Source organism: Rhyacophila brunnea, unplaced genomic scaffold (assembly GCF_057557595.1).
Source record: "Rhyacophila brunnea isolate RB1 unplaced genomic scaffold, BYU_Rbru_1.0 scaffold_13, whole genome shotgun sequence".
Lineage (NCBI taxonomy): Eukaryota > Metazoa > Arthropoda > Insecta > Trichoptera > Rhyacophilidae > Rhyacophila > Rhyacophila brunnea.
In genome coordinates this window covers 23093328-23237506 of record NW_028232785.1, presented here as the reverse complement: position 1 = coordinate 23237506, position 144179 = coordinate 23093328, and the positions used below count along the sequence as shown (strand labels likewise).

The window sequence follows — 144179 nt, the reverse complement described above, 5'->3', positions numbered from 1 at the left end:
GCCACGTATTTTTTCCGACTTTATGCGGTGAAAATGCATAAAGTAAATGGTAGTATTGACCGGTGTGTCTCTGAAAACCATCTTAGACACCGGGACCATCAGTTGTTTGTTCTCCTAAGGTGCAGAACTAACCTGACATTTGTAATGCCAACTGGTAGGGTAGCAACTATTCAACCAAATCACTTCAGGTATTGATATATTATTATTCCACCTGCGTGAGGATGAATATAGGTGGGCATTGTTTTATGGGGTCTGCTTAGCTCATTCGGTCTAAGTACTTCCTTGTATATATTTTTTTTTGTATTTACACTTTTCAATTGCTTAATAATAATATTTAATACTGATCTATTTCTTTTTTATACCTACCTAATACTGTTTTAATAATATTTTTTATTTCTAAATGTCATGTTGTGAACGTCTTAAATTAATAATTTGTAATGTTCACTAAGTACACGTCAAAATATTAAAATGATTATATCTACTGCCAAGGACTGATCCATCAGCTCACGAATTCGAGTGTTTATACCGCGGTCGTACCACTGCATCTGTAAGATTCGGCGAAGACATCGATTCTCAAAGCTCAAGATGGTACGTCTCACAGATGGAAAGAACACAGTAGCACGCATTCTTTGATGTGGCATTACTGAGGTAAGGTAACATACAATACACAGTGACGAAGGGTGGAGGTAGGCTGTTAAGATTCGACATAAATAGTGCACGCTAAACTTTGTCAGTCAAACGCATTTGTTTTCATTGAACTAAGACTACAGTGTGTATATTATAGTGTTTGTTAGTTTTTAAAATTCAATTAAACCCTCTATAATCCGAGCCATAATAGATAATAGTCAAAAAATATCTCAAATTATGCAATTAAACCAAATATAATTTTAGATATTTTATACACAGAAGACATTTTTTTTCGATTATGGTTTGGTTAGGCAGTGTATAATGAACTTAAAAAAACAATAAAACACCATCTGTAATATTATGTATTCTTAATTCCACGAAAACAAATAAGTATGATTTCAAAAGTGATTTGGTAAGGCAGGGTTTAATTGAAGTATAAAAAATAACCAACAGAATTTGCAAATTGTATTATTAGTTCAATGAAAACAAGTAGGTATAACTGACAAAGTGTAGTGTGCACTATTTATGTTAAATCTTAATAGCCTACCTCTACCCTTCATTTAATATTTTTAGTCGCACAAAAAAAAACGTTTTTCGGTTTGGTACATGTTCAAGCACGCGCGTTTACATGATCTTACTCCCTACTTCAGTTATCGTTTGTCAATTTATGGCTACGGCCGTATGTTGTAGCTTAACCACTGGAAAATGCCAATAGAAATGGCGTATTTCAAAAAAATACTACCTTATTCTTAGGTCAATAATTTTTATAAAACAATCATTATTCGTAGGATGTTTTATTACATTTGAATGGTCAAAGACATAGCTTATAATCAGTATATTTAGAATTATCTTGAAATGTGGTAATTGTGCCTATTTTTTGAATAATACAATGCCCAATTCTTGTCAAATTTGGGATCACAGAGATTATAAATATAATTTTTTGTCGTAAACAATTTTACTAATGGTTTTATAAATGCGTTTAAAAATAATAAATCTGAACACCACTGCACATGGATGTACTGAATTATGACTATAATCTAAAACATTAGATCGAGAGGTTTAAAACAATACTATTTTATGTAATAAAAATATTTTATGCAGTCATCAAATGTTTAAAATAAATATAAAGGATAACCAGGCTTCAAAATTATATAAATAGATTATCTACAACGTTTAAGGAATGTCCAGAATTATGCTTTGAAAGTACCATAAAATCTCCATTTTGACATACGTGGCGCGTGTGGGCCTTTACGGTTCAGAGTTATGGGTTCCGGTCTCCGAGTTCTGTTTCGGTTGTGATTCCTGCTTTGATTCACCCACTTTAACAGTTTTTTTAGCAGTATGAATAATTAAATGTTTATTGAGACGACTTATATTCGTGCATTTATATGGGCATACATTGCATTGGTATGGTTTATCACCAGTATGGATTCTCCGATGTATTTTTAAATTATCTGCCCGAACGCACGCGTAAGAACAATCAACGCATTTAAACGGTTTCACACGATTATGTGTCAATTTATGTATTTTTAAGTGGTGAGCGGTTCTTCCTGCATACGTACAAATATCGCATTTAAACGGTTTTTCTCCTTTATGTATCATTTGATGTATTTTAAAATCACGCTGTAGTGAACATTTATACGAGCATAGATCGCATTCAAATGGTTTATTTCCGGTATGTATCATGAGATGTATTTTAAAGTTATACGACTGTATGCAAGAGAAAGAACATACATTACATTTGTATGGTTTTTCACCTGTATGTATCATTGAATGCCTTTTGAAATCACCATGTTGTAGACAAGTATAAGAGCACACTTTACATTCATATGGTTTTTCACCAGTGTGTGTTCTTTTATGTGCTTTTAAATGGTGAAACGTTTTACTTGTATGAGGGCATACATCGCATTTAAATTGATTGTCACTAGTAGCTAACACTTTCGGATTTTTTAGAAGTTTTTCATTTGGGATTTTTAACGTTTGATTATTATCATTGTGAACCATTCTGTGATTTTTTAGGACACTTACAGAACGAAATATTTCATTACAAACACTGCAAATAAAATAACGTGGAAAATGTATTAATCTTCTTAACTTAATTTTAACTACTTTAGAAGTATTGGCTACTAAGATCTCTTGTTTGATGTTTTGTGTATCTGTGGTTATCTGTAAATACTGTGACATCGCATCTTGGACTCCATCGTCTGTGGGTTTGAAGGTTTTGAAGATATTCTGCTTATTAAACTCATCTGAATTTATGTTATGTAGTGGACTGTCAACTGTGGACCATTGCTGAGTAGACGCCTACAAAAAGAGCAGGGTTAACATTTAGGTACTTGGTGAATGATCGTTATTAAAAACCTAATTAGAAGTTTCTTTCGTATCATGACCAACCAACCATGTCCGATCCTAATAGGCAGTGACGTCCCGAGGGGGTAGGCAGATTGAGCGTCGCTTGGGGGCGGCAGTTACTTGAAGGGCGGAAAATCGAGCAGAATCATTTGGTATATTATATAGAAATAGGTACCTAAACTTCGTAACAACGAAAATATCTTTCCATTAAAAAATCAGCTCACTGGTTGGAAACAAAATGCATTAATTATTAACATAAAAGGTTTCACAGGACTGTATTTTTTTTCGAGTTCGCGATGTCTATTTTACTTCCGTTACTTTTCGACGTCTATTGTGACCAGACCTATACGTGCATGGATGATACAAAATACTGTATTTAAAAAATGGGGCGACATTTTGGCGCTGCCCAGGGGCGGCATTTTGTCTAGGAACGTTACTGCTAATAGAATTATATGGGCCTCCATGAGGTGGAGGTTTATATTAACAGATTTTGTTTTTACGAGAAATGGATGTCAGCCACTTGCTCAACCTATTAGGTCCACAATCTGACTCATTCACAAATTTAAAAACAATATGTTCACTTGCCAGAACCAGGATTCGAACCTGGGACCCACGACGCTATACGCCGATGCTTAAGCCGTATGGCTATCGTGGGTGTCATGAGGACGTATTTATTTTATTTTATACAATAAACGTCTCTTTTTAAACTGTAAATATTCTCCTGATACTGCACTATCCATTTAATTTTAAGCACAGTCAAAAACTTTGGTTTATTTGTAATAATTCTTATTTAAAAAAAAGCGTCACTGCTCGTTAGTTCCTCGTATACGCTTTCAAAGACACTCTTAATTTCATTCAAAGTCACGTAAATTCAGTCAAAGCACACTTATGTACATATTGACTTCAGTCTTAGGTAACTGCTCCTGAAAAATTCATAGAAAAAATACTAAATACTTAACATCCAAACGAAAGGTACAGTGATGCACGATTAAGGCAGGGTGTGGTTTGGTGGGACCACTAACTTGAATGTGATTACTTCTTTTGAAATGAACGCCCATTATCCACAATACTGGCTTCATCTTAGACTTTCCACCTTACATTCCATTTTCTTACAATTTAATAGATCATAGAAACCTATCTACTATCACCATAGAAACCCATGATAGCTGAGCGGTAACGTGCTGGCTCATTTTACCCTTTACTAGGGGTAGTCAACCTGTCCCTACCATACACTAGTGGACGTTCCAGTTTTCATGGTGGGCGGTAGGGGTTTTAAAAACATTTACATTATGTTTTCATAAAATTCCCCGTGACAAAAAAAGCCAGCCTCAAATCAGCCTCAGGGTTCTCATTAATACTTTAATTAATTAAATGTAATTTCATCAGACTTTATGCTTATATGTATGCCAAGTATAAATAGAAATTTAACTACAGTTATGTCGTTTTATAAAGATTTATTCTGCCAAACTTGGCGAAAGTCTGACATAAAGTATTTGGTAAGTATTTATTATTATACGCTTCAACTTGCTGTAACTATGCTCTATAAATTGTGTAAAGTAAAGTTACTTCTCTACTTTATAAATCATCATTACTATGGAACCGCTGGGCAGTTAGAAAATTTTATTAGGTACTAACATAAATACAAAAGTGGGTGGTAGGTATAAAAAGGTCCACTATCCCTGCCTTACACTGAGTGTTGAGAAGCGGGAAGGGCGGAGAGTGTTGGTCATTAGCCAAGTCTACACTCGGGACTTTTCCGTACGTCTCACGAATTGAACACAGGGCATGCGTCATCGGCCCTCAAATCGGTTTGAAAATGGCCGCCATTTTGTGATGAAAGTACTAGCGCACTGCTATCCGACCGGCTTGGATTTCTGTTCAACACCCCAGCAGCTTCGTATTTTTTCGGTAAGATTCGGGTTGTTCGTGGAGTTGCTTGTCAATAAATATATTTATTTTAGTCTATTGGTGGTCGATGTTAAGAATAGTTGATCATATTGAATGCATATTAGTATTGAAATATTACGATTTTTTGCAAAATGTCGACTAAAATGATGACAATCAATTTTATTGAGGAGTATAGGGCACATTGCGCAACCATAAAGACTATACGAACAAACTGAAGCGCAGGTATATTATCTATGACTTTACGAAGTGAAAACTGTGATAAACGAATGTAGACAGTAAAACGGATCATCTCATCTGCGCATGCACAAAACTTCTCAGTGTAAAACCAGAATTTAAAAGTTGAAGAGGAAGTGGGTGATGAAGTAATTAAATGTGGACTTATCTAATCAAAAGATGACTGTTTTTTACGTTGGTTACAATATTCGGTCATGCAGGGAGATCATGCTAACGCAGATAAAGAAAAATGAACTAGGTATTCATTAAAATTCAAGATATAAAGAAACTTATAACTAGTCATCGTACCTGATTTGCTGACACGGATTGAGAATAAGAACATCCGGCTATAGGTATTTCATATTTGAATGGACTTAATGCAGGTTCTTCGGAATCTCCTTTGCGGTTGTCTGGCTGACAAAAGGATTCGGTCTTTATCTTAGTGAAGTCAGTCGTATGATTCTAAAAGAAATACATAACTAAATCAATATTCTGCTTATAACATTATATATTAATAAATGCTGCCTTTTAAGGCTCAGAGCAACCGTACACTGAGCGTCGAGAACGTCTGATGTTTGTGACATTGGATGTTGGACATTGGACACTTGATGGATCAAGCAGTCACTCATCACATTGGGAGTGAAAAGTCGACGTTGGACCTGGCTCGGTCACGTGGTGCAGCCGCCTGAAGAGACCTTCAACCTGACTTACATGTTCTGCAAACCAACAGGATTACTATCTACAGTATCTATATAGTGTATACGGCGGGATGCTGGCATGACCTGGAATGACGCAAGAAGACTGGCGAGTGACAGGGATTCATGGAGGCGCCGTGTGGTATCATATGGACCGTATCCGGAAATTTGTACGTAAACAGTTCACCGCAGAACACCTATTCGTGCGCCGCAGTACGTGAAACATGAGTTTGTGCAATATTTAATCAAATGACGAGTTCTTCGTTGAACATTTCACCGTGGAGTATATTTGTACGTATGCTACAACATGTAGAGATGTCTTTACTAGGTTAGTGTTAATCTAATTGGAACATTACTATTTGCAAACTATCGCCGCATTTTGTAAGAGAAGTACACATGTATTCCACGGTGAAATGTTCAACGAAGAACTTGTCATTTGATAAAATGTTATACGAACTCATGTTCCACGTATTGTGGCGCACGAATAAGTGTTCCACGATGAACTGAATACGTACAACTCACATGTAACCCAAATGGACATCATGAAGAGGATATTATTTAGCCATAAACAAAATTGCAATGAAAGATAATTATACATTATTGTAAAATTTTACTAAAATATTTTTCTTATTCAACAAATAATTCATTAAGTAAAGAGAAACATTCTTTATTATAACATGCCTAATAAAAATATGTGGTGCAGTTAGGACTCGAATTCCGGTCAATGTGCCTTTACCATTGCCGACTCAAGTAGAAAGCCGATACATTCACAACGACTGGTCCTACTTTTTCCGCCCATCCCGTTGTTGTATATGGATGACCTGTCATTGTTCTACAGACAGAGTGCTCATACTGACGCGTCTGTCGTGTTCACACAGGGAATGGTTTGATTTGAATAGATAAGTTACATGATAAATAATACACTAGCATTAACACATCTTCTACAAATGTAATGCATAGATTAATGCTACATATTTTTTGGAAATCGATATTAACACCGGTTATTGTGTGAAGGATTAGTCTGACGTTCACAGCCAATGAATAGCAGGAATGTATATTATTTATTAATAACACTGATAGTTAATAATATATTTGATTTGAGAATTTTTTATAATTTAATTTGAAACGAGAAAGGGCGAATCAATATTATGTCAAGCAATCTGTGATCTGATTTTGACAGCTGAAAAGTGGACCACTCGTTGCTTTTGCAAAAAGTTATGCTCAGGCTTTATTAATCTAAATATGGCGGTGGCCTTTACCAATTTGGCCATTTGAAAAATCTGGTAATTAGGTAGGGTACCTAATTTCAAGATTTATTCTAATTTTAATAAGTAGGTATGTTTCTTAGATATATTATGAAACTGATAGCCATTTTACCTGAATTACTCCCTTGGATTGAGAATAAGAACACCCAGCTACAGGTATTTCATATTTAAACGGACTCGTTGCGAGTTCACCGATTTCTTCTTTGAACTTATCTGGCTGGTAGAAAATTTCAGTTTTTAATTTAGTAGTGTCTCTCGTATTATCCTGAAAAATAAAACCACCAAACAAATGAGTGTTTTGTTAATAATTCAAATATAATGACGCCTGTACACGTGCATGTAATTACTGTCGGCAATTGTACTTATTTTAAGCTGTCATGACAATAACTGTTTACACGTAAAAGTGCTGACTGTGTCTTCAATCCCATTCTTCAAGAGTAAGCGAGACGCGAGGTTGTCATTTTATCTGACAGGTCGTAGGTATTGAAAATCAGAGCTCAAAATAAGTAGTTCATTTTTTTTGCCGGCATGTCCGCCCATATCGCTCTACTGCGCAGGCGCAGATCGAAAATAATCTAACTTGCGCGCAATAAATCATCACAATTTGGAATCTTCCAATCTTGTTTGATTTATGCACGCAATCTTGCCAACTGCATGATAATACATGTTTCCCCCATACATTTTCTTACTGTGCACAGTACATCCATACACGTGTAAATGGGGTATAATACAATTAATTGGGTTTTAAATTGTACCTGACTGTTTAATTACCTATATTTTTTGTTGACAATTTGGGGTTTCTGTTGTTCATAACTATTAATTTTCTTCCAATTCCTCATCATTTATTCAACTTCTGGTAATTTCTCATTATTGTAAGATTAATATTCTACAATTTAAATGCGATTATAATGTTTGTCGGTGAGCTAAATTTAATAATGATTTAAATTTAATAATTAGGTAATTTTAATTGTTTTTTAAACAGCTAATTTCTTATAATTGTTTGGAGATTAACATAATATGTCAGCAAATTGATCGGCTGACCACAATTATGATTTCCTTAATATCCATTTCCCGTAGTGTCTCGTAAAACTCAGTTTATAGCTGTCATTCTTGTAAACATGCTAAAAAAAACTAACCTCATAACTAAGCGATCGTTCTTCACTTTGACAGTCATCCGGGCTGTTTGATCGCTTTATTGGGCGATCAAGCCGATTTTCATCATCGTTCGCACGGGTTTGATCATATCCAATGTCTTCTGGTTCTCCTTTTACGTCCATTTTCCGTGTTACTTCGATTTATGTGATAGTAATCAACAAATTAACACATTACGCACAATTTTTGAATGTCATAACTCAAAAGAGAGATTCAGTCATAGACTAATAAATAATATATCAGTGTTTCCCAAAGTGTGGTACGAGAAGAGTTTTGTGGAGGTACGCGCTGCACCGGACATTGGCTGTGCCTGGTGCAACAAGCATTAGTACGAGATTTTAACATAATTCTGGTAATATGTAACATATGTATCCTGATTTAACAGAGAGAGTCCTGAAATACATCTTGTCTTTTCCAACTTCATATCTATGTGAAGTTGCTTTTTCAGCATATCCAGATATTATGTCAAAACCATATATATAATACTTTTGGATGTGGAACCGCATCTCAGATTAAAATTAACAACCAGGGAACCAAAATATAATGATCTGTGTCTTAACATAAACAATTTCATCTTTCTCATTGATTATAATGAATGTTATTTATAGGTACTGTTCGGTTATACGGAATACAGCGGAAAACGCATTTTGAAAATAACCGATAAACTGGATTATTTGTTAGTTTAACCTAACCTAACCTAACGTAACCTAACCTAACCCAACCTAACCTAAACTAACCCAAACTAACAAATAATCCAGTATATCGGGTATTTTCAAAATGTGTTTTCCATTGTATTCCGTATAACCAAACAGTAGCAAAAACAAATATATTTTGATTGTTAATAAAGTATATTATGCAATTTTTTTTATTTGACATGGGATACTCAGTGTTACGAAAATTATTGAAGGGGTGGGTACACAGATGTCGAAAGTTTGGGAAACACTGTACTATATGGTTCAGTATTGCCATCCTATCCTATGTTGATGGTGCATTCCGTCAACGTTTCCAACGGGTTGACATATCAAAATTGGCGCAATATGGCTGAAGTTTTTTTTAATTCCTAGCATAGAAAAGCTAAAAAATGACTCACAGTGTGTCATTGGAAGAAAGCTCACAATAACTTTTATAAAAAATATACAAATCTACAATTTATTTATATTAATTCTGCAATGGTTATATTTTATGGCAATACTGCTATACAGAGACTTTGTCAATGGTGCACAGCACACGTCACGTTATTCGCTAATTATTTTAGATTGGCTGACGCGAAAGTCCTGGATACCTTTACCCATTAAATATGTATGCAAAAATGGACATAAAACACGAAATTGGTGAAGAGAAATCTGAAGAAGAGGAGAACTCTTGGTTTGAAGTACCAATTGGCGATCCATACAGCACGGAAGCCCGCATTTATGTAAAGCAGGAGAATGCTGACGATTCCGGTTCTAGCTTAAAGGTTAGTTATTAGAGAATGCTTCCTATATACCTACTTATATTACCTATTATAATTGCACTATGCACCCCGGCTCTAGGATGACAATGATGTAATTTATTATAAATACAATTTTTGTAGTTATACTTCTTTAGGCGCGTTTGGAAAATCAGATCAGTGTATTTTTGGCGTGTGACATGTAACCACAGAACAGATAATAAATAGAATACCGATTGGCTATATTCAATACGCCTCATGTTGAAGCAGGGTTTTGAATGTGTGTGTCCTACAAAAATGAAGCACGCATTATGCACGTGCAATAGTGTGTGTAATACACCAACATTAAATGAGCGTAAATGCATAAACCGAGAGCAGTTTTCAGTATTCGACGTAAAACGTATTCTTGACACGTGTGTAAGCTTAACCCGGATTCTTCCTTACTCGAGTCGGTTACCTGCTATCGCCTTACCCGTTATGTATTTCAGTTCCCATTATTTCTGAGTTCCCTGCATGTAACACATTATTTATTTTTTCACACAAAAATAAACGCACTCGATTGGATTCGAACCACCGATTGTTCGGTTATCAGCCGAACGCACTACCATTACGCCACAGTATGATACTCCAATCGTGACGATTATACAGTATAATATTTAGAAATGTTCCGTTGCCTAGGCAGCGAATTAATTATTGTCGGCCATATGCAATTCCTTACGTAAACAAACTATTAAACGTCATAGTGGCAGTTGTTACTTTAAAAATAAAAACAACGATAAATAGTTATATAATTTAGTACTTAATATAAGTTAGTGTATAGAAGTGAACCAACGGCGTTCCAATAAGCGGTCCTTTTCTTGAGTGTAATTTAACAAGATAATTAAGAGCTAGTCGAAGAATCTAGGTTATCACAAGTTTTGTTTTTGTTTTGTTAGGCCAAAGAAGTATAACTTCTAACGCGCGTACATAAGTACACACACCGATTTTTTTACATAAATACTACCTATATTATCTGTATATTTATTTGTTTATTACTACATTAATACAAGTAAATATCATTTGATCTAATTTTATGCGAGGTTATCAGGTAAAGAGGCGTATAAGTGTAGTAAAAAGTGCAAAGTAATAAAGCGTATACTCTACCGAGTCTACTCCATGTAGTTTGGGACCAGAAACCAAGCCAAAACCTAACACAACCCACTGTAACTCAAACATAAGTAGGTTGTGTTGGGTTTTTAGTTTCAAAACACCTTAAAGCGTCAATTACATTGAGCTTCTTTACGAGCTGTTTGTTGGCGAATTTGTAATCTGCCTGTAAAGTCGCCCAGTGTAATCATCGAACAAGCTAACAAGCAGGTTGTAAACACTCTACCGAGAAAAGTTGGAAGCCGGTCAACTTTACACGCTACACACCGGCGTGTGGGCCTACTGCGTCTGCGCAGTAGAGCGCAGTAGCAACCTCCCGGTAAAAAAACGAACTACGTTCTGTCAAAATAGTCGCTGGTTTGTGGCTTCTTAGCGAATGGAAAGTTTTGTGTGTAATCATCAAATCGCAGTAGCTGAATCGCCCGCTTTTAAATTCGCCAACAAACAGCTCGTAAAGAAGCTCAATATAATTGACGCTTAAGGCTTTACTTCAGTTGAGGCATAATCTAAAAAGATCATGGCTAGGCGATGCGCGGATTGTTTTAATGACGCGTGCCGAACGAAATATAATTTGTCATAAAAATTCAACATACGTCCATTTAATCTTATGTTTATTGTTATATTACTAATACTAATAGTATATTCATTGACATGTTTTCTTTTTCAAGTACATAGTAAAGTTTTTTAGTCATCTTTACACGATTTAAGAATATATATTCATCCGACGCCATGACAAAACAAATCGACGTGCGCACACCTCGACTATCAGTCTCCAATTGGCGACGAGTGCCAAATTTCGTCGCACCTACTGTTGAAAGTTATTTTCCGTTTCACTGAAGTACGCTCTTATCAACAATAATAATAAGGGGGACTTACTATAAAATTATCAAAGTTTTTTTACCATTTCATAGGATTGTTTTTTTAGCGCCCTCGTTTTTGCCTTTTGGTATCTTCAATCTCAAAAAATTAAAGTATATCTAATGGATATTATAAGTGTAAAGATGAACCGAAAAAGGATCCAAAGTTCTGTCGGTTTAGGTACAGGAAGCCAGCGGAAAACAAATTTTGAAAATAGCCGATATACTGGATTACTTATTTGTAAAGTTTTATCAAGAATTCATGAATTTTGCCGAAATCGGCTATGAAAATTGTCGCTGTTCCCACCAGGCTTCCAGTAAACAGACTTGTACCTAAAGATCAACGGTAAACATAGCAGAGGACGACGCCGTATTTCATTGCTTAAGAACCTTCGCAATTGGTACGGGTGTAGTGCCATCGAACAGTTCCGGGTAGCATATAATAAGGCAGAGATCGTTCTGATGGTGCCTGACCTTCTTTCTGGGATGGAAATACGAGATAAAGAAGATTTCGGTAGATATTTGAAGGCGTCCCCCGAAAAAGGGTCAACATGTGTTACGCCGAATGTGCGAAATTGACTATTACATGAAATGGGCAAAATTTTGGCTAATTCATGTAATAGTCAAGCCTGTTGCCTTATTCATGAATTAGGTAAATTTTCTGCTGAGTACATGAATTCGCCAGGGTATGGAATTCTTAAACTGTCAACATGACAGTAGAAAAAGTAAATTGAATACGGATGGTTTTATTAGTTATAATTGGACATAATATAATATTATTATTATTAGGTTAGGTTAAGTTTTGTAATTCTGAATTATTCAACTGAATGTCCATTTTGAGGTTAACTAACAAGTGTCAACAAACTATCGCAAACATACAATCGACCATTGCACTATTGATACCCAAGCACGAATCATATCGCGAAAATACCTTTTAATAAAATTCTTCCGTTATCATAATTATTATAGTTCTAGATTTTTTTTGCGCATAGTAAATGGATATGAACGTCATTGTAGTTATTGATTGGTATATTTTTATATTATAATCAATGACATTTGACACATTTGGTTAGTTTGATTAGTTGCAAAAAACACCACCGGAGCGCGACCATCTATTTTGACCATAGATAATATACGTACATTTTGACTAATGCATGAGCATTTGACACATTTAGTTTAGTTGCAAAAAATACCACCGTAGCGCTACTATCTAATTTGTCTAATGCATAAACTAGGCAGAAAAATTACTGCCGAATTCACGCACTCGCTAGATATTTTGTCTAATTCATGAATAAGGCAACGGGCTTGCATTTTTCATGATTTAGGCAAAATTTAGCCCATTTCATGTAATAGTCAATTTCCCACATTCGGCGTAACATATGCAAAAACAAAATTGTTTAGGAGAGGAAAAAAACGTTTTATTCGATCATGCCGATTTTTGGAGTATATCTGTGATAATAATTATGTTCATGAAAACACTCTTTATAATTGTCAATTTTTTATTTATTTTTTATTTTGGATAATAAAATAATCATTATAGACCCCTCTTCTACGGTAAGCAGTTTAGTATTGCTAATATCTCAAAAACTGTGGCAGATAAAATTATAAAACTTTCCAATAACGTGAGCAATGCTATATGGCCAAGATTTCAGTCAATAAAATCACTTTTTGACATGATGCATTATATGGACCGTTTTTCGGGGGACGCCTTCATTTATTGTTTTTACGTTACTACATGTCATGGCTCCCACAATGCTCTATCCTAAGTGTCCGGGCTCTTGAAGATTATTGTGTTAATACTCGACAATTCCATACCTACTTAATACAAGTGGATGTCCCTATTAAAAATAGGAAAAAACACTAAATACCCTTAATTTGACCTCACACACTATTTGACAACTCTGCTGTAAGAGCATCACACCGATGATGGCGATCAATTCAATTTATTTATTTTATATATTGTGGACATTACAAATTATAAGTTTAAGACGTTCACAACATGACATTTTGAAACAAAGAAATATTATTAAAACAGTATTAGGTACATAACAAAAGAGATAGACGAGTATTAAGTTATTCTACAGTATACATGTGTAAATACAAAAAATATAAAGTATATAGGTACAAGGAAGTACACCGGATGAGTTAAGCAGACCCTATTTTAAGAATTTATAAAATAACGTCCACCTATACTCATCCTCACGTAGATGGAATATATCAACAGAACAGAGTTATTGCCCTCCCAATTGGCATCACCAATGGCAGGTTATAAGTACATATAATTTTTACTTTTACGTAGGTATTTATGTAATATTGCGTGTTTTTTTTCAGTGTCCTGAAACCGGTTTTATTAATATAAAATCCGAGCCTGATCTTCAGCTATCTAAGTTTAAGCATGAGATTATCAAAGACACACTGCGTCCATACGAGTTTGAAGATTCCAAAGCTGGGTGCTCGTATTTCGATGACAATTCGTTATACCAGGTAAGCCAGATAAGTGAGATAACAAATTTGCTCTAATAGTAAAAAAAAGTCGCTATTTTACTGCATTAATATTAATAAATAAAAATATTAGATGTACGATGCAATTTTTAACTGTATTTTAATGGATGTACATATTAAAAATACAGAAAATTGCTAAAAAATACACCTTAATTTTACCGCGTACATCATTTGGTAAACGCTACTGCAGCGCGTCACACTGCCTTTAACCTTAACGATAAATAGGGGGCCGGCCAAACATTTTAGCCTGGGGGCCCGCTTCAGGATGTGGAGGCCATGCTATCAGGTATACTGTTTACCTTCTCCAGACGTTTATGCATAGCGTTCGCTAGTCTCCTATTATGAAGTCTCCAACGATATCGTCTTTACGCTCTTCGTTTTTCTTTTGGTGGATTAAGTGTGAGTAATTTTGTCTGTGATTGATGGATGATCCAAACGTATCAAATGATTCTGATTGGAAAACTTTCCATCAGCACTCTCGAATGTGATTCCCGAGTGGTAAAAATAATTTGACGTTAAATGTCGCCTTTTGACAATGACTAAAATTAACAATGGTTTTGTTTTTTTTTAAATCTTCAATACACTGTATCTTTTAAGGCTATATCTCAGCTGAGGCATGGTCTAAAAAGATCGTGACTAGGCGATGTGCGGATTGTGCAAATGACGCGAGCCGAACGAAATATAATTTGTTATAAAAATCCAACATGCCTCCATTTAATGTTATGTTTATTGTTATATTACTAATAATTATAGTATATTCATTGAAATATTTTCTTTTTCAAGTACATGCGGAACGTTTTTCAGTCATCTTTACACGATTTTAAAATATTTTCCTCCGACGCCATCACAAAACAAATTGACGTGCTCACAGGTCGACTATCGCTCTCAGAATGGCAACGCGGCCGAAATTACGTCCCACATACTGTTGAAAATTATTCGCCGTTTCACTTATGTACACTCTTAAACATACTATATGCCAAAATGACACCTATTGAAATAATTAATTTTCAGCCAGTCGCCATTAAGGGCGAGCTTATTGAGGACTCGATACGCCAATTCGACTATGAAGACTCCAAACCAGGATGCAGTTATTCAGATGATGTTCCTGCAAATCAGGTAAAAGGTTTAAAATTTACCTCAAGTCTCATTGAAAATAGCAGTGACGAAGGATAGGCTGTTAATATTTGACATAAATATTGCACACTAAAATTTGGGGAATGGGACAACTGGACGCCAGGACAATTGAACGCCGCACTGTCGTAGACACGTGAACAGAACGTAGACGATGAATTTTAATTAGTTTCTATCTACTACTTAGTATTTTTAATTAATTTTACTCTTAACATAATGTTTTTTAGATTGCTCATTGAGAATTACCATGCCTAAGGCTTTATATAAAAATAAAAAAAACTCTTTTTTTGTTGGAACTTAAACATATGCACGATTAAATCATCATTTATGTGTGCATATTTAAATTCTCACCAACTAATCATAATATAATAATTTAAATATGAATAATAATATTTAATATAATTTTTTAAAAGTACTTGCGTATAAGTAACTAACGTCTATTTATTTTCGTATTGCGTGGCGTAAAGTTGTTCCGGCGCCAAATCGTCCTAGACCCAACATTTGTATTTCATATTTATTCATTTTCATTGAACTAAGAATACAATTTGCAGATGGTGCTGCTTACTTTTTCAATCATACTTATTTGTTTTTGTTGAATTTGAATACATATTATATTGTTACGGGAATGATGATAGGGGTAGGTAGGTTGACTCCAATGAATAGAAGGATTCTGCGTGATTCAAGTAATACCCAGTATATTTCCCTCAACAATACATGATACAATTTAATACAGACAGTTACAATGATAGTAAATGAGTTTGACAGTCAATATTACGAAGATGCGTCGTGAGAAAATTACTAATCGTTATATCGTGGATTCGGCTGATTGATAGAATGATTTTACTACTTGTGTGTGCAGGTCTTTCGCTCCCCAGTTTTATAGTGATTTGAGACAAAGGAAATGCCACGTTAGCTTGGGGCGAACGACCTGTAGATGCATGTCATTGTTTATTTATTTATTTATTTATTTATAAAAAAGAGTATTACGGCATTACAGCTTTTGGCCAATGCGCCATAATACATAATACATACAAATATATAAAAATATCTTAATTACAAATAACAACTAATATGACAAGAAAGTGGACAAGACAGCATGTGTAAATATTAAAGAAATATGATAATATATGCAATTATAAATTTATCCTATTTAAAACGTCTACAAACATTATATAATTAATAAAAACAAATCAACCTTTATGGTGCCATCAAATAAGCTAATTGCACGATACACAGCATCATGAAACATAACATCTGTCCTGCGACGAGGTATCTTGAAGACCGTGGAGCTGCGAGTGATATTGGTGGGAACATGAAAATTAATATTTGCCAGTATATGCGGATTGTAAATGAACCCACGAAGAAGTAAAAAGAAATGCTTTAAAAGAACAATCACTCTTCGGGTAGACAGGGATTGCATTGATAGCATACCCAGAAGAAAACGAGTCGGGAAATTCATTTTATTGTCATTATCATAAGGAAAGAACCCGTATGTTCTTAAGTAGAGAAATCTAAGAAATCTATTGTGGACTCGATCCAGCTTAATTGTGTGCATGAACCTATTAGGACTCCAAATAATGCTGGCATATTCAAGAATACTCAACACAAATGATACGTATAATGTACGTAGCACTCGGACGTTTTCGAATGATTTTGAAACCCTCATAACAAAACCAAGCATTTTGCAAGATCTAGTACTGATGTTAAGAATATGCTGATTGAAAGTGAACTTTGTATCATACAATACTCCCAAATCTTTTATCTCTGTTACCCTACTCAATATTATACCAGACAATGTGTATGGGAACAATAAGGTGTGCCTTGAACGATTGAATGAAATAATATTACATTTGGAGGTAGCGAATTCAAGTTTATTTAAGATAGACCATTGCGAGGATTTACTGCATGACCTATGCAAAGTTCATGCCCTGGTCAGCAATTCATGGAAAATGACTCTTTTTGCCTTGCGAAAATCGCATTATAAAATAATTAATAATACATTTTATTATACAAAGTTGCAAGTACTGCATTCTCAAACGATCGAGACAGGTACCTACTCAATATAACAATGATTCGTACTATTATGTTCGCATTCCGAATTATTATAAATTGTTAATTTAGCAAGAAAAATACTATGTGCTTAGATTATAGAAAAATATAGATAGAGCTATTGCGTGTGTTTGTCCTTCAAAACATGACGAACTTTTTCACGCACTTGCCTCGCCCCCTTCACGCTTCCTCCGCGACCCTTTCCTGGGTTATTCGAAAATATGTGTGATAGTGTGCGTGTCATAGTGTTGCCAGATATCGAATATTTATTCCAATGTTATAATTTTACAAGCGATGTTTTTATAAATTATATTATGGCAACACTTGCGTGTTGGCTATGCACTTGCTAAAACATTACTCACTAAAATCGGCTCATGCGGAGGGCTTGACTATGTGTTATTATGAAATCATCGTCGAGGCGGTTTACTCACCCGACTTTACTGACCTCGGGGCGTGCCGTCAACAATGATTAAAAGACATAGTTAGCAACTAGATTTCTTACAAAGTAACATAGGTTCTAAGGTACTTAAACAAATTATGATGATAACTTAAATATACATTATGATCGAAAATTCATGGTGTTTCCCACACATAGGTATTACAGATGGTGTTGGTATTTTTTAATTTAATTTAAATTAAATTTAATATAACAAACCATAATCCATAAATAATATTCTTCTATCTATAAAATATCTAAAATTATGTAAGGTTTACTGGCATAATAATAGATATTTAATAGATTAACAAATATATTTTTGAAGGCACGTTTTACGTACTATCTACACAATGTAGTCTTAGTTCAATGAAAACAAATACGTATGACTGACAAAGTTTAGTGTGCACTATTTATCTCGGACCTTAACAGCCTTCCTCCACCCTTCGCTACTGGTAAATAGCGATACCATATATTGTTAAGTCAAGAAACGATCCCAAAGACACGCTTTTAATTCCGTACTGCATTATTTTACAACGTTTTTCATAGTTCGTATTCTTATTTCTCCAGTGGTTCTTTGTCCGGTACAAATCTTGCAATCTATTTTTAACTAACTTCCCGACTAGTTAGACATTTGAAACTTTTAGAATATACCAGAACACGATGCCAATGCATTTTTTAAGTAGAATTGAATTCATTTTCAGTTAATTCTGTTTTGTATGAAAAGTTATTTCGAAACCATTATTGGTTGCTAGGGGTCTGGGGTCCTAGCAACAAAATTATTAATATATACGTGCGTTACTATGGAAATCAATATGACATGTCAAGTACATTTTTTTGATCGTTTAAACTAGTCAAGTCAAGTTTATATGATTCATAGGGCCCGGATTTGTATGCACCAAAAACATGAATATATGCATGCACATATGCGCTTAAAATCATTAAAATATGAACTAAAAACTAAAAAATATGCACTTAAAAATTGTCATTTTTATGGAAAAAAAATCTTGACCTCTATACCCAATATTACTGATAAAAATCGATTAAAAAATTAATAATTTTATTAACTAATATACAATAATAAAAAAAACACAAATAATCAATATAAAGTTACATACAATTTTATTTTCAAAATAGTTTTTTTTACAAGTACCTACCTACCTACAATTGAATACGAAATGCAATATAAACTAAATACAATTAAAAAAAAAAACAGAAACGACACACTTAACTAATTCTTAAATACTATTTATTGCTGTTTTTGGGACAATAAGTTACAATATTTTTTTCAATTTGTAAAAATCTGGTGTAAAACTTTTCCGCATTTCTGTCAGTATTTGTTTATATGCAGAAAATGACCTCTCAACATCCACAGAGGTGATTGGGATTGGGTGCATCTAAACTACCTACCTACCTAGTTAAGTTATATTTCGACAATAATAAGTTAAATAAACTAAAAATATTAATGCAAAAGCCCTAAAATAGGTATGCATTTATTTATGAAATATGCACTAATCTCCGAAATACGCTCTAACGTCTCAAATATTCATTTATATGCACAATAAAATTTTATTTTTGGATTCTGTGTGTTTCAAAATGGATTTCTGTGCAACTCTCATAGCTGTGCATATACCATAAGAAAACATGCACTAGCATATAAATCCGGGCCCTGAATTGATTCAACAGAAAATTTTAAAACGTTGTATATAAAAAGTTATTTTTATCTTGTAATTATTAATAATGATAATAAAATATAATGCACCATTTATTTGGAATCTTAACAGCCTACCTCCACCTCTCACCACTAATTTGTAGTTATTTTTTTTGCAGACATTAATGATAAACTGCGACTCTACCTCTGTTGTGGATGCTGTCCAGTCACGTCGAGAGATTGACATTCAAGAACATGACATTAAAAAGGAAACAACGTTCGTTTCTGACAAAGAAGTATGTCTTAAATTGGATAAACTTTCATTTTATGACAGAAATTTTGTATGCGATGTTTGTTTTACTTTCTTCCCTGCTGAACATATTTTAAAGGAACATAAACTAACCCACGATGTGTTAAATATTGTCAATAATGAAGTCAAATGTGACACAAAAACAACGAGCTCGAAGACATATAAAACAGTACAAGTTCGAAAAAAATCTTTCATGTGTACTCTATGTGACTACAAGTGTATGTCTCGACGCGAGTTAGAAAAACATTCAATGAATCATAACCGTATAAAACCATTTAAATGTAGTGAATGCAATTTCAGTTGTGTTACATCAAGTAATTTAAAAATACATCAAACTGTTCATAGTGAAGAAAAACCTTTTGAATGTAGTTTGTGTCATTACAAATGCAAATTAGCAGGTACATTAAAGTTACATAAAATTTTTCATAGTAGTGAAAAACCTTTTAAATGCAGCATTTGTAATTACAAATGCGTAAATTCCAGTAGCTTGAAAAAACATATAAATGTACATAGTGCTGAAAAAATTCATAAGTGCGAGTTCTGTGAATATATATGCAAAGATTCACGTTCCCTTAAAAGGCATTCAATACTTCATGCTGAAGACAAGCGTTTAAATTGTAGTCATTGTGACTATACATGTGAAAGAAAAATTGACTTAAAGAAACATATTATGCAGGTGCATACTGACGTAAAACAATATGAATGTGATTCTTGTAACTATAAATGCAAGACGTCCAGCAGTTTAAAGAGACATAAAATTGGTCATAGTGGAGAAAAACCTTTTAAGTGTGATGAATGCGATTACAGGTGCAGCGAGTATAGTGTTTTGAGAAGGCATAGAATGATTCATAGTGGCGAAAAACCGTATGAATGCGACTTATGTGATTACAAATGTTCGCAAGCATTTACACTGAAGACTCATATGTTGGTTCATTCTGGGGATAAACCTTATATGTGTGATTTGTGTGATTTTAAATGCCGCAAGGCCACTAGATTGACGTTACATAAAACTGTTCACGGTGGGGTAGAACCTTTCAAGTGTACTGAATGCAATTTTCGGTGTATAAAATCTAGTAGCATGGAAAAACATAAAATACTGAATTGTGGTAAACTTTTCAGTTGTGATCTATGTGATTATAAAAGTGAACAAGTTGGAACGCTAAAAAGACACATGTTAATTCATGGCAACGTAAAACCGTTTATGTGCAATATATGTGAATTTAAATGCAAAGATTCCGGCACATTAATTCGACATAAATTAATACACAGCGAAGAAAAACCTTTCACGTGTAGTCTTTGTGATTATAAATGTAAAAGTGTTGTCAAATTAAAAAGACACAACATCGTCCATAGTAACGAAATGCCATTTCAATGCAATATATGTGATTTTAAATTCAAACATTCCGTTAACTTGAAGAAACATAGTATGATACATAGCGGTGAAAAGCCGTATATATGTGATGTTTGTGATTACAAAACTACAACAAATAGTCACCTGAAAAGACATAAATTAGTTCATACTAGTGAAAAACGTTTCGGGTGTTCTGTATGTGACTTTAAATGCAACAGCGCTAATTACTTGAAAAAGCATAAAATGATACATGCCGGCGAACACTCATTTAAGTGCAGTTTGTGCGATTATACATGTATAAATTCTGGTAGTTGGAAGAGACATCAAATGATACATAACGGGGAAAAACCCCACCAGTGTACTTTATGCGATTATAAATGTATAAATGGATTTGATTTAAAGAAACATACGTGGGTTCATACAGGAGAAAAACCGTTTAAATGCAAATTGTGTGATTACAAATGTACAAAACGAAGATTCTTAAAGAAACATGAAAGTGTTCATTGTGTAGTGACACCGGAGTGATGTGAATATAGTTAATTTATTTGAGAAATGGAAATGACGTGTCTCTATTATTAGCGTTTTATTAATCTAGAATTCTGCAAGAACTTCCTATATCTCCCACTGTCAATAACTAGAATATTAAAACTAATGGAGTGATGCTTTTGAACCACATTTCAACATATGAAGCGTACTGTTATGTCTCAGATAATATAATGGACAAAGCTTTAGATGCTTCACAAATATATTAAATCGATATGTAGGTATAGTATATGTTGAGAGATACCCGTCTAATAGAATAATATAACAATATAATTAAGTAATATAATTAATAATATAAGAATATAGAAGTACGTGTCGAGACCTAGCACTCGCTGTGCCGATGCTAGATACCGACTATTGTTTGTAAGAGGGAGACAGATTCTACTTCCCACTATTACGCCGCACCTGTGTGTGTCGGCGTGATACTAGTATTTAGTTCTCTTCGGTTATTTGATAACGCGTGCATATAAAATGTAATCTTTCTGTATAATGATATTCATGCAGTTTAATCTAAATAAAGTTAATCGTATATTAAAACTACGTTGCTTATTTACGATCTTCAAAACAATCCACTATTCCCAACAGTATAGAATAATATTATTAACATATTTCACATTTGGATTGATTGTTATTAGGGGAATCGTGATAGATTTCCGTGTATATTTTCGTCAGGTAATAATTATCACATAACAAAAGATTTCACAGTTTTCAGAAAAAGATGAAGAATAACTTTTTCGAAGATTCTTTATTTTCAGAGGGTTGGAGCGGATCCTTTTTTGAGTTGCTCTGCTCCAGGTCCACTCCGGGACATAATACTTGGTCCAGCTCCTCTTTAGGGTCTATTCCGCTCCCGGTAAAAAGTTTGAATATGTATTCTTTAACCTATATTCTGTAACCTTTACATGAGGTTGTATGGATACTATCCGTGGCTTTATCTAACTGACTTTCTCTTAGACATGCTTATATACTGCAGTCTGCAATTTAGAAGAAACCTTTATTTAGCTACGTATTTTTTTCGACTTATACGAGGTATAAATGAGAACTCTGCCATTCTGGGCAGTGTTGACCTGTGTCCCTGATAACTATCTTAGAAATAGAGACCATCAGTTGTTTATTCTCCCAAGGTGCAGAACCAACCTGTCACTGGTAATGCCAATTGGGAGGGCGATAACTATGATATATTCCGCCTACGTGAGAATGAGTTTAGGTGGACGTTGTTTTATAAATTTTCAAAATAGGGTCTGCTTAATTCATTCGGTGTACTTCCTTGTACCTATCTAATTTATCTACTGATTATATATATATATATCTTTGTTTCTAAATGTCATGTTGTGAACGTCTTAAACTTATAATTTGTAATGTCCACAATATGTTCAAAAAATAAATAAATTGAAATTGAATCGAAATTAAATGTAGGTAGTTAATATGTTAAAAATTTAAAAAATAAGTAGTTTTAAAATAAGGTTAATTATTCGTCATTTTATTAAAGAAAATCGTCAGCAAATCGTCTTTCATTATCTCTCTTCTCACTTAGAATTAATTTTAGGCCAAAAATTTAATAATAATAAAAAAACATCCGGAGCAGTTGAGCACTAGACATTTTCGGTGCTCCGGGTAAAACTCCATTGCTCTACTACTCCGTGCTCTTGGTCCAAGCTTCGCTCCAGCACGAAATAAACAGTCGTTCTCATTCGGTAACGACAGAAAAATAACAATGACATATGTTTGTTTTCTGTTGGCTTCTATATTAATGAAGTCATTTTTCTAGAACTTCTATTTACCAAATGTTTATATTATCATAATCATAACCTGACACTGATCACGGCTGCAATCAGCAAAGGAAGGCAGAGAGTGCTTATCCCCGGAGCAACGGTAACGGCTGCCTACCGATGACCATAGCCACGTATGACGCCAGAACACTATCCAGCAACGCCAAACTTGAGGAACTTCAGCAACAACTCAGCGAAATCCACTGGGACGTCGTCGGCCTCAGCGAATTCCGACGTAAAGATGAAGCTATCACAACGGACATGTGCTCTGCTATAAAGGAACTACAAGTGGAATAGACGTTGCCAAACAGCTGAAATGGAGATGGGCGGGGCACAGCCGAAAGGACGGCCGCTGGACAAATGCTGTCATCCAGTGGTACACAAGGGGCACGAAACTGCCACAGGGTCGCCCTAAAATTCGGCGGAAATACGTGGCAGCGAACGACACAGGACCGAGAGAGTTGGAAGAAGCTTGGGGAGGCCTTCATCCAGCAGTGGATTGACCCCGGCTGATGATGATGATATGTTTAACGTTAAGGGTATTTTTCAATATATTATGTAACCATTCAAAATTAAAAAGGCATTATTCTGATTTGATTGATGTTGAAAATTATCCACACTACCACCTGCAATTTGTAGTCGTAGTTTAATGAAAACAAATAGGTACCTATGACTATGAATTTTTTTCGACCTTTCGATTTCATTAGCATATTCTCGAGTGGGCGAAGGAAGGGCGCGGGCAGCGGTGCTCGCAAATGGAAGCCTAATCCGTACTGACGGTTAGACAGTCCGATTTCAGTATTTTTCCGTTTCTGCGTCGCGCGTGATGATTTATTAACATTGTGTTAAAATTTATTTCTGCAAGCAATTTATGCAAAGTTCGTTATTTTAATTATTGATATAATCAATTGATTATATTTAATTTTGATGTTAATAGTAAAATATATACCAAATAAACATTTATTTTTATTTTTAATCAACCGCAGCACTCCTAAATATCTTATCCACGAGCCGCCACTCCCTGTTATGTCCCTACATGTGGGAATAAAAACTAGAATATTTACCAATAGGTGGGTGCTATCGGAATGTTGAATAAGTGCACACGTCATCATAAGTTAATATAAGTTTTCGATCCACCTATAAGATTTTTACCCCACTTATTGCATTTATTGGTTTTTTTAAATTTCAGCAACAGACAATCGTCTTTTCAATTTTTTTAATATAATCATTTATGCGAATCAAAATGGTTAGGTTATTAAAATTATAAAACCAAAAGTATTTAAGTAGTTTTTAATTTATTTTATTTAGCAAAACAATATTGATTATAAATATGTATAAAAATAGATTAGTGAGAAGACATTGCAAACAGGAAAGTTTCCATATATAAATTATAATAAATAGTAAAGCTTACCAAGATAGCGATAACATAAAATAGAAAAAAAAATAGAAAAAATTACAAAGAAAAATTTAATAATTTTAAATAAAAAAATTATAATAAAAGTGGAATAAGTACTACAAACATTGTGTTTTCTTAAATTAAATAATTAATAAAATATATGATTTCAATTACTGTGGGTCTGTCTGGTTTGTCGAGAATGGGTCTTTATATGTTTTTTGAGTCTTCTGACTTCCAAGCATTTAAACGAGCAAACATCGCATTGGTATAGTTTTCCACCGGTATGTCTTTTCTTATGTATTTTCAGTTCGTACAACTGCCTGCATTTAAAAGAGCAAACATTGCATTGGTGTGGTTTTTCGTCAGTATGTGTCATTTTATGTCGACTGAGATTTCCGAATTGCGCGGATTTATATGAGCAAACATCACATTGGTAAGGTTTTTCACCAGAATGTTTTCTTTTATGCGCTTTGAGATTATCGAGTTGCGAAGTTTTAAAGGAGCAAACATTACATTTGAATGGTTTTTTACCAGTATGTGTCATTTTGTGTCTAGTGAGATTAGAGCTCTGCGCGCATTTAAATGAGCAAATGTCGCATTTGTAAGGTTTTTCACCAGTATGTGTCCTTTTATGCACTTTATGAATACTAAGGTGCTTGGTTGTAAATGAGCAAAGATTGCATTTATATGGTCTTTCCTCAGTATGTGTTTTTTTATGTGTTTTGAGACTAAAAGATTGCACGCATTTATATGGGCATACGTCGCATTGGTATGGTTTTTCACCGGTATGTGTTCTCTTGTGCTTTTGCAGATCACCAAGTGCTATGGTTTTATATGGACAAACGTTGCATTTATGTGGTTTTTCACCAGTATGTGTCATTTGATGTTTCTTTAAACTATATAATTGAGAAAATCTATACGAACACACATCACATTGATATGGCTTTTCACCAGTATGCGTCATCTTATGGGCTTTGAGAGATACGAGATGTAAGCTTTTAAACGAGCATACATCGCATTTGTATCGTTTTTCACTGGTATGTATAATATTATGTCTTTTGAGATTCTCGAGCACCGTACTTGTATACGAGCAAATGTTGCATTCATATAGCTCTCCATCAATATGCGTAAGTTTATGTCTTTTAAGACAATTTGGGTGCGCGGATCTAAATAAGCAAACATCGCATTCGTATGGTTTGTCACCAGTGTGCGTTATTTTATGTTTCTTTAAAGAACCACGCGTGGAAAACTTTTGGAAACATACTTCGCATTGAAAGCGTTTTTTACCAGAATGTACCAACTGATGTGTCCTCACGTTACTGGAACTCGAGCTTCGAAACGAGCACAGATTACATTTGTACGGCTTTTCACCAGTGTGTTTCATTTTATGTGTTTTTAGATTACTGATACACGCGGTTTGAAATGAACAAACATCGCATTTGTATGGCTTTTCATTATTATTCATCGTATTATACTTTCTGCATAAAATATTGTGACTTATTAGTGCATTTGGAGTTCCGAATATTGCGTAACATTTGTTGCAAATATAATTACTAGGAAAATGTGTTACTTCTTTTAACATAATTCTGACCTCTTTCGATGTATTGAGGGATTGAAGCACTTTCCGTTTAATGTTTTGTTCAACTATAGTTATTTCTGAACACTGTCTCATCTCGTCATGTGAGGAAACATCGGATTCGTATATGTTTTCAGACTTTATGCATGAAATTCCGTGATTCTCTAGATCACTCAGGGATCCAAAAACCGTGTAACAATCACTGCAAATATAATTTCGAGCAAAATATATATCTCTCTTCAACATAATTCGCACCACTTTCGACAAATACAGCGTTTGTATTTCTAGTTTAATATTAGTGGAAACATCGGATTTAAGTGATGAGTTTTGAGATTTACCACATATTTTTTCGTGATTTTTGAGATCATTTAAGATTTCAAACAATGCATCACAAATTTTGCATATATAATTACGTGGAAAATGTCCGAGTCTTCTTAGCTTAATTTGAACTTCCTTCAGAGAATTGAGTGACTGTAGAACTTCCTGCTTGATATTTTCTTCATCAATAGTGATCTCTGAATACTGTACCATCATATCTTCGGTTTCTTCAGTTGCAGATTGAAATTCAGTGATGAGATCGTCGTTTGTATTAAATTTATCTGAAGTCATTGTATTCATTGGATGGTCAGACTCATTGTCATAATCAGTGGAACATCTCTGCGTAGAAAGCTGCAAAAATTGAAATTATGATGTTAAACGACATTACAATGAACAGTATAAATGTTTGATGTAGATCCGATCCTCTTTTTGCACGGTTTCGAAATAACACAATTAAAAAAAAAAACTAAAAAGATTAAAAATACGTATGTATGTACATATTCATCAAAAAAATGCGTTGTAATGGACCGCACACCATTGGTGCATACATAATATGTTGTCACCGGATGTCGCCTAGACATACATACAAAAATACATGGCGCCACTAGTCAGTCACTTCAGATTCGATATGAGTGACGCGCCGCGAGCTTCGGCGTTCATTAAATATTTCCATTGATGAGAGTTAATTTTTGCCAGCAGTGAGCGGGCACATTTATTGTCAAGTAGCGACACTGAATGAATATATTTCTCTATGCTAAATTTAATTGAAATCTAAAACTATGTATTTTGTGTAGCTATACATCTTTTTATGTATAAATAATAAATAAATTCGATTTATTTTTGAGTTCAAGAATTTCATATTTTGAGTTGATTTTAAGTAATGGAACCTATCTACCCCGTGCAAAAAGAGGATAGGGTGTAATACGTTACATGGCTATGTTGATAGTTTATTGTTATAAGTGGTTCGCAGCATAAGTTTTCATCCATTGATGGTAACAACAAATTAATTTCAATACAAAGAGGACCATTCCACAGACTGTAGGTTGTATTGAAAAATTTTAATTTTTGTCGTGAAATGGATATCAGCCACTTACTCAACCTATTAGGAACATACTATGGCTTCAAACACACATTGAAAAGCAATACGTGATTTTTTACAAACCCAGGGGCAACAGCATTTAATCTGATACGTTACCGCTCGGCCATTGTGGATCTGATTCGAAAAAAGATTAGCGTTGTATTATTAAGTTAAATTACATTATTATAACTGATTGTTATAATAGGTCGTATTAAGGTTTAAATAGACTATATTATGAAGATTGGGCACATATGTGCAAGAGCGTTTTAGTTTCTATGATCATAATATCTATGTCATTCCGACATATTATACATATATATTGTATGACAGCTATTACATCGTATTTACACTCTGTGACACCCTGTGACACAGGACGCCAACATAAGAAACGGGTTTTTCGGCATTTATATGACCGATCGTCATAAGAGTCTATTTGAGCCATTAATATGTCATAGTGTCAGAAATGTTTCTTTATTAACAATATCAACCAATGAACAACCGCATAAGCCAAGGATGGCGAACCTTTTTACGTAAGCGTTCCAAAATTTACAAAAAAATATTTTTCAACTGTCCGACATGCCAAACAGTTTTTTAAATGGCGAATTTTTTTTTTCAAGTTTTATAAAAAAATAGTTAATAATTCTATTAAAAAGGTTTAAAATTACAATTGAGTTTTTGATATCCGATCTTTCACCGTATTTCTAGCCGAAGGCATATCTTTTGTTCATTGAATATATTTTTGTTTGTTTTAAAATTACTCAAAGTGATCGTGGAAGCCCATATTCTCATATTCAAATCCAGATGTGTCCACAGAAAAACTAAGATCCGGCTCTATAAAACCGTCATACGCACCGCACAGCTGTTGCATACGGGTGCGAGTCATAGACGCTAAATATGAAAGCAGCTAAAATGGTAGACGGCTTTGAGAGAAACATCCTGAGGCGGATATACGGACCCATGAATGATGGTGGAGAGTGGAGAATTAGGTACAACACGGAACTATACCGCTTATACCAACACTCAAAACTCTCCACCTTCATAAAACTTTAGAGGCTAAACTGGGCAGGCCATGTCCAGCGCATGCCTGAGTCACGGAATCCGAAGAAGATCCTCGAAGGAAACCCAGGAGGGAAAAGACCAGTGGGAAAGCCACGCACACGATGGGGTGATAACATTACAAAAGATGCCAACCAGCTGCTAAAAATCAGGAACTGGAAAAGACGTGCGGAGGACCGTTCCTGCTGGAGGAGGTCCGGGCTCGACTTGAGCTGTAGCGTCATCGAAGAAGGAAAAGATCGTGGAAGCATTTAAACCACTCTTCATTCATATTATATTCTCCATCACTGAGCGGTTTTCCAATTTTTAGAGATTATGTTTGAGGTAAAATAACAAGTAGTTATTATATTTGAATGACTGCCGATAATGAATTTCATAAGGTTTTTGATTCTATATTTTTATTATTAATTCCCCGATCCTAAGGACCGACCAATGCAATCGTATACATATTTACATAAAACGTAATGATTATTCTTTAAAACGATTTGCCTGCCATTTTTTAAAGAATGCGATTTGTCATTATTTATGCCTAGATTTCGTCGTTTCCGTTTGCGAATCGATTGGTACCTAAACATAACATTTTTGTAATATTATAAATAAGCAAGTACTTAAGTATGTAGCTATATATTTATTTGTAATTTTTTATATATATATAATATAAAATAGTTATATTCTAAATTCAATTCAATTTCAAGTCAATTGAATTTATTTATTTTAAACATATTGTGGACATAACAAATTATAAGTTAAAGACGTTCACATCATGACATTTAGATACAAAGAAATATAAAACAGTATTACATAAAAAAGAGATAGTAGTATGTTATTAAACAGTAGAAATGTGTACATACAAAAAATATAAATTAGATAGGTACAAGGAAGTACACCAGGTGAGTAAGCAGACCCTATTTTAAGAATTTATAAAACAACGTCCAACTAACTCATCCTCACGTAGGTGGAATATATCAACACCCGAAGAAAATTTGTTGAACTTAGTTATCGCCCTCCCAATTTGCATTACCAGTAGCAGGTTGGTTCTGCACCTTGGGAGAATAAACAACTGATGTTCTCTATTTCTAAGATAGTTATCATTAAATGAAACATTCGCGTGCCATGCAAAATCATTGCGAGCCACTGGTGACACGCGTGCCATAGGTTCGCCATTCCTGTTACAATAGGTCGCATTAATATGTCATAGTATCACAAGTGTTTCTTTGTTAACCATATTAATCAATGAATAACCGCGTAAGCAGACGATTTGTACTCCAGCGAATCAAATTATGGAGTTCTCAAGCTGTCAAAAAGATTCAGTATCTAGTGTTAAGCTAGTCAAGTCAAGTTTATATGATTCAACAGAAAATTTAAAAACGTTGTGTATAAAAAGTTATTTTTATCTTGTAATTATATCTAGATTAAATGAAAAAGTGTAAAACAAATCATGGTCCTCCGAAAATATCGATTTTTCAATACCATACTCGTACGTGTAGGTCCAAAAGTGGGACGGTCCCCTGATGTGTTATGAAAGGTAGCAAGAAATGTCAAAAGTCAATCTTTATATTAGGTATGTATTTACAAGATGGCAGTTGGTATTTTGTATTGTGGCGTGTTTTTAATTTGTGTGCATTAAAATTGTCCGATAGAAATAATGAAAACTGCAATACAACTACCTATTGCGAATGATATAAAAAAAATGTTGTAGGTACTTCTCACCAACTCAACAACTAGGAATGTCCAAATTGTTAATTACAACTTTTGGTTTTGTGACGTCCCTTGTTTTTCCCGTGTACCCTTTATTTAAATGTTCTGTGAATATACCTACTGAGAACAAACACACATACCTATTGGTTTTGTTAAGTGCCCATACGCACTTAGACGGTACTTCTGTGAAACGGCAAATAATTTTCAACTATAGGCGCGACGAAATTTTGGACTCGCTGTCCAGCGTTGCCATGTCTACTGAAATTTCAGTAGATCTACTGATATTTTTGGCAATATACTGAATCTACTGATATTTTCTGAAATCTACTGATATTTCTCCATTTCACAAAATTCCCACCAGCCGGGAAAAAAATTAGCCATCTTTGAAAACTTGGGAACTTCGAAATTTTTCTCTTAAAAAAACGAGCCGACCATGAAAAATAGGGAACCTGCGGCCCGCGGCGAAATATTTTTCCTAAAAAAAACAAGCCGACGATGAAAATCTGGGAACCTGCGGCCCGCGGCGAAATTTCCTAAAACAGAAATCTACTGATATTTTGTCGAATCTACTGAATTTTTTTTACACATTCTACGGAAATTTAAAATTTTGACTTGGCAACACTGTCGCTGTCAGTCGGACACCGAACGTCGAGGTGTGAGTGCGTCATTTTGTTTTGTGATGGCGACAGAAGTAATAATTATTAAATCGTGTAAAGATTACTAAAAACGTTACGCATTTACTTTAAGAAGAACACATGTCAATGAATATATATTATTAACGTTACTAATAGAACAATAAACAGAACATTAAATGGACGCATGTTGAATTTATATGACAAATTATATTTCGTTCGGCATGCGTCATTTGCACCCGTGACCCGCAATCCACGCATGATCAGCCACGATCTTTTTAGACCATGCCTCAACTGCGGTATAGCCTTAACATACAAAATTTCAATGTAAAATAGCTAGTAATCAATGGACATAACTCACCGCCCTCTTCAGATTAATAAAGCCTGAGCATAACTTTTTGCACAAGCGACGAGTGGTCCACTGCCATACTATTTATTGATAACGTACTTGCAAGCAGAGTTTGATATTCTATAATGACTGAAGAGTATAAATAAGTTATTATATATTGTCGTTTAGAATCGACTGTCATTGATAAACGTCCTAGCGTATTATGATAATATTATACACAGAAGAAATTTACTAACTTTGATTATCACTTAACACATAACCACTAAATCAAATGAACTCTAAGGTCTCCAAGATACGTTAAAATAATCTGAAAGAAATCTGAAACTAAGAATACTACAAGTGAACACGACAGACGCGTCAGTATGAGCACTCTATAGATAATGACAGGTCATCCATAGACAACGGGAGGGGCGAAAAGTAGGCCGAGTCGTGTAATGTATCGGCTTCCTTTTTCAGTGGGCTATGGAAGGTCCCATAATGTGTTATGAAAGGTAGCAAGGAATGTCAAAAGTCAACTTTTATGTTATGTTTTTACCAGTTGGCAGTTGGTATTTTGCATTGTCAAATTTCGAAGTGTGCAGTCTTTTTAATTTGTGTGCATTAAAAATGTCCGGTATAAATGAACACTGCAATACCAACTGCGAAAGTTATAAAAATAGTACTTAGGTACTTCTTATACCGACTCAAAAAACTAGGAATGTCCAAATTATTAATTACAACTTTCGGTATTGTGACTTCATTGTTATGCCCGAGTAACATTTATTTAAATGTTCTGTGAATAAACCTACTGAGAACGAACACACGTACCTATTGGTTTTGTTAATATACAAAATTTCAATGTAAAATAGCTAGTAAACAATGACATAGCTACAACTCACAATAATATTGTTTTCATTGCATCTTAATCACATTCGAAACGTACAAAAATTTGACCATTATTTAGTACGTATATTATCTTTACAATTTTACATAAACAGTTGGCATTTTTGTGTTAATAATAATTGTTTCCAAGACTTTTAGGATTATAATATATATATACACAACTAACCTCAAAACTGCAATCGGATTCATCGGCAACCTCCCTTTTTATATTAGTGTGGACATCCGGGGTGTCCGACACATTGTATAGAGATGGCGTCTGATGAGATTTACCTCCATCAGGTTTACGTATTATATCCATTTTGTGTATTCAAAGAGTAAATTTGTCAACACTTGTTTAGCAAACGTTTCCACGCTCTTGCGCATACGTGGCAATCATAGACTAATATACTGTTAATAGATTGCCATCTTCAGGGTTGCCATCTTTTCAAAGTGGAATAGTACAGAGCCTCCAAAATGATAGTATTTGGGGAAAAAGTATAGTACGCATTGTCATCTATTGAAAATGTATAGGTTTTTTGTTTCTCAGAAAAAAATAACGGAGAATTTTAGAAACTACGAGAGCCTTTTTTATTTAGGTACCTCTTAAAAACGCTTACCGAAGAATTCAAAAAATTTCATTTTAAACCGAAATCAAGGATTTTTAAGTTATCCAAATCTTCTTATATTCCGAAATTATAGTACTTTGCACGAAATATCGAAAGTTTAGTACTCTTTACATAATTTTCCGATATTCAAAATTATATTATTTTGGGCGTACCTACTATACCTGTTTTATATCGTATATAGTACGTGGACCAAAAATATAGTACAAATATTATAATTATTATAGTATGGTTGGCAGCACTGGGTTGCTACCAAGTGCAGTGTTGGCATCTTGTTGTCATCGAATTATAGTACGCGGTCCAATAAATGATAGTATTTAGTAATATTTTCGAAAAAATATGGTACGACTTGTATTTTTCTTAAAAATGTAAAGGTTTTTGATTTCTCACAAAAAATATATAAATAATAATTAACGAAATTTCTAGGTTATTCTTTTAGCTAGGTAGGTATCGAACCTCTTTCGACCAAAATGCTTACCGGTTAACTCAAGAAAATTAAATTAGGATCAAAGTCAACGGCTTTTTTTACCTCTTACGAGAAAACTTTTTTTAAGCTCGTCAAATTTTCTTATAATATTATAAAATTACAGTACCCAAATATTGAAATTTTAGTATTTTTGGCCTATTTTGTAATGTTAATATTAAATATTTAAAATGCAAATACATTTTTCTCCAATATTCATAATTATTAAAGTGTTTAGGGCGTACTGTACGTTTTTAATATCGTACATAGTACGTGGATCATAAATATAGTACAAATACTATAATTATAGTACGGTTGACAGCACTGATCGAGTATCCATAACCATAAAGTATAGAGTAAAATTGATAGCTTATTATTTATTTATAAGAAAACAAAAAAAAGTGGATATAACAAATCTAAATTCAAGACGTTCACAATATGAGATTTACATTATAATAAATATTACCTACCATCAGAAGAAAATACAAAAATATATATACAGAAAAATAAAATTACGAAAGCAAAATACACATCACGTCACTGAAAATGTATATGCTTTGGGAAGCGCATTGACTAGTCTTGCATTCCTCGCTAATTGTACCAGCGCATCCATTCCATTCACAATGCTGCTATCGGTGGCTACCGATGATAGTTTATCATATTAATGTATTGAGTGGTTAATTTTTAAAATACCTAAGTTAACCGTCTAAACTGTCAAAAAGTTTAGCAGCACCGAGAAGAGCGAGGTAGATAGTTTTGATGGCTAACTTATTGTAGGTAACAATTAAAATCTCAATACATAAACATGATAAACTACCCTCGATAGCAGCCGTGTATATAGAATAGATGCGCTGATACGCTTGATTCGAGGTTCCCACCTGGAATTATAATCCTGACTGCGACCACGTAGGTACCTAGGAGATTGACAGGTTTATGTAAATTCAAATTCTTTAGGACACTAGGGGCCGTATGTATGAGATTCCCAAATTCTTTATAAGCTATTTAACCGATTTTCCATCGAATAGCTAATAACACTCTTTGTGACGTAAGCGATCTGACGTCACGCGCCATTAAAAATGGCTGCCTCAGCTAGCTGTCACTTTCAAATGTCATTTTAATTTTGCATTCATTGCAAAAAACATTTGGTTGAGGCCCTTATTCGTTTTGTAGATTCTGTAAAACATTTGCGAACTTTAAAAACAGTTCCTAGTCGTGCTGTTTACAAAATACGTATAATTTTGATCCCTAGTCTATAATCTAGATAGTAGGTAACTGATAAAATGCCTCGCTTATTTCGCCTATTTCGCTTGCAATATTTCTCATGGAGACATAAGATGGACTTACGTAAGATTACGATAAAATATCTCCGCTAAACCACCGCAAAAATATGTATCTACTGCTGTATCTCGCATTAAAATATACAATTGTAAGCATTCTGCGTTCTTCAAAATATTACGGTACCACCTACCTACCTAGTTAATTATTGTAAGATAACTGTAATAAACAAGGCACAACTCTCAAATACACTGGAAACATCAATAGTATCATACGGTGATTGGTATAAATGATAATATTATACAGAGATCATTACATATTATTGTCTTAAATCATTTGCATTTTCTGTCATTTATTCTTATTCTCTTTTGAGATCTCAATAATTGAAGTGAAGTTAGTCATAATAATATTCAGTATTGCCACCAAATGTATTCAGTGTTGCCACCAAATGGAAAAGTTTACTGGCAATACAACCTTTCGTACAGTAGAATAATTATAAAATACATGTGATAAAATAGCTGATAAATTATTTAAATTTCATAATAATTATTCATGTATAATTATCAAATTTATATGGTACCGTTCGCACACTTTCAGACACATTTACAATTTCAAAATTTTGAATTATTTATCGGGGAATGAAATTTTATAATACGAACACCATGACACATGATATGTCACATTCGTGACGTCACTTAACAGCTAATTACGTTTTTACTCATGCATACAAACGTGCAGTATATAGCCTATAAGGTTTTTGGGAATCTCATGCATACGACAGTAGGATTGGAAACCATCCCTCGCGATCAGTGACGTCCCGTGGGGTAGACAGATTGAGCGTCGCTTGAGGCGGCAGAAACTCGAAGGGCGGCAAATCGAGGAGAATCATTTGGTGTACATATACCTATAGAAATGACTAAAATTATTTTGTTTACGTGTTGTACAATAATAAAGTCGTGGGTCCCAGGTTCGAATCCTGGGTCTGGCAAATACACATATTATTGTTTTTCAATTTGTGTGTGTCAGGGTATGGACCTAATAGGTTGAGCAAGTGGCTGACATCCATTTCTCGTAAAAAACAAAATCTTTCAATACAAACCTCCACTCTGTGGAGGCCCATATGATTCTATCAGGATCGGACATGGTCGAAAAAAAAAAAAAAAAAAATGGTATGAAAATAATTAATCTGTGTATTGCTAAATGGTACAAACCAAATGTGTCGGAAATATCAACCAAATAAAACCTCAGCTCTGTTGATTTGGGTAAATGTCAAACTTATATTATGTTTATTTGGTTTTTATATCTCAATTTAATTTTGTATTTAGTGTTTCTTTTGTATATTTTAATACTTACATTCATTTGAATTATGGAGTTGTCGAATATTAAAAATCGTATCGTACAACCACATAATTTAAAATAATAAGTACTTAATATTATTAAAGGAAAATAGCCCCTCAGGCGACTTTTTTTTTGCTAGTGAAGCAAATCTGTGATGTGTGTTTATCTCACTTATCTGGTCTACTCGCCTCACCGGGCCCCTCCTGAGCCCGGACCCCCAGGCTAGGGCCCTGTCATGAACAACAGTATGGTCATAGATATTCATAAAAAAAATATCAATAGATTTCAATAGGTAACTAATATTTTTTTATGAATGATTGCCTATAATAAATTGATAATATTAGTTATCTACATTATAAAGTTTAATGAAATTTAACAAAAGTTTGATGAAAGTTAATAATAAAGTTTTTATTAGCTCGTATTCTTATTTGTCCGGTACAAATCTTGCAATCGATTTTTAACTAACTTCCCGAATAGCTAGACATTTGAAACTTTTAGAATATATCAGCACACGATGCCAATGCATTTTTTAAATACTTTTAGCTATCTTTAAGTAGAATTGAATTGATTTTCAGTTAATTCTGTTTTGTATAAAAAGTTATTTCGGAAGAAATCTGGGTGCTAGGGGGTCTGGGGTCCTGGCAACTAAATTATTAATAAATGCGTGAGTTACTATGGAAATCAATATGACATTTCAGTATTATTTCTATCAAGTACAATTTTTTTGTTCGTTTAACCTAGCAAGTCAAGTTAATATGATTACACAGAAAATTTAAAAACGTTGTACTTATATAAAAAAATTCTTTTAATCTTGTAATTATTCTAAAATTACGTCAAAATTTACGAAAAAGAAGTGTATCTTATCCTTATGATATAAACTAGACTACTAATGGGGTAATACTAAAATAATCATAGGAAAAATTAAGAAATATCACACCCCAAGATTTTTTAATACACCAGAATATCTATTAACAACCTTGATAAGTTACATGACTGTACTATTTTTCTCCTAAAAGGAACAATTTTTTTTGGCGATGATTTCATAATATTTTTTTTTTTTTGAGAAATGTGACTTATTCGTTTGAGACTACACTATCTACTGAATTATCGGTGATGCGCGATCTTCAGGAATAACACACTCGGCCGATCGCGATCGGATCGGAAATTTCGTTCATGTGCGCTTAGCTTTGGTATTTGAAAACATTCAGTCATGAAAAATTTCATATTAATAATATTATGTTACACAACTTTTGTTAGTAGCTACGACCTACGTCATAGTACATACACAACACTAAGAATTATATATCTTGTTGTAAGTAGATAGATATGTAATATGTCTAGAATGAATAATTTTATTCTATAAATTTTGTAAAGTATACTATACCTAGAGAAAGTAGGTAAGTGGATATCACATTAATTATTTTAGTGATTAGGTACAATACTTACATACTGTAATCAAAAGAAATCAAACTCCGGGTTTGTTGTTTCAATGAGGACGTTTATTTTAAATATTACTAGAAATTAACTTATATATATGAACTAAACAAGTAGATTACCAGTAATTTAAAACTGAATGCTGAAGATCAATAGATTCCAGTGGCGAAGGCTCCATACTAAGCGATTATTTAAAGCTTACCTTCTATTTTCAAGTATTTAATTTATATAAATAAATATCTATATTGTAGGACATTGTAGGTTATAATAAAAATATTGATTGCCATCTATCGTCGTTATTTATAAGTAGAGCTTTTAATTTAGTCATGTTTCGAATCAAAAATAAATGACGGAACGTCCAACGTGAGTGCTATTTTTAGAATTATTTCAACGATAATCCAAGCCGAATTTTCTACCGAAATTCAGTTGCCAACTTCATGCATGTCTGGGTTTTTGTTCGAGACTCAGAAGCGTTAACAGACAAGCTTATTCGAAATGTTGAATTGTTTATTGTCTTTGCTTATCTTTAAAAGCAAATAATAAATAATAAGGATGATTAAAAAAAATAATAGCTATTGTGTTCGATCACATATAATTTATAAATTGTTATTAAAAATAAATATTGTATTAATTCGCGATTATTATTTAGGTTACTTCAGTCATAGACAAACATAACATGCTATTCACAGTTTATGTCATTTTGACATGTCAAAGCGGTGGTAAAGGTTTATTTTATAATACAAAATTCATTGTGTTACTGTGAATGTGGATAAATTATCTCATATTGTACCGAAATCATTCGCCAGTGCTTTAAATATATAAGTATTTATTAAATTGTGTAGTGTCCCGGTAGAAAATGTGCGAACGATTGCATTTAAAAATTATCAAAGCTTGACCTTCCAAGGGTTCATTTAGATTTGAATACAGCAAAAAAACTTATATTAGACATTTTCACAACAATTTATAAATGATAAATATTTGTTTTTAACTGGCAGTTATACATTAAACAAACTTTTTTGTTGGCGATGCGTATTGTTTGGTAAAGAAAGTATGCGTGGAATTCTACTGCCATAAGTGATTTAAATAATTTGACAAATTCAGCGGTGAAACCTATGACCAGTGTGTCGTTGTCATTAGTGTGCACCTATTCATCAGTAGTAATATCGTAAGTATTATCTTCTTATTTCCCGTAATTTACCTGACAAGTGTGCTCTTTTTCTCTGATCTCCACAGCTTACCTCTTTCCAAAAGTCACCCTTCGCCACTGATAGATTCAGTCCTGTGGGGTGGTGAATAACTGAGGCCTTTGTGTTACAAATTACCCAAACAGGGTAGAATTGAGAATAACATTTTTATTAATACATATTAATAGTGAAGAGAGAATAATTATGGGCAATAATAATACATGCAAAGGGGGGAAAATAACTTGGTGTTAATTTTACCTAAGTTCTAGGGTTTGACAAGCAAAGTAATTACCTACAATTAAATAAAAAGACACAAAATGTAATTTAGGTAATTAAAGTTCATCAAAGGCACAAGAATATGAAGAAAACTTAGGGCTAGTGACACGAAAGGTTAACTAAAATAAACGGATGGTAGGTACACTATATTTTGGAGGGTGTAGGGTTTCAGGCTGTCGTGTGGGGTCTAGTCTGGATGAATAAAATATTATATTAGGTAATCCGAGCTCTAACAGTTATTTGTACGTAGGTACATATCAGTGGCGAAGGGTGACTTTTTGAGGTTGGCTGTGGAGATCTGATAAAAAGAACACACTTGTCAGGTATACTTACGAGAAATAAGAAGATAATACGATATTACTACTAATGAATAGGTACACACTAATGACAACGACACACTAATTTAATGAAACTTCAAAAACTCACTGACGACATCAAACAGACATAAAATTAAGCGATCAGCTGTTTAAATTACCTACGTATATTTTCAAAACATTTATACACATCAAAAATCATTAGATGAAAGGTCTTTTTATTTAAAAAAACAGTCTATATTTATTAATATTCGATTAAACACCATAGAAAATATTTTTTTAAATTATCAAATTATTTAGTTTTAGGCTGTGCGATAGGAGCTTACCTTAGTTCATACAATTTGATTGACTGGGTGGGGCTAGGTGACGTCGATATGAAAAAAAATTGATAATTATTTGAAACATAATCCGACTTTTATTTACGTCATGCCTAAAACCTTTGCAGATTGTTTTTTAATTACTGTGTAATACATTTCTGCACGTTGGAAAAGTCAATATTATTTAATTAAAAAATATTTTTCTTAAGAAGGTAGGATTCAAATAATCGTCTAGTATGGAGTCTTCGCCACTGGTATATATAATAGTAGATACTCATTGGCTCGCAAAGAATACACAGACTAATAGACAAAATACATAATGTTCTATCGAAAGCGTTTTTTACTTTTCTACAAATGGTGTTAATTTTAGTTAAATTATCAAAATTTATTTTCTTGGACAGGGAGAAGAATGTGAGTGATTTTAATATCAAGTTTAGCTCAAATTACAGAACGAAAAATACACGCCAATACTAAAGACATAGGTATTTATATTTTATTATAAAGAATGCAATTAAATTGTTCCAGTAAATAAAAAAAAAATATCATCAGATCTGAGACCATAAACACAACGTTATGTTATAAACTATGGGTGTCTATTCTTAACTAGGTACTTGTATTCAACTAGGTACTGAGCAAGATTGTGTCTTTTAAAATAATTTGAATTATCTGACAACTAAACGAGCAAACATCGCATATATGTTTTTTTGAACAGATTAATTTCATGTTTTGTGAATTTCCTTTGGAGAAGAAACTAAAATCTGTCGAACTGGTTGCTGATAGAACTCATAAACTGGCCAATGACTGATCCTTCGCTCACGGCGCAACAGAAACCCACTTGAAATAGTAATATTAAAACCTCAAACTGGACCTATTTCATTCCAAGCCTTTTCCGTAATATCTGTACGGGAATCTTTTGGCAGCCTGTAATTATACAGGCAAGAGTATTTCTCAACTTCTGCCACACATTTTAAATTAAAAATCGGTTCACCCATCTTTAACATTTGAAGTCTTGAATTTTTATTGCTTGTTCAGTTCAGTTCTGTGCTACTAATTTTCGTAAAAAAAACATGATTTTTCATCGAATCTACTGATAGTGGAACCACTGTTTTATGAGGAACTGGAAATTGGGAGACTAGCATGTCGCGTCTGTTTAGTTTTGTAGCGAACGTTTTGAAACAGAGATTCCAGTCTTGCCATGAGCGAGCCGCCAATGATATACATTAGCTAGATACCCGCTGAAATTTTAGTTTCAGTCTCTTCTTTTTTGATTATTCTCGTAAGCGGAAGGTCTATATTTGGAAATACGTCATTGGTGTGCTTTTTCATTCTTTTATGCTTTCCAAGATAATCCAGTGACTTACTTTTAAACGGGCAAACATTGCATTTATTTGTTTTTTCATCGGTATGGGATTTTTTATGTTTTTTGAGACTATAGGATTGCGCACATTTGTATGAGCAAACATCGCATTGGTAAGGTTTTTCACCGGTATGCGTTCTTAAATGCTTTTTGAGATCGCAAGGCGATGTGCTTTTATACGGGCAAACATTACATTTATTTTGTTTTTCACCAGTGTGTTTCATCAGATGTTTCTCTAGAGCTTTGGCATGTGAGGTTTTAAACGAGCAAACATCGCATTTATAAGGTTTCTCACCGGTGTGGGTCATCTTATGGGATTGAAGAGAAAAGACATACGAGGTTTTAAAAGTGCAAATATCACATTGGAATAGTTTTTCTTCAGAATGTATAATTTTATGTTTTTTGAGATTACCTAACTCCGCGAATTTAGATGAACAAAGATCGCATCGATATGGTTTTTCACCGGTATGTTTTCTGTTATGCCTTTTGAGGTCACCCAGCGATGTACTTTTATACGGACACACATCGCATTTGTACGGGTGTTCACCAGTGTGTTTCATCTGATGTTTCTTGAGAGACAAGACATGTGAGGTTCTAAACGAGCAAACTTCGCATTGGTAGGGTTTTTCATTAGTGTGCCTTATCTTATGTCTTTCAAGATCACATAACCTTGCGCATTTAAATGAGCAATCATTGCATTTGTGTGGTTTTTCACCTGTGTGAGTCATTTTGTGTATACTAAGCCTGCTGATTTGGGCGCATTTATATGAGCAAATATCACATTTATACGGTTTTTTACCAGTGTGCATCATCTTATGTCTTTCAAGATAAGAAAACCTTAAGCATTTAAATGAGCATTCATTGCATTTGTATGGTTTATCACCAGTATGGATCATTTTGTGTATTTTTAGCCTACTGAAATGCGCGAATTTAAATGAGCAAATATCACATTCATAAGGTTTTTCAGCAATAAATTTGCTTTCATGTAATTTGTGAACGTTCTGGTGCGCGCTATTACATGAGCAAACATCGCATTTGCATGAGTTTTCATTAGTTTTCATAACTTTGTGAGGTGTCAAATTATCATAAGTTCTGCATAAAATATTGTGACTTTTTAACGCTAAGTAACATCCAAATACTGTGTAACATCGACTGCAAATATAATTACTTGGAAAATGTGTTACTTCTTTTAACATGATTCGGACCTCTTTCGATGTATTGAGTGACTGAAACACTTCCCGTTTAATGTTTTGTTCAACTATAGTAATTTCTGAACACTGTCTCATCACGTCATATGAGGAAACATTGGATTCTATGTTTTCAGCAGAATGATTCATAATTTTCTCAGACTTCATGCATGAAATTCTGTGATTCTCAAGATCACTCATGGTTCCAAACACTGTGTTACAATCACTACAAATAAAATTTCGCGCAAAACATATGACTCTCTTTAACATAATTCGCACGACTTTTGAAATATTATATAGTGTCTGCAATTCATGTTTAAAATTTTTTTCATCTATTTTTATCTCTGAAAATTGTAACATCATATCATGGGTTTCTTCGGTTGCAGATTCTAAGCGATCCGGTGGACTCCCATACTTATCACGACATCCTGTGAAACATCGCTGCGTAGAAAGCTGTAAAAAGATTATTGTTATATTACTAGATTGAATGATGTTGCAATAGACCTATGTGGATAAGGACAAGGGTAGGTGAGGTTATAGTGATCTGAAACAGGTAAGATGCGTTTATTCTCCCACATAAAAAAATATAAATATTATGGTAATACAAGTTAATATTGAATGAGATAGCGGATCAAATTTCGTAGATTTGAAAATACGAGTACTACGAGCGGACATTTTCCTCAGGTGAGTAGGTAAAGGTTTGACTATGTCAGTATTTTAGTCGAATGGCTAATACTATTGTAACTATAATAGTCCGTTAAGCTATCTCGTCAAAGCACGTATGCCACGTCAAAGCACGTATGCCACGTCAAGCCATGGAGCCATGGACGAGTTAACTCGTCCGTTATTGTAAACGTCATTACTTCTGAATGTTCGTGTATATGTATTTTCCAAACAATATTTATCATTTTACAAGCCTTCGGTTTTTCTTTATACAGATCCACACGCGCAGTCGGAATTCGGCAAATTTGTACAGTAGACGGAGACCGACGAGCCGGAGTGCGTGGCCGGGGTCTCGAATTTCAGATTTAACCCATTGCACCCCGAGGACAGTTTTATGATTTATGAGGAAAGGCCGCCGCGTACAGGGCCTTGAAATGCGGGAGTTGTTGCTGCAACCCCAATTCTTATTGAAAATGTCGCTAGAATGTGTGCAGTTAAAAAAAATATTGGCGCTTATTTCAACTCGATCGGAGGTCAAATGGAAAAGTTAGATGCAAAAGCCACAAATATTGTATATCGAAAAGCCGTGGATGATGGATTGGATTGGATGGATGGATATGCATATTATAAAGAAAAGCCTTACAATAATAAATTGAATATGTATTACTTTTTAATTTATTTAAATGCAATATGTAAATGCACAAAAATATAGTAGATTATGTTAAAAATAAAAATCTCTAATCTTATATTTATTTACTATTTTAAATTCAATCTTTTGCACTCTACGTATTCAATTTCAAATTTTTATTTTCAAATATTAAACCATTCCACTCCCGGGCAGCGCCGGGTGATACTGCTAGTAGGTTAATAAAGCATAATGGAGTTTCACAGAATTTTTTCACCTAACTTTTATAGAGGACGCCAGCAATCCTGATATTATTACACAATATGCAACTGAACGTACCTGTTGGAGTGGACTGTAGTCTGAATACGAGCAACCAGGCACAGGGTCTGCACCATATAATTGGTGCATTGTGTCTTTATCAAACTCATGTTTGATGTCCATCGGCTGAGGGTCAGTCTTCGATTTTATGTCTGTAAGGCCGGCAGTAGGATACTGAAAGATATAATATAATAAACACGACAAATTATAAATTTAAAGCGTTCACATGATATAAAAAAAGAGTATTAACAATAATAAAACAAACAATTACAAGTTAAAAAGAACTTTTTACATACAGCGTTTTTAAATTTTCTGTTGAACCATATAAACTTGATTTGACCAGCTTAAACGATCAAAAAATTTGTACTTGACATGTCATATTGATTTCCATAGTAACGCACGTATATATTTTATAATTTAGTTGCTAGGACCCCAGACCCTAGCACCCTTTACTATAAATAATGTATACCTGTATACCAGCTAGCATTGTCAATAAATTATTATTAAGAAACTAATTGGATAATAATTATAAGATTTTATATACGTTTATAAATTTTTTGTTGAATCATATAAACTTGACTTGACTAGCTTAAACGATCAAAAAAAAATTGTACTTGATAGAAATATTACTGAAATATCAATTTGACATGTCATATTAATTTCCATAGTAACGCACGTGTATAGGTATTAATAATGTAGTTGCTAGGACCCCAGACTCCTAGCAACCGATAATGGTGTCGAAATAACTTTTCATACAAAACAGAATTAACTGAAAATGCATTGGCATCGTGTTCTGATATATTCTAAAAGTTTCAAATATCTAGCTAGTCGGAAAGTTAGTTAAATATCGATTGCAAGATTTTTACCGGACAATGAACCACCGGACAAATAAGAATACGAGCTAAGAAAAACGTTGTAAAATACAGGGTAATATGAGTAAATAATAAAAGTAAAAGTACATAATAGCAGACTGAGTGAACTAGGTTGATCGGTCCTATCTTAAAAACCAGGTAACACAAATTAATGGAAACTGAAATACCTAACGGGTGTGGAGTAACAGGTTTTCGATCTCGAGTGTGGAAGAATATGCGATAAATGAAAACACGTGTCAAGAATGTCAGTCTGCGATCTGCACTGACGCTTATTCAATATTGGTATATTTAGAGGTTGCAACAGGCACTATTGCACGTCTATAATGTGATTTATATTCGAAGGACACACATCGAAACCCTGCTTCAAAATGTAGCGTACCTATTTGGGTATAGCCTATCTGAATTATATTTATTATTCTGTTCTAAACTCACCTTCACGTAAGAAGGAATATATCAATATCAGGCAGAGGGTGTCTGGTACATAATACGACATTCGAAGTACTCCGTGAACTAAACACCGGGCAAGCCGTGATATCGGCTCTTGTGATTTAACAACTTACAAGGTGACTCATCAAACGAGTATCATTTCGAGTTTCATTGTTATCTCCAAAACCCGAGTGTACCGTGCGAGTGATAAACCGTAACAGTTGCGTACTAGTGAGTAAGTACATGACCCCGATCCAGCCAGACAACTGAAAAACATCAAGGTTGGTGTCTGGATCGACTCCCGTTTAAACCCCCCCCCCCCAAGCATCCACATTAACAATCATTCCAAATTACAGTCCACTAAAAAGCGCTGCCAGTATTAAAATAATATGACATAATACAGCACGATAATAATATGTTAATTTGGTTAGGTTATTTTTTGGCAGGATATATCATAATATATTTTGTATTTGGTTTCCCCCTTACTACAAATTAGAATAATTGTATTACAACATACCTGATAATAAACTGATAAGTGAATATCCGGAAATATAGCAAAACTAACCTCCATAGAAGCATTGTCGGCATTCTCTCGCTTTACAAAAGTAAATGTATGGCCATCTGGGCTACTTGAACATTGCATTGGGACATCAATCCAAAGAGGACATGAAGGTTTTACATCTATATCAATCTGGTCATCGTTTGGTTCCGATTTTATATCCATTTTACGGTTTTTAAATAACAACTGTCCAAGAGACGGCTCGATACTTCGCCCATAGAGAAAAGACAAATAAAACAGTGTTTCTATAATCAAAAAATAATTAAAACTGATTTTAATAATAATATTACAAGGAAAATAATTAAAGGTTTTTATTTACAGAATCCTAAACAAGATTTTTGATAACACCGATAAAAATTAAGTTTATTTCAATTATTAAAATGGATTGTTTTTTTCTGCAAAGTAAAATATTTTACTTCATTACCATCGACGGCATTAGCTTATTGTTAATTTTCATCCGGAATACAATATTTCGTGTTTCGGCAACACCAGTTTAAAAAATGATGGAGTCGCTATGTTTTATTTGTTTGTAAAATATCGTCCCTGCATATTGAATAATTACCTCATATGTGGTTTAAGTCATATTCTGAGTGGATCGTGCCAACCAACATCTGTCGCAATATAATTTGCACAGAAAAACAGTGAAATGGACTAAAAAAATATGTTTTTCTGGCTTATGATTAAGTGATGCGTCTAATTACAAATGCGACAAGTCCACAATTCAATATTTTCGGGAAACAACGTTTTTATGTTTCAAGCTTCAATTATTTGTTTTAACGTGAGATTATTTTCTCCGTTGTATTCTATGTCGAAATTAGAACTAAATGGCAATTTGTTTCAGCCGATAAACTTTTAAATGTAATAAATATAGGTAGGTAAAATAAAATTGGACGTAGCGCTATTTGTACTTCACTTTTTAATTTACTCCGAATAAGGCACATATTTCCGTTACACTGTCATGAGTTTACCAGATGCTACGGCATGGGAGACGCCCTTTTCAATATTGAACGTTCCCTTATTGGTTGACTTAAACACGCGCGAAATCAACCAAGCTTTAAATAGTATGAAACACGGACTCTTGTAATAAATCGAGACTTTAAATATTTTTTTTCATAGGGTTATGTCGCGTTTTGGAATTTATAGATTAATACATATTGTGTAAAATTATACAAAGAATACGTGCGTATTTTTTTCACGATTTTGACCAAATGTGGACTTATCGCTTTTTGGAATTAGTGAACAATTTAAGGTTCGTATCATTCAATCTGAATTGAACAAATCAAATGGCACCGTTCGGTCGAATGTTCACGGAAACGCTTTTCTGACGCTGTCATTTTAGTCTATGAACCGTCCGAATCGGTTTGACGTTTCATGTCAAACCATTTCTGATGGTCAGAGAACAGATCGATTTTCAATGAGACACTGAACCAAACGTCAAATCTCAAACCATTTCAGGTGTATTTTTTTACTCATACCTACAATTTGTACGTATATTGTCTATGGTTTAGTTTGAATGATATGAAACTTTAACTATTTTGTAAATGTAACCCTACTTGTAAGATAGATATTTATTTTTTTGTTAAGAGTAGGTATTCGCATCACTTGTCAGCAGAGAAACCGTTTTTAGAACCGAATGAATTGGTATTTGCACCCACATCATGCGGTTCGTTGGATTCGGCTTACAGATTGTCTGGAATAATGTCCAGACACACTCTGAGGGCGATTCCACCGACTGCCAAAAAGCAATATCCTTCAATGGTTTGCCTTCTGGTGTGTGCTGCACACAAGAGAATAGGAGGACGCGCTACTTTGTGAATAGTGCAATGTGCCTTTTTATAAAGAGCGTGCTGGCAAAAATAATATCATACAAAAAATAAATATTGAAAACATACACAAGAACACCATGACTTTTATTCCAATATACCCATAAAATACAGTTTTTGTAATCAACTAACATCATGTAACACCAAAAAATGAAAAAAAAAATCTGAAATCCTGCCGGTATGGTAGGGTTCTCTATTTTTTTTGCCAGTCTCGAAAGTGAAGTGAATTGAATGTGATGTACAAGCCATCACTTACAATAAAAAATGATGCAATCATTGAACATATTATTCTACATAATTTTGAAAACACTTCTGAGAAAATATATTATAACCAATAGAAAAAATCTTTTTGAAAATCGTAAGACAGCCCGCAGGAATCGAACCTGCATCTCTCGGGTATCGCGCCCATGCACATATACCACTATGTTAAAAGTGTCATACTTAATTGCGACAAATTTTAACTAATAGCTTTTAATACTCTCTGAAGCGTTTCCATGTTGAGCTACTGTTGGCGATCGGCCTTTATATTTTAAATCAAAGTAGGTATTATTTTAATTAATAAGTGTATTTATTCAACGATACAAAAAAATCGATAAGAATACATCTAATACCCTTAATTTTAACTGAAACAACATATCCAATATTTACACTGCCTTCACCCTAGCGATGGGTAGGGGGGGCCGCTTTAAGATGTGTAGGCCATGATTAATCACCACATAGGTGGTACCTACATTTTTTTGAAGAATCATGTAATGAACAAAATCTTATATTACTATGTTGCTTCAGAAGAATCGATCCATAAATTTATTTCGTTCCTAAAATTGCTATTTATAACATAATGATCTACCATTTTTACTTTTCATAAACATGTCTAGTTCCATAATTGTTCCAAAAACTGTTATTTGATAGTCATTTTCCATGAACCGTTATATTTTATAAACTTTATGAAGCGAGAAGCTATTTCAGTTCCAGAATCCGCCATATTCAAACTTAATCTTACAAAACAAGACTTAATAACAAATATATTATAATATATATACCTACGGTTGTATTCCTACCGGTAAATTCTGAATAACTACTACTTATCGTATTTTATAAATCATTTTTTTATTCAACGAATAATTGAAAGATTTGAGACTGTAACATTCTATAGATAGGAGCATGGCCCCTACAAGGGGGGGGGGAGCTGATATAGCTCTAGCCTGGGGGCCCGGCGAGGCCAGTCGATCAGATAAGTGAGATAAACACACAGCACAAATTTGTTTTAATAGTAAAAAAAAGTCTCCTGCGGCGCTATTTTCCTTCATTAATGTTATCACTTAAAATTATATGATTGTACGATAAAATTTTTAATTGTGTATCGATACCCGACAACTCCTTAATTCAAATGGATGTATTAAAATATACAACAAAAAACACTAAATATACATATTAATTTTACCGCGTACACCATTTGGAAAGCGCTACTGTAGAGTAGCGCCTTGCGCCGACAATGCCTTTATCCTTAGAGATAGGTAGGGGGGCCGCCAAGGATCCTAGCATGAGGGACCGGTTAAGGATGTGGGGGCCTTGGATAGGAGCTTATTTTTTCAACGATATGGAGTACTATAACATTACAAAAAAGTTATTTGCTATATGCCCGAAATACCTAAGTAAAAAAGAATTTCAACAATAATTTTAATAATTTATTCTATCATCAATGCATATATCACTACCCACCGTTCAACCAGTTGGATATTATTAGTACAAAACCTTCGTACAATAATGGTTCTACCTTGAAACATAATGGTATATATGAATATTATGCTGTATTTGTGATTTTTTTTACTTTTACCAACTTATACAAAAATACCTTTGTATAAGTACATTCAAAGTAAAATTTAGCTATAATTTCGAAACGTGCAAAAACAAGGTAAGCATAATTATTATCGATATGTTCTTATGTAGTACTCATAGAGGTATTAAATAAAAAGAGGGGCAAGGAATCGGCTTTCTCATACAACTGAATGAAGCAGGCCAACAATTAATGGCCGACAACTTACAAGGAATAGCGACGCGATAAAAAAATGCAGGGCATCACGGATGAATTTGGTCATTATAACGTACCCATATAATGTAATGTTAACGTGGAAATTTTGCCGCAAATTGATTACCAGCCGGCCTCACCATAGTTTTTCACCATACTTGCATGCTTTACCATACTTTCATATAACCTGCCGCCCCTAGGTAGTATACTATTGCAGCATTGTTTAAGTAAGCAATCTATCAGATAATTTGTCAAAGGTATGCATGGTTGTACCTTGAGACACTATTCTAATTTTCCCTTAGGACAAGAACTGTAAAATTTCTACGAAAGCAAAGGACTCATTTTGTATTCCCCAATGTCGCCGACAACATCGTTGGTCGCAGTGAAAGTGTCGCCAAGTCCAGAAATACGCCGCGGGGCTCATTTCTTCCATATTGTATTTCTACATAATCTTATTTTAAAATAAACTAGATAAAATAAAAAATATAACACATTATCTACCTAATAAAAAATATTTATTAATCAACCTCTGGTTCATTTGCATTATTGTCCGTTATATAGAGTAGTGATGTACGCATTGATGATAGCATAAATGATAGTTAGCTAAAAGCTACCGACAATTACTGCCTATGCATGCTAAAATGTTTTCTAACTCGAACAAAAGATGGGTGTACAATAATTAAAAAATGTCTAATATAAAACCTTTCTCCTACAATCGTCCCAAACACAAAAAATGTCACTTGTTTTAAAAACTTTTGAAACATATATTGAATATGTAACCAAATTACCAAAATTGTAAAAAAATAAAAAACAAAAATACTAATGTTAAGTACAAATAATTACAAGATAAAAAGAACTTTTTATATACAACGTTTTTAAATTCTGTTGAATCATATATACTTGACTTGCTAGCTTAAACGATCAAAAAAAAATTGTACTTGATACAAATAATATTGTAATGTCATTTTGATTTGCATAGTAACGTACGTATATATTAATAATTTAGTTGCTAGGACCATCCGCTTAGCAACCAATAATGGTGTCAAAATAACTTTTCATACAAAACAGAATTAACTAAAAATGAATTTTATTCTACTTAAAGATGACTAAAAGTATTAAAAATTGCATTGGCATCGTGTTCTGATATATTCTAAAAGTTTCAAATGTCTAACTGGTCGGGAAGTTAGTTAAGCATCGATTGAAAGATTTGTATTGGACAAAGAACCACCGGACAAATAAGAATACGAGCTAAGAAAAACGTGTAAAATATTTAAACCCAGTAATCAACACTATGAAACGTTCGATTCCTTTTCTTGAGGATCGTAACTAGCTTCAAGTGCAGTCGTTTTTTGTGCGACTAAGACTCTCCACCCCTCACGGTTGAATGCTTATCTCATAGCAGAATGAAGGCTTCCCCAGTAAGCTCCTTCACTTAGTCGTTCTAACGTGCAGGTGCCCTTGCTCTGATTTTTTAACAGTATGTACTATTTTATGTATTTTGAGATTAATAATACGTGTAAATTTTTTAAAACACACATCGCATTGGTATGGTTTTTCATTAGTGTGTGTCATTTTATGATTTTTGAGATCACAAATTCGTATGAATTTACTAAAACACACATCGCATTGATGAGGTTTTTTACCAGTATGTATCATTTTATGTGTTTTGAGTTCACCATTTCGCATGAATTTTTTCAAACACACATCGCATTTGAAACGTTTTTCATCAGTATGTGAAATTTTATGTTTTCTGAGATATCCAAGTTGCAGGAATTTTTTAAAACACACATTGCACTGATGTAGTTTTTCACCAGTATGTATCATTTCATGTGATTTAAGTTCAGCATTTCGCTTAAATTTTTTAAAACATACATTGCACTGATGTGGTTTTTCATAAGTATGTAAAATTTTATGTGCTTTAAGTTCACCATTTCGCTTGAATTTTTTAAAACACACATCGCATTGATATGGTTTTTCACCTGTATGTGTCATTTTATGTAGGTTGAGTTCACCATTTCGCATGAATTTTTTAAAACACACATCGCACTGATGTGGTTTTTCACCAGTGTGTGTCGTTTTATGTAGTTTGAGTTCATTATTTTTTACGAATTTTTTAAAACACACATCGCACTGATGTGGTTTTTCACCAGTGTGTGTCGTTTTATGTAGTTTGAGTTCATTACTTCTTATGAATTTTTTAAAACACACATCGCACTGATGTGGTTTTTCGCCAGTATGTGTCATTTTATGTAGTTTGAGCTGACCACTTTGTATGAATTTTTTAAAACACACATTACACTGTTGTGGTTTTTCACCAGTATGTGTCATTTTATGTACCTTCAGCTGACTACTTTGTTTGCATTTTTTAAAACATATATCACATTGATGTAGTTTTTCACCAGTATGCGTCTTGTGTGACTTAAAATGCTGAGACTTTGTACATGTATTGTAGTGAGTATTTAGACGATTTACAGATTCAAACACTCCATAGCAATATTGGCAAATAAAGTTGCGTGGAAAATATGTAACTCTCCTCAACTTAATTCGAACAACCTTTGGCAAGTATAATTTCTGCACTTCTTGTTTCACATTCTGCTTATGTAGACTTATGTCTAGATTCTCAATTTTATTGGTTGCATGTGCTATCAGGTTATTGTCAACTGCATCTTTTCTAATGATTTTTAGTGGTTCATTGAGACGTACTGTGGAACATTGCTGACTAGAAATCTACAAAAATAATAGGTTAGGTATATTCAATTCCATTTATAAAAAATATGATTGTGTTTTTATGATTTATATAGGTTTTTTATGAATTAACTTTTTTTTAATCATAGGTTTTCTGTGGCAAAGGTCGAATGACTTATATCAGGATTCTATCTTATGGAACAACGTAGAATCACTGATATATGCTGATAAATAAGCAATAATTGACGCCATGAAAGCTGGCTTTATTATGATTTTCGTGATACACTAGCAGTGCTCGAAAAAAGTGGCCCAAATTAAAAGCGAGTGGGCTCTTTAAAAATAGCTGCGGTTCCATATATGCACGAAATCACTTTGAAATGTAATGTATCGATTTTTCGAAAAAAAATAATTAAAAGTTAAGTTCAATTATTTTTTACAATTTCAAGTTCTATCCAGCTTTAAGAAACAACCTTTATGATTGAACGTACCTGTGGATCAGAGAATTTAAGTTGAGGATTCTCATCATTGAATTGGCTGATGCTGTCAACAAATTCTTCTTTGATGAAGACTTCCTCATAGTCATTCTCAGACTTTATATTGATCGGACTGTTTTCACGCTTCTGAAAATATCAACACTATTAATAATATGAAATTTTATCATCAATATGATCAGCCAGAGTCACTTCACTTCTGCAGAAGGTCTCCTTCGAATCTTTCTTCTGCTATCAATGGCGGCCGCAAGTGCTCAACTGCATTAAGAAAATGATTTTATACTCACCGAGCGACATTCCGGGCCAATGCCATTTAATCAGTTTAGCTGTATCACATTACAGACGAAGTTTCAGTCTTATCTAACCTGCACCATGTTATGCCATGTTATGCTGAAGCTTCGCGTATGTTTTGTTTATCGATTTTATAACACTATTCACAGATATTAATTTTCGTAAAGTCAACTGCTGCAAACTAGGGACAATGTACGAAAGAATAGAAAGAATTGAGAAATTTATTGGTCAGTAATGACCGTCACCCTACTTCACTGTGAATATTGTGTTTGTGATTGTGGCTATGTCGTCTGTTAAAGTATAGAAATAAATAATTTTCAAGTAGTTACCCAATTAGTTTCTTAATAACAATTTATTGACAATGCTAGCTGGTATACATTTTTTAAAACATTGTTCTTTAGCCAGGTAAGGTGTACTTTTAAAACCGCAGCCCTACACTGTTTTGATCAACCGGAGTATAATGGTATTTAGTGACAGTTTGTTTGACATAGCGTTGCTGTAGGATTGGTTTGTCGAATAGACCAAATGCCAAATGTTCAGGAGACGATAATGTTTTTTTATTATTCTATATTTAAATACATGGAGCTATTTAAATTGTTGTTTTTATAGCATATGAATGCTGTATTCATTACAATGCAATTTAAAGAAATGGATGGTTCTGATCCATTTAGATACAAAAAATCATTCTGCATTAAAAGGTCGATTTAGACAAAAACGGATAATCGACAAACCAATCATATAGCGACGAGAGTGCATACATATAATATAAATACCTATGTATTTTTTCCTGCACCAACGCAGATAATATGGTGTAAAACTGTTCATTTAAATATGGGTATAACCCTAGAAATTCTGCCCCTTCTGCCTTATGGATAAGGCGGTCCTAATTAAATCACAACATAATAATACCTATAGGTACTCATTTTTCATTAAACAATGTTACACACCTTTAAGGCTATACTTCAGCTGGAGCACGGTCTAAAACGGCCGTGACTACGCGACGCGAAGATTGTGGAAATGACGCGTGCAGAACAAAACATAATTTGTCATAAAAAGTCAACATGTGTCCATTTAATGTTATGTTTATTGTTTTATTACCAATAATAATAATAAATTATTCATTGACATGTTTTCTTTTTCAAGTAAATGGGTAACGGTTTTTAGTCATCTTTACACGATTTAAGAATTAATTCCCCGTCGCCATCAAAAAACAAATTGACGTGTTCACAGCTCGACTTTCGCTCGCCGATTGCCAGCCAGTCCAAATTTTCATCGCACCTATAGTTGAAAATTATTTTCCGTTTTACTGAAGTACTTACTGTCTTAAGTTTTTTTATTTAAAATTAATGACTTAAATGAAAAGAAGACGTATTAACACAAATTACATATAAAATATTTGTTTTAGTCAACTTTATTGAATATACATACTTTGAAGACACCTCCAAGTGTAAGTAATAGGTTATTACAAACATCTGGACATATCCTGACACCAGTAAGTAATTAATACTTACCTATATGATGGTTTCTATTTATTTTTCACATGGAAACACTTTGGGCTCACGATAGTCGCCAGTTATAGTATGTTATAGTATTTATAAATTCGGTTATAGTATTATTTCTGAGTTCACAGAGATTAATCAACAAAGAGATGTTTTGAAGTTAGCATTTAAAGTACAAAGGAGGTATCTACCTGATTGATTGGTCTCCACTCCGAGTAAGAACTTCCCGGTTGAGGGTTTTCATTACAGAACTGCTGCGTTGCGTCTTCAGAGAACTCGTCGTTGAGGACAACCATTTCAAAATGGGGCTCAGGTTTTATATGGGACACGTCCGCCGAAAGGTTCTTAAAAATAAAATAAATAATATGTATCAAAAGATGGTCAATCAGTCTTATCTAACCAGTAGATTATCATGTTATGTTGAAGCGCCTCGTATGTTTTGATTCTATTCACACACATTTATTTCCGTAAAGCCAGCTGCTACAAACATGGGACAATGTACATAACATGTCTGAACCTAACACAATACACTAAGACCCAGCCATTAATGTCTGCAGAAGTATGGCAAACACAATGGTTATAAAACTAACCTCAAAACGCAATGTCGTGTCGGCAATGACCCGTCCCATGCCAATGTTGGTAGATTTCGACAAATTAGGTACCTACCTACCTATTCTCTTAGGCCAGATACTCTCATATGGACCAGATAATCTCATATGAACAGACAAAAATATTGTCAATCGATTTTACAAAATAGGACCTATAAAATGTTTATAGCGGAAAATGAGGACGTTATTCGATGCAACCAGACTTAGGATCTAGTTTCATTGAAATCATCGTGGCAGCTGTTTGAGTGGAAGTCAGATCCTTGTTTTCTATTGATGATGTCAAATGTTCTCAAACTCAGACATCCATGCATTCAAAAGTATGACAAACACAAAAACTAACCTCAAAACTGCAATTGACGTCTTCGGAATTTTCGTGCTTGATAAAAGTATGTCTCTGTTCGTTTGTTGAAGGCTTTGATGGTGGATCAAACCATACCAGAGATGGGATTCCGTCTGTGCTAGAATCAGCGTGACATGGTTCGCGTTGTATGTCCATTGAACGGTTAGTCGGGCGATCAAACCAAATGAGACTAGGCATCTTCCTTTCCTCCTCTTCAACTGGTTTGCGTTTTATATCCATTTATTTTACGTTTTTAAACTGGCTAATGTCCCTAAGCATAAGCACATTAATCTGTCATTGAGTATTATATTATGTTGACCATAGACTAAATCACAAACCTAACCAACGGTATTAATTTATTAATGCAGGTGATCCATTGATGTATAAAGCGTCGGGCGCGATGTTATCAATGAATGGATGGTTTAAAATATGACTTTTATATAACTAAATAGTTGTGAATATATACCGTGATATCGTTGTGGTAATATTATCCTCGAAGAGTGTATTATTATTGGATGTAGATTTATTTTGATATGAAAAAATATAATGTAGGGTGAGAACACAAAAAACCTTACATACCTAATTCATTCGACATTGCATTATTAATTTCTTCACATACAGTGGACATTAAATTATTTAACATCGTGTTTTAATAAATTTACTAAATTCGCAACAACATTTTATTGCAGAAAATTGCGCACAGAGAGTTATTCTGCAAATAGAATTTAATTTACAATTTTTAAACCTTTTTCTAAGGCTCAGGGATTCCCAAACTTTTCTTGCGATGGATGCTGCGAAAATCCTGAAAAAAAACACCTTATTTATTTTTTAGGATAGTTAAATAATATATATAATTCATACAATCAAAATATTTATTATTTATTTAGTAGGAAATTATTTTTAAAACAACAAATACAGTTATTATACTTAAATCAATACATTTCAATGATGTGCTTGAATTGCAAATCTTCTTTATAGTATCAGGTTGGTACAATATTAGAAAGTCTAATAATTACTTAATTAATTAAAGAATAATAATTGTTCTTAAATTTTCGTTTCATTTTTGGTTACAATTATTGATAAGTTAATTTCTATTCAATAAACTAATGGTTTCGGAACCTTTTCGACTTTTTTATTTATCAAAAATACTTTTCTACCAAAGAGATTAATAAATAGATTTATTTTAAAAGCCATCGCAATGGATCAAAGTTCTGAAGCAGGGTAGCTTATTGCATGACCGCCATAAAACCCAAGTAAAAAAACCACGTCGACTTTTCCCAAAGATTATAATTACGTTACATTGACGTGACAAACTAAAATACAATATATTATTAACAATTGAAAATAGCATAATCTTTAATATGTACGTGTTTAAGTTTGCGCCATATATTTCCACACTCGAGATATTTAGCTGATTGTACCACATCCAGTAGGGAAGCCAGTTCCCATTTTTTTTGTGCTCTGGATTCAACCGAACACTATACTTTTGGCACCGCGTTATATAATTCGGTTACAATAAGATGGCCACACTGACGCGCATATGACCCCCATAAACTATCAATAGGTACCTACATCATTGACGCACCCAGGGGGGGGGGCGGCAAGGGGTCTTGCCCCCCCCCAAAAACATTGAAAGCCAATAGATTAGACAAATAAAAACATGGCAAAAAAAATGATTTGAAATTTTCCAGCACCCTCTTTAGAAAAATTTCTTAGATTTTAGTTTCGAACACAAAAATTTCGAAACACTAATGTCGGGTTTTTTCAGAAACTCAACCTCTAATGGAAATGTCAAAATTCTCGGTGTCCACCCGAATTCCGGAGTGGTGTACACCAGTGGAGCACCCAGGGGGTGCAAGGGGCCCTGGCACCCCCCAAACATGAAAATTATCAGAATGATTTTAAACATTGACATCGAAAGCCAATAAAACACGGCAAAAAATGATTTGTAATAATAAATTCTCCAGCACCCTTTTTAGAAAAAATTCTTAGATTTTAATTTCTAACACAAAAATTTCGAAACACTAATGTTAGATATTTTTAGAAACCCAATACCTAAGGGAACTGTCAAAAAATTCTCGGTGTCCACCCGAATTCCGGAGTGGTGTAGGTCATGGCTGGGGAGGGCTGACAGGGCTCTAGCCTGGGGGGCCGGGTTGTGGGGGGCCCGGCGTGTCGGGTTGACCAGATAAGTGAAATAAACACATATCATAAATTAGCTTTAATAGTAAAAAAAGTCTGAGGGCCCGTTTCAGGATGTGGGGACCATGGTATAGGTACAGGGTGCAATAGACAAAAGACCGATAAACGAGAAATTAAGCTGTGAAGAAGAAAAAGAGTCTATGGGACTAATTTACATTCTCCTCCTTGGGCCCCCCCAATATTAAATCCTGGGTGCACCACTGTCATCCCAGCTAAATCCTCAATTTTTCGTCATGAAAATGGTGAGCTTGGTCTTCTTTTGGGCAATCATTGTCAAACTATTGTCAACATTATTATTATTGTTACATCCATTTATAAGCACATAGGTACATGCTATCAATATCAAATGTCAAAAATAATACTCACTCATTCAAACCTTTATTATGTCTTAACAATATTATATTTAGGTCTACAACAATAAAATTACTATTATTAAAATTATTTATATTATGTACCCGCATGAGCGAGTGGTAAGTAGTAACATGTCACATGATCTTTTTTCAATATGTGTTTGGATCCAGAGCATGGACATGAAGGTAGGTGCAGCAAGGGGATAACAAATTGTGTCATATCTCATTGATCGAGAGGTGGCTAAAACGCACGTCTAATTGTAGAGTCAAAAAAAAATGTGCAAAAAATAATATCGACAATATTCGAAAAATCATTTTTTTTAATACGACGGTTATAACTGGTTACCCGGTTAGTTATTCGCAAAGTAACCGCAAACTGGGTAGTATTTTTCCTCCGGTTAATTGGAAGCCCTAGTCTTGACTGACAACTTGCTCTTTCAAATATCAAGCTAAATGTAAAACTTTTATTTTCATTGAAACAAGCTCATCTATCGCATTAATTAGTTATTTTCGTATAATAATTGTGTTAGGGATATTGTAAAGATATATCAGTAAATACATAATATTATAGTCATATTGATAATAAAAATACATGTAAATATGTGCATTTAGTTCTAACTCGTATATTATGTATTTCATTATTTATCAAACAAAAATATATGACACCCGCGGGACTTGAATCTGTATCTGCTGGATTCCCGCCAGTATGCTTTTCCAATGAATCTACGGGCATCTTAGTTGATTACGACGATTTTAACTAATAGTTGTTGCATAAAAGGCTTATCGAATCGCGTTATATATAATGTTGGCTATCGGTTTTAGTAGAAAATGATTTTTATAGTGTATACATGCATGAGGTATTTTCAAATTATGTTTATTTCAATATATAGAAAGTTACATTCTGAATTCTTGTGTCCCATTGTAGAATAAAAAAATAGTTTACTTAACAAATTAAATTGCCACATTTAAATGGGTCTTCGCCAGCATGTCATGTTATGTAAATTTGTATAACTAGATTTTATACATGCACCGTAAATAAATAGTCTTTCACAAGAATAAATCATTTAATGTGATTTCATGGGACAAGGTGTGATTGAATGAAAAATAACGTTGACAATTTAAGAGGTTTTTCATCGGGATGAGTAATTTTGTCGCTATATTTTCGGTAAATTCAGTGAACTGATGATATACAAGAGGATATTATTGCATTTAACATAACACGTAATTATTTTTCACTAGAATGAATCGTTTTGTGTGACTTCATCCGACTAGATTTTATACACGAGTAACCACATTGATCACATTTAAATGGCTTCTCATCAGAATGAGTCATTTTGTGGTATTTCATGTTTCCAGATGTTATACAGGAGAAATCACATTGATCACATATAAATGGCTTCTCATTTGAATGAGTCATTTTGTGTGATTGCATGTTTCCAGATGTTATACACGAGTAATCACATTGATCACATATAAATGGTTTCTCATTTGAATGAGTCATTTTGTGTGATTTCATGTTTCCAGATGTTATACAAGAGTAATCACATCGATCACATTTAAATGGCTTCTCATTTGAATGAGTCATTTTGTGTGATTTCATGTTTCCAGATGCTATACACGAGTAATCACATTGATCACATTTAAATGGTTTCTCATTTGAATGAGTCATTTTGTGTGATTTCATGTTTCCAGATGTTATACACGAGTAATCACATTGATCACATTTAAATGGCTTCTCATTTAAATGAGTCATTTTGTGTGATGTCATGTTTCCAGATGTAATACAAGAGTAATCACACTGCTGACATTTAAATGGCTTTATACCAGTATGTGTCATTATATGTAATTTCAAATAGCTAGAAGTTTTAGAAGAATAATCACATAGATTACATTTAAATGGTTTTATACTAGAATGAGTCATCTTGTGTGAATTCATATGGTAAGATGTTTTACAAGAATAATCACATTTGTCACATTTAAATGGCATACCAGTATGTGACATTATATGGAATTTCATTTGACAAGATGTTACACATGAGTAATCACATTGATCACATTTAAATAGCTTTATACCAGTATGTATCATTGTATGTCGTTTCATGTTACCAGATTTTATACATGAGTAATCGCATTTATCACATTTAAATGGTTTTATACTAGAATGAGTCATCTTGTGTGATTTCATGTTTCCAGATGTTATACACGAATAATCACATTGCTGACATTTAAATGGCTTTATACCAGTATGTGTCATTAAATGTAATTTCAAATGACTAGATGTTACACATGAGTAATCACATTGATCACATTTAAATAGCTTTATACCAGTATGAGTCATTTTATGTCGTTTCATGTCACCAGATTTTATACATGAGTAATCACATTGATCACATTTAAATGGCTTTTCTCCGGTATGCAGAAATTTAATTTTTTTCGTGTCACTAGAATAATTAGATTCAACGCTTTTAAATGGCGTTTGACAAGAGAAATTGCTTTTACTACGTTTCCATTGTTTTGCATCCATACTAGTGATTTCGTGGAATATATTTTTTTCGAGTATTGATTTAGTAACATTACGTTTAATAGCGCCACGTATTTTTTTTAAACTCTTCTTGTATTCCTCGAGTTCTTTTTTAACATCTCGTTCATCGATTTGTATGATATCATCAATTTTCTCTTCTTCCGACGATTTAAGATTTGCTGCGTTATCCTAAAAAACATGTATAATATAATTTTTAGCACCACACGATCTACACCACGTGACCATCGTCTAAACTTTCATCAGCATGTTAATAATTATCTACTGAAGTTACGCAGATTCCTAGTTGAGGTAAACGATTCGAAAATAATTTTAAAAACTTTGTTTTAAGATTCATGTAGAGAACGTGGATGTCGTTATCCTGTTGGTTGTTCGCTCTATTCCAGGTTTCAATAATTAAATCTCGATTGGAGCTGTACCTATGGTTCACTTATCATAAAAAAAAATCTGATCTGGATGTTCTAAATGATTTTTAAGGGCACTGGAGAGCAGCTCTTTAATTTCACTCTAAGTGACTTCACTACCTAAGTGTGTTTGGCATTTTTCAGAATATCAATTTGAGTTGGCCGTAGTTTACTTTATCGTGAATTAACTACTGTTTTAACTCAACCATTGTCCTATCTCTTAACTAAGTAAAAGAAGGTACCTACAACATTTTGGTAGGTACAGTAGATGAAGATTGCAAAATGAGATAGAAGGTACATTTGCTTGCGCCATTCTCCTTCTATTGAATTATATCACCCATTGGTACTGTTTATGATTGCGCCACGGCTATTTTCCGTTTTATTTTAATCGCGCGTTTAAAGATGGATATGGTGAACAAAAGAATTTCACTTAATCGACCGAAAAACAAATTTGACAGTTGATAACTTGATTCGAATTTAATATGCATCTGTTCGTGTATGTATTCAACCAACTCTGGTATAGTAGTAACCTTTTCGAAATTATCGATTTACCAAATTTATGTTTTTACGAATACTAACAATTTATATTTCTTTTTTAACGATATCCAATTATCGTCTATTCAATTCAAAACTATCCTAAACGCCAATTTTTCGAAATACGTTTTTTTACATTAATCGATTCTCTATTAAATTACCAACATTTCTGTATAAACATAAATGCATAGGGTTATATTGAATTTAAGAAACAATTATTTTTATGCCACTTCTTAAGTATCATAAGTAACATTATTTTCCAATGCTTTGAATTTTTCATAAATTTGAAATTGGTAAAAATTCCCCAAAATTTATTGTAATTTGAAACAGAAAAATGTTTTTTTCTTATTATTTCGATGTTATAGAACTAAATCGAATTAAGTATAGGTTCATAATTTATAAATTTCGCTTTCCTGCACATTTTATGACGTTTAGGATGGTTTAGATTTGAATAGACGTTATGTTCATCGCAACTGTACCTAATATTTGATCTAATTTGATTCATTAGTTACGCTATTTGTGTCCGCCATTATTAGGACCATCACATATTATTTTATACAAATTATAATTATTATTCTACTTATTCTCTGTGATTAATTTTACTGGTCAGTTTTACTAGTATTTTACTGGTACTTGTAGACTAGATACGAGAAAGAAACACAATATATTCATGTTTCTACCTACATTGTAAAGTACGTACACAGTTCAAATAAATGGATTACCTGTTTTAGTGGGCTATATTCGGAATATGAACAACTTGGTTGAGGATCTTTATAATTAATTGTATCTTCAATAAACTCTTTCTTGATGTCCACTCGCTGAAATTCGGGTTCCGATTTTATATTTACCATATCTCTCGTTTGAAGGTTCTAAAAAAACAACATATTATCATTTCATTAAATCAAGCTTACTTTTGATCACTCACTTTTAAATGATTTATAATAATAATTAGTATATTCATCGCGAAAGCATTATTTCCCATTGCAATACGATTTCTTAGGATTACAGGCGCCGAACTAAAAAATGCATGTTTTGATTTAGGCCCAGATTCGATAATGCCGTAATTGTAAATAAAACTTGATGCTGTACATAATATATCCATTTACAAGATATAGTTGAGCAAAGTATGCTTTATTTAATGAATTACATGGCAGTAAAATCTTTATTTGCGTTTATATCAAAACAATGTTATTGTAGACACTGTTATGTTTAAACTCCAAATAATGCTAACCAAATATTATATTATATGTTTCTGTAATTATTATTAATAACCATGTATTTGCTTTTTCGTACAAGGTAGATGTTAGTAATTTTGAGCAATCACAAACATGACAAATTATCGTGTCCTCACCGGGTAGGTATCAAACCCAGAGCTCCCGGATAGAAGACCAGTGCCATACGCACTGCACCACAATTGCCTTGACCAAATGGTTGGAATCTGTCAAATAATATCGGTTTCTGCATTCCGATGAATTGGATGAGCAGATCAACATATGTCTGTCTTCACGCAATCGATAGATACATATTATCATTTACTTATACCTAACCAGTAAACAATAAATAATCCAGTACCTATATCGGCTATTATCAAAATTCCAATAAGAAAAACTGACATATTAGGATAAAAATATTTCAATAATGTCAAAATATTATTATTAACTTTTTGAGCTTTTTTGTATAGAAAAAAACAATACACAAGCCAATTATTTGTAATGCCATAAGGTATCAACATATTGAAATTATTTAAGGATTTGGATACGTTTAATATAGCTAGTCTAGGTACGCGTAATTTTGCAACGCTTACAAAGAAATAAATACGTGTACGAAATTAATGTCAATGTCCGAGAACATAACCAACCCAATTGACACGTTTACGTTGCATTACATGCATGCATGAATCAAAAATGTTCGGAAGCTTCTGTATTTTCACGCGACAGTTGGATTTGTTCGATATTTGCGTCTACGCAGTCGAACGATAGTTGCGAACCTGCCGGCAAAAATACGAACTACGCCGACTTATTTTAGGGACAACCTATTTTTACGACTGTCAAACAGTACCATAAAATGACAACATAGTGTCTTGCTTACTCTTGAAGAATGAGATTGTAGATACATAAGCTTTATAAAACTAACCTTAAAAGCAATGCTGGAATCGTCGGCAATCTCTTGCTTTATATAATTATTGGTCACAGGGTTAATTTGATGGTTTAAGGGCACCTGCCATTCTGCATCAAGTTCGAATTCATCCGGCTCGCGTTTCACGTCCATCTTTTGAATCGAAAGCGTACCTACTTTGGATTATCGCAGGAGTTCAAAAACGTTCAGGTGTCAGCTGATGATATTCTTCTGACAGTTCTGCAATGGGCCACGTCTTGACGCGCTTCACCATAGACAAGAGATGATGATACTATTGCCATATAATATAATATGGCGATCATTAGGTACGCAACAGAGAAATTCAATTTGTAGGTATAAAATTATTATTATATCAGGCAACTGTGCCGGTGACGCCACGTAGGGCTAGGTATACCATGAGTTGCATAGGGTCGGCATATTATTGTATACTGTGTAGGTAGAATGAAGGAGTGAATATATTTATCAATACAACTTTTGGCAGCAGTCGCTTCATTAGAAAGAATTGACATTTTAGTTTTAAAAAAATAATCAAAGCATGAACATCCTGACATCTTAGCTATTGAAGATATTGTAATACACAATATTCCCATTGTAATACATAGGTATTAATAATGGCAGGTTATCACATCACCATAGACTAGGGTTTCGTAGGTCCCGGACAAGTCGTCTCTTTTGGGGTCAATGTCCGTGTCCGCAATCGTTTTTTTTATTTTTATCGAAAAATTACCTAATAATAATATTATGTCCTCGTTTCCGGTTACATGTAAATTGTAAGTAAAACATTTCACCGTAGTACAGTTCACAGTGAGCTTTCTACGGAAATGACCGTATACTGTACAATATGAACATTAATTCATTTTATATACCTAGCTGATTGAAAACCTAACCTGACCTAACAAATAATCCAGTACCTACCTATATCAGCTACGTGGGTATCGGCAGCAGTGGCGCACCCAAGGGAGGGGGCAAGGGGCCCAGGCACCACCCAAAAATGAAAATTATCAGAATGATTTTAAACATTGAAATTGGAAGCCAATCAACTATAAGCTTTGGGCTTAGACAAATAAAAACACGGCAAAAAAAATGATTTGTATTAATTCTCTTGCACCCTTTTTAGAAAAATTAATAAGATTTTAATTTCCAACATAAAAATTTCGAAACATGTCAGGTTTTTTTAGAAACCCAATCCCTAATGGAAATTCTCGGTGTCCACCTGAATTCCGTAGTGGTGTAGGTCATGGCTGAGGAGGGCCGACAAGACATTTGGCCTGGGGCCCGGGCTGCGGGGGGGCTGGCGTGTCAGGTTGACCAGATAAGTGAGATAAACGCACATCATAAATTAGGTTTAATAGTAAAAAAAAAATCGCCTGTGGGGCTATTATACATCATAGCCATGAACATTTTCAATTAATTATATAATTGTGCTATATATTTTTTGAATATTATGTGTCGATACTCGACAGCTCCATTATTAAAGTAGATGTATTAAAAATCGTTAATAATTGACTGTATAAGTACCCTTAATTTGAACTAAAACACAATTTTAACACTGCCTTTGATCTTAGCAGTAGGTAGGGGGTCCGCCAAATATCCTAGCCGAGGGCCCGTTTCAGGATGTGGGGACCACGGTATAGGTCACATAGTGCAATAGACAAAAGACCGATAAACGAGAGATTAGGCTGTGAAGAAAAAAAGAGCCTATGGGACTAATTTACATTCTTTTTCTTGGCCCCCCGCCAATATTAAATCCTGGGTGCGCCACGGACCTACATCGACATGAAACAACTATCGTTAATAGTCAATTCCGGATCAATCAATGCATTAGAATATTTTGCGATGTTGTTTAATAATAATGTCTAACGTCGCCATTTCACTTTCAACGTGATGAGAAGCTGCTCGGTGCGTTCTCTTAATCCTAAAGTCATACGCACATCCAGTATCTGTCGCAAACATCTGTGTTGTGTCACCACTGTGATGTTAGATGTGTGGGTTATGGTGTTGAGGATGATGATGATGATGATGAAGAAGTCGAAGATGTTTTATTTTCAGCGTAACGATCGGTACAATAGTATAAATACAATGACAGTACATATATTATTATCTAGGTACTGAGATAGTTACGAGCTGGTACTTAAATTCGAGTGACAGTTTGATAAATCATTATTCGTTATTTATACAGTCAAAGTAATACATAAACATTATATTCCCCTACATAATTATATTGAACGAATCAGCGGTTTAAATACGAGTAGCTTGTGAATTTTATTTATTACTAGCTGAAGTACCCGGCTTCGCACGGGGTCGCTTCGTGGTTATATTTATCTTAGATATTTGAAAAATAATAAGAGGTAATTATTTCTTTAATATTAAAATATCTGTGTAATACAATATGGCAATATGAAAATAATTATAATAGGAGTAAAGGTCAAACATAAGAACACTAAATTAAAATCGAATCCAAAATATGAAAACGTTATTAATGTTATAAATATGTAGTAAAAAAAATCAAAATTGGATGGAACAAACAAACAACAAACTTTGTATGTTATATAATAATAATTTAGAAACCGCACACAACTGACAAAAGTTTCATCGCAATCGGATGAATGGTATAGGAACGCATACGAATAGTAGAAGAAGATGATTTTCTAATTCAGAAACCTTCGTGGGCATGCGCATGACAACTCAAAAAAGTTTCATTGCAATCGGATTAATGGTATAGGAACGCATACGAATAGAAGAAGAAGAAGATGGTTGTACTAATTCAAAAACCTTCGCGGGCTTGCGCACAACAACTGGTCAAAATTTCATCACAATCGGATGAATGGCATAAGAACGCATACAAATAGAAGAAGAAAAAGATGATTGTAGTAATTCAGAAACCTTTGCGGGCAAGGGCACAACAACTCACCAAAGTTTCATTGCAATCGGATGAATGGTATAGGAACGCATACGAATAGAAGAAGAAGAAGATGGTTGTACTAATTCAGAACTCTTCGCGGGCGTGCTCACAACAACTGGTCAAAATTTCATCGCAATCGGATGAATGGTATAAGAACGCATACAAATAGAAGAAGATAGAATAGAAGAAAAAGAAAATAGTTGTAACAATTCAGAGACCTTTGCGGCGTGAGCACAACAGTTGATCAAAATTTCATTGCAATCGGATGAATGGTATAGGAACGCATACGAATAGAAGATAGAATAGAAGAAGAAGATGGTTGTACCAATTCAGAAACCTTCGCGGGTGTTGGCACAATTACTGACGAAAAATTTGTTGCAATCGGATGAATGGAATAGAAACGCATACGAATAGAAGAATATAGAAAAGAAGAAGAAGAAGATAGTTGTACTAATTCAAAAACCATTGCGGGTGTTACCACAACAACTGACGAAGGTTTCATCGCAATCGGATAAATGGTATAGGGACCATACGAATAAAAGATAGAATAGAAGAAGAAGATGGTTGTACCAATTCAGAAACCTTCGCGGGTGTTGGCACAATTACTGACGAAAAATTTGTTGCAATCGGATGAATGGAATAGAAACGCATACGAATAGAAGAATATAGAAAAGAAGAAGAAGAAGATAGTTGTACTAATTCAAAAACCATTGCGGGTGTTACCACAACAACTGACGAAGGTTTCATCGCAATCGGATAAATGGTATAGGGACCATACGAATAAAAGAAGATAGAATGAAGAAGAAGAAGAAGATGGTTGTACTAATTCAGAAACCTTCGCGGGTGTAGGCACAATTACTAACGAAAATTTTATTGCAATCGGATGAATGGAATAGGAACGCATACGAATAGAAGAATATAGAATAGAAGAAGAAGAAGAAGAAGAAGAAGATGGTTGTACTAATTAAAAAACCATTGCGGGTGTTACCACAACAACTGATGAAGGTTTCATTGCAATCGGATGAATGGTATAGGGACCATACGAATAAAAGAAGATAGAATGAAGAAGAAGAAGAAGAAGAAGATAGTTGTACTAATTCAGAAACCTTTGCGGGTGTTGGCACAATTACTGACGAAAATTTTATTGCAATCGGATGAATGGAATAGGAACGCATACGAATAGAAGAATATAGAATAGAAGAAGAAGAAGAAGAAGATGGTTGTACTAATTCAAAAACCATTGCGGGTGTTACCACAACAACTGATGAAGGTTTCATCGCAATCGGATGAATGGTATAGGGACCATACGAATAAAAGAAAATAGAATGAAGAAGAAGAAGAAGAAGATGATTTTTCTAGTTTAGAAACCTTTATGGGTGTGCATACAACCACTTGCCAAAATTTCATTGCAATCGGATGAATGGTATAGGAACCATACGAATAAAAGAAGATAGAATGAAGAAGAAGAAGAAGATGATGATTTTTCTAATTCAGAAACTTTTATGGGTGTGCATACAACCACTTACCAAAATTTCATTGCAATCGGATGAATGGTATAGGAACCATACGAATAAAAGAAAATATAATGAAGAAGAAGAAGAAGATGATGATTTTTCTAATTCAGAAACCTTTATGGGTATGCATACAACCACTTACCAAAATTTCATTGCAATCGGATGAATGGTATAGGAACGCATACGGGACAGACACACAGACAGACAGACATACAGACAGACAGACATTCATTTTTATATATTAGTATAGCCTATACTCTTCCCGCAAGTGCAAGCAATAAGTTTACAAAGTTTTATCGCAATCGGATGAACGGTATGGCTGCGCATTAAATACGAACAAACAAACACACAAATATTAATTTTTATATATTAGATTACAGTCATAATATAATATGATACTATGGGAAAGGATTATTCGACAAATTTTCCATTGCGATATCGTATTTCATGTCGAAAATCAATCTGTTGATCCAGCTAAACAGCAAACTTGTTTACCGTGATATGAGTCGCTGAGAAATTATTATTGTGGTCGAATAATTTGATAGGTAAATTAAAAATAGATAGGTATTTGATCGCTAATATACTGACAGCCACATCTGTTTTCGAGCCTTCGTAAGGTGCCATGATTTGGTACCTACCGTAAAGAAAGTTTCAATAATATGCTTTTGTGCAACCACCAAAGTAAAATTTAGGTCCATTTACCTGGAACACCCAATGTTAAAACTCCAACTTTTTTTGCGTGCATTTGTTTGTGCATCGTTAGTGCACGTTTGTGCACGATTTTTTTTCAATTGTGCACCTATAATAACCGAAAAATTCCAATTTCAAATTGGGTGTTCCAGCTAAACGTTGGGTCACCCAATGTTGAAATTTCAACTTTTTTCGAGTGCATTCGTTTGTGCATCGTTAGTGCACGTTTGTGCACGCGTTTTTTTCGTTTGTGCACGCACATTAAGGGGGTTATTCGCATTTCAATTTGAGTGACCCAGCTAAATGCTGGATACTTGTGTCACTAAACATGTGTTTAAATAAATTGACTACTTATACGGAGGCTCGGCACAAAATCATCTTAACGCTCATAAAACGAAACAGGAGAAAAACCATTTGCGTGTGATGAATTTTATTTTGAAAGTAAGTAGTACTTACCTAAACAAATATGTCATTTAAAAACTCATAATCGTGATGAGTTTAAATATAAATGTAAACAGATATGTAAGTAGGTACGTTGTTTAAGAACTAATAAACACACACATTCAAAAGAAAACCATTTGCGTGAAACAATTGTCGAAGCTGTCAGAGGCAATAACTTTTTAAAGAACCTACAAAACTTTATTTGATATCGATTCTGAATAGCATAATATGAAGTGACTAACACTTCTCTCCTAACATAACACCTACCAGAACTACAAGCATACGTTGCACCACCTGGAGAAACAAAGAAAAAGAAGAAGCAAATATTATTAGGAAGAGTTAAGTGCCTGCAAGTTAACCCCTTTATATAAAAAAAATATAAATGTCATTCCAATATTATCTTTTGAGGAAAATATCGTTGCATAAAAACATACCTATTGCATTTTTCAAAAGTATGCATACCTAATTGTATTCTAATAACTTAACGGTATTTATTTTTATTACAGATCATTTTAAAAAACAGTAGGTAAGTATAATTATATAATTGACTGCATTTTTCCTTATTAAACTGACATTGATCCATTCAAAATCATAAATAAATAGATAAATGTTAAGAAAGTTGAATGATTTTGTAATTTTGACACTTTTGTGTAATCAGATTGTCAATTTTGAGGTAGTCTATTATAAACCGACATAATTAGTGCACCTTACACCGTTTTGGCTATTTTGAGGAGACTCTTTTGACTGGATGTTCCAAACGGATGCGGTCGTTTTTGTTCAGGACATTTTGACGGGGTACTTAGTGAAAATGGAAAAATGCGAATTTTTCACGTAATTTAAATGGAAAAACAATAAAAACTTCATGAAAAATCATGTAATTAAATTACTCAAAGGTGTGCATTTAAAAAATGTGGAAAAAAAATGTTTGGTTTTAAAACTTGACGGCCACTCAAAATCTAATTACTAGCTTAATATAAGAGATAAATTTTTTTTAAATCGTGCTAAAAGTTAACATAAATTAACTTAATCGGATGCCCTAAACAAAAAAATTTTAAGGCAAATTTAATGGTTCAAGTATCAAGTCCCTAAAATTTAAAAAATAATATCTCTCACGATATAATCGATAAAACAAAAAAAGCACGTGCACAAACGTAAGCCAATAATAGACAAATTGATGACTTAATAAAAAGTTAAAAAAGTTTGTTGGGTGGTTCTACTTAACGATCATTAAATATTTCATATAGAATAACTCACGCACTATATGAGAAAAAAAATAAAAACGTATGCAGAATTGCGCACTAGCTAGGCAACAAGAGATTTAACTACAAAATATTTTTTTAAACCCACCCAGTCAGGTTTTGCATACAAACTTTAAAATTGAATAACGCGCTGAATATAAGTGAAAAAGCAAAACAAAATCGTGCACTAACGTTCACTACCAAGGCACAAGTGTTTACAATTTAAATTTAAGGAAAAACACATGTTTTGTGACACAAGTATCCAGCATTTAGCTGGGTCACCCAAATTGAAATGCGAATAACCCCCTTAATGTGCGTGCACAAACGAAAAAAACGCGTGCACAAACGTGCACTAACGATGCACAAACGAATGCACTCGAAAAAAGTTGAAATTTCAACATTGGGTGACCCAACGTTTAGCTGGAACACCCAATTTGAAATTGGAATTTTTCGGTTATTATAGGTGCACAAACGAAAAAAAATCGTGCACAAACGTGCACTAACGATGCACAAACAAATGCACGCAAAAAAAGTTAGAGTTTTAACATTGGGTGTTCCAGGTAAATGGACCTGTAAAATTTAGCTATCATGTCCGAAACGCATTAAAACAAGATATTGTCTTATGTAGTACTATCGCAGTACCCTATTCCGAAATAAAATGATTATCATCGAATTCGACGAGATTTTCCCAATTTCGGGCACCTTTTTTTAGTCTCGCCAAACTTTCTTTTGTTATTAATTAATTACCTATACTTACTTAGTAATTTGCATGAGAATTCTGATGACATAAATATAATTTTTGTTGAAATACTATATTCCTTGGACTGCGAACTTAAAAGGTGGCAACACTGATATTTAGCAGTGACACTCGACGTTAAGCCATTGACAGCCGATATTGTTGTTAAATTAATACCGAAGAAAATGGAGGTAAAAACCGAAATTAAGGATGAAATATTGCCTGACGATACGGCGGAGGTGATCGGACACCGTGCATACCAATGGATTGACAAAAAACACTTCAAGAGCAACGATCAATTTGACGTGTCAGTCAAACAGGAATATACAAATTGACGATGACTTTAACTCAGTAACTGGACGCTGTTGGAAAAATGACAACATTTCTGACGAAACGTATTCCAGTTATATAACGACATTTACGTTTGATTATATACTAGTCGCCCATTGATCGGAAATGTATTCACATTCAGCCAATCGTATGCTATATAAATGTCATAATTTCTACTGATAATAACATTGCCCAAAAATAGATCGAACACGATATCGATTTTATTTTATTACGAAATAACCAGAGCTTATTACATATTATAATCCTTCACCTACTCATGAATTCTTGTGGGTATGTTTATTTTTGCAAAAAATAACATGAAATGAAGATAATCTTATATTTATCTTTCTATTTATTTACTATATAAGTATGTACTAAATACGTACATACTTAATTAAGAGCAAAAATTCTAATTTATCATTAACATTTGGTATACGTAGTCAATACTTACAACATCTAATCATTCGATTTTTATTACAACTTTATCCGATATCATATTTTAGTTATTTAAAGTATTTTCATAAGTTGTTTCTTCTCCGAGGGTGACTCGCTCACTCACATGGATTTATTTATTAAAGATACTTCTTCCTTTATCTCATAGCGCTCTGACTCTTTTTCTCGCGCGTATTCAAAATATTTCGTACGCCAAAAATGATCATAATATAATGCAAAGAAGATTACAGTTATAAATTAGCTTTAGTTTACAGCATTTAGCTTATGATATCGCATAAGTTGTTCAAATAAAATTGTTTATTTTTAACCTTAAATTCTAAACTTTTCAAGTACTTAAATTTTTCGTAAACATACCATTTGGTCTGCCTGAAAAAATCATCTATAGTTCACTTTGAGTGGCTGTAAGTCACTCAGACCGAACTATGTGACTTATCACATGTTTATTTTAGCTTTGTCTCGAGGTAGGCCATGTAATTTGACGTAGAATCGACATCAACATTCGGACCAAAACAGTTGTGACGTCATAAAATCGTCGCAAAAATGCCAGCTGATGGCACGCATTTTGTGGCCGTGTCAGTAACTTATATAGGCATCACGAAATTTTACTTCAAAAAAAGCCGATACAATATGATACTTAGAGCCCAATGCACAATTCGTACTTTATTAATGTACTTTTCCTTAAGGGCCCACATGCTCAGCGTGGGTTAAAATAGAGCTTTTATGGAATTTTCAGAGCATAACCCTGGACATTCCTTAAATGTTGTAGATAATCTATTTATATTATTTGGAAGCCTTATTGTCCTTTATATTTATTTTAAACATTTGATGACTGCATAAAGTATTTTTATTACATAAAATAGTATTCTTTTAAACCTCTCGCTCTAAAGTTTTAGAATATAGTCATATTTCAGTAGGTCCATGTGAAGTGGTGATTTTTTAGATTTATTAATCTTTAAACGCATTTACAAAACCATAAGTAAAATTAAAGTTAACATTATATAGTGACATATTTATGGTAAAAAAATATATTTTACAATCTTTTTGATCCCAAATTTGACAAGAATAAAGCATTTTATTATTAAAAAATGGGCACGATTAAGACATTTGAAGATAATTCTAAAGATACTGATTATAAGCTATGTCTTCGACCACACAAGAATATTACACAAGCATTTTTTAGAGTCTACCAATTTGTATATTTTTTTTAAAACACACATCGCACTGATGTGGTTTTTCATTAGTATGTGTCTTTTTTATATGTCGATTGATGACACCAATTACTAGGATTATTTTGAACCACAATATGCATTGATTTGGGTTTTCACCAGTATCGGCCGGGTTCTTACCTCGCTTGAAGATTTTATTTGAGCGAATATTGCATTCATATAGCTTTTCACCAGTATGCGTTTTGTATGACTTGAGAAACTGAGACTTCATACATGAAAACTAATGACTATTTAGATCAATGATACTCAACCTTATTTTTCTTCGGGCCAAATACATATATTTGTAAAGTAACGCGGGCCGCATCACTACTGGTGTGACGAAAAAAAATCATGAAAACTCCCCTTTTTTACAAAACATTTTTGAGATTTTAAAAATTATGCGTTTTTTTTTAATTAATCTTGTGCAATAGCAACACTCTGATACCAGATCTGATGTGGACCATAATGATAATCTTCTTCGGGTGTCACTATCTGTGCGTCAAAGTCGAAACGAATCTCAAGATATACGAAATTCCTGATAATAAATGTGTTTCGGGCCGCACATAAAATCTTAAAGAGCCGCATACAGCCCGCAGGTTGAATATCGCTGATTTAGATGATTTACAGATTCAAACACTCCATAACCGCGGGTTTCAATCCTTCCATATTGTATTCCCACATGATCTTATTTTAAAATAAACTAGATGCAATAAAAAATGCAACATTTTATCAACCTAATAAAAATATTTATTACTCAAATTCTTGTTCATTTTTACATCATAAAAACTACAATATATATCTCAAAAAATAACCGATTGGTTCAACGGAAAGTAATGATGTGCACATTGATGATATAGTTATTGATAATTAGCTAAAAGCTGCCTAAAGTTACTACCTATGCAGGGCTGAAAAGGTTTTCTGACTTGAACAAAAGATGGGTGTACAATAATTAAAAAAAATCAAAACGTATTCTCCTACAATCGTGAGTCCCAGACATTTCTTAGACACTGCTAGTTACTTATGTTACAAAAAAGTTTTGCTTGTTTTTAAAACTTAAGCATTATATTAATTAAAAAATATATTTAATATGTAACCAAATTTCAAAATTGTAAAAAAAAAACTAATGTAAAGTACAAACAACAATATGAAATGTTATTTTCCTCATGCTTAAGTATCGTAACTGCCGTGAAGTGCAGACACTTCAACCCATCACAATCCTCTGCTTCTCTCATTGCAGAGTAAAGGTTTCCCGGTGTAAGATTCTTCAATTAGTCGTTTTAACGTGCAGGTATCCTTGTCTTGGTTTTTCACCAGTGTGTGTCATTTTATGACTTTCGAAATCAGCATTTTGTTAGATTTTTTTTAAAACTCACATCGCATTGATGTGGTTTTTAACCAGTATGAGTCATTTTATGTGTTTTAAATGTACCAATTCGCAAGCACTTTTTAAAACACACTTTACATACATACATAAGATTGATATCGTTTGTCACTAGTGCAGTGGTTCTTGACCGTGTTGTAGGTACTGACCCCCACCAGTTTCATATGCGCATTCACCGAACCCTTCTTAATTGGAAAAATAAAATATGATTTTTTTTAAATTCAAAACATAGGTATATATTTTACAGATGGTGCACAAAATGAACCGTGCATCAACATCACTGTGTTCAAAGAACAAAACCATTAAAACATGATTTTCACACAAAAACATAATAATGAATATTTACTGTAAATCAGTTTGACTTCTGCTGTTGTCTTTCAGAGACAAGAAATGCGCGACTTCACCTTGGCACAGTGGCGCACCCAGGATTTATTATTGGGGAGGGGCCCAAGGAGGAGAATGTAAATTAGTCCCATAGGCTCTTTTCTTCTTCATATAAATATTTTTACGTATTTTCACAATACACAGCGATATATTTGTACAGTTTCTCCTAGTTTTTATTAAATTGGAGGCATAGTGGCGGTAACCGTTGAGCGTGTCATCAGCGACTGGCGGATTGGAAGTGAACAGCGACCATGCTGGACATGTGTATCTAGTATGCTAAAAGATTACTTAAATAATATCGGCTGTGCTACCCGCTTGGTCTAGAGCAGTGTTTCCCAAAGTGTGGTACGCGTACCCCCTGGGGTACGCAAAGAGTTTGGTGGGGGCATGCGCTGCACCGGGTTATGGCTACGCCTGGTGCAACAAGCATTAATACAATATCCATGCTAGAAGGTTTATCGCATGCGGAAGAAGAGCAATTGTTGGAATTATTAGTCTCAGACGGATTCTTGCAAAATAAATATAAGGAGTGTACTTAAACATCATTTAGGTTGCAAGTGCAACATGTGTATCCAGTTTTAACAGAGAAATTCCTGAAATACATCTTGCCTTTTCCAACTTCATATCTATGTGAAGTTGCTTTTTCAGCATTTGTAGACATTACGTAAAAAAAGGAACAGCCTTTTGGGTGTGGAACCGCACCTAAGATTAAAATTAATAACCAATGAATGTTTTTTTTTATAATATAACTTTTATTTATATTTTATTATGAATGAATTTTATTTTTCGTTTATTATTATTTTGTTTATGTACTACAAAAGGAATATATAAATATATTTTGATTGTTATTAAAGTACTTATATGCATTTTTCTTTGACGAGGAGTACTCAGTGTTACGAAAATTATAGAAGGGGTACACAGATGTCGAAAGTTTGGGGAACACTGGTCTAGAAAGCTACAATATTTATGCCGAATTCCACCGAAAAAAATGTTCTTTTGATTTACACCACCACCGTAGTGGGTGTGGTGTAGTCGTTGTTTTCGCCGAATGTTTATCGTAGATTTTTGGTTTTTCAATATTGAGGTTCCAACATATACATCGAAAATGGACAAAAAAGTATTATTGCATTTAAAATTTACACAACCTACTCAATACAACACCGCCTAATATCTCGTTTATCGGTCTTTTGTCTATTGCACTCGGTGTACCTACACCATGACCCCCACATCCTGAAACGGGCCCTCAGGCTAGGGCAGTGGTCGGCAAACTGCGGCTCTTTGACCCCTTGAGTGCGGCTCTGCCACAGATGCTCTCTGCCATATTTGACATGGCTACAAAGAAGAAGCAAAGAAAATCGAAGAGGATAACCGTAAATGTAATGTTGAATAGACCGAGACTTCGCGTTTATTCAAAACTTAAATGGCTTACCGACCTGTATTTATGTGTCGGGAAAAATTGGCGCATTGAAATTTAGAAATATACAACTAAAAACTCGTAATTTTGCGCTAAATCTTCTGTCGATGATGCAAGGAAGAAAGCAGCTGAGGAGAAGAGTCAATAAAAAATAAGTTCTGTATTTAATTAGGTACTGAATAAAATCTGTCAACAAGTTAATATTGCAAGTTTTGTGGTTAGTAAAAAGATTTCCAAGAGAGGAAATCAAGAGTAAATTAAGAAATCGATTTATTGATGAGAACCTGGAATCGTGCTTAAAATTAAATCAACAACATATGAACCTGACTTACCCAAACTTTACAAGGAGATGCAAGGCCATTATTCACATTGAGTTTGTCAGTCATTGTCATGATTCAATTCTATGGATACCCGACTTACAATTTAATTTTTATTAATAAATAAGATCATTATTACGTATGATATTTAGTTTTATTCAGTGTACATACCTATAATTAAATTAGGACTTAATACTTTAACTAAAGTTTATTAAGTAAATTAGCAGTGTACCTACTTACTACCTACGTATATAATTTAAGTTTAAGAAATTTGGCTCTCGAAAGAAATCTCAATCGTTGTACTGTTGATATTTGGCTCTATTGACTAATGAGTTTGCCGACCACTGGCCTAGGGTATTTGACGGGCCCCCTATGCGCCGCTTAGATTAAAGGCAGTGTGAAATACTACATTAACGTTTTTCAAATTGTGTTTTAGGTCAAATTGAGGGTACTTATACAGTGAATTATTGGCGATTTTCAATACATCTACTTTAATAATGGAGCTGTCGAGTATCGACACATAATAATCATAAAATAAAATGGACAATTATATAAATTAAAATGTTCATCGTCATGAAGTATAATAGCGCCGCAGGCGACTTTTTTACTATTAAAGCTAATTTATGATGTGTGTTTATCTCACTTATCTGGTCAACCCGACACGCCAGGCCCCCCACAGCCCGGGCCCCCAGGTTAGAGCCCTGTCAACCCTCCCCAGCCATCACCTATACCACTCCAGAATTCGGATGGACACCGAGAATTTCATTAGGGAACGGGTTTCTAAAAAAACCTGACATTAGTGTTCCGAAATTTTTGTGTTAAAAATTAAAATCTAAGAAATTTTACTAAAAAGGGTGCTGGAGAATTACAAATCATTTTTTGCCGTGTTGTTTGTCTAAGCCCAATGTATAGTTTATTGGCTTTCGATTTCAATGTGTAAAAACATTCTGATGATTTTCATATTTTGGGGGGGGGCAAGGCCCCCTGGCCCCCCCCCCTGGGTGCGCTAATGCCTTGGCAAGTGCCACTCTCATGTCATTTTCGCAATAAAGTCTGTTCCTTTTCTTCGTTTTTATGTCCAGCATCCTCGAAAAGGATTGTTCGCAAAGATATGTTGTAACAAACGTGTTGACTAGGGTATTAGGTGCTAGACTAGAATTGCTCAACTTGGCATTGCAAATCATGCAGTTAGGACGCTGACTCCCATCACGTTCCGTTATAGATGTGAATCAATATTGTACATATTCGTCCCACCACCCTCTCTTTTTGCTCGACATAGTTAATATGAAGGGATTAAAATATGAAGAAAGAAATCACACGACGCACCATCATTACAGTCACAAGTCGACTACTGAGCGCACCAAATTCCCTGCAGCACAGATAGGCCACCGAAGCACAGATAGGCTCCGCCGAACCCCTGAGACTGACTCACCGAACCAGGTTAAGAACCACTGCACTAGTGTATCTTTTTATGTGCTTTAAGTGTACTAATATGCAGAAATCCTGTTAAACACACATCGCATTCATATGGTTGTTCATCAGTGTGCGATATTTTATGTATTTTAAGATTACTCAATCGAATGAACTTTTTAAAACACACATCACACTCATGTGTTTTTTCACCAGTGTGTGTAATTTTATGTCTTTTGAGATGACCGATTTGTCGGAATTTTTTAAAGCATACATCGCATTGATATGGTTTTTCACCAGTATGTGTCATTTTATGTGCTTTAAGTGTACCAATTTGCAGAAATCTTTTTAAACACACATCACATTGATATGGTTTTTTACCAGTGTGCGTCATTTTATGTATTTTAAGATTACTCATTCCCAGGAACTTTTTAAAACATACATCACATTGATGTCGTTTTTCACCGGTATGTGTCATTTTATGTGTTCTAAGTGTACTAATAAGCGGATATTTTTTAAAACACACATTGCATTGGTGTGGCCTTTCACCAGTATGTGTCACTTTATGTAATTTTAAATTACAAATCTGCGAGAACTTTTTAAGACATATATCACATTGATGTGATTTTTCAGCAGTATGCGTCTTGTATGGTTTAAGATGTTGAGACTTTGTACATATAATGTAGTGACTATTTAGATGATCTACAGATTCAAAGACTTCATAACAATTATTGCAAATAAAATTACGTGGAAAATATGCAAGTCTTCTTAACTTAATTCGAACCACCTTTGGGAGGTTTTTCTGAACTTCTTGTTTCACGTTCTGTTCATTTATAGTTATGTCTGGATTCTCAATTTTATTTTTTGCATGTTTTTTTTTCTTGTTGATCAGGTTATTGTCAAATGTATCTTTCCTAATGATGTCTAGTGGTTCACTGGGACGTACTGTGATACATTGCTGGGTAGAAATCTACAAAAAGAATAGAGTTGGTATGTTTCAATTCAACTTAATAATATAGTATAACTAGTATAACTTAATAATATAATATAGTAGGTATATAGAAATAATAAAAATATGATTGTGTTTCTTAATACTAAATAGCATAGACGAAGGCTCCATAGTAGGCGATTATTTAAAGCCTACCTTCTAAGAAAAATAGATCTTCAAGTAAACAATTTAATTTAAAAAACAAATTAACACACAGAAAAATCAATCCAATTCAGAGTCATCTATCGTCAAAATTTTGAAGTTTTATTTTATTTAATAAGGTTTCTAACCATAAACCAATACTAGCGCCGCCTGGATTCCAACTATATTATGAATTAATGTAACCCCTTTTCCAGATCTGTTTTGTATGACTTCAGTATCATGGCGCCAACCACTGTCTGGCTTTTTGTTCCGAATTCATAAGCTGTTTAGTATGCGCTTAGATCTCTAGGGAACATTTATTGAAAATAATTATTAATAAGATAATTTAAAAAATAATTTCTATGGGATTCAATCCAATATAAATATTGATTGTTAAAAATATAAAATAATTTATCTCGCGATTTTTATTTATCAGTTATTTATACCAAAGTCTGTGTTTTAAATATAGAAGTACTTTAAAATGTCTAGTTTTACGGGTTAAATTATAAATTGTTATGAAACATATTATACATAACAACGGATATTTTCAAAGATGATAGGTAAAATATTTTGAGCGTAGGTATGTTACGTTTATAAATGTTTAGGAAAATACATAATTAAACTAATTGCTTATTCATAAACTCATTATATCAAACTTATTGATCTTTTGAAATTTCATCGATTTAGTGTACCTATTCATCAGTAGTAAAATTGGGTTATCTTCTTACTTCCCGTAAATATATCTGACAAGCGTGGTAACTCCACAGCCTACCTCTTTCCAAAAGTCACCCTTCGCCACGGCTAAATAGATATTTTATGAATTTACTTAAATAAAGGATGTTTTGCAACCAACGTCGAGCGATTTGACATGGTATTCGTGATACACTAGCAGTGCTCGAAAAAGACGACCCAAAAATGTGCAGAATGGGGTGTTTAAGAATAGCTGCGGTGTCATATGCCCGTAATTACTTTGAAATGTTAATTCCATGTATTGAACTTTCGAATAAAACAAATGATTAAAAGTTAAGTTAAGTTATTTTTTATAATTTATAGTTCTATCCAGCTTAAAGAAACAACTTTTATGATTGAACGTACCTGTGGATCAGAGCATTGAAGTTGAGGATTCTCATCATTGAATTGGCTGATTGTGCTGTCAACAAATTCTTCTTTGATGAAGACGCCCTCATTGTCATTCTCAGACTTTATTTGGATCGAACTGTTTTCACGCTTCTGAAAATAACAACATTATTAATAATATGTAACGGAATCACCATTATGATTAGCCAGAGACAATTCAGTGCCAGAGAAGCTCTTCAACAGCTATTTTGTCTGCTATCGGTGGCTGCCAATGTATAACTTCTTTTGGCAAATGATTTTATACTTATCAAGCGACATTTAGGTCTAATGCCATTTAATCAGTTTAGTTGTAACATATCGCCTCATTTTGTGTGCCTTCAAAAACAAGTTTTTTCAGACTTATCTAACCTGCAGATTCTCATGTGTTGTTGAAGCTTGGAGTATGTTTTTGTTGTCTATTTTATTTCACTTTTCACCCACATTTATTTCTGTAATCTGATGCTGCAAACACGGTACTAATAATAACTAATTGCTCTTATAATGCTCTCTTAAGCGTGACGTCAGTTAGTAATTCAAGTAATACCTAGTTCGATTTAAAATACAAAAGCCGATCGCCAATAGTAGCTCAATTTAGAAAACGCATCAGAGAGTATTATAAGAGCCATTAGTTAAAATTTGTCGTAATGAAGTATGGTACCTTTAGCATTTACTTAGGTCTGAGACTGCGAATGGTACGTTGTTATGTTCTCTCAATTTTTTTCTATGGTATGGAAGTATGGACGCTAAACCAAGAGATGTCACGGAGACTTGAAGCTTTCGAGATGTGGCTGTATAGGCGCATCCCCAAAATTTCTTGGACTGACCGGGTGACAAATGTTGAAGAAGGACCGAGAAGTTCTACGTAGTATCAAAACCAGGAAACTACAGTATTCGGCCACATTATGAGAGGACAAAAATACGGCATTCCCCAAATTGTCATTCAAGGAAAGATCAATGGGAAGCGTAGCAGGGGACGGCGCCGCATTTCGTGGCGTAAAAACCTCCGTGATTGGTACGAGTGCAGCTCCACTGAACTGTTCCGGGTAGCAGACGACAAAGATAAGATTTCCTTGATGGTGGCCGACCTCCGAAGGGATGGCACAATAAGAAGAAGACCTTTAGCATAGTGATCTTCTTACGTGGGCGCAAAACCCGAGAGTCCAGGTTCGAATTCTGCGGGGTGTCTTACTTTTTTCAAATAGATTTTTGCTATTGGTTTTAATACATTTTCTCAGGAATGTTTTAAAGGTTAAAATTATGTACCTATCTTCAATATTTTTATTTTGCTTAGAAAAAATACTTTGTCAAAGGTATGCTAGGTTGTACCTTGAGACGCTATTCTAGTTTTCCCTTGGGACATGACCTGTAAAGGACTCATTTTGTATTCCCCAATGTCGACGACATTATCGTTGGTCGCAGTGGTATAGTCAGTGAAAGTATTGCCAACTCCAAGAATATAGCGCGGGTTTCATTCCTTCTATATTGTATTCCCACTTGGTCTTATTTTAAAATAAACTAGATGCAATAAAAATTTTAACATATTATCTAAGAAATAAAAAATATTTAGTACTTAAGTTCTTGTTCATTTTCCCATAATAAAAACTACAATACTCATATATACCACCATGTCCCAAGGTAGAACCATCATTGTCCCAAAAAATAATCAACTGGTTCAACGGTGAGTACCTAGTGATGTACGCATTGATGATAGCATACACGATTGTTATCTAAAAGCTACCTGCAAGTACTGCCGATGCAGGGTTAAAAGGTTTTCTACTCAAACAAAATATGGCTGTAGAATAATGCAAGAATGTCCCAAGGTAAAACCATTTCGCCTTCTATTTAAGAGGTTCGGCGACAGGCTGTTGTATTTTTAATACTAATTTTGATTTAAATATTATTATTTCTTTAAATATGTATAGGTTAAGATTAAGTAGGTATACCAACCAACATGTTTAGAAAGTTTTCTAAAGATAAGTCATTTTTAGTGAATAAAAAATACGCTTACCTAAATATACATCGCTATTTCCGAACTGACCTGTCACCTGAGACTGAACCGATAATCTAAATTTTAAATACATCGTTATTTCAAAACTGAATTGACCAAAACTGAAACGGTGACTGAACGGACAGCTGAACTGACGTCTAAAAGGACCTGTATAATTCAAGGAGTATTGACTGAACTCTTGGAATTACTCATGTTAATTATAAATCGCACAATATAATTCGTATAAGAGAATATAATATATCAGAATCAGCAATGGCTTCATATTCCAATGCCGTACGGGGTCGCCGGGTTCATTTCGCGGTGATTTCACAATATATACATGCGTTTATCACAATTTTGAGTGATTCTGCGGTGTATTATGCCACTGTAATTGAACCCGTCCAGCACCATCGTTAGATTAATACTATTTACTTGAGTCAGCAACAGTGTTGCCATGTCTACTGAAATTTCAGTAGGTCTACTGATAATTTTTGCCAATATATTGAATTTTATATATTTTTTCGAAATTTATGAAATCTACTGATATTTGTGTTTTTCCATAATTGTAAGTAAACTGATGATTAGTTTAAAAATAAACGTGAAATGATTTACGCATGCCCTTTTTTAATGTGTGACACTTCTACATTGACAAAAAAAACATTGTAACTACCCAAGAGCGCCATTTTACACACTAACATAATCATTGTTTATAAAAAATGAATATTATTAGTTATTGTTATTCTTATTAGTCTTAAATTATAACTAATATACTACATTTTCCAAAATCTAGTAATATTTTATGGAATCTACTGAAGTATTTGTAAAAATCAACTGAAATTTTAAATTTTGACTTGGCAACACTGGTCGGCAATGACTCTTCCCATGCCAATGTTGGTAGATTTCGACAAATTAGGTACCCATCTACCTATTCTCTTAGGCCAGATACTCTCATATGGACCAGATAATCTCATATGAACAGACAAAAATATTGTCAACCGATTTTACAAAATAGGACCTATAAAATGTTTATAGCGGAAAATGAGGACATTATTCGATGCAACCAGACTTAGGATCTAGTTTCATTGAAATCGTCGTGGCAGCTGTTTGAGTGGAAGTCAGATCCTTGTTTTCTATTGATGATGTCAAATGTTCTCAAACTCAGACACCCATGCATTCAAAAGTATGACAAACACAAAAACTAACCTCAAAACTGCAATTGACGTCTTAGGATCTAGTTTCATTGAAATCGTCGTGGCAGCTGTTTGAGTGGAAGTCAGATCCTTGTTTTCTATTGATGATGTCAAATGTTCTCAAACTCAGACACCCATGCATTCAAAAGAATGACAAACAAAAAAACTAACCTCAAAACTGCAATTGACGTCTTCGGGATTTTCGTGCTTGATAAAAGTATGTCTCACTTCGCCTGCTGAAGGCTTTGATGGATGATTAAACCATACCAGAGCTGGGATCCCGTCTGTGCTAAATTCGCCGTGACATGGTTCGCGTTGTATGTCCATTGAACGGTTAGTCGGGCGATCAAACCAAATGAGACTAGGCATCTTCCTTTCCTCCTCTTCAACCGGTTCGCGCTTTATATCCATTTATTTTACGTTTTTTAAACTAGGCAAAGTATTATGTAGGCACCTTGGCGTAAGCACACGAGATCAGCTGTCATAGAGATAGGTATATTTTTACTCATATACCATAGACTAAATCACTAAGACAACACCAATATTCATTTTTCAATGCATGCGATCCATCGACACTAAAAAGTGACGGATTTATCGTCGTTCTGATATTAATGAATGGACGTTTAACATAATGACTTTTTGATAGATCTAAATAGTGATCAAACATATCGTGCTGTCGTTGTGATATCCTCTATAGTGTGTTATTTGAATATAGGTATATATTATGACATACAAAATATATAAAGTATTTAATGGACACAAATAATATTTTGAAGGTAGATACCTACCTACCTAACTATAATATTGTAATTTATCTTTCACGCAAGATTTTAAAGTGTTAATATTCTCGTATTTTAATATTATTGGCGAAGTAATCATCAATAAACGCAGAAAATTGCTCACACAGAGACTTATTCTGCAAACAGAAAATAATTAATATTCAGATATAGGTAGGTACTTACCTAAATTTATCAATTTTTAAACTCTTAACCAGGGCTTCTAACAAGAACTAAACCGAAAACCGCCCTGCTTTTAACTAGGTAGTTCTTCTTCTTCTTCTTCTTATTCTTTGGCCATATCCGCCCCTTAGCTGGAGTATATGGCCACCACCCGGCGCCTCCAAGAATCCCTGTCGCTGGCCAGTCTTCTTGCTTCGTTCCAGGTCAAACCAGCATCCCGTAGCTCCGCCGTATACTCTCTCTAGATTGTATTTAGCGGCCTTTCAGGTCACCGGATTCCGGTCGGCTAGAAGAACAGGCAAACCAGGTTAAAGTTCTCTTCTGGCATCCGCAGCACGTGGCCGAGTCAGGTCCAACGTCGCCTCTTCACTTCCAGCATGATGAGAGGCTGCTTGGTGCGTTCTCTTATCTCCTCGTTGCTCCTAAAGTCATACCACCGCACACCCAGTATTCGTCGCAAACATCTGTTTTCGAAGCTCAGTATACGGTTGCTCTGAGCCTTCGTAAGGTGCCATGATTCGCTACCGTAAAGCAGCACTGTCAGAATGCAAGCGTCGAACAGGCGGCATTTGGTTTTGACCGAGTACAATCGTGAGTCCCAGACATTTCGCATCGAGTTGAATGTTGCTTTAGCCATTCCCATTCGGATAGCGAGCTCTTTCTGCAAAATGCCATCTCCCGTGATGTGTACCCCTACAGCTTCAAGTATCTGGGGGTACACAACTAGGTAGTTACCTATCCATAATCCAAGAGCAGTGATGTCCCTAGACAAAATTCCGTTCCTAGGCAGCGCCAAAATGCCGCCTCATTTTCATACAGTAGGTATTTTTTATCATCCTTTCACGACTCCAATATCGAATAAATGTGTTGTCTGGATAAATTACTAACAACATATTATAAAGGTACCTACCACTAAAACATACAAAATTAAATTTAGATATAAAAAGCTCGAGATTTGCTTTATAAAAGAGTGTGAGGTTCTATATTATGAGGTTGATATTCTGACAAATTTGGTTTGTACAGTTTAGCAATACAAAGATTTATTATTTCCACACCATTTATACTATGCTATAATTGTAGGTACAAACATGTAAACAAAACAATTTTAGCCCTGTCTATCTATAAATACCAAATGAATCTCATCGATTTGCCGCTTTTCGAATAACTGTCACCGCCAAGCGACGCTCAATCTGCCTACCCCCACGGGACGTCACTGTCAAAGAGCAATAATTATTAATACTATGATCATAGATTATAGAAAATTGGTGACAATGTCACAATATAATGGTTCGAATCACAACCGCAGTCAGACAAGGTTGTGTCATTGGCCCGTTTCTCTTTGATTTAGCATTTAGATGGTAAGAATAGTGATAGGTGATTCGGGAAAAAGATAGACTTTTACGAACGTAAAATATTACTGTTTATTCAGCGTAAAATTAAATACAAAATATTAACAGACATAGTTACGCGCGCCGTGAATCATTTAAGAATTAATAAAAGACAATAAATTTGAGCCATTGGCCCTTTTATACAGTTTATCTAAATCGGTTCATTTCTGGGACAAAGTTCGGAAATATCCAAATATTATACCCTCCATAGGGTGAGCTTAAGTGTGCGCCCTTGCAAGTATAACAATATTTTAACTGGTTTATTGACATATTAAAAATTAAGCTCAAAATCTCTAGGCACTGCCGGATGTTTACTAATTTATCAAAAGGATAATATGTGGATATTTACTCAAGTTATAATGTTGTTACTATTTCATCATCATCATCAGGGGTGCGACAACCCGGTGTGGGTCTTGGCCTCCTCCAATAGTCCCTATCCAGTGTGGCCGCTTTCCAATTTTGGCTAGAACACGGCAGTCATTGGCTGCTCCATCCAACCAGCGAATCTTTGGCCTGCCTCTTCTTCTACGCCCGATTGCCGTACATCACTCTCTTTGTCGGTTCATTGTCATTCATACGGTGCACATGACCTAGCTATCGCAGTCTCCAATCTTAGTTGATTGAACTGCGCTGAAATCTTCGTATAGCCCGTAAAGCTCAGCATTATATCTTCTCTTCCAATTGGTGCCGTACATGATCGGTCCATATATACGGCGGAGAATAAAATTGTTCTTTCAAAATTGTTCAGGGCTCGTTTATTTCGCAGAGTTAATGTCCAGGTTTCCGATGCGTAGGTGAGCACTGGCTTTACAAGTGTCTTGTAAAGAGTGCTTTTAATTCGGCGAGATAGTATGCGGTTGTTATTATTTAAAATTTCATATTAAACTTGCAAAGTTTAATAGGTAAATAGTATTGAAAATAATTAATAGGTGAAAACATATAACACCTTTGTAGACATGCACAACAGTTCGCATAACTTAGTCGGCTCCGATGGGCGAGCAAGAATGGGCAGCGTTCAACCGCAGAGGGAAATCCTGGACACCAGACCGAGCGGTTGGTACAATATAATATCTATGGCAATACTACGAAAGTCAATAGGTGATAGTGTCATAGTTTAAAGTGGGATGTCTGCTAAATACGATAAAGTTTCCTTGAAATTACTGGTCAAGTTTTTCAGTCCCGTGTATCATATTGTGTATTTTGAGACTATACATATGCGAGCATTTATATGGGCAAAGTTTGCACTCATACGGCTTTTCACCGGTATGTGTCCTTTTATGTGTTTTCAATTGTTGACTTGTCAGGCACGTATACGAACACACATCGCATTTATATCGCTTTTCCCCGGAATGTGCCATTTTATGTGTCCTAAGATTACCAAGATGGGAGCATTCAAATGAGCAAAGGTCGCATTTATACGGTTTGTCACCGGTATGTGTCCTCATATGTGATTTTAAATATTGATTCCGGTTGCACGTATAATCACACTTATCACACTTGTATGGTTTTTCGCCGGTGTGTTTCATAATATGTTGTTTTAGACCTTGAAGTAGCGAGCATGAATATGAACATTCGTTGCATTTGTATGGCTTTTCACCGGTATGTGTCATTTTATGTATTTTCAGATTATACAACATCGAACATGTATATGAGCAATCATTGCATTTGAATGGCTTTTCACCGGTATGTGTCATTTTGTGTGTTTTTAAATGCTGTGGCCGTTTGCATAGATACGAACAAATGTCGCACTTATAAGATTTTTTACCACCTTGGACGGCCTCATGTAATATTTCAATATTATTTGTTGAATTTCCTTCATCAGGTATATTAACAAATGCTTGACTATTATCAGCAGTAACATCTATATGGACAGTTCTATGATGCTTCAGGGTATTCAAGGATCCAAAGACCGTATTACAAGCACTGCAAATAAAATTTCTTGGAAAATGAGTTACTTTTCTCAAATGAATGCGTACTTCCTTCGGAAATTTTAGAAATATCGTTTCGTGTTTAATGTGTTTTTGTCCTACAACTGCAACCTCTGAATTCTGGAATCTCCCAACGGTTATACAATTAAGGGGTTTACTGAGACTTTCGTTATCAATACCCTTATTCAAAGTCGTAAAATCCAATGGATTCTCATTCATTTTGAGACGTTTTGTGAACGATCGCTGACTAGACACCTATAAAAAGAGAATCTTATCTATTACATAAGCGGTGATAATATATAAAATATAATAACGTAAGTATTTAAATACTCGCAAATATTACCAGACGACAGTGCCAACTATCAACTTTCTCACTCTCTCTCAAATGTTTACGTGTATGTTCTAGCTAGTGCAAGGTTGATGAACCTTTTTACTTACGCGTGCCAAAATTTCCTAAATATTATTTTTCAACTGTCTGACGTGCCGAGCAGTTTTTTTAATGGAAAAAATAGTTTTTAAAAATCCTATTTAAAAATGATGATGTTCTAGATACCACTCACAGAACATAGCACGCATATAGCTTTATCATTTTTTTCAATTACGCCATACATTTCGGAACACCAATTTTGAAACTGTCTGCCAGAATTACTATTATTAACTTCACAAAGTTTTTTTTTCTTATTTGGTGCAGTATTTTTTTTTTTATATAGAAATGAAATTGTTTGTTGTGATATTGTATTAAATAGGTTAATTCTTTTCCGATCAGATGAGGCATTGTCGCTGCAGTGGCCCCAAGCATTGTAAATCGATTAAAATTAGAGGTTCACCCCGCCACCTGATGAAGTTAGTGCGATAATATTAAATGTGATGAATAAATTCTAAGGACAGACCTATGCAATGATATATTTACATTAAAATGTAATGCTTATTCTTGGAGAGTATTTGCCTGCTATTTTTATACAATGCGATCTGTCATTTATTATTATTATGTATAGGTATTTTTTCTCTCTTCAAACGCGTGCCATGAAAAATCATTTGGCGTATAATCTCCATAATATGATCTTATTAGCATCGGACATGGCCAATATATAATATATAATAGTAAAAAACTGATTTCGGGGACAAATGGTGTAACCGTCGTTAATTCAGCGACAATTTTATTCTACTTACTGGCTTTTGACAATTTATAATTGCATATAATATATATGTTACGCCAAATGTGCCAAATTGACTATTACATGAAATGGGAAAAACTTTGCCTAATTCATGTAATAGTCAAGCCCGTTGCCTTATTTATGAATTAGGTAAATTATCTGCCGAGTGCGTGAATTTGCCAGGGTATGGAATTCTTAAACTGTCAACATGACAGTAGAAAAAGTAAATTTAATACAGATAGTTTTAATAGTTATAATTGGATATAATACTCGTATAATATTATTATTATTAGGTTAGGTTAGGTTTTGTAATTCTGAATTCAACTAAATGTCCATTTTGAGGTTAGCTAACAACTGCCAACATACTATCAGATCATACTAGGTATCACAAACAAACAATCGACTATTGCACGATTGATACCCAAGCACGAATCAAATCGCGAAAATACCTATCTAATTTGTTCAATGCATGAACTAGGCAGAAAAATTACTGCCGAATTCACGCACTTGGCAGATATTTTGCCTAATTCATGAATAAGGCAACGGGCTTGCATTTTTCATGATTTAGGCAAAATTTTTCCCATTTCATGTAATAGTCAATTTCGCACATTCGGCGTAACATATACACACTTCACATATTAAAAAAAAAAAGTTATAAAAATAATATTGCTATCTGAATTACCTCTTTATCATTATGAAAGACTGTCGCATTTTGACTATCATTGTCGGTTTGTTGACATGCGGTATCGACTTCAGACTTTATTTCAGTTTCAGGTTTAATGGAAACCTAAAATCAGAAAACATATCATTAGAATATTATACCAAACGCCAAGAATTTGGTTGGAGACAATAAAATATATTCCAAAGTGTTAACGTAGACATCAGAGGCGTCATTAGCGTAAGGCCTCAGAGGCAGCATTTGAGGTGCGGAGCGTGCATATTGTGTACACTTGTTTAATATGCCGATGGCCTATTGTAAATATTCCGTAAGTGACTTCTTACAAATTGTGCAGGAAACAAAGAAACTAAATATTTAATATCCAGTATCTGTTGCTTGCTCACACATGTTGATAGCATGCCAATAACCCGTGATGTAAAATGTGGTAAAGCAAAGCGCATAACGCCCAATATACCTAATGATAACATCCAATAATTGTGACATATATTATATAAAGATAAACATCCAAATTTGTTATATTACTTACTGTTTTACCTTTTAAATAATACGAACAAAGTGTGCGACACGTCATGTATATATGGTTGTTGAAACAGTAAAGTTAGCCGTCTAAACAGTTAAAACTGAATTTCTCTCAAATTCTAAAATCTCTCTTTAAAATTTAGCACACCCAGAGTGGTGCTGTTAAAACATAGCACTTATTGTAACAATTAAAACTAATTTATTGTATCTAATTGTTACAATAAGTGCTAATACTTCGACACAAAACTACCATCGATCACAGTATTGTGTATAGAAAGATGCGCTGATCTCATTAGATAAGATGGTTGACAGTGCCGTAGTAGATTTAATGGCTCTAATGAAAAATCCAATATTAGTAGAACGATGTCCCCGAAAAATGTGGCTGTGAATTTTCGGAGATTGTGGAATTTCTCTAGCAAAATATTTCGTACATTAAGGTCTTAGGAAATTGCTCATGCCCATCTATTTTATACACAAGACTGCTATCGGTGGCTATCGAAGGTAGTTTTTCATATTTTTGTATTTTTTTTTATTTATTAAACACAACAGGCCGTGAAGCCCAATAACAGTGTTAAATTCCCAGGATTGAGGAATTTACATATTAGATTATGTAAATATATTTTGCCCTCACCGGGATCGAACACAGAACTCCGGGATGGAAGGCCAGTGCCTAACGCAATGCACCACGAGAGCCGCCGTACCTATTATAATTTTTACAAGTTAGTTGTAATTGTTGCAATAAGCAGTCTTGTGTATATCGTCTCTGTTCTGGCAGAACACACTAACTGTAGAATACTAGTTTTGAGTAATTTGACTTTGAAGTTGTTAAAATGTTTGAAATGGTCTATCATGTGAGTTTATTAAGTAATCGTAAAAAGGATGACTTTAAAATAAAGACTGTTTATTTATTTATTAAGAAGGTTTCCAGACGGTAATCTTTGAAATATGGAACATTTTGGTATAACTAACTCAATATGTAATTTTTTCGAGTTAGTGTCTTCTGCCAGAACAGTGATGACATAATAGTTGTGCAGGAGCTGTTTGGTTGTGTGAGTATTGCTTTTAGACGTGTACGAGATTAATACAGTGTAAATTGATCTATTCTTCGGGATTTAATGGCAAACAAATTATTATAAATACTTACTTTTAAACGGTTCAATATAATGAGCTTTCAAAAAACCAACCTCAAATGCACAACTGGCATCGTCGGCACCTTCTTGTTTAATGTAGATGCCAGTGTCCTGACTGTTTCCAGGTTCTATGGGTACTTCGAACCAATGCTGTCGCCCTGCGTCAGATTCGCGTTTGTCCGGTTCACGTTTTTTATCCATTCTGACTATTTAAATCTTGAGTGACGTTGAGGCTTCATAAATAATGGAATAACACACGGCGATCGTGATGACAGCCTTGATAATACACAAAGATTCAGGACAATGTTGCCACAGTTCAGTGTAGCCATCTTTTCAAAGTGGAATTATAGTACAGAGCCTCCAAAATTATAGTATTTGGGGAAAAATATAGTAGGTATGCGTTGTCATCTCGTCGCTGTTGATTGGTTTGTCGAATAGACCAAATAATGTCAAATGTTCAGGAGACAAAAAACAAATTTCAATATCCTATATTTAAATACATGGACGTATTTAAATTGTTGTTTTTACAGCATATTATTATGAATGCTGTATTCATTATAATGTAATTTAAAGAAAAGGATGGTTCTGGTCCATTTAGATCAGTGGTTCTAAACCTGGGTTCGATCAAACCCCAGGGGTTCGGTGAGTCAGTCTCAGGGGTTCGGCGGAGGTCAAGACACACACCTAACTCATTTTATGATTCTGATGACACACCCCGCTTGGACATCATCATTGGCTGCAGGTGATCACGCAAGAGCTTGCAAAGTCTCTCGACGGATACTTACCTATAAGGCCTACCGCGCATGGACGATTACATAACCGGCCGGTAGCATTCGCACAATCGTTGGTTTGCTCGCGCATGATCCAAATTATTACCGGCCAGTATGTTTGAGCGCGCATGGCGTGATATAGATCGGAGGCAATGCGCGCGCACTGAAGATATGCTTCCGCACCGAAAAATGGCGGACGCAATATAAGAAACGTCAAAATGGATTTTGTAGAGCTTATATTATTAATTTATGAAGAAAGAAACTGAAAAAATGGGACTGGTACGCGCATGCAAAGCCAATAGGTACGCATCGATGAACTGTCAAGTCAATTGTGGCGGTTCGATGTATGCGTGCGCTACATACGACCGCGTCACTTGTGCGTGCATGTATGAGTGCACTCTCGGCCGGCCATGACTTGTGATGTGCGGGCTCTCATTTAAAAGCATTGCCAATGGGACCCCGGCCGGTTCGAATCGGTGTAAAATTTTGTGTCTGAACACAAATTTTCAATTCGGCCGTTCGCTCGATCGTTCATGTGCGGCGTTGCATTGCAATACGATGGTTACAACTCCTCGATTGTTGACCGTACGATAGGAAATCGTTCATGCACGGTAGGCCTAAGAGAGTCATATCCAGCATGGGTGAGACAGCCGTTCACGTTTAGTGTTGAGACAACAGATGTCAATGATGAATACCTAGATGAAATCTTTGAAATTCAGCAGAGCCAGGTTCAACAGCAACTCTTCAGAACAACAACGCTCTCAACGTTTTGGTGTCAACAAATGGTAACGTACCTACCTACCCTGTTATTGCTAAGAAAGCTCTGGAGATTTTCAAACCGTTTGTTACAACATATCTTTGCGAGTAATCCTTTTTGAGGATGTTGGACATAAAAACGAAGAAAAGGGACAGACTTTGTTGCGAAAATGACATGAGAGCCGCGCATTTCTGAACTGGTCTCAGGAAACAGCAGAAGTCACACTGATTTGCAGTAAATATTCATTATTATGTTTTTGTTTTTGTGTGAAAATCATGTTTAATTGTTTTGTTCTTTGAACACAGTGATATTGATACACGGTTCATTTTGTGCACCAGTAAAAATATATACCTATGTATAGAATTTGAAAAAAAAATCATATTTTATTTTTCCAATTAAGAAGGGTTCGGTGAATGCGCATATATATGAAACTGGTGGGGGTCAGTACCTCCAACAAATTTAAGAACCACTGATTTAGATACAAAAAAATCATTCTGTCTTAAAAGGTCGATTTCGACAAAAACGGATATTCGACAAACCAATCCTCTAGCGACGATCTGTTGAAAATGTACAGGTTTTTTGTTTCTCAGAGAAAAATAGCACAGAATTTGAGAAACTCCGAGACCCCTTTTTATTTAGGTACCTCTACCGACCAAAAATGCTTACCGAAGAATTCAAGAAATTTTATTTAAACCAAAGTCAAGGTTACGTTTTTCGAACAATTTTCTTCCAAGTTCTCCAAATCTTGTTATATTGTGAAATTATAGGTAGTATTTGGCATCAATTAATCGAACGGAAATATCAAAATGAATGTTCCTAAAATATAATTATTGACAGAAGTATTGATGAGTGACGTCCCGTGGGGGTAGGCAGATCGGCAGGTTAGACTGAGATTGGTTTGATTTTCACTGGAACAGTGAACCAAACGGCAATTTCTCAAACTGTTTCCGAACTTCCAAGCGGATAGCAACACTCAGTGCCGCCTGAAATTTCAGTAGATCTAGTTTATAATATATAGGTATATCTATATATATAATTATAAAATATCGTCAGGAAGAGAAGAAAACATGATTTTCGTAAAGACACTTGGAAAACTATATCAAAATACAGTGTTTTATCAAACAAAATCGTTGAATTCCATAAATTATTGTCAATCTAAAATTCTCTCGAATTTAGATTTGATATTCAATTCAATTAGTACTGGCAACACTGCTAGTTTGTTGTTAGCTGTCACTCGCCAAGCACTCGCCTGTGGCAATTGTTGAGCGGTCAACTCAACAGATCAACTCAAATTCTTTCAATTTACATAACAATTTGAAACATGGAGATTAAAAAAGAACCGGAAGACTTTGAAACCGATCCCGGAACACCGGTCAGTGCTATATATATACCGATTGAACGTTCGCACAGCGCGGAAGAACAAATACAATCATATTTTATAAGGCAATTCCGTGTCGAGCATTCGTATGCTACAACTTTGGAGGTACGTATCTTTTTATATCTAACCTAAACTGACATAACACCCTTCCGCAATCTAATTGTACAATGTTTGACCCATAAAAATGAAGGCGCAAAGCCAATTGTTTGAAACCATTGCCGACTCAATTAGAAAGCCGATACATTCACAACGACTGGTCTTACTTTTTCTGCCCCTCCCTTTGTTGTCTATAGATGACCTGTTATTATTCTATAGAGTGCTTATACTGACGCATCTGTCGTGTTAACACAGGGAATGGTTTGATTTGTATAGATGAGTTACATGATAAAACTTACACTAGCATTAACACACCTTCTACAAATGAAATGCATAGGTAAATGCTACATATTTTTTGGAAATCGATATTACCACCGGTTTTTGTGTGATGGACTAGTCTGACTTTGACAGCTGTTGAATAACAGGAATGTATATTATTTATAAATAACACTGATAGTTCATATTAAGTATATTTGATTTGAGATTTTTTTTATAATTCAATTTGAAACGAGAAAGGGCGCATCAATCAATCTGGGATCGGATTTTGACAGCTGAAGAGTGGACCACTCGTTGCTTGTGCAAAAAGATAATATGCCCAGGCTTTAATAATCTAAAGATGACGCTGTTGAAACTCAATACGAGGAATCGTGTTTTAACACCACGTGCCACGTCATTTCTTTTTAAAAAACATAACATATCCACAGCTTGTCTGTCAGTGCATTTGCTTATTATGGCGTCTGTCCATTGACGAATGTAGTGATATTATAATCTAATTAGTGAAGTGTGTCCGCCACACATATCCTCTGCTCTTGAAGACATTCGAGTCATCGGCCTTGGTTAGGTACGATTAGTGACGTCCCTAGACAAAATGCCGCCCCTAGATACTAGCGCCAAAATGCCGCCCCATTTTTTTATAAAGTATTTTTTATCATCCTTTCATGACTCCAATATCTAAGAAATGTGTTGTATGGATACATTACTAACAAAATATATACATACCACTTAATCTAATTTAAATACCATCTCTACTTCAATAGACAATATTGGGAGTCCTCGGTTTCAGATACATTTAAAAATACACCTGAACCTTTTCAAAACTCGCGAGTGACTGGCAAAAATATTTGTATAAATTAATTAGGTAAGTTTGTACCTTGTACCTACATATAATTCGGAAATCTACACGTGTCATTGCTGGTTATCAAGGACGTGACGTCTAAGGACAACGGAAGTAAACTAGACATCGCGAACCCGACAAAAAAATAGTCCTGTTAAACCTTTTATGTTAATTATTACATTTTGTCTCCAACCAGTGAGCTGATTTTATTAATGGAAATATATTTCCGTCATTACTATGTTTAGATAGGTACCTATTTATATATATTCATAATGATTGTCCTTAATTTGCCGCCTTTCGAGTAACTGCCGCCCCCAAGCGACGCTCAATCTGCCTACCTCCACGGGACGTCACTGGGTACGATGTTCACGCGTAGGTTGGTCAATAGTGGCCGGGTTTACGTGTTGTAGGTAGATAAGGGGTTCTGTACGAGTATGGATGGTTTTTATCTGGTTCGCCAAATTTGTACTATGTGTTATCAACGTTTGCAGCTCCTTGTATAATACACGTGCTTGGATTCACTGGCACTGATAGTGTGTAATTTGTATTTCTCGCAATAATAACTGTTTACACGTAAGATTGCTGACTGCCTAGCCCAGGAGTCAGCAGAATTGGCTCGCAAGCCACATGCGGCTCTTTGCATAGACGTTTGCGGCTCTTCAGACATAAACTCCAATTTCACCTCATCTTAAGAGTAGGCATAACACACCAATGTAATTCATATTTTAGTACAGAGTAGACAGAGCGAGCAGCACGTCATTTTAAATCAAATTTACAACAAAATACCAGGTCATCGAAGATTTTATTTTAAAAACATAATAATAATTAATCTCGGTAGAGCAATTCTTTGCAATGATTTATTAGGTACCGTCAACGCTGTCGCCGACCGGCCGAATGAAAACAATGTGAAAAATAATAAAAGTATATGGGGTGCCTGCACGATAATATTTATTTTTAGGCGTTATAAAATATTTCGTGCATTGGCTTTACTCAACCAACAAAATACAATAATGGTACCTACCTACTGTTTCACTAGTACATATTATAAAAGTAAAATTGCGTTACTAGTTTGTAAAAGTGTCAGACTAAACTCGGGTACATCACTAGATATATTCTACCTTTTTTAAAATATGCATTAGAATTAAACAATATTTACCTTTTTTTTAATAGTTATGTAGGTCTTGCACATTAAAAATAAATACTACTATTAATAATGTTTTTTTGGATAGCACATGAAATAAAAATGTAGGTAGATAATATGTGTTAAAAAATCCTTCGTATGTTTAGTTCTCGTACAATTTCAGGTTAAAAAGTTATTAATCTATTTCTAAGTTTCTAAACTACTAAACTAAACTATCAGTTTAAAAACGTCACAATATCCACCATATTGGTTGCAATACTTGCCACCAAACAGCTGATTAACCTATTGAATTTAGTAACATTTTAGTATATTAAAAGATACTATTTTTTTGTCGCCCCATACTTGCTTAGTTGGAAAGAGTTTGTTTGTTTTAAATTTAATTTAGTGACCATTACTTTTGAGGCACGCATTGGCGGCGACATTTTAATATTACTAGTAGACCAACTATTTCGGACCACATATAAAAATATCATATTTTCAATTCTCAAGGGCATTTCTGTAGAGCGCCCCTTAAGCATCCTTTTAACTTATGAGTTTATGAGATAGAGCCGCCGAATAAACTTATAGGGTTTCCACGGAAATAAGCTGAACCGAATGGTTTATGATGGTCTCACCTTACGCCGAAACCGTTTATTGCCGTAATAAAACTTGTCGAGTGTTCACCCACTTATCTTCGGATTTGTATATACGGGCGCCGCCGTGTTCCATTATGCTCCATTCAAATAACGGTGTTTGTACATGCGCGTCTATTTGAAACAAGCATTCCTTATATTAAAACAGAAAAATATTTTTTCTCTATGGTCAGTTTTTGATGTCTATGGGCACTTAACTGTCAAATAAATGACAATTTCTCACATTTTGCCGCTAGATATCCCTAGTGGTCCATATATTTTGAACTCGCTATTACATTTACTTTCATATTATTTCTTTTATTTTTCGATTAATACTACATTATGGCCGGATAATCCGAATGCCGAATAAACGTTATTGAATAAATAATCATTACAATATAAACAAATGAAAGTAAATGGTTATCGTGATAGTATACCTACCTAACATATAATTATTATGCATAAATCGATTCCAGCATAATCATGTGAATTGAGTTGTTCAAAATATTATATTACTTGTATTTATTTGATTTCATGAATCTGCGTCTGATGTGTATTTACTAACGAGACTCTTAAATTTGAAAGCGTCGCCGCTTTTACGAAATTTGCGGCATTGTAGATTAGCTTTATCTACGAAAGCAAAGTTTACTACCTATAAATAAAGCATTCAAGATTGAATAAAATGAAGCACCAATTATAGAATCAATTTTAAAATAGATAGTACCATTAGACAATAATCAAAATAATACACTGAATCATAATGAAAAACGGAAGAAAACAAGTACCTATGACAATTATCAACAAACGCGGGCTGTCAGTTGCGATCTGTCAAAAATGGACTCTGCCGAATTTAGCAATCGCTTCGCTAAACTTATGGTAGAGGGGCATTAGGTGTTCGGGTTCGGCGAGATGCTTATGTGCTAAATTTGGATGAACGCAATTATACGGGCGTATTATATATTTGGCGTAAAATCGCATTCGAAAATTTTGGATGAACACCCTATTAGACTCGTCCGGCATACTCTACCACTCTTTACTCTACTCATATTATTTACCTGCGTGCTCACACGTGTTACTTGTAGTTATTAGATTTAAAAAGCAAAAAAAAATTGGAGCACACTCATAAATTCACAGATCTGATCAGCCGCTTGGAATAACTCGAAAGAGAGAAATCGAATTTTATTTCTCAGCACAAGTGGACTGCTATAAAACAACTTCCTACAATAGAAACAATAATATTTGATACATGGAATAGTTTGCCTGAAACATATGACGCGTTTAAAAAAACTAGTTTTTGGTATTCTCACAATCTTTGGCTCTACATATATATGCGAACAAACATTCTCATCTATGAACCAAATAAAAAAAAGTTAGAAGCAGAATAATGGATGAAAATTTGCAATCATGTATTCAATTAAAAATAAATAGCTATTTGCCAGATATAGTAAAGCTATCAAAGCGATGCATGGACGCCGTTCTAAATATTGTTTTAATAAACAATATTGAAGTTTTCCCCTAAAAATCCATATACATAACATGCAGCTCTCTAGTACCTTTGTTGTCCTGTTTCCCTGACAATTTGGCTCTTCTCACTTGACAAACTGCCGACCCCTGGTCTAGCCAATCTCATTCGTACTTAGTCATTGTATGGTGCTATTTTGACACGTTGTGAATATCTCTAAACGTTAAAATGCTCTGCGTGGAGTTGTTCGCATTATTTCGGTCAAGCTCGCCACTATAATTCTACTGCGTATGCGCTGATATTGTGTAAGTTACAACTATCACGTGCAAACGGCTGAACTTGTTTTAAAAATGCGTGCAGTTTTGCATTTTCTCGTTATGTCCCCGATAATATATAGGTATTTTTTGCAGTAAATCCAACCACGTGTAATGTTTGTGCCCTTTCATTCATTATGACGTGTCGCTGCAAACTTTAAATATTAATTAATAATTGTGTAATTTGTTTCAATGAAGAATTTTGTTCTGGAACAGTCTTGATGATTCAATTATAAATAAGGACATCTCATCAAACACATTACTTAATGACAATTTATACTGTTTGTTTTCAGTTTGACATTAAACTAGACGTGGATATAAAATGTGAAGTCGATCCTCCACTCAAACGGACCGACAATGAAAGCTGTCATACTTCTGTATCCGGCGAATGGCCAAATCCGTCTTTGGTGCCTGTAAGTACCTACCTGATGTGCTGATTTATCCTGATATAATTATACCCCGTTTATACGAGCATGGATGTACTCTGCACAGTAAGAAAATGTCTGGGGACATGTATTATACTGCAGTTGGCAAAATTGCGTGCATAAATCAAACAAGATTGGAAGATTCCAAATTGTGATGATTTATTGCGCGCAAGTAAGATTATTTTTGATCTGCGTCTGCGCAGTAGAGGGATAGGGGCGAACATGAAGGTAAAAAAATGAACTACTCATTTTGAGGTCCGATTTTCAATACGATCTGTCAGATAGTAGTATAAAATGACAACATCGCGCCTCGCTTACTCTTGAAGAATGAGATTGGAGAGACAGTCAGCACTCTTACGTGTAAACAGTTATTGTCATGACATTTTTAAATAAGCAGAATTACCGACAGTAATTCCATGCACGTGTACAGGCGTCATTATTGTTCGATTACTAGGTCCGCGTATATCATCTCATATTGTTGCGAATTAGTGACACATAGTGTGTTCGATACCTAGGCAGATGCGCTCTTATAACTGAACAAACTGACGGACTGACTTTTTTTACCACGTTTTTATTAGCTCGTAATCTTGTTTGTCTAGTAGAGATATTTTCGTTTGTCCAGTACAATTTTTTTCTTGTTTGTCCAAGATTTGTATTATACGATTGAAGATTTTTAACTAACTTCCCGACTACCTAGACATTTGAAACTTTTAAAACAAGATTACAATGCATTCTTTTAATACTTTTAACCATAAGCATAATTGAATTCATTTTCAGTTAATTCTGTTTTTTATGGAAAGTTATTTTTTCGGAAAAAATATATATATAATATAAATAATATTCGTACTATTATTGGTTGCTAAGGGTGTCCTAGTAACTAAATTATTAATATATACGTGCGTTACTATGGAAATCAATATGAATTGTCAAAATGACATAAAGAGCTACGAGAGGTCTACTCTGGCTGACCATCATGGTGTTACATAGTATTAATAATGTTGTTATTTTCAGAAGCGTGAAAGCGATCTGATGGATATAAAGTGTGAGAATGATAATGAGGGAATGACCATCAAAGAAGAATTTGTTGACAACGCAATCCACCAAATTAATATTGAAAACCCTCAACCTGGATGCTCAGATCCACTTTACTTGCCATTACATCAGGTACGTTCAATTAATAATAACAGTTGTCTTTCTCAAGCTCGATAGAATATTCGAAAGATCGATACCTGCATGCCATTAATATATTTTGAAATTGATATCGGGGATATGGCTACCGCATGATCTTGTTGAGAACAAACAAAGCAAATTCTAGGCGCTCAATTTGGATCGCTTTTTTCGAGCTCTGCTGGCCGACTAGCACGAACACTGTTGAACACTTCCAATGCGTCAATTGCTGCTGGCTTATCAGCATAAATCACTAAATACACGATGCCCCACATGAAGTAATCCAAAGATGTGAAATCACACAACGTTGGAAGCCAATTAACAGGTCCATTTCTCTAAATCATCGATGGTCAAAATCTTTATTTTTGATAAGCGCATGGTGAAACAGAAATAATAAATAATATAAATTAGGAACCATCGAGGACAATTTAATAAAATATTGCTTGCCTCACTTATTACTCCAATGCTAAATTTGTTCTAAAAACAATGCAATAGACATACTTGACTATCTAGGGTTTTTAATAACACTGTAGGTAATAAAAATGTGCAACTCCGACCTGTTTTTGTGTTTCTTTTATTTGAAAATAGAATGACCAATAGTTACTGTAGTAATAGTTAAACTTATTTTATTTTCATAACTTTTTTAACCATCCTAACAATATGTAGGTACAATAGTGCATACGTACAGTACATAAAACTACTTTTTTATGTTATTAAATATTCAGCTAATTTAATGTAAACGAAGTGTGATTTCAGTTAAATTTATTGATAGAAATATCTAAACAATATTTTTAATTGCACGCTAGACAGATTGATTTAACGTATGCAATATTCTTATTAATAAATTAATTACACAGGTAAAAATAATTTTTAAAGAACCGCACAGGAAAGAAAACAAAATTTATAGAAAATTCTATTTAACAAATAGTAAAGTATATGTTTTTCTCCTGAGTGGACCGTATGAGATTTTCACCTCTACGCATATGGGCGTCCACAGAGATGAAATTATATCAACAGACTATTTAAGAGGAATGGTTGTTACACATTCACCTATCCCATTAGATCCGTTCAACGGTCAAGCGTTTCAAGTTTTATAGGTAACGCCGTCATTACTAAGCTTATCTTATATTAAGCTTATCGAAATATTGGTGGTATAATTTCTGTATAAATAACATCGCAAGTTATTGTAATCTAACTAACTATAGGTACCAACCTAAAGATGGCGTTATCACTCTAAAATGAAAAAAAAGAAGTTATACCTCCAATAGAATTTTTTTTTTGTATTATTTGAAGACAGCATATCATTGGAAAATCCCTCCATTATACTCGATGTCTATGAAATGTAGTTACGTGCCCATCGATGATCTAAATCAAGTTCTTGATCCAAAGTCTTGATTTGAATTAAGCGTTAATTGCAGTAGCCATATTGCATATCCTGTTGAACCACTTCTCTTCCGGATGAACGACATCCATTTTTTTAAAATTGCCCATGGGTTAATAACGATCCCCATTGACAGTAACGCAAGCTTCCGCCTCATTAAAAAAAAAACATTGTCCGATGATGCCACTATCGTGTAGACCGCATCAAACTATTCATTTTTGTGGATGCAATGGAGTCTAGGAACTTTTTAGTTCTAATTAGAACTCATTATTACAGTGACGTCCCTAGACAAAAAGCCGCCCCTAGACAGCGCCAAAATGCCGCCTAATTCGTTATACTTACAGTATTTTTTATCATCCTTCCATGACTCCAATATCTAAGAAATGTGTTGTATACATTGTACATTACTAACAAAATATAGACTATATTTATTCGCAAATCTGCTCGTGTCTTTTCTGGTCGCCAAGGACGCGGGCAAAGGAAGTAAACTAGACATCGCGACCCCAACATAAAAATTACAGTCCTGTCAAACCTTTTATGTTATGAATACATTATAATTCCAACCAGTAACCTGTAGTACCTGAATTTTTGATGGAAAGATATTTTTGTTTTTAATAAGTTTAAGTAGCTATTTCTTCTCGATTTGCCGCCCTTCGAGTAACTGCCGCCCCTAGGCGACGCTCAATCTGCCTACCCCCACGGGACGTCACTGGATTAGTGTCATTTCATATGCGTCAATTTTTCTAATTGACCAACCCATTAGGCAAAAGTGAGTCTAATCGCTAAACGCAACTGACTATAATATAATGTAATTAGAAGTAGCGTGAATCGACAACTGACTTTCAAAGTAAATTTGATTAATTTGTAAGCGTTGTTCAAGCATGGCTCTCTGTATTCATGATGATTTGCCAGACTAGGTATACTCATCATAAATGTCATAACATGAGCACAGTATCACAGATCGTTTTGACAGTAAACCCTTTCTTAAGTTATATCTAAAAACCGCTATTATTTATAATATATCTGTCTATAGGCATGGTATATATATTATGAAATATTAGAGAACACAAACAAAGTCTATTTATTTTAATATTATTGAATATTATACCAACACCATTCTTTTTGTAGATTTCTACAAAGCAATGCTTCAGAGTACGTCACGGAATACCACAGGACATCGCTAAAAAAGATATACTTCAAAATGCCTTGGTCAACAACAAAATAGCACATGCAACTAATAAAATCAAAAACATGATTACACAGCATTCAGACATAACTATAGATGGTCAGAACGTCAAACAAGAAATGCATCAATTATACTTGCCTAAGGTGGTTCGAATTATGTTGACTAGAGTTACATATTTTCCGCGTAACTTTGTTTGCCGTGATTGTTATGGAGTGTTTGCATCTGTAAATCATCTAAATAGTCACTCCATTTCATGTATGAAGTTTCAACTTCTGAAGTCGTACAATACGCATACTGGTGAAAAGCTATATGAATGCAATATTCGCTCAAATAAAATCTTCCAGCCAGGTAGGAACCCAGCCGATACTAGTGAAAACCCAAATCAATGTAAATTGTGGTTTAAAAGAGTCCCAGTAATTGGTGACATCAATCGACATATAATAAAGACACATACTAGTGAGAAACCACATCAATGCGACGTGTGTTTTAAAAAATTCATTCGAGTTATTGATCTTAAAAAACATAAAATGATACATACTGGTGAAAAGCTACATAAATGCGATGTGTGCTTCAAAAATTTTCCGCAAATTTGTAATTTAAAGAGGCATAAAATGATACATACTGGTGAAAAGCCACATAAATGCGATGTGTGCTTCAAAAATTTTCTGCAAATTAGTAATTTGAAAAAGCATAAAAAGATACATACTGGTGAAAAACCACATCAATGCGACGTATGTTTTAAAAAATTCAAACGAATTATTGATCTCAATATACATAAAATTACACATTCAAAGCTACATCAATGTGATGTGTGTTTTAAAAAATTTCTGCAAATTGATGCTTTTAAAACACACAAAATGATACATGAAAAATTTCATCAATGCGACGTGTGTTTTAAAAAATTCATTCGAGTTATTGATCTTAAAAAACATAAAATGATACATTCAAAGCCACATGAATGTGATGTGTGTTTTAAAAAATTTCTGCAAATTGATGCTTTAAAAACACACAAAATGATACATACTGGTGAAAAACCTCATCATTGCGACGAGTGTTTTAAAAAATTCATTCGAGTTATTGATCTTAAAAAACATAAAATGATACATACTGGTGAAAAGCCACATAAATGCGATGTGTGCTTTAAAAATTTTTTGCAAATTGGTAATTTGAAGACACATAAAAAGATACATACCGGTGAAAAACAATTTCAATGCGATGTATGTTTTAAAAAATTCAGCCGAAATAATCATCTTAAAGTACATAAAATGATACATACTGGTGAACAGCCACATAAATGCGATGTGTGCTCTAAAAATTTTCTGCAAATTACTAATTTGAAGACACATAAAATGATACATACTGGTGAAAAACCACATAAATGCGATGTGTGCTTTGAAAATTTTCTGCAAAGTAGTAATTTGAAGAGGCATAAAAAGATACATACTGGTGAAAAACCACATCGTGTGTTTTAAAAAAAATTATACGAATTAGTCACCTCAAAGTACATAGAATGACACATACTCGTGAAAAGCCATATCAATGCGACGTGTGTTTTAAAAAAATCATTCGAGTTATTGATCTTAAAAAACATAAAATGATACATACTGGTGAAAAACAATTTCAATGCGATGTGTGTTTAAAAAAATCAAAATGATTGGTTATCTCAAAAAACATAGATTGAGACATAATGGTTAAAACAACTACATCTAGCGAAGTGTATTTAATTTGTAAATCGAAAATTAAAAATACTTTAATCGACACATACTGGTTAATAACACAGATTTAAATAGTGTCAAACTTGCTTGGCTTACCATTGCCATGTATTATATAACGAGTGTATTGGTACTCTTAAAATTTACGTAAATTTTAGTTTTTAAACATAACGTTATATAGAAAAACATAATTTTGAAAAACCTTAATTTTCGAAATTAGATAAAAAAGTTGAATTAAGTGTGCTTTGAACTCACATCATCAGAGTATACAAGAAAATCAATTAACCTAATAATTGCAAATGGAGTCATCAGTAATCGATTCATAAAATATTGAAATTCTATAGTTTTTCCGATTACATAAGCTAATTTTATATAATATGCTTATTTAGATTTTAGGGGGAGAAACTATTTGAGATAATATAAACTTCCATATTAAATTGTCTTATGATTTTTTTTACTTCTATATTTTTTCAGCATTTCAGCAAGATAGTCCCCCTTTCCACTCGTCCTCCTAGTCTAGGGTTTTAGCAATTATGTAATCCCTACCAAATAACATGATTTCTAAGCCTCCAAAAACAGTCGTTGTTACATAGATAAATCATCGGTGCCTTATTACTTTCCGCCGACCGTTTTTTTGTATCTTGATATAGGAATTAGACGCAGGAGTTACATCTGAACAATATGATGGATAAGGAATGGCCATACCAAATTTGGTATGGCCTCTTATTGAGTCTTGATCCATTTTAAAGATAACACATAAAGAACCCCCTTCCCCCTAACCAAGCTTATCATGAAGACCTACGTTTCATCAGCATTTTTTTACGCATATGAATGTATCAAGAGCAAATATCGTAGACAAGACAACATAATAAAATAGAACTTAATTATACATAATACAAAAAACATATCTAAGTAGTGCGGACATACATCCTAAAACTATGTAAATAGATCTTTACGTCCGCAGTACGGCGACGTGAAGCATTATTAGAGGAGCATTATTATTTCTTGCTGTGACACTTTTGGGCCGTGTCAGTACATTAGGTTGACTAAATTTCCTATCAAGCTAGAGGAACGAGGTCTTAACCGATTCCACTAATTTTTGAGTGATGAAAACCTCGAGGAGAGCGCTATAAACCTTCCGAAGTAGTGTTGGACCAATCAGGAGACTGAAAATTTTTTGCGAATTAATAGAGAAAGCCGGATTTTATGTAGAAATACGACCGATTAAGGCCTTTCAAAGCCTGAATCCACGTCAAACTGTAACGTGATTTTATCTTGTTTTGACTTACAAGTATTTAAAATCTCTCCGCTACGCGACTTAGACGGCTGACAAATATTTGTGAAGTAGAAGAGTGTACCGTGAGATCATGCACGAGTGATCATTTCGTGACGCCAGATTCGCAACTCGCGGTAAACCAGCAGTTCCTAAACGTGTGAACATAGGAGGCGCAGGAACTCAATACATAAGCCACCATCAATATTATTCAAATATATACCTACTTATATATACGCCAAACGATATAATCATGAAGATTTCGGTAAAATTAAATAACGGAAGTATGTATTTATAAGAAAGGTTTATTAAATTAAAAAAAAACATGAAACTTGAAAAATAGGTAACATAAAAAAGCGGTGTTCTTCGACTACGTCTTAATTATCTTGTTAAATTACACACTCAAGAAAAAGGAAAGCTTATTGAAACGCCGTTGGTTTGTTTCTATACACTTTAACTTATATTATTAAATTATATTAGTACTTAATTATTTCTCGTTGTTTTTATTTTCAAAGTAAAAACTGTCACTCTGACGTTTAATCATTTGTTTATGTAGGGAATTGCAAATGGCCGACAATAATAAATTCGTAGCCTAGGCAACGGAACAATTCTACAATCAAACTTGCGTTTGTATACAGCAGACTGATTCGAAGCTAAATTCATACAGTCAGGCACTTTCATAACAGTGTGCGCGCGCTCTCAATTTTACTCTCTACCAAACGTTTCAAGAAAAGTCTTCTTCTTTGGCCATATCCGCCCCTTAATTGGAGCATATGGACACCACGCGGAACCTTTAAGAATTCCTGTCGCTCGCCAGTCTCTTGCTTCGTTCCAGGTCAAACCAGCATCCCGTAGCTCTGCCGTATACACTCTGTAGATTGTATTTAGCGGCCTTCCAGGACGCCGGAATCCGGTCGGCTTGAAGAAAAGGCAAGCCAGGTTGAAGTTCTCATCTGGCATCCGCAGCACGTGGCTGAGCCAGGTCCAACGTCGCCTTTTCACTTTCAGCGTGATTAGAGGCTGCTTGGTGCGTTCTCTTATCTCCTTGATGCTCCTAAAGTCATAGGTACCTCACCACACACCCAGTATTCGTCGCAAACATTTGTTTTCGACGCTCAGTATACGGTTGCTTTGAGCCTTCGTAAGATGCCATGATTCGCTACAGTAAAGCAGCACCGTCAGAATGCAAGCGTCGAATAGGTGGCATTTGGTTTTGACCGAGTACAACCATGAGTCCCAGACATTCCGCATCGAGTTGAATGTTGCTCCAGCCATTCCCATTCGGATAGCGAGCTCTTTCTGCAAAATGCTATCTCCCGTGATGTGTACCCCCAGGTACTTGAAGCTGTCAAATCTCTTGATGTTTTGTCCATCGCTAATCAGAGGGAAATCTGGACCAGGACAGGTGCTATTACACAAGACGTTGGTTTTCTTCGCGTTGATTTTCAAACCAACGTGAGAGGAGTTGTTATGCAATCTGTCGATTGTCTTTTGAATGCCCTCGGTTGAGTTGTCGAATAGGACAGCGTCATCGGCGTATTCCAGGTCGCATAGCTTTAGCGTGAGGGTAACAGGTATGCCTCGGTCGGGTGGTATTGACATCCGTAGTATGAAGTCAAAGAGAATGATGAAGAGAAATGCAAGGACACAACCCTGTCTGACTCCGGTCGTGACACGAACCATTCCGTGATAGTGTCTCCAATTCTGACACAGCATTCGCTATTCTCGTGTAGGCTTTTGATTATGGCAAGGATCTCGGGAGGGATCCCGTATGCTCCCAGTATCATCCGGAGGGAGGGGCGGTGCGGACTGTCGAAAACCTTCTCATAATCCACAAAGCAGCAAGCCATTGGACTGTTCAGCTCATGGCTCTGCTGGAGAAGACATCGAAGGTTGTGGATTTGGTCTGCACACGCTCGACCAGGTAGAAACCTGGCTTGGTTCTTCCTGAGGACGTGCATTATTGGGTCCTTTATTCTCATAAGGATGATGTTTGCCAAAATCTTTCACAGATTAGCATAGATTTTAGCAGATGGGACTTGCTGGCAGTTTGGCATTTCCCAACTTTTGCTATGAACACATCTACTGGCGACAATGTGTCCACTTGGGGCCGACCAGCCGTTGTTCTCCAAAAGAAGTAGGTATAACTTAAAAAAAATAACAAAAATAAAGTTTAAAATTATGTATTATATAATATATCAAATAGGTTACTCGCACAATCCACAGCATCCGCCATGTGACGGGGAACGACGAAGACCGAAGAGTTACGAATGAAATTGGGAGAATTTAAATTGATAAAAAAAATAATTAAAAGAGCAACCACTCATTGGGTGGATAAGGATTGCATCGATGGCTTACCCAGTAGAAAACTAGTCAGATTTATTTTCATTATCATAGAGAAAGTAGTCGCATGTCCTTAAATAGAATAATCGATGAAATCTATTGAGGGCTCGATCAAATAAGGTACCTCAGCGGCGAAGGGTGGAGGTACCCTGATGCATGCATCATGGGTATTTGTCTTCATTGACACAAAGCTCCAACTCACAGATGGTGTTGACTAGTTTTTAAAAATCAAATTCTACCTAAATTAAACCACAATAGCTTTGGTATGCTTTGCGCGATTCGACAAAATTTTACACACTTTTTCATTCATAGGTACGTATTTGTTTTCGTTGGATTAAGAATACATACTACACATATTGTTAGTTAACTTTTTTTTAAATTCATAAGTCCAGCCTAAACAGAATAGATAAAAATATCAAAAAATATGTATGATTTAATTATTGTATATTTAATTTTAATTATTCTATAGATAAACGAGTATTTTTTACAACGTTTTTACTAGGTCGTATTCTTATTTGTCCGGTACAAATCTTGCAATCGATTTTTAATTAACTTTAAAATATATCAGAACACGATGCCAATGCATTTTTGTAAATACTTTTAGCCTTTTTTAAGTATAATTAAATTCATTTTAAGTTAATTCTGTTATGTATGAAAAGTTATTTCGGAAGAAATCCGTAATCCAATCCACTATTATTGGTTGCTAGGGTCCTAACAACTAAATTATTAATATATACGTGCGTTACTATGGAAATCAAATGACATTTCATTATTATTTCCATCAAATACATTTTTTTTGATAGTTTAAGCTAGTCAAGTCAAGTTTATATGATTCAACAGAAAAATTAAAAACATTGTATGTAAAAAGATCTTTTTATCTTGTAATTATTACTATTATCTATTACGGCTCGATTTTCGCAGGGCTTAATTGAATTTTAAAAACTTATCAACACCGTCTGTAAATAAATTATACCTAGTCTTATTTCAATAAAAACAATTAAATACGTATGACTGACAAAGTTTAATGTCCAGTATTTATTGCGGATCTTAACAGCCTACCTCCACCCTTCACCGCTGTAACCTATTCATAAGGAATAATATATATATTTTTTTTATAGAGTAATATTAGTGAACAACCTTTTGCTTCCATAGTTTGAACCCATTTACTACGATCTGTTTTGGTCCTTTGACAATAATTAATGATACAATGATTGCCAGTGAAGGAACGAAAAGAAAAATTAAGGGTTGAAATTGAATACCTCGTTTACTAGACTGCTTCCAGGGTGGGAAGTTCCGGCAAGGGATGCATCATAACTGATTGGGTTTCTTGTATTGTGTATTAAGTCAACTCGTCGAAAATCAGTTTCAGATTTAATATTAGTCAAATCAACTAGAAGGTTCTGCAAATAAATCAAAAAATTAATCGTGAAGGTATATTTTAGAAAGTAGCCACAAAGGCCGCGCGGCTTAAGCGTCGTTTGTCTCAGGTTCGAATCCTGGGTCTGAGAAGTACACAATATATTGTTTTTCAAATTGTGTATGAGTCAGAGTATGGACCTAATAGGTTGAGCAAGTGGCTGACATCCATTTGTCGTAATACAAACCTCCACTCTATGGAGGCCCCTACAGTCGAGCTCGGTTATTACTATCACGGAAATAGCGAGAACTCGGATGTAATGAAGAAACATTCGATGACATTTTAGTTTATGATTTTCTCCATACATTTATTCACTTTTATAACGGGGTACTTCTACTTCTCGTTTAGATCGTTTAAAAACAACATTTTAGACCATAAGCAATAAAATTCGACCGGTAAGTTTATAAGTCCGATGCCGCCGGGATCGGATTCAGTTTATGATACTAGTTAAACGTTTGAGTATTTAATTGGAGTTTTCGCCGACAACATTGAAAAAGTATCCACGCATATTATGGTTGAAATTGCATGTAAAAAATCCAAGCTTTGTGAAGTCAGTAGGTACCTACCAGCGTTCATTACAAAAAACAATTTATTTTATAGTTTATTATTGCCATGCTTGTTTCGGGGATTTTTACGATAGTTTTCATATTTTTTATGTTCTATGATTAAATAGAACGTGGCGCGAAAAATGTTATATAACGATATAATGAATAATGCTTGTAACGGGCAAATTCATCTTCCTCGTAATAACCAAGTTGGACTGTATTAGAATCAGAAATGGTCGTAGCGATGTATATTTACGTAGATACCTACTATGTCGGTTTGGCTACCAGGTGTGTATTGAAATGTCTCTCCGTGTGATGTATCCTAAGTCTGAGGATATAATTCGAGCATATGACAACGGGTCTGCCATAAAAGAGTTCAAAATGTAGGGAGACGACACGTCATGTCCGTATGGTTGTTGAAACAGTAAAGTTAGCCGTCTAATCAGTCAAAAGTGAATTTCTCTCAAATTCTAAAAACTCTCTCTAAAATTTAGCACACCCAGAGAGGTGCTGTTAAAACATAGCACTTATTGTAAAAATTACAACTAATTTATTGTATCTAATTGTTACAGTAATTAGTGCTAATACTTCGACACAAAACTACCATCGATAACAGTATTGTGTATAGAAAGATGCGCTGATGGCATTAGATACGATGGTTGACAGTGGCGTAGTAGATTTATTGTCCCTAATGAAAAATCCAATATTAGTAGAACGATGTCCCCCAAAAATGTGGCTGTGAATTTTCGGAGATTGTGGAAATTTTCTAACAAACTATTTCGTACACTAAGTGTGACACCCCCGTATGGTCCCCATTTGGGGATGTCTTTATGTATCTGGAGACGCCCGAATCGGTATCAAAGCCAACAAATAATAAAGCGCTGATTACGAAAATAAATAATAGTAAAAGAGCCCAGCCGGCAATGCCGTAAATTTTATATAACCGTTGGAGATTTGCAACGTCGCTTTCTTTTCGACGACGGTTTCGTTGGAAAAAATCACAAGATGGCGAGCAGATCGCGACAAGCAGCAAAATCGCGAACGCGTACATTTCGCCCTCCGTAGAATAAAATTATAAAAAAATGTAACCATATAGTATAATAAACGTAAATAAACTCGTCGTCTTCCATCATAATTCCGGCGTGTCAATTATCGACCTCCAAATCCCGAACCCAGACGATAAAAAAGAAAACAAAACACAAAGTGACAGTTGAGAAATTCACACATCGCCAAAATGGAGGGGAGTGATATAAGGTCTTGGGAAATTGCTCATGCCCATCTATTTTATACATAAGACTGCTATCGGTGGCTATCGAGGGTAGTTTTTCATATTTTTGTATTTTTTCTTTATTAAACACAACAGGCCGTGAAGCCCAACAATAGTGTTAAACTCCCAGGCTTAAGGAATTTACATATTAGATTACCTATGTAAATATATTTTGACCTCACTGGGATCGAACACAGAACTCCGGGATAAAAGGCCACCGGCTTTCGCACTGCACCACGAGAGCCGCCGTATCTATTATATTTTTTACAAGTTAGTTATAGTTGCTACAATAAGCAGTCTTGTGTATGGAATAGTTGCGCAGGAGCTGTTTGGTTGTGTGAGTATTGCTTTTAGACGTGTACGAGATTAATACTGTGTAAATTGATCTATACTTCGGTATTTAATGGCAAACAAATTATTATAAATACTTTTAAACGGTTCAATATAATGAGCTTTCAAAAAACCAACCTCAAATACACAACTGGCATCGTCGGAATCTTCTTGCTTAATGTAGATGCCAGTGTCCTGACTGTTTCCAGGATCTATGGGTACCTCGAACCAATGCTGTCGCCCTGCGTCAGATTCACGTTCGTCTGCTTCGCGTTTTCTATCCCTTTTTATTTAGGTAGGTACCCCTACCGACCAAACATGATTACCGAAGAATTCATGAAATTTTATTTAAACCAAAGACAAGGGATTTTTTTTACGTTTTTCGAGCAATTTTTTTCCAAGTTCTCCAAATCTTCTTATATTGCGAAATTATAGTACTTTCAATTAATCCAACGGAAATATTGAAATGAATGTTCCTAAAATATAATTATTGACAGAAGCATTGATCAGTGACGTCCCGTGGGGGTAGGCAGATCGGCCGGCAGGTCAGACTGAGAATGGTTTGATTTTCACTGGAACAGTGAACCAAACGTCAAATCTCAAACTGTTTCCGAACTTCCAAGCGGATAGAAGCACTCAGTGTCGCCTGAAATTTCAGTAGATCTGGTTTATATTATATAGAAAATATCGTCAGGAAGAGAAGAAAATATGATTATCGTAAAGATACTTGGAAAACTATATCAAAATGCAGTCTTTTATCAAACAAAATTGTTGAATTCCATACATTATTGTCAATTTAAAAATCTCCCGAATTTAGATTTAATATTTAATTCAATTAGCACTGGCAACACTGTTAGTTTCTTGTTAGCTGTCACTCGCCAAGCACTCGCCTGTGGCAATTGTTGAGCGGTCTTTGTTCTTTCAATTTACATAACAATTTGAAACATGGAGTTTAAAAAAGAACCGGTAGACTTTGAAACCGATCCCGGAACACCGGTCAGTGCTATCTATATACCGATTGAACGTTCGCACAGCGCGGCAGAACAAACACAATCATATTTTATAAGGCAATTCCGTGTCGAGCATTCGTATGCTACAACTTTGGAGGTACGTATCTATTTATATCTAACCTAAACTGACATAACACCCTTCCGCAATCTAATTGTACAATGTTTGACCCATACAAATGAAGGCGCAGAGCGAATTGTTTGAAACCATTGCCGACTCAAGTAGAAAGCCGATACATTCACAACGACTGCTCCAACTTTTTCCGCCCCTCCCGTTGTTGTCTATAGATGAACTGTCATTGTTATATGGACTGCTTATACTGACGCGTTTGTCGTGTTCACACTGGGAATGGTTTGATTTGGATAGATGAGGTACATGATAAATAATACACTAGCATTAACACACCTACAAATGTAATGCATAGATCAATGCTACATACTTTTTAGAAATCGATATTACCACCGGTTTTTGTGTGAAGGACTAGTCTGACTTTGACAGCTGATGAATAACAGGAATGAATATTATTTATAAATACCACAGATAGTTAATATATTTGATTTGAGATTTTTTTTATAATTCAATTTGAAACGAGAAAGGGGGCATCAATATGTCAAGCATTCTGGGATCGGATTTTGACAGCTGAAAAATAGACCACTCGTTGGTTGTGTAAAAAGATATGCTCAGGCTTTAATAATCTAAAGATGGCGCTGTTGAAACTCAATGCGAGGAATCGTATTTTAACACCACGTGCCACGTCATTTCTTTTTAAAAAACATATCCACAGCTTATCTGTCAGTGCATTTGCTTCTTATGCTGTCTGTCCATTGACGAAAGTAGTAATATTATAATCTAATGTGTGAAGGGTGTCGGGCTTGCATGTCCTCCGCTCTCGAAGACATTCGAGCCATCGGCCTTGGTTAGGTACGATCAGTGACTTCCCTGGACAAAATGCCGCCCCTAGGCACTAGCGCCAAAATGCCGCCCCATTTTTTTATATATATACTTATAGTATTTTTTATCATCCTTTCATGACTCCAATATCTAAGAAATGTGTTGTATGGTTATATTACTAACAAAATATATACATATTACTAAATCAAATTTAAATACCAAATCTACTTCAATAGACAATATTGGGAGTCCACGGTTTCAGATACATTTAAAAATATACCTGAAAACTTTCAAAACTCGCGAGTGACTGGCAAAAATATTTGTATAAATTAATTAGGTAAGTTTGTACCTACATATTATTCAGAAATCTACTCGTGTCATTGCTGGTCATCAAAAACGTGACGTCTTAGGACAACGGAAGTAAACTAGACATCGCGACCCCGACAAAAAAAATACAGTCCTGCTAAACCTTTTATGTTAATTATTACATTTTGTCTCCAACCAGTGAGCTGATTTTATTAATGGAATTATATTTCCGTCATTACTAAGTTTAGGTAGGTACCTATTTATATATATATATTAATGATTTGCCGCCTTTCGAGTAACTGCCGACCCCAATCGACGCTCAATCTGCCTACCCCCACGGGACGTCACTGGGTACGATGTTCACGCGTAGGTTGGTCAATAGTGGCCGGGTGTACGTGTTGTAGGTAGATAAGGGTCTTTGTACGAGTATGGATGGTTTTTATTCGGTTCGCCAAATTTGTACTATGTGGTATTAACGTTTGCAGGTGTGGCTCCTTGTATAATACACGTGCTTTGATTTACTGGCACTGATAGTGTGTAAATTGAACTATCGCAATAATAACTGTTTACACGTAAGAGTGCTGACTGCCTATCCCAGGAGTCGGCAGAAGCGGCTCGCGAGCCACATGCGGCTCTTTGCATAGACGTTTGCGGCTCTTTAGACATAAACTCCAATTTCACCTCATCTTAAGCATCCTTATAACTTATGAGTTTATGAGATAGAGCCGCCGAATACACTTAGACTCGTACGGCATACTCTACCACTCTTTACTCTACTCATATTCTTCACCTGCGTGCTCACACGTGTTGCTTGTAGTTATTAAATTTAAAAAGCAAAAAAATGTAAAGCACACTCACAGATCTGATGAGCCGCTTAGAAGAACTCGACAGAGAAAAATCGAATTTTATTTCTCAGCACAAGTGGACAGCTATAAAACAAATGCCTAAAAATCCTAAAATAGAAACAATAATATTTGATACATGTAATAGTTTGCCTGAAACATAATATGACGCGTTTAAAAAACTAGTTTTTGGTATTCTCACAATCACACAGCTCTACATAATATATGCGAACAAACATTCTCATCTATGAACCAAATAAAAAATAAACTTAGAAGCAAAATAATGGATCATGTATTCAATTAAAAATAAATAGCTATATACCAGATATTATAGTAAAGCTATCAAAACGATGCATGGACACCGTTCTTAATATGTTTTTTTAATAAACAATCTTGAACTTTCTCCCCTAAAAATCCATATACATAATATGCAGCTCTCTGGTACTTTTGTTGTCCTGTTTCCCTGACAATTTGGCTCTTCTCACTTCACAAACTGCCGACCCCTGGTCTAGCCAATCCCATTCGTACTAAGTCATTGTATGGTGCTATTTTGAAACGTTGTGAATATTCCTAAATGTCAAAATGCTCTACGTGGTATTGTTCGTATTTTTTCGGGCAAGCTTGCCACTATACCTACTTCTACTGCGCATGCGCTGATATTGTGCAAATTACAACTTCCACGTGCAAACGGCTGACCTTATTTAAAAAATGCGTGCAGTTTTGCATTTTCTCGTTATATTCGCGATAAAACATAGGTACTGTCTGCAGTAAATCCAACCACGTGTAATGTTTGCGCCCTTTTATTCATTGTGACGTATCGCTGCAAACTTTAAATATTAATTAATAATTGTGTCATTTATTTGAATGATGAATTTTGTTCTGGAACAGTCTTGATGATTCAATTATAAATAAGGACATCTCATCAAACACATTACTTAATGATAATTTATACTGTTTGTTTTCAGTTTGACATTAAACTAGACGTGGATATAAAATGTGAAGTTGATCCTCCACTCAAACGGACCGACAATGAAAGCTCTCATACGTCTATATCCGGTGAATGGCCAAATCCGTCTTTGCTGAATAATAATTTTTCGCCTGTAAGTAGTAATACCGTAAAGAACGACCCACATGTAGGCTAGTGGGATCATTTCATCAGCATTACTTCAGTTGGGGTGTGGACACCACGGGATATAATTTTTGATAAAACACATTTTTTTGATTTGACAGTTCTACGTGGAACTATTTTTTTTGCTTTTATTCACATTAATTTAAACAGGCATTGATTGGATTACATCATTAATTATATTCCAGTGGGTCTATTCTATGCTTATCGACCGCTTAAGTGATAAAGTGAAAAATATTATCAAACTTAGGGTAGGTTTGTATCAAAATATTAGCACTTATTGTAACAATTACACGAAGCCGGTTTTTATTGTTGCATTAAGTGCTATATTTTAACAGCACCTATCTTGCTGCTGTTAAAATATCGCACTTATTGCAACAATAAAAACCGGCTTCGTGTAATTGTTACAATAAGTGCTAATATTTTGATACAAACCTACCCTAAGTTTGATACTATTTATCAATTTAGTGTTCGATAAGTATAGAATAGACCCACAGAAGGCGTTAGATTAGCCGCCGCACTGTCATTATTCATGAACACATGTTTGGTGCCGCAAAGCGTTAAGTCGGCGTGGGCGATTATTTATGGGCACGTAACATTAATTAGTTTACACTGCACTTTTTCTTTTTATCATTACGAAGTTGCGTTTACACGATATTTATCTTTGAGCTTGGTGACCCTGCACGGGTTGATAACGGTAGGCGGAGTCCGCCTGGGCGGTCGACGGCAATGGCGCAAAACTTGCGGCAGGTTCTGGGATTACGGTAGGCGGGAAAGGGCGCGAAGCACGTGACACATCCCGGGGTCTCGGTAGGCGGCGAGGAGCTGGACGGTCTGCAGGACGGCCGCAGGGCGTAACATCAGAGGCGCGCAGGAATGAAAATACCGCGCCACGGCGTCACTGAGAGATGGCACACGCGTGGCTGACAAGATGGCGTCACTGCGCCCTAGGCGATCGTTTTGTTGCTGCGCGATCGCAGCCCGCACCCCGCGGCGGTTGGGACGAAAAGGCCTGTCCCGGATAGGGTATGCGCATTTTTCGTCGGCCTGCAGATATCCGGCATCTCTCTCTAATCGCCATTTTTCGGACCTGCCACCCGTAGCATCGATTTTGGTTCGCGTATCCATTACCGGCCATTATATTATATTTAAAAAAAGAGAAAATGCTACATACTGTTCGTAATAATTATTTAATGAATTTAGCAGAAGTAGTGGTGCTTGTTTTTTGTCATATAAGGTTCCTTATATGCGATTGGCGGCGTCCCTTTGTGAGGGAATTGTCTCTGGTAACAGTACCTACCTGATGTGCTGATTTTATCTTAATATAATAATTATACCCCGTTTACACGTGTATGGATGTACTGTGCACAGTAAGATTTTTTTTTGGGAAACATGTATTATCCTGCGGTTGGCAAAATTGCGTGCATAAATCAAACAGATTCCAAATTGTGATGATTTATTGCGCGCAAGTAAGATTATTTTTTATCTGCGCCTGCGCAGTAGAGCGATAGGAGTAAACATGAAGGTAAAAAATGAGCTACTCATTTTGAGCTCCGATTTTTAATACGATCTGTCAGATAGTAGTATAAAATGACAACATCGCGCCTCGCTTACTCTTGAAGAATGAGATTGGGGAGACAGTCAGCACTCTTACGTGTAAACAGTTATTGTCATGACATTTTTAAATAAGCACAATTACCGACAGTAATTCCATGCACGTGTACAGGCGTCATTATTGTTCGATTACTAGGTCCGCGTATATCATCTCATATTGTTGCGAATTACTGACATATAGTGTGCTCGATAGCTAGGCAGATGCGCTCTTATAACTGAAAAAACTGACAGACTGACTGTTTTGTACACGTTTTTATTAGCTCGTATTCTTGTTTGTCCAGTACAAATGTTTTCGTTTGTCCAGTACAATTTTTTTCTTGTTTGTCCAAGATTTGTATTATACGATTGAAGATTTTTAACTAACTTCCCGACTACTTAGACATTTGAAACTTTTAGAACATGATTACAATGCATTCTTTTAATATTTTTAACCATCTTTAAGCATAATATAATTCATTTTCAGTTAATTCTGTTTTTTATGGAAAGTTATTTTTTCGGAAAAAAATCTTATTATTCGTACTATTGTTGGTTGCTTCGGGGGTCCTAGCAACTAAATTATTAATATATACATGCGTTACTATAGAAATCAATATGACATGTCAAAATGACATAAAGAGCTACGAGAGGTCTACTCTGGCCGACCATTATGGTGTTACCAAGGCCTGGACAAAAACGATGCATGAGTGCGAGTGAGAAAGTATTGGGCACCCTTATAGTCTCTGCGTCACGCGCTAGAGTAAGATAAAAGGTCTACATATTTTAGAGTCAGTTTCCAAAAGTATCATTAGCAAATCGTGGTGAATCGCTTCACGTAGCATCGAAAATCTGCGAGTTCTTGTTGCTAAATTTGCTATTTTTTGTGTTAAACACAAAGTCAGTGGTATATATTTTTAGTTAATTAAGTAGGAAAGGTAGTTCTGCGTGTTGTATTAAAATATGGTAGCCGTACTGATAAGCAAGAAGATGGTATTACGTTTCATAGGTAAGTTGATACATGTTCGTGACAATTTATTTGTATATTATTATTTATTTTAATATCAGTGACCTAGTGTTTCTTTAAAATAACTTAAATTATGGATATCTTTACCTAATTTTTGCATTTTGGCCGCTTAAAAATACTATATAACGTAAAAAAATAGAAAATTATATTTTAATTCTGAGCGTCTAGTGCGAGCACTTTGGGCGAGCACTAGCGAAATGGTCTATGGTCTCGAACATTTGTAGGCGAATGCGTTCGCTCACCCACAAACCAAACGCACGGCACGTAGCTTCATTTAGCAATGCAACGGGTGGCGTCTATATGTATCTATAGTCTATGGGTGTTACATATTATTAATAATGTTGTTATTTTCAGAAGCGTGAAGGCGATCTGATGAATATAAAGTGTGAGAATGATAATGAGGGAATGACCATCAAAGAAGAATTTGTTGACAACGCAATCCACCAAATCAATATTGAAAACCCTCAACCAGGCTGCTCAGATCCACTTTACTTGCCATTACATCAGGTACGTTCAATTAATTATAACAGTTGTCTTTCTCAAGCCCGATCGAATATTCGAAAGATCGACACCTGCATGCCATTAATGTATTTTGAAAATGATATCGGGGATATGGCTACCGCAGCATGTTGTTGAGAACAAACGAAGCAAATTCTAGGCGCTCAATTTGGATCGCTTTTTCGAGCACTGCTGGCCGATTAGCACGAACACTGTTGAACACTTCCAATGCATCAATTGCTGCTGGCTTATCAGCATAAATCATTGAATACACGATGCCCCACATGAGGTAATCCAAAGAGATCAAATCACACGACGTTGGAGGCCAATTAACAGGTCCATTTCTCTAAATCATCGATGGGCAAACTCTTTATTTTTGATAAGCGCATGGTGAAACAGAAATAATAAATATAAATTAGGAACCCTCATACGGTGATGTAAAGTGTGATTACAGTTAAATTTATTGACAGAAATATCTAAACAATATTTTTAATTGCACGCTAGACAAATTGATTTAACGTATGCAGTTTACTTATTTATAAATAAATTACACAGGTAAAAATAATTTTTAAAGAACCGCACAAGAAAGAAAACAAAATTTATAGAAAATTCTATTTAACAAAAAGTAAAGTATATTTTTTTCTCCTAAGTGGACCGTATGAGATTTTTACTCCTACACATATGGGTGTCCACAAAGATGAAATAACATTAACAGACTTTTTAAGAGGAATGGTTGTTACCCATTCACCTATCCCATTAGGTCCGTTCAACGGTCAAGCGTTTCAAGTTTTATAGGTAACGCCGTCATTACCAAGCTTATCTTATATTAAGCTTATTGAAATATTAGTGGTGCAATTTCTGTAATTTACGGATAAAAAAAATAACATCGCAAGTTTTTGTAATCTAACTTACTATAGGTACCAACCTAAAGATGACGTAATCACTCTAAAATGAAAAAAAAGTTATACCACCAATAGAAAAAATATTAACAAATGCTTGTCTAATATTTTTGTGTGGTCACCCGAGTGACCTTTTTTTGTATTATTTGAAAACACCATATTGTTGAAAAATCCCTCCATTATACTCGATGTCTATGAAATGTGGTTACGTGCCCATCGATGCTGTAAATCAACTTCTTGATCCAAAGTCTTGATTTGAATTAAGCGTTAATTGCAGTCGCCATATTGCATATCCTGTTGAACCACTTCTCTTCCGGATGAATGACATCCATTTTTTTTAAAATTGCCCATGGGTCAGTTACGATCCCCATTGACAGTAACGCAAGCTTCCGCCCCATTAAAAAAAAACATTGATGAAAAACACCGATGATGCCACTATCGTGTAGACCGCATGAAACTATTCATTTTTGTGGATGCAATGGAATCTATGAATTCTTTAGTTCTAATTAGAACTCATTAGTACAGTGACGTCCCTAGACAAAAGGTCGCCCGTAGGCAGCGCCAAAATGCTGCCTAAATCTTTATACTTACAGTATATTTTATCATCCTTCCATGACTCCAATATCTAAGAAATGTGTTGTATGGATACATTACTAACAAAATATAGACTGTATTTATTCGCGAATCTACTCGTGTCATTTCTGGTCACTAAGGACGCCGAAGGGCAAAGGAAGTAAACTAGACATCGCGACCCGACCAAAAAAATTACAGTCCTGTCAAACCTTTTATGTTAATTATTACATACCAACCAGTGAGCTGTTTTTATAATGGAAATATATTTTCGTCATTACTAAGTTCAGGTAGGTACCTATTTATATACATATATATCTAATGATTCTCCTTGATTTGCCGTCTTTCGAGTAACTGCCGCCCCCAAGCGACGCTCAATCTGCCTACCCCCACGTCACTGGGTACGATGTTCACGCGTAGGTTGGTCAATAGTGGCCGGGTCTACGTGTTGTAGGTAGATAAGTTTAGTGTTTTTGTACGAGTATGGATGATTTTTATTCGGTTCGCCAAATTTGTACTATGTGGTATTAACGTTTGCAGGTGTGGTTCCTTGTATAATACTGTGTGTGCTTAGATTTACTGGCACTGATAGTGTGTAAATTGAATTATCGCAATAATAACTGTTTACATGTAAGTGTTCTTACAGACGGGATTCCGGTGTCAAGCCACCGAAGAATCCAACCACTCTACACTGCAGTGGCTATGGCAGCCACTGAATTCATATCGCACCATCACAACTAAACCGCCACAAGTGCAAAATTATATGATTTGAGTTAATTATTACGTTTAACCGCTTCACCGCGGAACATTTAATTACTATTTAAATACCACGTTTAAATTACATGCTAATTATATCTAATGGCCTCCAAATGAGGATACAACAGCTGTGCTGTCAGCGCTATAAGGATTAATAGTCTATCATTCATAGTAGGGGAAATGTGTTCAAAATGGCATAGTGGGGAAAAATAAACTTTTGCTCTACAGGCGAAATGGTGCAGTCTAACATGATGCAACTAGCTCAGGAACAATGCATGACCCTTCTTTTAAATATTCAGCCATATTGAGTTTACTCAAAACAGCCGTACAAGAAGATCATACATTGGATAGATTTGTGAACCAAACGAATATTTTTGCAGCTTGTCGACAAAAGGTAATATTACATGTATTTTATATTATTAAATGTATACATATATATATATATATATATATATATAAAAACCAGCTTAAATAGCCGTTATTAGTGTTTATGTACGATGTAAATTTATCATAATTACTGAAGTGTAAACTGCATTTTTTTAACGATTTTGCCAAATTCATTTGATTGGGATAAAATGGCATACATTATGGTAGGCTAAAACGGCATATTATGTGATTTATGATTTTATTGTTTCTGAAAGATTATGTTCCGAAATTACCTACGTAAAACTCTGTAAGAGACATGGGATACAATGAAAATGAATCAGGCAGTTTTAGCTGAGAAAATAGAATGGACGCAAACAACTTTAAGAAGGCATTTTTTAAATATAAATAAAACAATAAAAACGGAGATAAACATCTTGGAAGATTTATGACTACTTTTCCAGTGGAAATTGAACGTCAATTTTTATTTGATAATATATTTTTTTCTATTTTTGACAAATATTTATGTCGTATGCCATTTTGTACACCCGGAGGGGTGAAACGATTTTTAACTTCACGTTTTTACTTCTTTTTTAAGTAGTTTTACTTTATATTCATGCTCCATTTTTATAATAAATTATACGTTTTGATATTCTTTTTTTCATTAAACTAAACACAATGCCATTTTGTACACCCTCTCATGCATGTACCGAAAATTTCATATCTATAAGTTATCAAAATAAGTTAAAAGATCGTTCAATTTCTAAATATATTTCGAAAACACAGTACAAAAATGTGAAAGGTAAAACCAATTTTGCGTTAGGGCAGTTTAGTTGAAATGGTGCGGATTTCATAACGACATCTAATCAAAAAACACATGTTGGTCGACGAATAAAATCATATTATTATTATTATGTGGTGTCAATGACATGTCATTGTGCGGTGAATATCAAACAAATTACGAGCGGCAATAAAAATGTTCATTCGACAATGCAGTAATAACAAACCATTTATTTTATACAATGCGTATAGAATACGTTGTTTAATAATTATATTATATATAATAGCTTTTGCGCAGTACTAATACATACCTAAAGTAATAATATAACTAACTAAAATATACTAAACGTTAATTTATTTAGATTTAGAATATTTTATAGCTACTAAACCGAAATGCCACACTATACCACTTACCGTGATTAAATTAGTTATAAGACCTTAAGTAGATAAAATGCAGGCTAACGTTAATTTCTAAAAGAACACACGCCCGTTCTATCCAATCATGTATTTAGGTATTACAGAAGCGAAGGGTGAAGGTAGGCTATTAAGATCCGCCATAAATAGTGCACATTAATCTTTTTTAGTCATACATATTTGTTTTTATTGAACAATTTACATATATTATTGGTTAGTTTTTTAAAATCAATTAAACCCAGCCTAAACCAAACTATAATAATTTTGGTATATTTTGGGTGATACGACATAATTGTGCACACCTTTTCATTCATACTTATTTGTTTTCGTTGGATTAAGAATAAATATCATTACACATATTAATGGTTGTTTATTTTTAAATTCATTAAGACCTGTCTAAACCAAACTATAAAAGATAAAAAAAATATTATTCGATCTATAAAATATTCAAAGTTATGTATGGTTTAATTGCATAATTTTAGATATTTTATAGATAGACGAGTATTTTTTGACTATTATCTATTATGGCTTGGTTTCGCGGGGTTTAATTGAATTAAAAAAACGAACCAACAGTGTCTGTAAATTGTGGTGTTATTTCAATGAAAAAAATCCTAATACCTGATAAAGTTTAGTGTGCACTATATATAGCGGATCTGAACAGCCTACCTCCACCCTTCGCTACTGATGTATTATTTGATTTAAATACATATAACGTGGAAAGACACATGATTCATGACATGCAACGGCAGGTACCTGTACCTTGTACCTTGCTATATATTTCATTCAAAAAACACTTTTAGAAAATAAAAGGTTTAAATTTTTTCTACTTTTTCCACATTTTATTTCATAATTTTGATATACAAGCGCTTTTATCCTAGCGTATTGGATAACAGTAAAAAATATAGGTACATATTATTGAATAAAAAAAAATTATAGAGAACGTCGGTTTCGATTGTTTACTTGAATTAATACTAACTTGTTGGTGATATTTGTACTTATTTATTAAATTAATGATTTATATTATACATTATGAGATTGCCTAATTTTATCATATAAAAATTTGCTATGTTTAAAATTCACCTACCGTATGTTTAAAAAAAAAAAGGTTCCCTATCAATGAAAAATTTTGTATTGTACATTGTAGTTATCAACGTTTGATAAATTAAAACTTCACTTCATACAAAATATATGCCTATCTATAAAATATCCAAAGTTGTGTACCTATAATTTAATCACATAATTTTAGATATTTTTAGATGGACGAGTATTTTTTGACTATAAGTTATTATGGCTTGGTTTCGCAGGGTTCCATTGAATTTTAAAAACTACCACACCATCTGTTAATTGAAGTATTTTTATTGAAAACAAAATATTATATTTTTTTTTCAGAATGTTGATCAGTAGAATAAAATATTTTCTTTTATGCATTTTATTCTGATGAAATTCATATGTAGCTAAAAAACATGCCTATTAATATTAATTATGCGTCAATGATAAATTAAAATTTACAAAATAAATAATAGCACTCCTGTAGCGCCGAGGAGTTCAATGAATAGACAATAGGTAATTAGACCTCGCTTCGGCAATAACAATAATTACACGACAAAGTATGGCAAATACATTGATAGAAAAACTTGTTAGTATTTATTTCTTTACATACCTACTTAAGTAGGTATTTTGAAGATGCTCGGCCAAACTGATCTAGTTGATTATAAACTATTGTCAATAATGAATTTCATCAAATCGATCGTAAGAAATTATCTCACCAACACCATCAGTAAATTGTAGTCTTTTTTTATTGAAAACAGAATAATATTAATTTATTTTCAGAATCTTAGTGCAAAAAACTGTTTTCATTTATGCATTTTATTTTGAAAAAAATCCTATTTAGCTAAAAAACATGCCTTTTAATATTAATTATGTGTCAATGATAAATTAAATTTTACAAATAAATAATAGAATACGTGTCGCATCAAAGCGGTCTTTGTATTGATTATTATTATTATTACGATCGCCGGAGTTTCGACCGAGAGAATGAATAAAAAATGGTAATTAAAACCGCGCTGCGGAAATAATAATGAGTTCAAGCGGCTTAACATTGTGGCGGGCAAAGGAAAAGTGTGCGATTCTCGTAAACACGAGTATCTTCCGTCTGAACGCTCCCATTTAGTTATGTTAAAATGCGGAATCTCAGCCACGCAGGTGGCTTAAAAAAGTGCGATATGGGTGTCTTCCGTCTGAACGCTCCCATTTAGTTATGTGTCCCTGCAGCGATGCTACAAAAGCGACCTACGTGCTGCAGGTCTGCCATGGCGGGAGGCACAGGAGTTGGCGATGGACCGAGGGAAGTGGCGCCAACTTGTGCTTGCCCTATGCCCCAATGTTGGGACGTGACAGGGTGAAAGAAGAAGAAGAAGAAGAAATGCGGAATCGAGCCACGCCGGTGGTTCGACACCTGTATCCCGTCTGAAAGCGGGCTAAGAGTGCTGACTGCCTAGCCCAGGAGTCGGCAGAAGTAGGTCTCGAGCCACATGCGGCTCTTCAGACATAAACTCCAATTTCACCTCATCTTAAGCATCCTTATAACTTATGAGTTTATGAGATAGAGCCGCCGAATAAACTTAGACTCATACGGCATACTCTAACCACTCTTTACTCTACTCATATTATTTACCTGCGTGCTCACACGTGTTGCTTGTGGTTATTAAATTTAGAAAGCAAAAAAAAGTGGAGCACACTTAAAAATTCACAGATCTGATCAGCCGCTTGGAATAACTCGAAAGAGAGAAATCGAATTTTATTTCTCAGCACAAGTGGACAGCTATAAAACAAATGCCTAAAATAGAAACAATAATATTTGATACATGGAATAGTTTGCCTGAAACATAATATGACGCGTTTTAAAAAACTAGTGTTTGGTATTCTCACAATCTTTGGCTCTACATATATATGCGAACAAACATTTTCATCTATGAACCAAATAAAAAATAAACATAGAACCAGAATAATGGATCATGTATTCAATTAAAAATAAATAGCCATTTGCCAGATAGCTTGACAAACTGCCGAACCCTAGTCTAGCTAATCTCATTCGTACTGCGTAATGCGTCAATTACATTGAACTACTTTACAAGCTGTTGGCGAATTTAAAAGCGGGTGATTCAGCTACTGCGATTGTGACGATGATACACAAAACTTTCCATTCGCTGGAAGCCAACAAGCTAGCGACTATTTTGACAGAACGTAGTTCATTTTTTACCGGGAGGTCGCTACTACGCTCTACTGTGCAGGCGCAGTAGGCCCACACGCTGGCGTGTAAATGTGACCGGCTTTCAACTTTTCTCGGTAGACTGTTTACAATCTGCTTGCTGCTTGCTCGATGATGACACTGGGCGACTTTACAGGCAGATTGCAAATTCGCCAACAAGCAGCTCGTAAAGTAGACTAGAGAATATCATTGACGCTTAAGTCATTGTATGGTGGTATTTTGACACGTTGTGAATATCTCTACACGTTAAAATGCTTTGCGTGGTGTTGTTCGTATTTTTTCGGGCAAGCTCGCCACTATATTTTACTGCGCGTGCGCTGATATCCTGCAAGTTGCAATTATCACGTGAAAACCGCTGAACTTGTTTGAAAAATGCGTGAAGTTTTGCATTTTCTCGTTATGTCCGCGATAATACATAGGTACTGTCTGCAGTAAATCCAACCACGTATAATGTTAGCGCCCTTTCATTCAATGCGACGTGTCGCTGCAAACTTTAAATATTAATTAATAATTGTGTCATTTATTTGAATGATGAATTTTGTTCTGGAACAGTCTTGATGATTCAATTATAAATAAGGACATCTCATCAAACACATTACTTAATGATAATTTATACTGTTTGTTTTCAGTTTGACATTAAACTAGACGTGGATATAAAATGTGAAGTCGATCCTCCACTCAAACGGACTGACAATGAAAGCTGTCATACTTCTGTATCCGGCAAATGGCCAAATCCGTCTTTGGTGCCTGTAAGTACCTACCTGATGTGCTGATTTTATCTTGATATAATTATACCCCGTTTACACTTGCATGGATGTACTGTGCACAGTAAGAAAATGTTTGGGGAAACATGTATTATCCTGCAGTTGGCAAAATTTTGTGCATAAATCAAACAAGATTGGAAGATTCCAAATTGTGATGATTTATTGCGCGCAAGTAAGATTATTTTTGATCTGCGTCTGCGCAGTAGAGCGATAGGGGTGAACATGAAGGTAGAAAATGAATTACTCATTTTGAGGTCCGATTTTCAATACGATCTGTCAGATAGTAGTATAAATGACAACATCGCGCCTCGCTTACTCTTGAAGAATGAGATTGGAGAGACAGTCAGCACTCTTACGTGTAAACAGTTATTGTCATGACAGTTTAAAATAAGCACAATTGCCGACAGTAATTCCATGCACGTGTACAGGCGTCATTATTTTTTGATTACTAGGTCCGCGTATATCATCTCATATTGTTGCGAATTATTGACACATAGTGTGTTCGATACCTAGGCAGATGCGCTCTTATAACTGAACAAACTGACAGACTGACTTTTTTTACCACGTTTTTAATAGCTCGTATTCTTGTTTGTCCAGTACAAATTTTTTCTTGTTTATCCAAGATTTGTATTATACGATTTAAGATTTTTAACTAACTTCCCGACGACCTAGACATTTGAAACTTTTAGAACATGATTACAATGCATTCTTTTAATAATTTTAACCATCTTTAAGCATAATTGAATTCATTTTCAGTTAATTCTGTTTTTTATGGAAAGTTATTTTTTCGGTAAAAATTCTTATTATTCGTACTATTGTTGGTTGCTTCGGGCGTCCTAGCAACTAAATTATTAATATATACGTGCGTTACTATAGAAATCAATATGACATGTCAAAATGACATAAAGAGCTACGAGAGGTCTACTCTGGCCGACCATTATGGTGTTACATATTATTAATAATGTTGTTATTTTCAGAAGCGTGAAAGCGATCTGATGGATGTAAAGTGTGAGAATGATAATGAGGGAATGACCATCAAAGAAGAATTTGTTGACAACGCAATCCACCAAATCAATATTGAAAACCCTCAACCAGGCTGCTCAGATCCACTTTACTTGCCATTACATCAGGTACGTTCAATTAATTATAACAGTTGTCTTTCTCAAGCCCGATAGAATATTCGAAAGATCGATACCTGCATGACATTAATATATTTTGAAAATGATATCGGGGATATGGCTACCGCATCATCTTGTTGCGAACAAACGAAGCAAATTCTAGGCGCTCAATTTGGATCGCTTTTTTCGAGCACTGCTGGCCGACTAGCACGAACACTGTTGAACACTTCCAATCCGTCAATTGCTGCTGGCTTATCAGCTTAAATCAGTGAATACACGATGCCCCACATGAAGTAATCCAAAGATGTCAAATCACACGACGTTGGAGGCCAATTAACAGGTCTATTTCTCTAAATCATCGATGGGCACAATCTTTGTTTTTGATAAACGCATGGTGAAACAGAAATAATAAATTAGGAACCTCGAGGACAATTTAATAAAATATTGCTTGCCTTACTTATTTCTCCAATGCTGAATTTGTTCTAAAAATAATGCAATAGACATACTTGACTACCTAGGGTTTTTAATAACACTGTAATAAAAACGTGCAATTCCGACTTGTTTTTGTGTTTCTTTTATTTGAAAATAGAATGACCAATAGTTACTGTAGTAATAGTTAATCTTATTTCATTTTCATAACTTTTTTAACCATCCTAACAATATGTAGGTACAGTAGTACATACGTGCAGTACATAAAACTACTTTTTTATGTTAATTAAATATTCAGCTAATTTATTATAAACGAAGTGTGATTACAGTTAAATTTATTGACAGAAATATCTAAACAATATTTTTAATTGCACGCTAGACGAATTGATTTAACGTAAGCAATATTCTTATTTACAAATAAATTACACAGGTAAAAATAAATTTTAAAGAACCGCACAAGAAAGAAAACACAATTTATAGAAAATTCTATTTAACAAAAAGTAAAGTATATTTTTTTCTCCTAAGTGGACCGTATGAGATTTTCACAACTACACATATAGGCGTCCACAGAGATGAAATTATATTAACAGACTTTTAAAGAGGAATGGTTGTTACCCTTTCACCTATCCCATTAGATCCGTTCAACGGTCAAGCGTTTCAAGTTTTATAGGTAACGCCGTCATTACCAAGCTTATCTTATATTAAGCTTATCGAAATATTGGTGGTGTAATTTCTGTATTTAACGGATATAAAAAATAACATCGCAAGTTATTGTAATCTAACTAACCATAGGTATACATAACATATATTTTTTTTTTAAAACAAATTGTATTATTTAAAGACAGCATATTATTGGAAAATCCCTCCATTATACTTGATGTCTATGTAATGTCGTTACGTGCGCATCGATGCTCTAAATCAACTTCTTGATCCAAAGCCTTGATTTGAATTAAGCGTTAATTGCAGTCGCCACAGTGGTCCATATCCTGTTGAACCACTTCTCTTCCGGATCAATGACATCATTTTTTTTTAAATTGCCCATGGGTCAGTAACGACCCCATTGACAGAAACGCAAACTTTGGCCTCATTAAAAAAAAAACATTGTCCGATGATGCCACTATCGTGTAGACCGCATCAAACTATTCATTTTTGTGGATGCAATGGAGTCTAGGAACTTAGTGCAGTGACGTCCCTAGACGAAAGGCCGCCCCTAGACAGCGCCAAAATGCCGCCTAATTCGTTATACTTACAGTATTTTTTATCATCCTTCCATGACTCCAATATCTAAGAAATGTGTTGTATACATTGTACATTACTAACAAAATATAGACTGTATTTATTCGCAAATCTGCTCGTGTCTTTTCTGGTCACCAAGGACGCTGAAGGGCAAATGAAGTAAACTAGACATCGCGACCCCAACAAAAAAAATTACAGTCCTGTCAAACCTTTTATGTTATGAATACATTATAATTCCAACCAGTAACATGTAGTACCTGAATTTTTAATGGAAAGATATTTTTGTTATTAATAAATTTAAGTATGGCTCTCTGTATTCATGATGATTTGCCAGACTACGTATACTGATCATAAATGTCAAAACATGAGCACAGTATCACATATCGTTTTGATAGTAAATCCTTTCTTAAGTTATATCTAAAAACCGCTATTATTTTTAATAATATATATTATGAAATATTAGTGAACACAATCAAATTCTATTTATTTTATTATTATTGAATATTATACCAACACCATTCTTTTTGTAGATTTCTACCCAGCAATGCTTCACAGTACGTCACGGAATACCACTGGACATCGCTAAAAAGGATAAACTTCAAAATGCCTTGGTCAACAACAAAATAGCACATGCAACTAATAAAATCAAAAACATGATTACACAGCATTCAGACATAACTATAGATGGTCAGAACGTCAAACAAGAAGTGCATCAATTATACTTGCCTAAGGTGGTTCGAATTATGTTGACTAGAGTTACATATTTTCCGCGTAACTTTGTTTGCCGTGATTGTTATGGAGTGTTTGAATCTGTAAATCATCTAAATAGTCACTCCATTCCATGTATGAAGTTTCAACTCCTTAAGTCGTTCAATACGCATACCGGTGAAAAGCTATATGAATGCAATGTTCGCTCAAATAAAATATTCCAGCGAGGTAGGAACCCAGCCGATACTAGTGAAAACCCAAATCAATGTAAATTGTGGTTTAAAAGAGTCCCAGTAATTGGTCACATCAATCGTCATACAATAAAGACACATACTAGTGAAAAACCACATCAATGCGATGTGTGCTTCAAAAATTTTCCGCAAAGTAGTAATTTAAAGAGGCATAAAATGATACATACTGGTGAAAAACCACATCAGTGCGATGTGTGTTTTAAAAAATTTATACAAATTAGTCAACTCAAAGTACATAAAATGATACATAGTCGTGAAAAGGCACATCAATGCGACGTGTGTTTTAAAAAATTCAAACGAATTATTGATCTCAATATACATAAAAATACACATTTAAAGGTATATCCATGTGATGTGTGTTTTAAAAATTTTCTGCAAATTGGTGACTTAATGACACATAAAATGATACATACTGGTGAAAAACATCATCAATGCGACGTGTGTTTTAAAATATTCACGCGAAGTAGTGATCTTAAAAAACATAAAATGATACATACTGGTGAAAAGCCACATAAATGCAATGTTTGCTTCAAAAATTTTCTGCAAATTAGTAATTTAAAGAGGCATAAAAAGATACATACTGGTGAAAAACCACATCAGTGCGATGTGTGTTTTAAAAAATTTATACAAATTAGTCAACTCAAAGTTCATAAAATGTCACATACTCGTGAAAAGCCATATCAATGCGATGTGTGTTTTAAAAAATTCAAACGAATTATTGATTTCAATATACATAAAAATACACATTTAAAGCCACATCAATGTGATGTGTGTTTTAAAAATTTTCTGCAAATTGGTGCCTTAAAAACACACAAAACGACACATACTGGTGAAAAACCTCATCAATGCGACGTGTGTTTTAAAAAATTCAGTCGAGTTATTAATCTTAAAAAACATAAAATGATACATACTGGTGAAAAACCACATAAATGCGATGTGTGCTTTAAAAATTTTCGGCAAATTAGACATCTTAAAGTACATAAAATGATACATACTGGTGAACGGCCACATAAATGCGATGTGTGCTTTAAAAATTTTTTGCAAATTAATAATTTGAAGACACATAAAAAGATACATACTGGTGAAAAACCACATCAATGCGACGTATGTTTTAAAAAATTCATTCGAGTTATTGATCTTAAAAAACATAAAATGATACATACTGGTGAAAAGCCACATAAATGCGATGTGTGCTTTAAAAATTTTCGGCAAATTAGTAATTTGAAGAGGCATAAAAAGATACATACTGGTGAAAAACCACGTCGTGTGTTTTAAAAAAAACTATACGAATTAGTCACCTCAAAGTACATAAAATGACACATACTCGTGAAAAGCCATATCAATGCGACGTGTGTTTTAAAAAATCAAACGAATTATTGATCTCAATATACATAAAATTACACATTTTAAGCTACATCAATGTGATGTGTGTTTGAAATTTTTTTTTTTTGCAAATTGGTGCCTTAAAAACACAAAATGACACATACTGGTGAAAAACTTCATCAATGCGACGTGTGTTTAAAAAAAATCCTTCGATCTTAAAAAACATAAAATGGTACATACTGGTGAAAAACAATTTCAATGCGACGTGTGTTTAAAAAATTCAAAATGATTGTTTATCTCAAAAAACATAGATTGAGACATAATGGTTAAAACAACTACATCTAGCGAAGTGTTTTTAAATACAAATTTGTAAATCTAAAATTTAAAATACTTTGAATGACACATACTGTTTAATAACATAGATTTAAATAGTGTCGAACTAACTTAGCTTACCATTGCCATGTATTATATAACGAGCGTATTGGTACTCTTAAAATTTACGTAAATTCTAGTTTTTAAACATAACGTTATATAGAAAATCATAATTTTGAAAAACCTCTGAAGCTCGGAAATTTAATAAAAAAGTTGAATTAAGTATGCCTAGAACTCACATCATCAGAGTATACAAGAAAATAAATTAACTTAATAATTGCAAATGGAGTTGTCAGTAATCGATTCATAAAGTATTGAAATTCTATAGTGTTTTCCAATAATATAAGCTAATTTTATATAATATGTTTATTTAGATAGTAGTGGGAGAAACTTTTTGAGATAATATAAACTTACATATTAAATTGTCTTATGACATTTTTACTTATATATTTTTTCAACATTTCAGCAAGATAGTCCACTTTTTCATTCGTCCACCTAGTCTAGCGTTTTTTCAATTATGTAATCCCTACCAAATAACATGATTTCTTTAAGCCTCCAAAAACAGGCGTTGTTACATTGATTAATCATGTGCCTTCTCGAGAAGACCTCAAGAGACCTTCACGTCCGCTGTACGGCGACGTGAAACATTATTAGAGGAGCATTATGATTTGTTGCTGTGACACTTTTGAAGGTCTCAGTACATTAGGTTAACTAAATTTCTATCAAGCTAGTGACGTTACCCCAGTCCCGGAATAATCATAAAGGCATTTTATCTTCAACCGGTCCTGCCCTTAGACCGATTGAGAACCTTTGCTTAGCTAGCTCAGCTGTATATGGGAAAAGGTAGTCATCTAAAGTTCTTGTTCGACACTATTCGAATACACCATAACAATATTATTTAACTTTTAAATGTTTAAAGAACCGCCACCTAGTAATAGGCTGACGTCTAGATCGTTAATTATTTCATTAACCTCCAATTTAAATTTACTTTCGTAAATATATATGCAAATGTCAAAGACAGCTGACCTCCTGTCACTTTTCTTTATGTCAGATGTTTTCCGTAGAAAACATCGCGGGTTATTTTTAAAATGAAAACTTCTTTCGATAATACTGTTTTAATTATTTATTAAATTGATTTCAGTAAATAAATTTATTATATTTAAATATTTATAAACAATTTCACAATTTATTTTAGCTTTAAATAATTACCTAATTATTTTATGAACTTATTTAACTTAGTTATTATATAAAGATAACTAATTATAACTATTTTTCTAATTATTTAACGTACTGTTGCACACTTATATACTATGAGCCGCCGACTATAAACTGTAGGAAACTATGCTCCTTTTATAAAATAAGATCGCGAATGATGAAGCGACGCTGTGACGATATGTTGTTTACAACATCGACTGACAGCTCAATCGTTACGTCACCCGTGATGACGTCGCGCTTAGTGACACGACGGAATATTTCGTAAATATATCGCGAGCATATTTAAAACTTCACGATTTTGCGCTGCACTACGGCAAAACCTTACGTTACTATTGGAAAATCGGCGACTGACGTGTATGAAAAAGCACGTTCTTTATATGAACCTCCCCCACTCTGAATCTATGTTTTCTTTGAATAACTAAAGAATCATTCATATTTTAATCAAGAGATCACGTTTACGTCTAGAGGTTCAAATACTTGTCATTGAAATATGGATTTTATTAACTTAAAATACTGAAAAGGGTCAAGAAAGGTCTTACATGACTTTTCGGGGCGTGTTAACACGCGAAAAGCGGACCAATGGGGCAGTTTTTATACCCCTTCTATGAGACCAAGAGACAGACTCTCGGACGAATTACAGAAAAGCTGTTTATTTCCCGGGAAATTATAATCATTTAATTAGGTAAAAATAAGCAACTTATGGTTACCCATAGATGGTACAAGTTTAGTAACAATCGTAAAAGTCCCTGTAGTACTTTCAACATAGATTGGCCAAATATCTATTAATTCATTTATCGGGTTCGCGGTTAAGAAAAATGAAAATGTATCCGTTCAAAACGGTGCGTAATACGAATGCGAATGATAAAAATTACTGCTCGAATGTATTAGCGCAAAGAGAATGATGTAAAATTAAATTCAGGCGTTTCTTTTATACCGAAACTTCGCGCGCTAATTCTCGTCAGCTGGTAGTAGGTGCAACCAAAATTTATTTTATTATATTTATAAAACACTTCAACTTAGAAGTATGACTGTAGATTTCTACGACAAGTATTTATTTATAAGGTTTGAAAGTTACCTATTTACGGTAACTTTTTACAATTTAAAATTGATCTGTCGGTGTTAATCGACAGATCTAAAGAATGATTTCTATTTGTAAATTAGGAAAGCAACCGAGTCCTTGGACTTACATTGTAAGAATTTCTATTTCTGGAATTCCTTCATCTATCTTTTATAAAGGTAGGTACATAAAATTCGTACACTCCTTATTATAATTAAAAACATTAATTTATTATTTAAATTAGGCGTATGCAATCAGTACTTACAAAACGTAATCATTAGATTTTAATTACGACAATATCTGATACCATAATTTATTTATTTAAGATATTTCATAATAGTCGCCGGGAAATACATCGCGACCCAAATTACGAAAAATAAAATTTGATTTTATATAATTCAAAATTGGATTATTTTGTATACAATGTTTAGCAAATGATATCACATAAGTCGTTTACAATTTATTATCTATTTTTAACCTTAATCCTATACATTTTAAATTACTTACATTTTACCTTATAAGGCCGTTAGGCCTTCTTGAAAGAAAACTCATCCATAATTTCACTCTGAGTGGCCATAAGTCGCTCAGACTGTACTATGGGACTAATTACATAATTGTTATAGCTTTGTTTAGAGGTAGGCCGCGTAATTTCAAACCAAAATCGACATTTATGGTCGGACCGAAAAGTTGTGACGTCACAAATTTATTGCAAGAAATGCCAGCTGAAGGCGTGCATTTTATGGCCTTGTCACTAGGGAAGTGGTCGGCCAACTCATTAGTCAACAGGGCCAAATATCAACGGTACAACGATTGAGATTTCTTTAGAGAGCCATTTTTTTTTAACTTAAACTATATATTATGTAAGTACACTGTTTATTAACTAAATGAACCTTAAAAGTTTTAAGTCTTAATTAAACTATAGGTATACAGAAGAAAACTCGATTTCATACTGTCATCGGCTATATAGCGCAATATGCAATATCGCTAGCCAACTAACATTGACAGTGGAAGAGAGTGGGTGGTGGACGAAAATACGCTCGAACAGGGATGCACAATATTTATTTGACAGCAATAAAGTACATAAAACACATAAGTTACAAGCATAGTCAACACAATGTATAAGTCAATAAGCAAAATGATAGTAGCACAAACTTTATGATGATCCTTTCCCTGACACTGAAGTTATATTAACGGTAACTGAGCGTGTTATAAAGAGAAGCACTGATTCTACCTGGTAAGGGAAAAAAAAGAAAATGGCGGCGGCAATGGTTGCTGGCTGGCTGCGCTGGTTACCCTCAAGGGGAGTCGACCAGATTTCCTAGGCGAGGGCTACTTGTCAAGCTGGAGACCTTCGTAAGGTGATAACCGTAACAAGACTGACTGCTGGATGTGGCCTACTAGCGTAGACTGATCTCTGGAGTAGACTGACTTTTCATAGTCCTGATCTCGAATTTTTATACCCACGGCGGGAGCATGGTGTGTTTGGTGCGGCAATCAAGGGTACTAGTCATTATTTTGAAATTTCCGCGATGAGCGGACACGGTTTTTATGTATGTTTTTGTATAGCTTACTATGGAACCTGATACGCGGAACGGTGATTTCATTAATAATTTACGTTTTTTTTTGACAAAATAAAAATACGTTATATATATGACATGTCTGGCTATCTGCTGTAATTTTTGTAATCATAAGGATTAACATTAAGAAGGTTAAATTTGATTCATAATAAAAAATAATAGTTATGGATGAACGAAATAACTTTCATATTATAAAATTGATTTTACAGTGTCAAGGATTAAGTTAAGTATGCGCTGTACGATTTTCAATTGATTTGACCAATAATTTGATATACAAAAATCGATTTAAAAGTTATATCTTTAAGGCATGATTTTAGTATATAAAAAAAATGTTCGAATTATGATAAAACAATAAAATTGCTGGAGGCTATTAACCTTAACTAGGTTTTTACGGCGTAGGTATTTTTAATCCGCGATGTGTTTAAATATGTACCTAAAATTACCTACATCTAGGTAAGTGCTTGTAGCAGCCCATGTCGTCTTCTTGCTTTGCACGTAATACCTTGCATCTTCTGCCCAAGCCCAAGCTCCTGGCTTCACCATGGTGTAAGGCGTTACTGTCTTCTGATGACTTCCGTCCTTCAGGATATGTTTTACATAGGTGTCGGCGGTTTTGCATGCCCTTCGTCATGATGTTATCGCTACTGACGTCGCGAGTTTTCATCAGATAGAATGGAGACTATAACTGTTCAATGCGCTGATTTCTTGCTAAGAGGTGAAGATATCGCTTATGTCCATACAATGCTTCTGGCAAAAATGGCGAAATGTGAACGGCTGCTAGTGATAAAAAATGCTTCCATCGTCGCGAGTTGGTATTTTGTTATAAAAATGGCTGCGTTCGTCTTCGAGTAAAGAAATAAGATCCATCATAGGGGGGTGACATCGAGAAACACGAATATGAAGATATATGTCTAATATCTTGGTTAGAAGTCACTGTACCTTGGATTAAGTGTGCCGCGGTTTGTAACGAAAATTGTGGTGATTTCATCAGCTGGTACTGCGTTGTCGGAGGTGATCTGTAGGTAAAATTGCACGGAGCATCTTCTTGTATCTTGCAGAATAGTTGGGAGTCATTCGCTTTATGGTTTACTACTTCTTCCAGCGGATCTATGCCAGCGAGAGTTTTGTCGTTTTTGTCGATTTTGGCGTTATCGGCGGGACGACTCGCGGTAAGAAAGGTTGCTGGAGGTAGGTATGGTTGACAGAATTATTGTTTACGGCGCAGAAACATTCCTGTTAATACTTTTCGAGGTAGGTAAGAGGTACGAATTGTACGGTGGCTGAGAATAACGCCTAAGGCGATGGTTTTGGCGTAGTGCGTATCGAAGGTGAAAGTCTTCCATCTTTAGTTGGTAACAATACCTAATAATGATCATATTTATGATAAAAATTTAATAATTGTATTAAGGTATCCATAGGATTAAATCATGACAATGACTGACACACTTAATGTGAACAAAAACCTTGCATCCCTTGGAAAATTTGGGTAAGTCAGGTTTGTATGTTGTTGTTTTTAATTTTAGGCATAATTCCTGGCATCAATAAGATGACTTCTCCATTTACTCTTGATAAGGCTCATGCTTGAAAAATATTGTTAGCATGAATATGTAGAACCAAAAAGGGAAAGAACACCAAACGCGACATAAGTCCTGAATACTATTCCAGGTGTTAAAAATCGTCATGTCTTCCTTATCCAGGTCTTTTAAAACAGACCACTTATGCTCTAAATTAAGTACACATTATTTGTTTTTCTCCAATATTTCTGTATCAGCACAAAGACGTTCAAATTTAGAGCTCCATAATTCTTTGTTTTTTAAATCCAGCAATAATTGCATTTCAAAGTTGCCAATTTAAACATTAAAGAGACAAAAAATTATTCTCATACAGTAGCATTAATAGGTTTTTTAGGCTAACGTTGCTTTGCTGCTTTTGTATTCCTGGAACTGGTTAAGAAAAGCTTCCCTCATACTTAGAATTATTGTTTTGGAATAGCACATGACAATGTCAATATCTTGAGTAAAGTGTATAATTTATTTTCAAATGAAATAACTTCTTCTAAACTTGAAAAAATTGTCGTTTACGAGCTAATTTAGGTAAGATGTAACGTCTACCATGAAATATTTTTTTTGCATCAGCTGATCATCCGTTATCTCTGGATAGTGAACACCCTTCTCAAGGAGAACTGTTTTAATTTCTGCAGCGGTCGAAATGGACCGGAACGCACCGAAGCGCCGTTCCTGTTCGTGAAATCGGTAAAATTATCGCTCCGTCTCGTAGTATACATAATTTGACAGTCTGAGCTGGATAGGTCATATAATAGAAAATCTAAGACACTTATGTTTATGAAAAAAAACACATAAACTTAACTATGCTATGTAACTAACGATAACTTTACTTTGTAAAAATTTTCAGAAAACTGTCGAGCGCTCCGGTTCGTAAATTTTTCCATTTCGAGCGCTGAATTTCTGTGAATAAGGAAGCGAAACGTTTTAAAACGTTTTCTCTTGATAATCAGCGTACTTTGTTATGCAGCAGAAGATCTGCATACTCACTTTCCATTTCAACTAAAAATTCTTTAAATTGGCAATGATTAAGAGCTTTAGCTATAATGTTTGAGTTAGATATGTATTTTGATGGATACTTTTGGTACCTATATGATGGCCAAAGATTGATCTTTAAAAAACGCCAAAAACAGTCAATACGTATGATCAAAATTTTGAGTAAATTTCAAAACCCGCTAAAATGGTTGGAAGCGCTTTTCAAATAACCCTAAAATGGAAAGCCACTAAAATCTTTAGAATTGAACAAATTAAAAAAATAAATACATAATGTTTAATAAATATAAAATCATTCAACAGATTTACTAAATATGATTTTTTTAAATTTTCTCAAAACTACCTAAAATCGTTTTTCTCATTTTTCTCAGATCTACCTAAAATCGTTTTAGGGGTTTTTGAAACTAGGCGCTTCATATGATGTTTTTCCATGCACTCAATTACAGAATTTAACAATATGCTCTCCACGTGTTTGACCTTTGAGTGGCAATAATCCTAAAAGTTTTTCTTTGGCACCTTTAGATGAAATAAATCGTACAAATTTGTGCTGTATTATATTTATGTCACAAGACTCCTCAACTGCTATTGATATAGCTGAAACCAATTTAAAATCTTCGACTTGTTGTTTGGTTATATTCGAAGACATATTGACTATTCCACCTTTCAATGTTTTAGTTCGTACGTGGTCATCTGTTGAAGAGCCACACTGAAGGGGCCAAAGAGCCACATGCGGTTCCGACCACTGAGCTAGGAGAACGAGGTCTTAACCGATTCATCTAATTTTTGAGTGATGAAAACCTCGAGGAGAGCGCCATAAACCTCCCAAAGTAGTGTTGGACCAATCAGGAGACTGGAAATTCGCAAATATTTGGCGAATTAATAATTTTATAGAAACCGGATTTCATGTAGGTATAAATCAAACCGATCAAGCTTTTCTAATCCTGAATCCACGTCAAACCGTAACGTGATTTTACCTTGTTTTGACTTACAAATACTTAAAATCTCTCCGCTACGCGACTTAGACGGCTGAGAAACATGTATGAAGTAGAAGTGAGTACCGTGAGATCATGCACAAGCGATCATTTCGTGACGCCTGATTCGCAACTCGCAGTAAACCAGCAGTTCCTAAACGTGTGAACATAGAGGCGCAGGGACTCAACTTATTTATACTTAATAAATTGTAAATTGTACCTCTTTGATACGTGCTTGGCGATCGCGTTCTAAAACAAAATTTCTAATATTCTGAATTAAAAAAAATACTATTTTGTTTTTCTATTAGGTAGAGTGAATCATATAGTGATTGTCCACCTGAAGATTTTTTTTGACTTTTGCGAAAGATAACTTTCTTGGTAATTATTATTTTCCAAATCTGAAAATTGAATTGTATTGACTGATCCTTTCCAATTTCATTTAATTTACCAAAAACATCATTATGTTATCGATTTATTATTTTTAATTTTTTATGTAAGTGAACAAAAGCTACCTTTTTATAGTATATTATACCTACTTATATATGGCGCCAAACGATATAATCATGAAGATTTCGGTAAAATTAAATAATGTAAGTAGGTATGTATTTATAAGAAAGGTTTATTAAATTAAAAAAAACATGATATATGAAGAAGAACATAAAAAAGCGGTGTTCTTCGACTAGCTCTTAAGAGGGGGCTCAAGAGAAAGAGATTGAAGTATAATCTAGTATAAAAAGAACCTCGGCGTCGTAAGGACGTTAATTTAAATCGATATTTTCGCAAAAATCACTAATCATCGGGGATTTTATTTAAAAAATAAACATTATTATTGCTATTGATATTGTCGGCCGTCTTACATATTATTATTTGATAAACACCTGCAAGTTTCCGCCGATCAGAAAACAGGGCTGTCAAAATAATACATGAATTAATATTTTTAAATGTTAATTTCATCATAGTTTTTTATCAAACCTGTGCAAGTACATACTGATAACTTGGGTAGATATCGTAGCAAACATACTATTGATATATTTACGGGTATTTTTATTATTATTACCTAATTCAAATTGAGCATAGGTTGATGCTCAAATACTATTATAGTACCTATAATAATCCATATCAATTATTTGAAAACATTACATTTGCATGTAGGTATATGTATAATATAGTAAAAAGGTCAGATACTTGCTTAATTTGCAAGATAACATCAAAAGTGTATATACTTACCTAAATGAAGAATGACATTCATGAGTGAGCACGGCTCAAAGCTTGGAAAATGTGTTTTCTTTCCATCTGTAAATATTTTAGTTGTGTATTATTTTATTAAAGATTCAAGGTCAACTTTATATAACTGTTGCAAGGGATGGTGTGATGAGGGGTAGGTAATGAATAGAATCAGAAGGTTTTGATGCGTATAAAAGTAATTTCCCAAATTTATTATCCCTTAACACAAATTACAAATTCAAATTACAGCTTGTACAATACAAAGTTTATAAATTAGATTTACGACGATAGTGTTTGTAATACAAATTATTTTAACGTTGAAGCGAGAAGCGTGTGATTAAGACGAACGAATTGAAAGTACTGATCTCTTGTTGGATTGCCACATCTGTTTTTATATTGAAAGTAGACAAAGAAAATGCTATCCACGGCGTGGGTAAATTATTATTGCTTTCGTTCCCACACCGCGGATTGATTCCTGGAATTTTGTCTGCGAAATTTGATTAAGGTACAAACGTTATCAATCCAACAATGGATTTCTCACGACACAATGACAGGAATGCACTGTTTACTCGTTCATTCCTGTGATACGACAAATGACACCCGGCACGTAAGCATTTCTTCGGCCGGCGGAAGGCGATCATATATCCGTTCGCACGGCAGCGTTTTGCTGATTATTAAAATATTGAATAAAATATATTAAAATATTGTGATTACTAACATGTTGTAATTTTTAAGTTTTCTTAACTGTCTTAACTGCTATCTACACATTGATTTGTCTGCGGACTCCTTCCACCCTCATAACTAATAGAACATACTGTTTTTTTATGAATAAAAAATACTGGAAGGAACGTGTGTACAAATCACGGAAATCAAGAAAGGCCGGCAAATATGGCCAACAATGCATGATACACAAACATAAAATACACAAAATTACCTATTTAAGTTTACCGCACACGTGCAGACCACGCAATATTTGTTTACGCAAAGTCGTGGCTTTCCAAAATGGCGAATTTGGTTGCCAGTTTTTATTGCGATGAATCAGTATGTTCATTCGCGTCTTTTTTTATTCGTAGGTTTGTTAACTATGTACACCAAGAAATTTCCATTTATAAAATCGGAAATTAGTTTTGGAATATAATGCATCTAAAACTGGAAAAATTCTATCATGGGTGTTTACTTTTTGAATTAGTTGACCCCAGAAACAACAGGTCCATGCCACTACGTGACCCACTGTGGATATTAGATGCACAAAACTTAGATAAAATATATTAAAAATAATATTTAAAAAGTACAAAATAATTAATTGCGTCGACAGCCCTGGCGTCATTTTGTATTCGCCCGCCAGTCGGATGGGCGAATAAAAAAATAATGTGTGTAGTGACTGCATGTTAATAATTATTTTTAGGCACTAATGATATAAAAAATTTCGCTCATTGTCTTTACATACAATAATGGTACTACCTACCACTTGTTTCACTAGTATAAAAATGAAGTTGCGCAGGCAATAAAAAGTCACTTTCTTTTTATAATAGGCAGAAACTAAATTTTACGTTTTTAAAAATATGCATTAGAATTAAACAATACCTATTATTTTTAATACGTAGGTCCTAAACATTACAAATAAACACTATTCATTAGTAATGTTTTTTGGGTAGCACATGAAATAAAAATGTAGGTAGATATGTATTTCAACATCCTTCGTATGTTTAGTTCTCGGACAATTTCAGGTTAAAAAGTTATTAATATATTATTAAGTTTATATCGTGGCCAACACATAATCAAAAAAGTTATCATACCCATCATATCAGTTGGAATACTTCCCACCAAACAACTGATAAACATATTGAATTTAGTAACATTTATTAGAAATTACAATTTTTTGGTCACCCCATAGCTTCACTTCACAAGTTTCACTTGGAAGGAGTTTATTGAGACAAACATTGGCGGCATCCTTTTTATAATAACTAGTAGACCAGTTATTATGGACCACATGTAAAAAAATCATATTATCACTTCTCAAGGCCGATTCTGTAGAGCGTCCTTTTAATTATCTTGTTATTTTACACACTCAAGTTAATTGGAACGCCGTTGGTTTATTTCTATACACTTTTACTTATATTACTAAATTATATAATTATTTATCGTTCTTTATATTTTTAAAGTAATAACTGCCACTATGACGTTTAATAGTTTGTTTTTTACCTATCTGAGGAATTGCAGATGGCCGACAATAATGAATTCGCTGCCTAGGAACGGAACAATTCTTGACTATAATATTATACTGTGTAATCGTCACTATTGCAGTATCATTTTGTGGCGTAAAGATTATGCGTTCGGCTGATAACCGAACAATCGTTGGTTCGAATACAATTGAGTGTTTTTTTGTGTGAAAATACATGTCACACGCCAAAAATACTCTGATCTGATTTTCCAAACGCGCCTAAAGAAGTATAACTGCAAAAATAAAATGTCCAAAGGTAGGGACACGACTTGCCCCAAACAAATCATCCAATCTCTACCTATTTAACCGATATAGTACCTATTATTATGGTGTTCTTGTTGTTTTTGGATTGTCATTTTGAATTCTTTGGCATCAATGAGGCGGGACGATACGTTTATAATGTTTAACTGTCTTATGGCTCAAATAGACTCTATGACGATCGGTTATATATATGACGAACAAACCGTTTACGTTGGCGTACGTTACGTTCTTTGTCTGTGACGTCTATGTCAAACGTGTCGTCATATATAATTTTTTATGTGGCATAAATAAATCGCGCGGGGAGTGTTTTTTCTGTCTTTTATTTCGAACGTCATCTTGACAGTAGACACATGTATACAGTAATTATTGTTAGGTATACCTATAAACAGTTATGAAAATACAAAAATAGTTCGCAAAATCGACGGATAAAGCTGTTATTAATTTAATTAGAATCTTGGAAACTAGTCCACTATTGTGGGATTGCGCATAATCCGACTATGAAAACAGGTTCAAATAAATGCGGCTTGGGTCGAAATAGTGCAGGATTTGGAACGCAATGTTATTGCTAATCGTTCACCGGCCGTTATTTTTCAAATACGGGGGTTTTTTATAAGAGGCTCATGGCCTCAACCTTTACTAATCACCCATCGAAATCTTCATATGACAAGCATAGGTACCTACCTACATGATAACTTCTTGTTTTCTTATTAAATTATGGTAGCATCCATGGGTTTTCTACATTCGCCGGCATTATAATACGATGTGGACTAGAA

At 34.3% G+C, this 144179-nt stretch overlaps 5 protein-coding genes and 4 long non-coding RNA genes across 11 annotated transcripts; 3 read left to right on the top strand and 6 right to left on the bottom strand.

Moving 5' to 3' along the window:
• Positions 1–1410: 1410 nt before the first annotated feature.
• On the bottom strand, positions 1411–8433 carry LOC147076975 (uncharacterized). Of its 2 annotated transcripts, none has more exons than XM_085941409.1 (4): positions 8197–8433; positions 7173–7325; positions 5410–5562; positions 1411–2931 (listed from the first exon to the last, which is right to left on the bottom strand). In XM_085941409.1, the coding sequence occupies exons 1-4, from the start codon at positions 8335–8337 to the stop codon at positions 1876–1878; spliced, it is 1503 nt and encodes a 500-aa protein (XP_085797535.1). In that variant the 5' UTR covers positions 8338–8433; the 3' UTR covers positions 1411–1875. The 2 variants fall into 2 exon arrangements, with proteins under 2 accessions (XP_085797535.1, XP_085797536.1); XM_085941410.1 differs by lacking the exon at positions 1411–2931 and adding an exon at positions 2960–3902.
• A 1009-nt stretch (positions 8434–9442) lies between these two features.
• On the top strand, positions 9443–21063 carry LOC147076974 (uncharacterized). Its single transcript, XR_015069750.1, has 4 exons — positions 9443–9668; positions 13976–14128; positions 15158–15262; positions 19590–21063. It is a non-coding gene; the product is annotated as an uncharacterized LOC147076974 (long non-coding RNA).
• Positions 21064–24864: 3801 nt separating this feature from the next.
• Positions 24865–32742, bottom strand: LOC147076973 (uncharacterized). The gene is made up of 2 exons (XM_085941408.1): positions 32535–32742; positions 24865–27024 (listed from the first exon to the last, which is right to left on the bottom strand). Exons 1-2 carry the CDS (start codon positions 32664–32666, stop codon positions 24946–24948), a joined length of 2211 nt encoding a protein of 736 aa, XP_085797534.1. The 5' UTR covers positions 32667–32742; the 3' UTR covers positions 24865–24945.
• A 19495-nt stretch (positions 32743–52237) lies between these two features.
• On the bottom strand, positions 52238–55661 carry LOC147076972 (uncharacterized). Its single transcript, XM_085941480.1, has 3 exons — positions 55342–55661; positions 54585–54737; positions 52238–52732 (listed from the first exon to the last, which is right to left on the bottom strand). Exons 1-3 carry the CDS (start codon positions 55579–55581, stop codon positions 52571–52573), a joined length of 555 nt encoding a protein of 184 aa, XP_085797606.1. The 5' UTR covers positions 55582–55661; the 3' UTR covers positions 52238–52570.
• A 3280-nt stretch (positions 55662–58941) lies between these two features.
• LOC147076971 (uncharacterized) lies at positions 58942–63767 on the bottom strand. The gene is made up of 3 exons (XR_015069749.1): positions 63504–63767; positions 62093–62239; positions 58942–60603 (listed from the first exon to the last, which is right to left on the bottom strand). It is a non-coding gene; the product is annotated as an uncharacterized LOC147076971 (long non-coding RNA).
• A 7393-nt stretch (positions 63768–71160) lies between these two features.
• On the bottom strand, positions 71161–83897 carry LOC147076970 (uncharacterized). Its single transcript, XR_015069747.1, has 4 exons — positions 83515–83897; positions 80146–80280; positions 77525–78891; positions 71161–74800 (listed from the first exon to the last, which is right to left on the bottom strand). It is a non-coding gene; the product is annotated as an uncharacterized LOC147076970 (long non-coding RNA).
• Positions 83898–85703: 1806 nt separating this feature from the next.
• On the bottom strand, positions 85704–112065 carry LOC147076968 (uncharacterized). The gene is made up of 4 exons (XM_085941407.1): positions 111928–112065; positions 109490–109630; positions 89455–89559; positions 85704–87873 (listed from the first exon to the last, which is right to left on the bottom strand). The coding sequence occupies exon 4, from the start codon at positions 87835–87837 to the stop codon at positions 86848–86850; it is 990 nt and encodes a 329-aa protein (XP_085797533.1). The 5' UTR covers positions 87838–87873; positions 89455–89559; positions 109490–109630; positions 111928–112065; the 3' UTR covers positions 85704–86847.
• LOC147076969 (uncharacterized) lies at positions 93995–100311 on the top strand. Its single transcript, XR_015069746.1, has 3 exons — positions 93995–94110; positions 99037–99156; positions 100180–100311. It is a non-coding gene; the product is annotated as an uncharacterized LOC147076969 (long non-coding RNA).
• Positions 112066–112655: 590 nt separating the features above from the next.
• LOC147076967 (uncharacterized) lies at positions 112656–132172 on the top strand. Of its 2 annotated transcripts, XM_085941406.1 has the most exons (7): positions 112656–112896; positions 115802–115936; positions 118931–119083; positions 126754–126873; positions 127866–128018; positions 130202–130738; positions 130817–132166. In XM_085941406.1, the coding sequence occupies exons 1-7, from the start codon at positions 112735–112737 to the stop codon at positions 131903–131905; spliced, it is 2349 nt and encodes a 782-aa protein (XP_085797532.1). In that variant the 5' UTR covers positions 112656–112734; the 3' UTR covers positions 131906–132166. The 2 variants fall into 2 exon arrangements, with proteins under 2 accessions (XP_085797532.1, XP_085797530.1); XM_085941404.1 differs by having other exon boundaries at positions 130202–132172.
• The last annotated feature ends 12007 nt before the right edge of the window (positions 132173–144179 follow it).

Coding starts and splice junctions, on each gene's coding strand:
- LOC147076968 (XM_085941407.1), bottom strand. CDS start 87,837: ATGAATGAGAATCCATTGGATTTTACGACTTTGAATAAGGGTATTGAT.
- LOC147076973 (XM_085941408.1), bottom strand. CDS start 32,666: ATGGATATAATACGTAAACCTGATGGAGGTAAATCTCATCAGACGCCA. Junction 27,025..32,534: donor AATCCGATTGCAGTTTTGAG/GTTAGTTGTGTA, acceptor CAATTTTTGCAG/CTTTCTACGCAGAGATGTTC.
- LOC147076975 (XM_085941409.1), bottom strand. CDS start 8,337: ATGGACGTAAAAGGAGAACCAGAAGACATTGGATATGATCAAACCCGT. Junction 7,326..8,196: donor AACGATCGCTTAGTTATGAG/GTTAGTTTTTTT, acceptor TTTATTTTTCAG/GATAATACGAGAGACACTAC. Junction 5,563..7,172: donor AATCCAAGGGAGTAATTCAG/GTAAAATGGCTA, acceptor TATTTCTTTTAG/AATCATACGACTGACTTCAC.
- LOC147076967 (XM_085941404.1), top strand. CDS start 112,735: ATGGAGTTTAAAAAAGAACCGGTAGACTTTGAAACCGATCCCGGAACA. Junction 112,897..115,801: donor CGTATGCTACAACTTTGGAG/GTACGTATCTAT, acceptor GTTTGTTTTCAG/TTTGACATTAAACTAGACGT. Junction 126,874..127,865: donor CAAATCCGTCTTTGGTGCCT/GTAAGTACCTAC, acceptor TGTTATTTTCAG/AAGCGTGAAAGCGATCTGAT.
- LOC147076972 (XM_085941480.1), bottom strand. CDS start 55,581: ATGGATATAAAACGCAAACCAGTTGAAGAGGAGGAAAGGAAGATGCCT. Junction 54,738..55,341: donor ACGTCAATTGCAGTTTTGAG/GTTAGTTTTTGT, acceptor TTTATTTTTAAG/AACCTTTCGGCGGACGTGTC. Junction 52,733..54,584: donor AGTGGAGACCAATCAATCAG/GTAGATACCTCC, acceptor TGATATTTTCAG/AAGCGTGAAAACAGTCCGAT.